The sequence below is a fragment of the Cloeon dipterum genome, chromosome 1 (assembly GCF_949628265.1).
Source record: "Cloeon dipterum chromosome 1, ieCloDipt1.1, whole genome shotgun sequence".
NCBI classification, from domain to species: domain Eukaryota; kingdom Metazoa; phylum Arthropoda; class Insecta; order Ephemeroptera; family Baetidae; genus Cloeon; species Cloeon dipterum.
Window position 1 is genome coordinate 40,396,749 of NC_088786.1, and position 132,393 is coordinate 40,529,141.

At 41.0% G+C, this 132,393-nt stretch overlaps 13 protein-coding genes and 11 long non-coding RNA genes across 28 annotated transcripts; 13 read left to right on the forward strand and 11 right to left on the reverse strand.

Moving 5' to 3' along the window:
* Positions 1 to 16,479: 16,479 nt before the first annotated feature.
* On the forward strand, positions 16,480 to 16,877 carry LOC135940380 (uncharacterized). The gene is made up of 3 exons (XR_010574845.1): positions 16,480 to 16,590; positions 16,650 to 16,714; positions 16,768 to 16,877. It is a non-coding gene; the product is annotated as an uncharacterized LOC135940380 (long non-coding RNA).
* A 1,037-nt stretch (positions 16,878 to 17,914) lies between these two features.
* LOC135944041 (uncharacterized) lies at positions 17,915 to 18,254 on the forward strand. Its single transcript, XR_010575267.1, has 3 exons — positions 17,915 to 18,037; positions 18,092 to 18,162; positions 18,216 to 18,254. It is a non-coding gene; the product is annotated as an uncharacterized LOC135944041 (long non-coding RNA).
* Positions 18,255 to 18,482: 228 nt separating this feature from the next.
* Positions 18,483 to 19,019, forward strand: LOC135937338 (uncharacterized). The gene is made up of 4 exons (XR_010574499.1): positions 18,483 to 18,590; positions 18,643 to 18,717; positions 18,855 to 18,891; positions 18,947 to 19,019. It is a non-coding gene; the product is annotated as an uncharacterized LOC135937338 (long non-coding RNA).
* Positions 19,020 to 20,804: 1,785 nt separating this feature from the next.
* On the reverse strand, positions 20,805 to 24,438 carry LOC135943123 (uncharacterized). Its single transcript, XM_065489541.1, has 14 exons — positions 24,324 to 24,438; positions 24,029 to 24,273; positions 23,511 to 23,613; positions 23,160 to 23,456; positions 23,037 to 23,107; positions 22,951 to 22,986; positions 22,774 to 22,891; positions 22,612 to 22,721; positions 22,485 to 22,559; positions 22,231 to 22,264; positions 22,094 to 22,176; positions 21,943 to 22,039; positions 21,681 to 21,816; positions 20,805 to 20,868 (listed from the first exon to the last, which is right to left on the reverse strand). Exons 1-14 carry the CDS (start codon positions 24,436 to 24,438, stop codon positions 20,805 to 20,807), a joined length of 1,584 nt encoding a protein of 527 aa, XP_065345613.1.
* A 5,583-nt stretch (positions 24,439 to 30,021) lies between these two features.
* LOC135943132 (uncharacterized) lies at positions 30,022 to 31,414 on the reverse strand. Its single transcript, XM_065489553.1, has 7 exons — positions 31,363 to 31,414; positions 31,012 to 31,308; positions 30,889 to 30,959; positions 30,797 to 30,832; positions 30,618 to 30,735; positions 30,456 to 30,565; positions 30,022 to 30,048 (listed from the first exon to the last, which is right to left on the reverse strand). Exons 1-7 carry the CDS (start codon positions 31,412 to 31,414, stop codon positions 30,022 to 30,024), a joined length of 711 nt encoding a protein of 236 aa, XP_065345625.1.
* A 753-nt stretch (positions 31,415 to 32,167) lies between these two features.
* LOC135938016 (uncharacterized) lies at positions 32,168 to 32,768 on the reverse strand. The gene is made up of 3 exons (XR_010574589.1): positions 32,445 to 32,768; positions 32,321 to 32,385; positions 32,168 to 32,267 (listed from the first exon to the last, which is right to left on the reverse strand). It is a non-coding gene; the product is annotated as an uncharacterized LOC135938016 (long non-coding RNA).
* A 7,011-nt stretch (positions 32,769 to 39,779) lies between these two features.
* On the reverse strand, positions 39,780 to 40,236 carry LOC135935744 (uncharacterized). Its single transcript, XR_010574246.1, has 4 exons — positions 40,204 to 40,236; positions 40,087 to 40,151; positions 39,937 to 40,036; positions 39,780 to 39,885 (listed from the first exon to the last, which is right to left on the reverse strand). It is a non-coding gene; the product is annotated as an uncharacterized LOC135935744 (long non-coding RNA).
* Positions 40,237 to 43,242: 3,006 nt separating this feature from the next.
* Positions 43,243 to 47,932, reverse strand: MFS16 (major facilitator superfamily transporter 16). Of its 2 annotated transcripts, XM_065488670.1 has the most exons (12): positions 47,733 to 47,932; positions 47,488 to 47,666; positions 47,355 to 47,433; positions 47,083 to 47,300; positions 46,824 to 47,032; positions 45,500 to 45,562; positions 45,298 to 45,399; positions 45,169 to 45,243; positions 45,020 to 45,110; positions 44,820 to 44,968; positions 44,467 to 44,766; positions 43,243 to 43,662 (listed from the first exon to the last, which is right to left on the reverse strand). In XM_065488670.1, exons 1-12 carry the CDS (start codon positions 47,831 to 47,833, stop codon positions 43,567 to 43,569), a joined length of 1,662 nt encoding a protein of 553 aa, XP_065344742.1. In that variant the 5' UTR covers positions 47,834 to 47,932; the 3' UTR covers positions 43,243 to 43,566. The 2 variants fall into 2 exon arrangements, with proteins under 2 accessions (XP_065344742.1, XP_065344751.1); XM_065488679.1 differs by lacking the exon at positions 45,500 to 45,562 and having other exon boundaries at positions 47,733 to 47,930.
* Positions 47,933 to 48,794: 862 nt separating this feature from the next.
* Positions 48,795 to 49,893, reverse strand: LOC135942053 (uncharacterized). Its single transcript, XM_065487958.1, has 5 exons — positions 49,665 to 49,893; positions 49,477 to 49,612; positions 49,279 to 49,428; positions 49,037 to 49,228; positions 48,795 to 48,978 (listed from the first exon to the last, which is right to left on the reverse strand). Exons 1-5 carry the CDS (start codon positions 49,763 to 49,765, stop codon positions 48,814 to 48,816), a joined length of 744 nt encoding a protein of 247 aa, XP_065344030.1. The 5' UTR covers positions 49,766 to 49,893; the 3' UTR covers positions 48,795 to 48,813.
* Positions 49,894 to 50,467: 574 nt separating this feature from the next.
* Positions 50,468 to 52,586, forward strand: lsn (vacuolar-sorting protein SNF8). Of its 3 annotated transcripts, none has more exons than XM_065488708.1 (2): positions 50,468 to 51,377; positions 51,606 to 51,747. In XM_065488708.1, the coding sequence occupies exon 1, from the start codon at positions 50,640 to 50,642 to the stop codon at positions 51,366 to 51,368; it is 729 nt and encodes a 242-aa protein (XP_065344780.1). In that variant the 5' UTR covers positions 50,468 to 50,639; the 3' UTR covers positions 51,369 to 51,377; positions 51,606 to 51,747. The 3 variants fall into 3 exon arrangements, with proteins under 3 accessions (XP_065344780.1, XP_065344772.1, XP_065344763.1); XM_065488700.1 differs by having other exon boundaries at positions 50,474 to 50,600; positions 51,606 to 52,586; XM_065488691.1 differs by having other exon boundaries at positions 51,237 to 51,377; positions 51,606 to 52,586.
* Positions 52,587 to 53,588: 1,002 nt separating this feature from the next.
* LOC135942559 (uncharacterized) lies at positions 53,589 to 54,048 on the forward strand. Its single transcript, XR_010575103.1, has 3 exons — positions 53,589 to 53,840; positions 53,890 to 53,934; positions 53,980 to 54,048. It is a non-coding gene; the product is annotated as an uncharacterized LOC135942559 (long non-coding RNA).
* Positions 54,049 to 54,063: 15 nt separating this feature from the next.
* LOC135942556 (uncharacterized) lies at positions 54,064 to 54,549 on the forward strand. The gene is made up of 3 exons (XR_010575102.1): positions 54,064 to 54,126; positions 54,176 to 54,281; positions 54,330 to 54,549. It is a non-coding gene; the product is annotated as an uncharacterized LOC135942556 (long non-coding RNA).
* Positions 54,550 to 56,910: 2,361 nt separating this feature from the next.
* Positions 56,911 to 57,653, reverse strand: LOC135934156 (uncharacterized). Its single transcript, XR_010574076.1, has 2 exons — positions 57,493 to 57,653; positions 56,911 to 57,070 (listed from the first exon to the last, which is right to left on the reverse strand). It is a non-coding gene; the product is annotated as an uncharacterized LOC135934156 (long non-coding RNA).
* A 217-nt stretch (positions 57,654 to 57,870) lies between these two features.
* Positions 57,871 to 59,316, forward strand: LOC135948417 (uncharacterized). Its single transcript, XR_010575815.1, has 2 exons — positions 57,871 to 58,734; positions 59,157 to 59,316. It is a non-coding gene; the product is annotated as an uncharacterized LOC135948417 (long non-coding RNA).
* Positions 59,317 to 62,646: 3,330 nt separating this feature from the next.
* On the reverse strand, positions 62,647 to 79,064 carry LOC135947671 (zinc finger protein 236-like). Its single transcript, XM_065496563.1, has 26 exons — positions 78,925 to 79,064; positions 78,460 to 78,739; positions 78,246 to 78,408; positions 77,700 to 77,839; positions 77,353 to 77,649; positions 77,159 to 77,302; positions 76,919 to 77,071; positions 76,749 to 76,866; positions 76,539 to 76,687; positions 76,225 to 76,300; positions 76,090 to 76,165; positions 75,904 to 76,036; positions 75,711 to 75,850; positions 75,455 to 75,663; positions 75,229 to 75,403; positions 75,071 to 75,176; positions 74,036 to 74,362; positions 65,260 to 65,424; positions 65,065 to 65,208; positions 64,926 to 65,014; positions 64,700 to 64,867; positions 64,426 to 64,648; positions 63,927 to 64,143; positions 63,702 to 63,875; positions 63,187 to 63,650; positions 62,647 to 63,038 (listed from the first exon to the last, which is right to left on the reverse strand). Exons 2-26 carry the CDS (start codon positions 78,730 to 78,732, stop codon positions 62,787 to 62,789), a joined length of 4,575 nt encoding a protein of 1,524 aa, XP_065352635.1. The 5' UTR covers positions 78,733 to 78,739; positions 78,925 to 79,064; the 3' UTR covers positions 62,647 to 62,786.
* LOC135934191 (uncharacterized) lies at positions 65,888 to 66,848 on the forward strand. Its single transcript, XM_065475760.1, has 6 exons — positions 65,888 to 66,061; positions 66,111 to 66,155; positions 66,200 to 66,230; positions 66,284 to 66,345; positions 66,402 to 66,507; positions 66,558 to 66,848. Exons 5-6 carry the CDS (start codon positions 66,414 to 66,416, stop codon positions 66,821 to 66,823), a joined length of 360 nt encoding a protein of 119 aa, XP_065331832.1. The 5' UTR covers positions 65,888 to 66,061; positions 66,111 to 66,155; positions 66,200 to 66,230; positions 66,284 to 66,345; positions 66,402 to 66,413; the 3' UTR covers positions 66,824 to 66,848.
* Positions 67,837 to 68,744, forward strand: LOC135942711 (uncharacterized). The gene is made up of 3 exons (XR_010575149.1): positions 67,837 to 68,007; positions 68,056 to 68,289; positions 68,339 to 68,744. It is a non-coding gene; the product is annotated as an uncharacterized LOC135942711 (long non-coding RNA).
* On the forward strand, positions 69,476 to 70,593 carry LOC135934450 (uncharacterized). Its single transcript, XR_010574119.1, has 5 exons — positions 69,476 to 69,666; positions 69,716 to 69,836; positions 69,886 to 69,947; positions 70,001 to 70,106; positions 70,155 to 70,593. It is a non-coding gene; the product is annotated as an uncharacterized LOC135934450 (long non-coding RNA).
* A 402-nt stretch (positions 79,065 to 79,466) lies between the features above and the next one.
* On the reverse strand, positions 79,467 to 80,971 carry ND-42 (NADH dehydrogenase (ubiquinone) subunit ND-42). Its single transcript, XM_065497026.1, has 5 exons — positions 80,684 to 80,971; positions 80,277 to 80,627; positions 80,015 to 80,225; positions 79,675 to 79,957; positions 79,467 to 79,621 (listed from the first exon to the last, which is right to left on the reverse strand). The coding sequence occupies exons 1-5, from the start codon at positions 80,922 to 80,924 to the stop codon at positions 79,553 to 79,555; spliced, it is 1,155 nt and encodes a 384-aa protein (XP_065353098.1). The 5' UTR covers positions 80,925 to 80,971; the 3' UTR covers positions 79,467 to 79,552.
* Positions 80,972 to 81,288: 317 nt separating this feature from the next.
* On the forward strand, positions 81,289 to 87,352 carry LOC135948160 (ubiquitin-associated domain-containing protein 2-like). Its single transcript, XM_065497279.1, has 5 exons — positions 81,289 to 81,450; positions 81,517 to 82,034; positions 82,147 to 82,365; positions 86,289 to 86,370; positions 87,062 to 87,352. The coding sequence occupies exons 1-5, from the start codon at positions 81,411 to 81,413 to the stop codon at positions 87,202 to 87,204; spliced, it is 1,002 nt and encodes a 333-aa protein (XP_065353351.1). The 5' UTR covers positions 81,289 to 81,410; the 3' UTR covers positions 87,205 to 87,352.
* A 1,210-nt stretch (positions 87,353 to 88,562) lies between these two features.
* On the forward strand, positions 88,563 to 111,096 carry LOC135935759 (titin). Of its 2 annotated transcripts, none has more exons than XM_065478320.1 (12): positions 88,563 to 88,716; positions 95,339 to 95,396; positions 95,468 to 95,584; positions 97,401 to 97,452; positions 97,519 to 97,585; positions 97,649 to 97,749; positions 97,819 to 98,038; positions 99,135 to 99,913; positions 100,808 to 101,275; positions 102,681 to 103,120; positions 104,500 to 104,986; positions 110,210 to 111,096. In XM_065478320.1, the coding sequence occupies exons 2-12, from the start codon at positions 95,341 to 95,343 to the stop codon at positions 110,789 to 110,791; spliced, it is 3,369 nt and encodes a 1,122-aa protein (XP_065334392.1). In that variant the 5' UTR covers positions 88,563 to 88,716; positions 95,339 to 95,340; the 3' UTR covers positions 110,792 to 111,096. The 2 variants fall into 2 exon arrangements, with proteins under 2 accessions (XP_065334392.1, XP_065334384.1); XM_065478312.1 differs by having other exon boundaries at positions 100,808 to 101,287; positions 110,210 to 111,095.
* Positions 111,097 to 116,595: 5,499 nt separating this feature from the next.
* On the reverse strand, positions 116,596 to 120,146 carry LOC135935773 (profilin). The gene is made up of 3 exons (XM_065478332.1): positions 119,944 to 120,146; positions 117,887 to 118,164; positions 116,596 to 117,238 (listed from the first exon to the last, which is right to left on the reverse strand). The coding sequence occupies exons 1-2, from the start codon at positions 120,052 to 120,054 to the stop codon at positions 117,895 to 117,897; spliced, it is 381 nt and encodes a 126-aa protein (XP_065334404.1). The 5' UTR covers positions 120,055 to 120,146; the 3' UTR covers positions 116,596 to 117,238; positions 117,887 to 117,894.
* A 514-nt stretch (positions 120,147 to 120,660) lies between these two features.
* Positions 120,661 to 124,125, reverse strand: LOC135948106 (integral membrane protein 2C). Its single transcript, XM_065497182.1, has 5 exons — positions 123,941 to 124,125; positions 123,456 to 123,776; positions 123,278 to 123,392; positions 121,273 to 121,419; positions 120,661 to 121,209 (listed from the first exon to the last, which is right to left on the reverse strand). The coding sequence occupies exons 1-5, from the start codon at positions 124,004 to 124,006 to the stop codon at positions 121,064 to 121,066; spliced, it is 795 nt and encodes a 264-aa protein (XP_065353254.1). The 5' UTR covers positions 124,007 to 124,125; the 3' UTR covers positions 120,661 to 121,063.
* Positions 124,126 to 124,787: 662 nt separating this feature from the next.
* On the forward strand, positions 124,788 to 130,723 carry ksr (kinase suppressor of ras). The gene is made up of 12 exons (XM_065492749.1): positions 124,788 to 125,151; positions 125,202 to 125,339; positions 125,393 to 125,537; positions 126,259 to 126,775; positions 126,878 to 127,167; positions 127,228 to 127,361; positions 127,981 to 128,421; positions 128,472 to 128,645; positions 128,909 to 129,228; positions 129,673 to 129,801; positions 129,861 to 129,990; positions 130,279 to 130,723. The coding sequence occupies exons 1-12, from the start codon at positions 125,008 to 125,010 to the stop codon at positions 130,429 to 130,431; spliced, it is 2,715 nt and encodes a 904-aa protein (XP_065348821.1). The 5' UTR covers positions 124,788 to 125,007; the 3' UTR covers positions 130,432 to 130,723.
* Positions 130,724 to 132,393: the final 1,670 nt, after the last annotated feature.

Below are 132,393 nucleotides of genomic sequence, written 5' to 3' on the forward strand. Positions count from 1 at the left end.
GCTTACGAAACTTTCAAATGCGGCCAGGAGCAAGCCCCTGACATTGTCTCGCAAATCGTTTCGAACAATTTCGACAACGGAACGATCGTTAGGACTACAGATAATTTTAATATAATTTATTCTAAATATTTCCTTTGTAGCTGTCTCCTCCGACTCCGTGCCTTCCATATCGCCATTCGTGTTGGCTCACTAATGAATTTCCCTGCGTCAAAAATGTATAATGTTCATTTAGCCTGAAAATGTTTTTTTTCTGTTTCAAAAATGCATTTAAATGTGGCGTTTCCAGAAACTAGATGCTTATTTTCCTGAAAAAATTAGTTAAATCTTTTTACTGCAAAATTGTTGTTTATATTATAGTCATTCGATCAGCTCTTTATTTAAAGAAGGCTGGTTTCAGTAAATTGAATGTGTTACCGCAATTATTAAGAATAAAATTTCATGGTTATTCGATTTAGCAAACGGCTATCGATGCACTCCTCACTTTGGGAAAAGGTAATCAATACCAGCAGGGTTTGAAAATTAGCATTTTTTTCAAATTACTATATGTTAGATGATTTTGGAAAAGTGGTTTATGCGTCAGACAATATTAAGAGGTACTACGTCAGAGACTTTGATCATTCGGCAAATATAGTAAATTATTGATTTGAAATACTCTCGAAAATTTACTATTTTAATTTTAGAATCCGATAGATGCCTACAAACATTGCTGCGGAATTGGATGGAAAATCTTTGAGCCCATGACCCTTGAAGAAAGCCAATATGTCGGTAATCAATATGGTAAAGAAAATAAAATTCTAAAATGTTACCCAATTTTTTATATTAGCGGAATCTTGAATTCTTTTTCCATTATTACGAATTTTTTCATTCTTTAAAGAATATATTTCAATTAAAAGCAAATTTTCTAAATTCCATGAAATACAACTATGGATTTGTATTAAATCTCTTAGAACTACTCTCGTCCTGAACATGAACTTAATCTCTGATTCTTAAAGACCGACTTTGACGAAGTTCCTATATAAGCTCACCAAAAGCTCGATTCTTGATGCATGCGTACAGGCGATCTCTCTGCAAGTGGGAACTGCACTTTTTGACCGGAAAAAATGATCCACTTTAACAAATTCGTCCCTCAAGAATCGATTGGCGGTGAGCTATTAGCTATTAGGATCTTCGTCAAAGACGGTCTTCAAATTAAGTGGTATTGATCTCTGCGTTTAAAAAAATCTTGAAAAGAACAAATTTTTGAAAAATGTATTAACCCCAAAAATTGCATATACGCTTTTCGAACAAATTGATGCATTTTCAGGTTCTAACTCCGGGGCGGTGCTCGTTGGCGACACCGAGTCCATCAACAAGACGCACTTCATGTGGTGTCAAAGCCGCAGAATCGTGCCAGCAGAAAATGTAATGCCGCAACAAGATTTGTTCTGCGAATCGTCTTATCTGATCACGTACACGCTCTACGGCTATATTGAAAAATCATACATTCCTGGTGGCGACATCATCAAGTACAAGCTCAACTACGGCACGGGCCTCAACCAACCAATGTCTAATCTCCACAGCTTTGCCTGCCAGGAACCCTAGATCAAGGGATTTTTCTTTGTTTTGATTTTGCACATTTTTTAACTCGGTTTTTGGAGCAGTGTTTTTCGTTTTTCGTGCCTGATTCTACTCTGCTCTTATAAAACTTTGAGAGCGTTTTTGTTGAACATTTAACATTTTGTCTTTTTTGCGAATTTTTGTCATCGGTTGCACACTTGCAATAATATTCATTATTGCCTCTGGTTGTCCTGGATGTTTATTTTTCTGTTATTTAGAATGTGAAATTTCCATAAATGGATCAAATAAAAGAGCGTTTCAATTCAATTGTCTGTTTATTTATTCTCCATAATAGGTCAAACATTTCAAAAACCCATTATTGGAGAAATTTAGGCGTTTGTGTGTGAAAATCTATTTATTAAACCTCGTTTTATTTTTCACTGATTGCACAACATTAATTTTGTGAAGGATTTCAGACAATTTTTTTGCTATTAATACAAGCTCATTGTGCTTCCCATTGGGGCGGGTGCATTTTTGAAGATAAAAAGCAGTAGCAAATTAATAGGTTTGTGCTGGAAAATCGCAAAAAGTTGCTTTGGTATCGATCTCAGGGTGGGCTACCCTGAAAAAGGTTATCATGGTAGGTTAGGGGGTAGCGGTTGTTTGGACCTTTCATTTGAGACCCTGTGACTTCAAGTCCATCAACTCATCAAATTATTAGAAAATTAAAACCGTCCGATGCGCGAGCACTGATTGTGTGATTGTGAGAAACGAGCGCGCCGGCATTCTTTAAAGCTGTATGGCAACTTAGGGGTGGAGAGCAAACACCCCTAAACCCTTCAGATACTCAGAACTGATTGAGACGAGTCCAACGGTGGATAGTTTTGGCGATTCTGATGTTTTGAAACCGAGATTTTGAGTTTGCAAAATACGAAAAAGTCGAAATTTTCGTGATTTTCGTGTTTTTGCATTTTTTGCCAAGTCCAAAACTCGGGTTCTAACCATCAGAATTGCAAAAACTACCCACCATTGGATTTATCTCAACCTCTTTTAAGAAGTTAAAGGGTTTAGGGGGTGCATACACCCTTCCCCTGTCATCCCCATTGCTACAGTTTTGATAAAAAAAACGACCACCGTCCCTGGCGCCGCTCAATGTTGCATATTTAAATCTGAATGGCCACTTAGGGATGAGAAGAAATCACCCCTAAACTTTTCAGCTACTCAGAAAAGGTTGAGACGAGTCTAACGGTGGGTAGTTTTTGAAATTCTGATACTTAAAACCAGGGCTTTGGAGGTGCAAACGAACCAAAATCACGAAAAAAATACATTTCTTCAATAAATTACGTTTTTCTTGCAACTCAAAATCTCGGGTTCTAACGATTAGTTGGACTCGTCTCGAACTTCCCTGACGCGAAAATCACCTTTTTCAAAAAATGTGAAATTTCGACCTCCTTTTAAATTGGAATTTTCATCCAATATTTTAGGATTCAACTTAGGTCACCTATTAGGGCAACATCTTCGCCGAATTTAATCAAGATCTGAAAACCGCGTGCCAAAGAGGGTGTCTTTCTGCGTATTATGTATAAAAAAATGGTTGTTTGTGCTCCCTGAAAACCAAATCAGAAACTACAAGTTTCAAAGAATTAAAATTTTGCCTCTTTGCTCACGAAGAGCAGCGTGGAAAATCTTCATGATAAAAAGAGTTCGCGAACTACGTATGATTCAGCAAAAATTTTACCTATGAAATTTCTGAAAATTAAACAGGAAGCAGCACCGCTGACGCACGTAGAGAACGTATCAACACGGATGCAGCAGCACCAGCGCTCTGCAGAGCGACAAATTCAATCAGAAACTAGCACGTACTCACTGCCACTGATTCCCATCGACTTTTATAAAGTTTCTTATTATGTGTTAAATAAATTAAATTATTTTAATATGCTCAGGGCTCTTTAAGACAGTCTTTGACGAAGGTTCTGAGACCACCAATCGATTCCTGAGGGTCGAAATTGGTAAAGAGGATGATTTTTTCCAACCAAAAAGTGCAGTGCGACGTGCGAAACTTTTTTTCCCGCCAAGACAATATAAATGCGAGAAGTGCGCATGCGTGAGAGCTGGTTTGAGACCGCCTGTACGAACGAATTCTTTGTCATATCCAACCAGGTCTCACGCATGCGCACTTCTCGTAAATATGTTAATTAAGTTTTGGCGGGAAAAATGTGCACACGTCACGCTGGACTTTTTTTAACGGAAAAAACGTCCATTTTACCTAATTCGACCCTCAGGAATCGATTGGTGGACTCAAAAACTTCGTCAAAGATGGACTTTAAGAGGAGTGCAAATAAAATAAATTGATATCTCGACATCAGCCGTAATCTGTGAGCAAAATTTGATTCTTTTATATTATGAAATTTAAAGATGTCCATAAAAATTAGAAGCGGATTCATTTTAAAGAATGATTTGTATTAATTAAAAAGTGCGTTACATAAAATAAATAAGTAAAAATCCCAAGCATCGTTCTAGCTCAATTTGAATTAAACTGACGAAAAAGGAGCAACGTGACATCTGATGATTTAAAAAATACTAAACCTGCGAAGAGTCATTTTCGGAGAGAGTAAAAAATGAACCATCAATCATCAAAACTAATGCCGTCAAAAACCTCCTTTACAATTCCTTGACATTTGACGTTCCTAAATAGTTGAATGCTTCGTATCTCTCAAACAATTATTTTAATTTCCAATCACGTTGACCAGTCAGTTCAGAGAATTTCAAATTCCAGCTGAACTACGCAGTGGAAAATGCTGGAAAAATTATTCTCTCTGAAACTATACGCCAATCGAAATTGCTCAATACAGGATTCAAGCTCCGGTAGAGCGTGGAAAATTCAGAGCAACGATGAGCACACTGCGCGCTTGAATCATTCGTGTGCTTTTATTCTGCCTCTGTTAAAGCAGAGATCGATATGGACGGCTAGCCATTAGCCACCTAACTTCTTTTGAGGAAGAATGGCTTCCATCTGTGCAATCATCCTCTTGGCATTTATGATTATTGCAATCAGCCTGTTGCAAGCTGAACAAGTGAGTGAAATTCCGATTAATTTATTTATGTATTTGAACTATAATATTCATTAGGAAAAGAAAAAGATCATTAAGGCAGTGCGGATCACCGGCAATGCTGGTAAATTTCATTTTGTATATTGGGTTTGGAATTTAAATTAGTTAAAACCCTAAAACTGGCACAGTGGCTTGATATGTTTGGTTTAATTAAATGATTTTGTTTAAGGTTCTATTAAAATATATCTGACGAAGAAAGTTCGAAGGCAAAATATATAATCAAGTGTTGCGGCTTCAAGAAATGCATGGGCAAAGCCAAAAACGGGACGACTGGTTACAAAAAGAATGAGACTACGTCCATCAGCAATAAAATTTCCCCATCAACGCATCGCGGGATCGTTGACGATATGCTGGCGACCACGATTCCGGGAAATGCGGCCATTGCGACAGGAAGTTCGGCCAATGCTGACGGCGAAAATGCAGCAACGAGTAATTGAAACCGAATATTTTATTAAAATGATTAACGCGCGGGAAACAGCTCAAGAATTTCAAGATTCGAGCGGGAAATCTGAAGAAAACGCAGCCGGCAGCACTTTTGAAGGGACAAATAATGCGCAAACTGACGTCACAACATTAATGAGTGACGTCACCAATCAAGGAAATATTCCAGGCGGTGTTGAAACGTCGACGGCGGCAGTTGCTGATTCATCCTCAACTGGTGGCAACAACAATGTCGACCCAACAGCAGGATCCGCGGGCAATTCTTTGCCAATGTCTCAATCCTCAGGAGGAATAGCAAATAAGCCAGGACCAACACCAGCAATTCCATCCAGCACAACAAAATTATCTTTAAATTTGCCTTCAGGAATAACTTCAACTCTATTGCCCTCATCCCTTAACAATCTGCCAGCTTCAATAACCTTGCCAAGTGTGCCGCCGGGTGGAACAACTACTTTGGCATTAAATCCTGCTCCAACGTCTTCAACCATCACGACAACAACCACAACCTCAACAACTACAACAACACCAGTATATAAAGGCTTTTAATTACACTTATGAATTTGAGAATTGTCAGGGTTTTACCTGACGATATTACGATCGCATTAATAATTGTTCCGCACCGATATGTAATTGACGTTAACTTTCGGGCACCCACAAGGGAGAGCGGAGGGAGAGACTCAGGTATCAATAAAGGCAACGCAAGAACCTCCCCCTCACGAGCACACGACCCGCTCGCACCAACGCATTCTCTCTCCTGACGGCACACGAGCAAGAGGGTAACACTCTCGCTCCCCCGCTCGTCCCTCTGGGTAGCCACGCTGTGTACTGTCGCCGCTAACTACAATAAACTGGTATGGTATAGTAACTGGGCATTTTCCCTTCTTGTCCACCCTGCACCCTGTAAAGTCTACTTTGGCCACAGAAGATAAGACTCTGACCTCGTGATAGGGAGAAGGCGCGCCGGCAGGGCCGACTGCTCCCATTCGGCGGCCCTGCCCCGCGTCGCTGACATGTGGAGGTACAGCGGCGAGATGACCCGTAAGTTATAATGTCAGCCCTCACGAGCGAAGAGTTTTTTTTCCTGTTGCAAAAGTGCCCTCCCAAACCCAGCCCTCCAAATTTTTTGGACCCGAAACCCCCCCAACAAGCGCGTAATTTCCTCCTAAAGGACATGTAAAATCGAACTTACGTACGCGTCATGCAAATTTTGTAAATATTGTATAATTTAAAATATGTCAGGTGCACATTAGGCGATCTAATTTTTTCTTTGCACGCTGAGACATACGTAAATTTAACATGGACGGTAAATCTATGCAAATCGGACGCCGGTTGCTCGACGAATTTTTCGGTGAAAGTACTGAGGACGTTGAATTATACGTACAGGACTTACACGTAATTAGAAAAATCTCGGGAATGACAAAAGATGAAACACTTGATGTTCTTGCAGACAAATTACAAGGACACGCAAAAAACTGGCATTTGCAGTGGGAATGTGACCCATTAAATGTAAATAAGGGACTTGATGAACTTTTGAACGATTTGAAAAGTTGGCACAATGATTTAAAGCACTCGCACTACGTTAAAAACCGGAGAAAATTTAGCGAGCCGCGAGACTCTTCCCCTTTTTCAGATAGCGATCAATCTACCGATAACGTTGAGACAGATTACACCTTTAGAGTCAGCCGAGACCGTAAGAAAAAATCAAAAACACAAAAGGAGGAAAAAGATGAACTAATTTTACTCCTCCTCAAACAGTTGCAACAAAAAGAAGAGCAAGTGCGCACTCTTCAAGTGGCACCTTGCACCGCACAGAACACATACGCGTTAACTTATCCTCATACTAATTATGTACTCATGCAAACCCCGCAACCTGTACAACAACAGTTCGTGGAAATCCTTCCTCAGCCGCAACCACAGCATGTTTTCCCAATTTACCAATACCCAGCCCAATATCCGTCATACCAAGCGCATCCACCACCAGATTTCGCACCTGCCTACCAAACGGCACCCCAATCAGAGCAACATCAATTTTTCTCATACCGAGTCCCCAAAATTTGCTTCAAATGCAAACGCAGTGGACACATTAGAAAACAATGCAGATCTCGCGGAGGAGATGCGTATCGCGGAAATAGGAGACAAAATTACTCTTCGCGCACGCACAGCCATATAACATCTCAGCCGGCAACGACATGCGGCATTCCAACAAACGCGATTTCACCCCAGACCGCGCACTCGACTCAAACGCGAAAGGTACTCCATAACGTGCCGGTTTATGCACCTAAATCAGCAGCAAACCCAGGAAAGAAGAATCAAAAAGGGGTATCGTCAATCACGCAAAATCAAAGCCTCGCCAGGGAACGAACTCATGTAAATATTGTAAATTCCATTTCCCCCAAAGAAGCCGAGTCTTCAGTTCCCTCGGAAAAGGGTAATTCGCAACAACAAAAGCACGCGATTAACCAAATACCGTTCTCATCAGTGCCAAAATCAAGTTCAAGCGAGTATTTTGATTTGTCATATTTTCAAGACGAAAACCAAAAGCCAGTAGTGAATTTGCACGAACAAAAGAGAGAAGTTACGCACACAACCGGATTTGTAGCTCAAAGTGCATTAATGTCCGAAAAAAGGTCTCCAGAAAATACATGTACATTGGCGGAAACCATGAATGTCGGAATAACTGGACAACTAGAGTCATTCCAATCAGCTCAGGTGAAAAATGAGATAGGAAGATCTCAAGTTGAGAAAAAGAAAAATCCAAAGAAGATCAATTCACAAGGGAAAATTGAACGTAAAAAGTTAAAGAACGCGCAAAACGCTGAAATTCAAATTGCAAAAGACACTGCTATAGAAAATGGCGTAGTTGTAAATAAGTTCGTACCGCAGAAAAAAGCGTTAATCAGTACAGCAGAAAATAGCATCACATTACCAGGAAAATGTGTAGTAGCTACTGTAGCAGCAGTTAAGCAAGAAACTAATAACTTGAATGAGCGCGAAAATCACGTTGAAAACGGTGATAAGACTATTCCCAGTGACAGGAGTAAGGAAAAAATTGAAATTCCTTTGAAACTAAAACCCATTATCAAGAACACAGTAGATTTTTTACGAAATCTTGGGAACTTTAGTAGCAAGTGGCGCAATAAGCGAAAGCACGAAAAAGACAACACAAAAACCTTCGAAATGGTTAAAATACCGAAAAGCGAGGTATGGCCGAACAAACCACAGAACGGTTGAGATTTAAAGTTGCATATGTAAAATAATTTGTAAAGTTATCTTAGCATTTCGATTTGTGAAATTTACATTCAGTAGTTTGAACGTCAAACGCTTTTCTTCGAAAAATATGCATGATTTTCCAAATAAATATATTAGATATGATTTCCTTTCAAGAAATGACATGAAACAAATTTGAGAAGACGGAATACAAAATATTCCTAAAAGCAGTAATGATAAATTGTCCTCTACGCGCAGTAAAAATATAAAGAAGAACGGAATGATCCGTATATGAAATCCAGGTTGTCGCAAGGTTATCGAATTTTTAAGGTCCCGATCGCAGATTTTTTAAAAGTAAATTAACGTCCACGAAAGAAAAAACGACGGTATATATTCTTTTTCTTCTTCCTTCACACTGATTTCTTAAGGTCAGGTCTCTAGATCTCTCTACAGGAATGTGTATTATATTAATCCAGGTCAATGAACCAAGTCAATGCCAAGTACCCCCGTCCCTTAACTTTTCACTCGCCAGCACAAAGCGTAATACAAAACCTTCAAAACGTTAGCAAACAATAGAACACAGCATGAAAGCCTTTACATAAATTCTCATCACAGGCGGCGCAATTTTTATTCAAAAAATATTCTAAATAAAATCCTACTCCCCTAAAAGTAACCAACAACCACCAATGTCAGTCAATTTTCCCTAAATTCATTTCCCACGAATTCTCTGTATACATCATTAACAACAAAGAGGTTTAGAACCTATCACCAGGGGTTCCACCTCCTTGCTCATAGAAAAAATAACATTTCCTTAAAAAATACCCTCACATCTAAAAAGTCCCACAAAGCGGCAAGACATTAAAGCTTCAAGTTCATACAGGTCAAAGAACCCTATCTCACGCTCGCCCTCTTACAAACGAAACACATCTGTTTTAGAAGGTCAAGCGAGCGATCAAACATGACATACCTTTGTGCTTGGTTCTATACAAAAAAAAGGTTATTGTCAAGTTCTTACAAAGCTTAAAAAATTCCTATCTTTTTATGAAACACTGACACATTCTATTCTTTCATCTATTATTACGATTTCTATATGTATTTAATTTATGTCACATTCTTATTTCTCTATTTCAATATAAAACACAATACTCAATACCCATACATTAAGTTTTAAGTAATGAATCAATACGGCAGGAACACGCAATTAGGTTTAATAATAAAGTGCAGAAAGCTTTCCCGTGATTGAGAACCAAGAAGGAGATAAATCCAATTGTTAGTTTTTACTCCTATAGAGCAACACAAATATTTGTCGCGGTTTTATTTAATTTTTCATTACGCGACACACACACTTGGTCAAGTTTGAGGTTACCATACCCAAAACTTCCAACGTGGGCAGAAAATTCCGGCCAATCGGGCAGTTGACTCAAATTCGTTTTTTTATCTTAACTTTAAGAGCGCGCAAATTTTTTTCATATTAGTTTTAAAGAGGTCAACTGTTTTATTTCTTTATTGATTAGTGGTTGCAATTGACGGTTACAGGACAGAAGCGAGATAGTATGTCACAAAATTGAATTTTTTTATATCTTGGTTACATTTCGGAAACACACGGTTTTTGGATAATGAATGAAGAGTAATGAGATTAAAGAATGAGTTATCACTGCGTTAAATCCTGCATAGAAAAGTAAGAGTTATGGAAATTTCACACAGTTTCGTGAAAATAAAGAGAAAATAATAAGATTTTATATTGCGATAAAAGCATCGGCTTCACCCCATGACGGTGAACGAAATATGTGTTTCGACACTCTAGTTTTTTTATAATTTTCAAATATACCTCAACGTGTGAGCATGGTAGACACAAAACGAGACGAACTTCTAGATATTCACGATATTAAAGAAAAAAGGTTCAAAACAAAGTGACGATAATTTATAAAAGTTATGCATATGATACTCAACGAGTAAAGATATTTCTCGAGTCTAATTTTCTCAAAGCGATCAAAGGGAAACTTTTGGAGAATGTAAAGTCAAATTATTAAGCGCGGCAAGGAGGAAAAAGAGAAATTGAGCTTAAAACATCCACCTCGAACCCCCAGGAACCAGGGACACTCACTAATATAACAATGCGAAAACATACGTGACTAAACCTTAAGGTCTGAAGCAAAGAACTGTTTATTTTGTTGGAATAAAAAGAATACATGAAGCTGACACAAAAAGAGCATAAAATTCTAAAATCATTTGTCCATCAAATAAATGGCATTAGATCGTTTCTCTAAGCATTCAAATGACTTTACATTAAAGACAAGGTAATTCAATTAAACATGAAGTTTGTATATATTTTAGTTATTAATGGACATAGGTATTGACACGACACCCTTCTCACTGCTACTAAGATGAGATACCACATGAACGGATACAAAAAAAAATCAAGAAAAATAATTATTATATCAATCAGATATTTATGTAATAGCAAAAAAGAGAGTTAAACAAAATGCAACAACCCCTCGTCCCCGCGCGCCAGCCAGCCATAAGAAAATTTAGCTTATTTTATCAAAATTCTCAACGAAACCCATATTAACGTAACTTGTAATTCAAATCCATTCCGTGATTGGAAGCCTTTTAGTATGATTAATTATAGAATCACTTCGATTTCAATACACCAAATCATTCAAATTAACCTTTAAATTTAAACAACTCTAGATACTTAATCTTTTTTCATTTAAATAATTAAAGAGATATTAAATTTTCATAACAAAGATTCGTAAAGAAAATATTAATTATTCAATCATTTTGCAATTTTCATAGTCTCATAAATTTTGGAAGACTGGACTTTATTTACGTTTGGAAGTCACTTGGCAAATCTAGTCCTGTGTTTTGCATGGCCAGCAAAACACAGATCGTAGCCTGAGGATTTCTGACTGCTAATATAGGCAGAAGGCAAATAAATATTACTAACATCTCATAAGTATTTCAACTTACTGCAACCCGTGAGCAGCCAAGTTAGTAATAATTATGACTGATTGTTGGTCTTATTCTTTAGCCGAGTTGAATAATAGTCCAGTGAACCGCAGTTAAAGAAAAATTAATTTCATTGGAAACATAATTAGAGAAAAAGATAGTAATTAGCAAAGCAGATTTTGTAATCTTGAGATTTTTGAGCATAGCATGACATAGTGACAGAGACAGAAAAAATAGACACGCGGCGGCGGCGGCGGTGGCGTTGGTTTAACATAATAGCCCTGTTAGGCATGCAACACCATTGTACACAGAGTGTAGCAAATGTCAACCATTTTCGTGACATTAAACAAAAAATTCACCACGCATTTCTAATACAATTTACGGTTGCAAATTTTTTTTCGAAAAAAAGGTATCAACATTGTCGATGTCAATACTTGTAAATATAACCATTAGTCTCGACGATTACTACAAGAAAAGTCGTACATCTCCCCTCACCCCACGTTCCGTTCTAATTAAATTTTATTTTCAGTTTAATTTCGTATTCTTTTCAGATTCTTTGAAATGCTCATGTTAAAGCAATCAGGTAGAGAATAAATTTTGAGTAGATTTGAGTTTAAAGAGTTTTGAGAAATGAATTTATTTAAGAAATAAATTAAAAATCTAGATTATTGTAAATAAAATATCAAGTTGAATTAATAATTTCGAAATACTGAGCATTTCCAACGATAATTTAAATTTAACCTAAGAGTATAACAATGGCACAGATATTAAAGTTATTTATCTTATGGAAAACAAAATAAAGAACAAAATAGATGTTAAATATTTAAAATTATAATATCAGATTGATTCATGTCCATTGATGAGTTATTTGCATTTATTACAATATAGAAGATTTGACTAAATTTTGAGTTAGTACCAGCCATTAAATTGAACAAAACTAATAATACGTTGTAAAATTTACAGAAGCCCGACGTTGTTTCCAGTAAATGTATATTGACTACTTCACACATGTTTCCCATCAAGAAAAAGGCAGACCACGGTTAAAGGTAGATTGTAATTCGAGTTCAACAAATTTGGGTCTCTCAAACAAAAAATGCAGCAAATTATTATTTTTTTCTCCTTTCTAAGAATGCTATTGCAAAGTATAGCCAAAAAACAATTAAATTCAACAACTAGATGAGCGTAAATCAAAACCAATTCAGACTGTAAAAAATGGATTCTAATTTTTTTTGCATAATTGAACATATTATCCCATATCATACTGATCAGACACAATCATATTAAGTTGGCAATATTAATTGAACATACTTCAAAGGACGATCGCAAATTTTATTTGGAATAATTTCGTTAGCATTCTCATTATACCACATTTCAAGAATAACATCACTTCTCATTGTGCAAGAAATCTATTGAATTCAGCCATAATAGCAATCCCGCCGAAACGACAAATAATAGACTCAACATAATAGGAACACTCCAAAAGAAGACATTTTCACAAACATAATACACCACACAATTCTGCCTGAAAGTAAATACAACACACTGAAAAAAAAAAAAACTAACAAGTGAGAAAACCAACAGTTTAATATGAAATTAAATACACATGCACTTGAGCAATAATACACAAATCACCACTAAAGTCTCAAATTAATTTCGTTTTTTTTAATTCACGGAGGTCAAAGAATTAACAACAATACACCTTTATAAATAAATAAATTGCGTATCAACAAATTCTCACTTTATATCTTCTAACAAAACCAAATATTACGGCAGTTTTAAATAACCTTAGAAAATTTTTTTTTTCTTCACGAGCCCACCACTCACATGATACACTGTTAAATTGGACCGAATGATCATTTCAAAACAAAACACACACTTTCATGGCTTAAATTCTATGCCACATTTTTCCCCTAATTCAGCAACCCTACTCTAGAACACATTAGAACACCCTCATCTACACAAAAAGACTAACCTAGCCAAAAAGTAGCAAAACAAGAAATAACAGAGAAAAATGGTATTAATGGATTCAGTAGTACATCAACGTATTTTTCAACATTTTCAAGAATATTAATGTATGCTATATAGCTGCTCAAATTAAGTTACAAAGTTTATGAATATAAAGAATAATAATAAACGCTTAGAAAAAAGAGTATATCGTTGAGCTTTATAAAATAATAATTCATATTCAAGACAAATTAATTAATTTGCATACAACAGTAGAATTTGATAGACATTGATTTTGCACTATAATCATTTTATGCAAGCATTTAATTTTTTTCCTTTTGTTTTATTTTCCGATTTGTTTATAATATAATCTTTTCATATGTTTCTCACGATGGAATTGAAATTTTGAATTTTAAGGCACCAGTAAGAAGTTTTTTTATAAAGTTCACAGAAAATTCAAGTAACGTACATTTAGTGCCATTTCCTGTAAATACTTTCCACTGTACCTATATTCCACCCATGGGCACATGACCCGAAGACGCAGTCACAGAGAGTAACTCCTAAACGACACTCTGGAATTGACCATAAAGTGGCTTACGAAAAAAGCAGACCTCTCGAAACTCAAGGAAACCACACCTTTAACAAGCGGAATCTGACCATTGAAGTGGTACCTGAAACAGATGACCCCTGGAAAATCAGAAGCCTTCCAGCCAAAGACTATTGTGACTCTGCCATTCCACAACGATGCGACCCACTCTATCACCTGCAACAAACATTCGAGTGTACCTAGTAGCACCGTACGTTCGGTCAGCAAGTGCAGATATCCATGACGAAACGAACATGGACCCAGACATTACGACATTTTCGAAAAAATGACAAACAAGTGTTGTGCAGTGCTATAACAAAAAATAATGACATTTACTCATAGTGCAGAGGACGCGAGTGTTATATTATTATGTTCGGTATATTTCTTTAATTTAACGACGAAGAATTGTATTCATTTTCATTCTATCTCAGCAAACGGTTGTCCAAATTAGATATAAGCAATTTTTTCGCTTTTCAAGGTAACAAAACGGACAGCCTTTCAAACGAGTTCAAGAAGTTTTCTTTGTTTTGTTCAGACTAGGAAATCAAGGGATACAACGCGAAAATCGTTTCCTTATTAATTTTACTTAAATTTAAGATAGACATTCATTTGCCAGATCTTAGCATACTTTAATTTATTAAGTTACATTACATCACATTAAGCGTTAAATTTATTCCACATTAACATTTTGCTATCGGAGTATTTCCTTTTCTTTTTTATTTCAAATCGCGATTCATTAACAAGAGCAAAAAAAGACACCATCGCCAACCTGTATCATTCATAAATATATTTTTTCAGAGATTGATTTGTAAAACATTGCTCACCAAGTCATAACGAATGAGAGAGTTTCAATAAACATCATAAAAGTTGCAACCCCAGAGTGTCCTGGCTAAAACTCAACACACAACTGCAAGCGTGCATGGGACTATATACACGACACATCGCACAAGGCGTAATTCATCCTTGAAGCATACTATGCCGCAAAATTATAGCAACTGAAGACCACCAAGATATCACTCGCCAACAACCACACCTGATAACCAAGAAGCCGTTAAACACCACCTGGCATCATCAGACAAAGCCATTCAACATGCAACTTTCTTCGTTTTTCCTCGCTTGGTTATGAGCAAACGATTTGCTAATCATTTTTCCTAAAATTTTTTTTTCATCTATTCATGCGCTCCACATTTTATTTTAATTGTTTTGTAAATTTCGATTTCAAATTTGCCAAATTTTTTTCTTTGATGGTTGGAGGAGTAGAAGGTTTCCTACAATTTAATTACAATTAACTTTTAATATAAATCTCCGAAAGTGAAAGTTAGACACCTAAGACACACATTAGAAAACACATACACACATCTACACTTTGATACATACTTAGTTAAGATTTGAAAGAAAAATTAGATTAAACTGAGGTAATTAGGGCACACAAACAACACAAACACATGAATACACAATTATGTCCGAAATTAAAATGTAAACACGGGATATAAATCAAATGTTAGAATTAAGAAAAACAATAAAACAAAAAACCAAACCCCAATGAGATGTCAGGGTTTTACCTGACGATATTACGATCGCATTAATAATTGTTCCGCACCGATATGTAATTGACGTTAACTTTCGGGCACCCACAAGGGAGAGCGGAGGGAGAGACTCAGGTATCAATAAAGGCAACGCAAGAACCTCCCCCTCACGAGCACACGACCCGCTCGCACCAACGCATTCTCTCTCCTGACGGCACACGAGCAAGAGGGTAACACTCTCGCTCCCCCGCTCGTCCCTCTGGGTAGCCACGCTGTGTACTGTCGCCGCTAACTACAATAAACTGGTATGGTATAGTAACTGGGCATTTTCCCTTCTTGTCCACCCTGCACCCTGTAAAGTCTACTTTGGCCACAGAAGATAATAGACTCTGACCTCGTGATAGGGAGAAGGCGCGCCGGCAGGGCCGACTGCTCCCATTCGGCGGCCCTGCCCCGCGTCGCTGACAAGAATAATTGTAAATTAAAATTTTAGCCTATCCCATGTCAATTGCCTTGCAAAGATTTTGACGAATTCTTATTGGTAAAGCAAAATTTAATCGAATTATCTGATTTAGTTCCATTTTCTGTTCAGGCTAATCCTACATCAAAACCATCTCCGAGTAATATACCTAAATTTATTATTTTAACAAAAATAAGATTGAATTTCTAGCGGACGGCTCAATTAAAAAATCTACAAAGTGCGGCAACAAGCAATATTACGTTTCAACGGCTAAAGTAGACATTTCTTGATACGGCTGGAACCATTTATTTAATTTTTTAATCAAAGGTGACGAGAAATGAAGCAGGACTTCGGTGCAAAGCGATGGACATGTCCCTTTTGACCGTTCCTTCTGTCGAGGAATTGACATGTCTCAGCAGTTTGCAAGGTTTCGGATCATTTTTAATCGCAGAAAAAGATGTTTTGATTTAAAATTCAAGTCGCGACATTTTGGACGAGTGGCTCGAAGGGAAATCCAAGCTGTGACGAGAGTTTCGGGTGGTGTTCAACGGGGTTTAAAGTGTCAGACACACTTCTTTCCGCGCCCAAATATTTCCTTCCAACCACCGCAGCCCCTTCCGTCAACGAAAACTGTCTCGCGGTCGTCAACTCCGCCGCCGCAGCCAGCGGGATGACGCTGAGAAAATGTGACGAAGCGCTGCCCTTCATCTGCCAGTTCAACGTCGACTGCCCGAAATTATGCGATAAAGATGTATGTTCGTTCTTTAGAAAACGATTCAATTTATCCTTTTTAAAAGGTTTCCTTATTTGACCCGGCTGGAAATTTAATAAGTAAATTAAAAGTCAGAAACGTGTGAGGCTTTCTTTATTTTTAATTTCAACATTTTTAGATAAAACCTCTTACGGAATTTGGATCGAGATCGGCAACTACACTTATCTCCTGGGAAACAAGCCGGTTCTTATTTAAATTTAAACCTAAAATGTCTGTCTCAAATAAAATTTGGACAGATGTCCTGGCTGTCCAACTACCTCCGTTGCTGCGCCTTGGGAATGGAGACGCTCAACATTGACAACTTGGCCGAGCAAAAAGGCCTGAATAAATTTTCTCTCGACTTCAATACAAGTCTGATGCGAAATGGTGTAATTTTCCCTTACGAAATTTGCATTTCTAGCAAACTGGAAAGCGAATTACAATTACTGGACTTCCGGCACGTGGAAAGGCGCTCCTCCGAAACAGTTTTCGTGGTGCAAACCCAGCGGGCCGTCCGTTCTCGCCGGCGATTTGGTTTGGGAAAAGGGACAGCCGGACAACGCTGGCAGCAACGAGAGCTGCGTCCACTTCCGGTTCGTATTGAATTCAACAGGCACCATCATGACCGATAGAAACTGCGCAAATAAATACATATTCGCTTGCAAGGTGGATTAACTATTTAGTTAATTTTTGTAACTCTAATTGAATATGCATATCAGGGTCCAATCAGTATAACCGCAAAGCCGTGCGTTGCTTCGTGTCCAACAAAGAATTGTGCACGAAATGTTTGTTTCTTTGTTATTTTATGTTGAATTTTTATTAAAATTATCAAAATATGTATTATAGGTGAAGCTCTTCAGTGATACTAATGAGCTTTTAGGTATTTTAGAACTAGTTTTTATTAGCATAAATAATACAAATTCCAGACTATTACCAATACGGCAACTGGTACGATGGATGTGGCAGGAACATTCTTACTTTTACAACAAACACCGTAAATTACTTTTAATTTTTGTCTCCAAATTACTTCAAAAATCAAAAGATTTTGTAATTTATTATCATTTAACTTGAAGTCGAACTGGACAAATGCTTGGGATTGGTGCTGCAAGGTCGGCTTGACCCTGATGTCCATGGAGTCGGCGGGAAAAACGAGTTGCTATTCAAAAATCGTGTCCAGTACGATAAAAGAGTCAATTTAAACACTTGTATTTTTATGTTTTAATATTAAAGAGTTTCAAACTCCAACATTTGGAGACTTCTGGCTCTCCGGGACAGACCAGGGTTGTCCTTCCACCTTTCGATGGTGCTCGTTAAGCAAGAATTTCATTGAACCTGAGCTCAAATGGAAGGATGGACACCCGGTGGACGGTTTAAATTGTGTTTATCTCGAGGTCAGAAACGGATCCGTTCTGCTCGCCTCCGCCAACTGCACCGAGAAGAAAGATTTTCTCTGCGAAGTGAGAAAGAACAACACGTTTCAAAAGGCCATGCAGACCGAATGTGCGGAAATTTGGGATATTTCTACTGGTTTGTTTATTTTAATTGAAACAAATCCGATAAGTTAATCTTTTTATAAATAAGATGAAATCGATATGCTGTTGAATGTGAGCGCGTTTCTCTCTCCAACTGCGAAAATCTCGCTCAATTTGAAGGTTTAAGAATATTTTTGAAACATTCCAATCTTTTTAACCATAATTAAAATCAGTGCTTCTTGAAATGTGTCGGAGTTGAAGTTGGAATGGTTTGATATTATTGTCCGGAAAATGCTGACGAATCTTTTAAACCGCACTTATATTTATTAAAGTTTGACTTGGGGGCTTTGAACGCGATTGCAACGTTGCAGCAGATAGAAATCGTTTCTCAGGAAGAACCGGTGAAAATGGAAAAAGCATTCGTCGCCTACGACACCTGCAGCGGAAAACGTTGTTTCTATGATTAAATTGTTCTCCTTATGACTTATAAAATTCCAGAGTTTGACGACGAGTGCGTGACCGCTTACGAAACCTTCAAATGCGGCCAGGAGCAAGCCCCTGATATTGTCTCGAAAATCGTTTCAAACAATTTCGACAACGGAACAATCGTTAGGACTACAGATAATTTTAAAATAATTTATTCCTATTAAAAACTTGTAGCTGTCTCCTCCGACTCCGTGCCTTCCGTATCGCCACTCGTGTTGGCTCACCAATGGATTTCCCTGCGTCAAAAATGTGTGATCAATTTTAGCCTGAAAATCAATTTTATCTTTTTTATATTTTCATCATTAATTTTTTTCAAAATAATTCTCATAAAACAGCATCTGATTTTAATTTTAAATTTTGAAATTTCAAATTATTTTTCGATTTAGCAAACGGCTATTGATGCACTGCTCACTTTGGGAAAAGGTATTCAATATACCAGGGTTTAAAAATTAGCGTTTATTCAAATTACTATTTTTAGATGATTTTGGAACTGTGGTGAAAGCGTCAGACAATATTAAGAGGTACTACGTCAGAAACTCTGATTCTTCAGGAAATCTAGTACGAATTTTAGGACTAAAATATTCTCCATAACTGATTATTTTAATTTTAGAGCCCTATCGATGCGTACAAATTTTGCTGCGGAATTGGATGGAATCTCATTGAGCCAATGCACATTTTAGAAATTCAATATTTTGACATATTTTTTGGTATGAACAGAAGTGCATATATTTAAAAAATTAATTTTGTTGAAACCATCTGGATTTTTAAAAATTACGAATCTTAGATTCTTAAATGAATTAAACTGTGTGGTGTGTGCGTCTGGCAATTATTTCTGTTTCAAGAAACAAGAAAATAGATCGTGTTGCTAAATTAATTAAAGAGTATGCTCTCTATCAACAAACTAAATTCCCAAAGACGCATAATATGATGTCAGCTATTTTTCGCATTCTAATTAGAACAAATTTATGCATTTTTGCAGGCATTTCTTTAACACAAACACTCACTGGCGACACTGTGTCCATCAACCAGACGCACTTCATGTGGTGTCAAAGCCGCAGAATCGTGCCAGTAGACATTGTCATGCCGAGACAAGAATTATTCTGCGATCCATCCTATTTCGTCATGGACACGAGCACGGGCTATATTGAAAAATCATACATTCCTAGTGGCGACACCATCAAGTTCAAGCTCAACTACGGCACGGGCCTCAACCAACCAGCGTCTCTGCTCTACAGCTTTGTCTGCCAGGAACCCTAGCCGACGCATATTTCTTTTTGTTTCGATTTTGCACATTTTTCAACTGTGTGGGCTGTGTGTTTACTTATTGTTGTTGGCTCTGCTCTTCAGCAATTTTATTATTTAGTCTTTTGCGATTTTTTTTGTCATCAGTTATGCACATTTCCAATAATATTCATAATAATGTCAGCTGCGTTCCTCAGGCGCTATTTGCAGTCGACCTGGAACTGAAATGGCTTATGGATTTTTCTAACGGGGATCAAATAAAAGAGTGTGTAAAAAAATCTGCATTTCAGCCTCGTTTTATTCGTCACTGTTCATATAAAATTAATTTTGGGAAATATGTATAGGATTTCAGACGTTTTTTGCGCATTATATGCTATTAATACAAGCTCATTGTGCTTCCCGTCGGGGCGGATGCATTTTTGAAGATAAAAAGCAGCAGCAAAAATTAATAGGTTTGTGCTGGAAAAATCGCAAAAAGTTGCTTTGGTATCGATCTCAGGGTGGGTTACCCTGAAAAAGGTCATCAGGGTAGGTCAGGGGGTAGCGGTTGTTCGGACCTTTCATTTGAGACCCTGTGACTTCAAGTCCATCAACTCATCAAATTATTAGAAAATTAAAACCGTCCGATGCGAGCACTGATTGTGAGAAACGAGGCCGCCGGCATTCTTTAAAGCTGTATGGCAACTTAGGGGTGGAGAGCAAACACCCCTAAACCCTTCAGATACTCAGAACTGATTGAAACGAGTCCAACGGTTGGTAGTTTTTGCAATTCTGATGTTTTGAAACCGAGATTTGGAGTTTGCAAAATACGAAAAAGTCGAAATTTTCGTGATTTTCGTGTTTTTGCATTTTTTGCCAAGTCCAAAACTCGGGTTCTAACTCTCAGAATTGCAAAAACTAATTACCGTTGGATTTATCTCAACCTCTTTTAAGAAGTTAAAGGGTTTAGGGGGTGCATACACCCTTCCCCTGTCATCCCCATTGCTACAGTTTTGATAAAAAAACGACCACCGTCCCTGGCGACGCTCAATGTTGCATATTTAAATCTGAATGGCCACTTAGGGGTGAGAAGAAATCACCCCTAAACTTTTCAGTTACTCAGAAAAGATTGAGATGAGTCCAATGCTTGGTAGTTTTTGAATTTCTGATGCTTGGAACCTGAGATATTAAGTTGCAAAATTAAAAAAAAACGCGAAATAAAAGCCAATTTTTCACTTTTTGAGATTTATATTGGGTTTTAACTATCAGGATTGCAAAAACTACCCCCCGTTAGACTCTTCCCAACCTTTTCTAATGCACAGAAAGGTTTTTGACGCGATAATTTATTGTATTTTAATAATTTAGAGCGTGCAAAATCCAGACAAATGTAATTAATCTCTGCTCTCAATGTTGGTTTTTTTTAAAAAAAAAAAAAAAGTCCGTGATTTAATCGGTCTTTTAGCCAGACAAAAAGAAACTTGATTGTCTTACTCAGGCTAAGAATTGTAGAAAGCTCCTAGGAACGAAATTGTAGCGAAATTGTTATTCTTGTTGTGAGTGGAAAAGAAAGAAATATTAGCAGGCGAAACTTCTTGATAATTCTCTTTATTATTTTTTATTCGCATCCAGAACAAGATGATGGATATATTTTCTTACGATACAATTATTTAGACACATCAGATAATTGCTTAAATTAACTCACGAACTCTATAGGAGTTTAGTGTTAAGAAAAAAGAATTCTATTTAGCTGTTTAATGAACAAAACACACGCAGCAACCGCTCGAAATCAGCAAACAAAACCAATTTTGTAAAACCCGCATAAAACAAAAAATTCTTCTTCTAGTTTAGGGACTCTCGCAGATAAAGCTTTGAGCTACATTAGCGATGGAACTGACGGAGAAAGTCGATATGTTGTTGCGACTGTATACTGAATGATATCCTTATTTGTAACGAATAATAGCCTAAGATTCCCATAGCCCGGCTGCACAAACTTGGTGTAGAAGTTCGGAAAGCACGATACGGACTCCGCAAGAATATCCGAAGGCACAACCTGGCGGCTTCGGCACCAAACGTCGTGAGTATCGTTCAAGTACTCGGTGTCGCCCACGATTGCATTTGCTCCACCTCCTGCAAAAAAAATACAGTCTCAATTTTATGATTTTAAATAGTTTGTATTCTCGAAGACATTGGTATTCTTATTATTCTACAATAAATTTTTGTCTGCAGCGAAATTAAAAGGCAGCATTTGCATACCGAGCAAATTGTAAATCTGAGTATCGTCAACACTGGACACGGGCTCGTACAGTTTCCATCCAATTGCGCAGCAATATTTGTATGCATCGATAGGATTCTACAGTAAACACCGCAAATTTTCAAGAAAATTAAAAAGTATTCCATTTTTTACATAATTTTCTGTAATATTTTTATTCCTGAGGTAAAACATCTTGTTGGCAGTCACGGTCGATCCTCCCACAGTTCCGGAAGGATCTGAAAAAGGATTATTGTCAAGATAGAGATATCTTAAATTTCGACGCTCTTTACCTTTATAGCTCAAAACTAAATCGGCGATCGCTTGCTAATTTAAAAAATTCGGTTATTCTATTGCAGAGCAAAAAATTCAAATAATAATTCACTTGATGCAAATTAATACTTGACTACGATTTTGAAATTTTATTTGTATAAGATTTCAAATGAAAAAAAACATGCATGACTAAAGATATATAAGAGAAATTCTTCTTTAAGAAGAATGAAATTAGTGTAAACAAACACACTGCTGTTTAAATTTTAAAACATACATCTTTGACGCAGGGAATTTCATTAGTTAGCCAACACGATCGGCGAACCGGAACGCACGGAATCGGAGGAGATAGCTACAAGTTTTTACTTCAAACAAATTATGTTAAAAAAATCTGAATATCTTACAACTGTTCCGTTGTCGAAATTATTTGTAACGATTTGCGAGACAAGGTCAGGCGCTTGCTCCTGGCCGCATTTGAAAGTTTCGTAAGCGGTCACGCATTCGTCGTCAAACTCTGGAATTTTAACCTGATGTCTAAAGAATAAAAAATTAAAAAGATAAGCAACGTTTTCCGCTGCAGGTGTCGTAAGCGACGAAGGCAGATTCCATTTTCATCGGTTCTTCCTGAGTGAAGATTTCTATTTGTTGCAACGTTGCAATCGCGCTCAAGGCACCCAGGTCAAACTTAAAGAAAAATTCGAGTATTTTGAGTTAATATTCAGCATTTAGACCACATTGAGTACCATTCCAACTTCAACTCCGACACATTTTAAGAAGCACTATAATTTATAACGTGTTAAACGATTTCTAAGATAAATGATAAGTAGACCTTCAAATTCAGCGAGATGTTCGCAGTTGGAGAGAGAAACGCGCTCACATTCAACAGCATATCGATTTCCTCTAATTTAAAATGATATAAAATTATCAGATTTATTTAAATTAATTTTAAAACCAATCGAAATATCCCAAATTTCCGCGCATTCGGTCTGCATGGCCCTTTGGAAGGTCGCCTTCTTTCTCACTTCGCAGAGAAAATCTTTCTTCTCGGCGCAGTTGGCGGAGGCGAGCAGCACGGATCCGTTTCTAACTTCGAGGTAAACGCAATCCAAACCGTCCACCGGGTGTCCAGCCTTCCATTTGAGCTCAGGGTTGATGAAATTCTTGCTCAGCGAGCACCATCGGAAGGTGGAAGGACAGCCCTTGTCCGTCCCAGAGAGCCAGAAGTCTCCATATGTTGGAGTTTGAAACTCTAGAATTTTAAAATAAGTAGGAAAAGTGTTTGAATTGATCCATGATATCATACTGGATACGATTCTGGAATAACAACTCGCTTTTCCCGCCGACTCCATGGACATCAGGGTCATCCCGACCATGCAGCACAAATCCCACGCATCTGCCCAGCTCGACTTTAAGATAATTAACAATATTTTTACAAGGCGGCTGTGGTTTTAGTTGCAAATATATCGATGTAATAGTTTGTAAAGTAATTTACCTGGTTTCTTGTAAATGTTAGAAGATTCCTGCCACACCCGTCGTACCATTTGCCGTACGAATAAAAGTCTAGATATAATTTTTTTTATTGAAATGATTAAAATATAAATATTTTCACGTTAGAATACCAAGTAGCTCTTTTTTATAATTGAAGAGCGTTTCCTACATGTATTGAAATTAATTTAAATAAATTTAATTCAAAAAAGATTAATACATTTCGCTCGCATTTCTCAGTCGGACACGAAGCAACGCACGGCTTTGGAGTGGTACTTCTGGGTCCCTGAATTATCATATTCAGCAATATTTTAAAAATTCAATCCCATAAATCACCTTGCAAGCGAATATGTATTTATTGGCGCAGTTCCTATCGGTCATGATGGTGCCTGTGGAATTCAAAACGAACCGGAAGTGGACGCAGCTCTCGTTGCTGCCCGCGTTGTCCGGCTGTCCCTTTTCCCAAACTAAATCGCCGGCGAGAACGGAGGGACCGCTGGGTTTGCACCACGAAAACTGGTTCGGAGGAGAACCTTTCCAAGTTCCAGAAGTCCAGTAGTTGTAATTTGCTTTCCAGTTTGCTACAAATCAAAAATTTTGTCAAGAAAAATTGCACCATATTGCATCAGACTTGTGTTAAAGTTGAGAGAAAACATTTTAAGTGCGATCTGTTCTGCCAAATTGTCAATGCTGAGTGTCTCCATTCCCAAAGCGCAGCAACGGAGGTAGTTGGACAGCCAGGACATCTGTCCAAATATGATTTAATGCAGAAATTTGGGGTGAATTTGAATAAAAACTGGTTTGTTCCCCAGGAGATAAGTATAGTTGCCAATCTCGATCCAAATTCCATAGGAAGTTTTATCTAAAGAAAAGAAAGTTCATAAAAAGCCAGAGTGTATGATGTCTTTCTATGTACTTATTAAATTTCCAGTAGGGTCAAACAAGGAGATCTTTGAATGATACTCAAATTTATTTGAGATATTTTGAGGATAGAATAGAAACAGACATTTTTTTCGCATAATTTCGGGCAGTCGACATTGAACTGGCAGATGAAGGGCAGCGCTTCGTCACATTTTCTTAAAGTCATCCCGCTTGCTGCGGCGGCGGAATTGACGACCGCCAGACAGCTTTCGTCGACGGAAGGGGCTTTGGTGGTTGGCACGAAATATTTTGGCGCGGAAAGAAGGGATTCCGACACTTTGAACCCCGTCGAACACCACCCGTAAATATTGTCACAGCTTGGAATGTTTTCCTTTGAGCCACTTGTCCAGAACGTCCCGGCTGGAATTTAAATCAAAGTTTCTTTTTCCGCAAATAAAAATTTGGGGAAACCTTGCAAACTGCTGAGACAAGTCAGCTCCTCGACAGAAGGAACGGTCAGGAGGGACATGTCCATCGCTTTGCACCGCAGTCCTGCTTCATTTCTCGTCACCTTTGATTAAAAAATTAAATAAATGGTTCCAGCAGTATCAAGAAATTTCTACTTTCGCCGTTGAGACGTAATATTGCCTGTTGCTACACTTTGAAGATTTTAGAATTGAGCCATCCGCTAAAATATAATTAATATTATGTGTTTAAAATGATAAAGTTTTGATATATATATATATTACTCGGAGAGGGTTTTGATGTTGGATTAGCCTATACAGAAAATCTTGAATTCTGCCCGATATAAATTAATATTCTCGGTTACCAATAAGAAGTCGTCAAAATCTTTGCACGGCAATGAACATGGGATAGGCTAAAATATTTTTATGCTTTTTGTATGCCTCAATTTAAGTATTAAGCAAATATACTGTGGTTGTTGTAGTTGTTGTCGTCGTGGTTGTTTTAATTGTTGTCGTCGTGATGGTTGAAGACGTTGGAGCAGGATTTACTGACAATTTAGTCGTTCCACCTGGCGGCACACTTGGTAAAGTTATTGAAGCTGGCAAATTGTTAAGGGATGAGGGCAATAATAAAGTTGAAGTTATTCCTGAAGGCAAATTCAAAGATAATTTGGTTGTGCTTGACGGGATTGGTGGTGTTGGTCCTGGTGTACTGGCTATTCCTCCTGACAATGAGGATGGAGACATTGGTAAAGAATTGACCGCGGATCCTGCCGTAGGCGGGTCGGCATTGGCGCCTCCAGTGGAGGATAAAACAGTTACTGCTGCCGTTGACTTTTCATCGTCGCCCGGAATTATATCTTGATTAGTGACGTCAGCAGGTGCATCAGTCATCCCTTTAGAATTGCTGCTGACTGCGTTTTCTTCAGAATTGCCGCTCGAATCTTGGGGATTTTGAGCTATGTTTCCAACATTTTAATCAAATATTATTATTTTTCAGAGCTACTCACTCGTTTCACTGTTTTCTGCCGCATTTTCCTCGTTTGCGTCAGTAGAACTTCCTGTCGCAATGGCCGCTTTTCCCAGAATCGTGGTGACCAGCACATCGTCATCATTCGCAGAAAGCGTAGATGGGGAATAGTTAGAAGTGTTTTTGGGTTTGGTCCCGTTTTTAGCTTTGCCCATGCATTTCTTGAAGCCGCAACACTTGATTATAGTTTGTCTTCGAAGTGTCTTGGCCGGCAAATATATTTTCACGCGACCTTTTAAACAATTTCATTAAATAATTAAATTATGGGGAATTAACAATTGTATATTTAAATTTTTCATTAATCTTAAGAGCGAAACGTGTTTTTTGTCTTACAATCCCGGTCACAAAACAAATTACCCGCATTGCCGCTGATTCGCACTGTCTTAATTTTCTTGTTCTTCAATCGGATATAAATTAAATTATTATTTATAATATATGAAATTTGCTACTTACTTGTTTAGCTTGCGAGACGGTGATTACAACCACGATGATCGATAAAAGGATAATTGAACAGATGGAAGTCATAATTCCTGAAGAGAAGTCTGCACTTCTACCTACATGCTTGCACACGAGCAGAATAATTAGCTAAAGTTTTGCGTGGCGCTCTGCTGCTGTTTTCGTGCTCTGAATTCTGAGTGAATATCCTGTTCAGCGAGTTTGCACTTCCGGCACATGACGTGCTCTGAGCATTATTTTCAAATGGGAAAGCATTATTCTGCCGTTCTGCGCTCACAAATGAAGGCAGAAATTTTGAAAACTCCATCATGAGATAGCTAAAAATTATCAGCTGCGGGGCTGTATAAAATGAAAACTAACACGTTTCTATGTTAAGCAGATTGGGAACCTAAAGAAATGGTAATTATTACGTTAATTGTTGATTATTTTTTGTACTTCTGCAATAATTAGAACCCGACAATTGGAGGTTAAAGAGCCAAAAATTCGAAAATATTTTTTATTAGTCATTTTTGCACCACTAGACATCTGAGCCGCCCGCATTTTGATCGGCGGCTGGCTTTCCGGCTCCGAGCCGTCAATTTAGACATCGGCGGCTGGCTGGCAAAATTTCATCGGCTCGGCTGGCGGCTGGCTTGCAGCCGGCTCATGTGCTTTTTAAGACTGCATAACTCGAAAATCGCAACTAACAACTTACGCGTAACACGCTGTAAACTGCAGCGATCGCAAAAATCCGCATTTTTCAGGAAAAAAACAAACTGCATTGCTAAAAAATATTTTAGAGTTTTTTTTATGAAATTTTGCGATTTTTTTCTGAATCACGTGCATTTTTATAGAACTTCAAAAATGCTCATGATGCTGGATGACCAAAAGTAGGGATTTTTAAAAAAAATCGGTGGGTTAATTCCTCTGAAAGACCGAAAATTTTAACACTCAACAGTCATCGTAATTTTCCAAAATTTCTGACTTTTGACACGGAATGTGACCATTTTTGGGTTTTTCGAAAAAATGCAGAAAAACCTAAATCTGGAGGATTTTCCCGCTGGTATTATACGCAAAAAATAGTGGTTAATTTTTGCACATTGCAAAATTGGGGAACCCTGGTAAGCTATACAAGTATGCTATAAAATGGATGACAAAGTAATGTTAAAATTAAGTTTTTTGTATTACATTTTTGTTTTTCCTTTCAAATGGCAATAATTTAAGTTTATATTTTAGGAATGAAGAAGCAATGAAATTTTAAGATGAAAGAAGCGAATTAGGTGGGAAATCGGTATTCATATTGGAAAAACAGGTTGCGAACAGGGTTCGCCAATTTCACAATGCGCAAAAAATCAGCTGGCAACGAACCCACAGCTTTGGGGTCTCCCGCATTTTTCAGATTTTAACCCCTAAAAAGTCATATTTCGCGCCGTAAAAAGCTGAAAATTTGGAAAATTGCGTTGATGGAAAAGTCAAAATGTTCAGACTCTTAGTGAAACCATCAGTGGCTTTTATACTGATTTTGTAAAAATCCCTGTTTTTGGTTATCCATCATGAGAATTTTCCATAAAAATGCATGTGTTATTTAAAAACTGCTCAAAATTGCAGAAAAAACGCTTAAAACAGTTTTTTGTACATTGGGGGTTTTTCCGAAAAAATTGCGGTTTTGCGGAGGAAAAATGCGGTTGCAAGTTACATAAATTTGCAACTCACAACAGCGTTTTTTAAGACAGTTGACTTACTGAGTACGAACTACTTCAGAAAAAATTTCCATGAAACAGAGAACGGCGCAAAGTTTTTTTTTTAACTTTGGAGCACGTGAAATGAAAAAATGGAAAAGATAAAAATTATGGGTGGCTGGCTGGCTGGCGCGGCTCAGCTGGCTGAGCCGATTAAAAAGGTCGGCGGCTGGCGGCTCGAGAAAAGGACCGGCAGAGTCGTGGTGTTTTTTGCATTTATTGCCAAGTCCAAAACTCGGGTTCTAACTCTCAGAATTGCCAAAACTAATCACCATTGGATTTGTCTCAACATCTTTTAAGAAGTTGAAGGGTTTAGGGGGTGCATACATCCTTCCCCTTTCATCCCCATTGCTACAGTTTTGTTAAAAAAACGACCACCGTCCCTGGCGCCGCTCAATGTTGCATATTTAAAGCTGAATGGCCACTTAGGGGTGAGAAGAAATCACCCCTAAACTTTTCAGTTACTCAGAAAAGATTGATATGAGTCCAATGGTGGGTAGTTTTTGAAATTCTGATGCTTGGAACCTGAGATATTATTAAGTTGCAAAATTTCGAAAAACACAAAATAAAAGCAAATTTTTCAATTTTTGAGATTTTTGCTACTCCAAATAATGGGTTATAACTATCAGAATTGCAAAAACTACCCCCCGCTAGACTCTTTTCAACTTTTTCTGAGGCACAGAAGGGTTTTTGACGCGATAATTTATTGTATTTTAATAATTTAGAGCCTTAAAATCCAGACAAACGTAATTAATCTCTGCTCTCGATGTTTTTTTTTTTAAAAAAAAGCCTGTGATTTTAATCGGTCTTTTAGCCAGACAAAAAGAAACATGATTGTCTTACTCAGGCTAAGAATTGTAGAAAGCTCCCCTATAGGAACCAAATTTTAGCAAAATTGTTATTCTTATTGTGAGTGGAAGAAATAATATTATTAGGTGAAACTTCTTGATAATTCTCTTTATTATTTTTTATTCGCAGAACAAGATGGTGGATATTTTCATACGATCGATACAATTATTTAGACACATCAGATAATTGCTTAAATTAACTCACGAACTCGATAGGAGTTTATTGTTAAGAAAAAAGAATTCTATTTTGCTGTTTAATGAACAAAACACACGCAGCAACCGCTCGAAATCAGCAAACAAAACCAATTTTGTAAAACCCGCATAAAACAAAAAATCCTTCTTCTAGTTTAGGGACTCTCGCAGATAAAGCTTTGAGGTACATCAGGGAAGGAACTGACGGAGAAAGTCGATATGTTGTTGCGACTGTACTGAATGATATCCTTATTTGGAACGAATAATTGCCTCAGATGCGCATAGCCCGTCTGTAAAAACTTGGTGTAGAAGTTCGGAATGCACGGTTCAGACCCCACAATAATAGCCGAAGGCACAATTTGGCGGCTTCGGCACCAAACGTCGTGAGTACCGTTGAAATACTCGGTGTCGCCCACGATTGCATTTGCTCCCCCTGCAAAAAAATACAGTCTCAATTTTATGATTTTTAATAATTTGTATTCTCGAAAAAAATGGTTCTTATTATTCTACAATAAATTTTTGTCTGCAGCGAAATTAAAAGGCAGCATTTGCATACCGCCGAGCAAATTGAAAATACGAGTATCGTCAACACTGGACACGGGCTCGAACAGTTTCCATCCAATTGCGCAGCAATATTTGTATGCATCGATAGGATTCTACAATAAACACCGCGAATTTTCAAGAAAATTAAAAAGCATTCCATTTTTTACATAATTTTCTTTAAAATCCCTTTTCCTGAGGTACAACATCTTGTTGCCAGTCACGCTCGCCACAATTCCGGACGGATCTGAAAAGGGGTTATCGTCAAGATAGAGATATCTTAAATTTCGACGCTCTTTAATTACCTTGATTGCTCAAAACTAAATCGGCGATCGCTTGCTAATTTAAAAAATTCGGTTATTTTATTGCAGAGCAAAAAATTTAAATAATAATTCACTTGATGCAAATTAATACTTATTGAATAGGATTTTGAAAAACCTGCATGACTAAAGATATAAGAGAAATTTTTCTTTAAGAAGAATGAAAGAAGTGTAAACAAACACACTGCTGTTTAAATTTTAAAACATACATCTTTGACGCAGGGGATTTCATTAGTGAGCCAACACGATCGGCGATACGGAAGGCACGGGATCGGAGGAGATAGCTAAGTTTTTACTTAAAAAAAATTATGTTAAAAAAATCTGAATATCTTACAACTGTTCCGTTGTCGAAATTATTTTTAACGATTTTTGAGACAATTTCAGGCGCTTGCTCCTGGCCGCATTTGAAAGTTTCGTAAGCGGTCACGCACTCGTCGTCAAACTCTGGAATTTTAAACTAAATTCGTAAATAGTAGAAAAGTTAAATAGAAATAACGTTTTCCGCTGCAGGTGTCGTAGGCGACGAATGCTTTTTCCATTTTCACCGGTTCTTCCTGAGTGAAGATTTCTATTTGCTGCAACGTTGCAATCGCGTTCAAAGCACCCAGATCAAACTTTAATCAAAATAAAGATTAAAAGTTTCATCAGCATTTCCTGGACATAATAATATCATACCATTCCAACTTCAACTCCGACACATTTCAAGAAGCACTAATTTATTCCGTGTTGAAAGTTTTCAAAATTTAGATAAATTATCAAAAAAAAACCTTCAAATTAAGCGAGATTTTCGCAGTTGGAGAGAGAAACTCGCTCACATTCAACAGCATATCGATTTCCTCTGAATTAAAATGAGATAAAATAATCTGATGTATTTAAATTGATTTTAAAACCAATCGAAATATCCCAAATTTCCGCGCATTCGGTCTGCATGGCCCTTTGGAAGGTCGCCTCCTTTCTCACTTCGCAGAGAAAATCTTTTTTCTCGGCGCAGTCGGCGGAGGCGAGCAGCACGGATCCGTTTCTGACTTCGAGGTAAACGCAGTCCAAACCGTCTTTCGGGTGTCCATCCTTCCATTTGAGCTCAGGTTCAATGAAATTCTTGCTTAACGAGCACCATCGAAAGGTGGAAGGACAACCCTTGTCTGTCCCTGAGAGCCAGAAGTCTCCAAATGTTGGAGTTTGAAACTCTTTAATATTAAAACATAAAAATACAAGTGTTTAAATTGACTCTTTTATCGTACTGGACACGATTTTTGAATAGCAACTTGCTTTTCCCGCCGATTCCATGGACATCAGGGTCAAGCCGACCTTGCAGCACCAATCCCAAGCATTTGTCCAGTTTGACTTCAAGTTAAAAGGATAATAAATTACAAAATCTTTTGATTTTTGACGCAAATAAAGTAGTTTACGGGGTTAGTTGTAAAAGTAAGAATGTTCCTGCCACATCCGTCGTACCAGTTGCCGTATTTGAAATAGTCTAGAATTTTTATTACTATAATGCCTAAATTTTAATTTAAAATACCTAAAAGCTCATTTTTAGCAAAGAGCTTCTCCTATATTACATATTTTGATAATTTTAATTAAATCCAACATAAACTAACAAAGAAACAAACATTTCGCTCGCAATCCTTAGTCGGACACGACGCGACGCACGGCTTTTGGGTTGTACTTCTGGGACCCTGATATGCATATTTAATCAGAGTTACAAAATTGACTTGATAATTAATCCACCTTGCACGCGAATATGTATTTATTGGCGCAGTTTCTGTCGGTCATGATGGTGCCTGTGAAATTCAAAACGAAGCGGAAGTGGACGCAGCTCTCGTTGCTGCCCGCGTTGTCCGGCTGTCCCTTTTCCCAAACCAAATCGTCGGCGAGGACAGACGGCCCGCTGGGTTTGCACCAAGAAAACTGATTCGGAGGAGCGCCTTTCCAAGTTCCAGAAGTCCAGTAATTGTAATTCGCTTTCCAGTTTCCTAGAAATTAAAATTTTGTCAAGGAAAATTACACCATTTTGCATCGGCAGCAGACTTGTATTGAAGTCGAGAGAAAATTTATTCAGGCCTTTTTGCTCGGCCAGGTTGTCAATGTTGAGCGTCTCCATTCCTAAAGCGCAGCAACGGAGGTAGTTGGACAGCCAAGACATCTGTCCAAATATGATTTAATGCAGAAATTTTTGGAGTGAATTTGAATAAAAACTGGTTTGTTTCCGAGGAGATAAGTGTAGTTGCCGATCTCGATCCAAATTCCGTAAGAAGTTTTATCTAAAAATGTTAAAATTAAAAATAAAGAAAGCCTCACACGTTTCTGACATTTAATTTACTTATTAAATTTCCAGCCAGGTCAAATAAGGAAACCTTTTAAAAAGAATAAATTGAATCGTTTTCTAAAGAACGGACATACATCTTTATCGCATAATTTCGGGCATTCGACGTTGAACTGGCAGATGAAGGGCAGCGCTTCGTCACATTTTCTCAAAGTCATCCCTCTGGCTGCGGCGGCGGAATTTACGACTGCCAGACAGCTTTCGTTGACGGAAGGGGCTGCGGTGGTCGGAAGGAAATATTTGGGCGCAGAAAGAAGCATTTCCGACACTTTGAACCCCGTTGAACACCAGCCGAAACTCCCATCACAGCTCGGATTTCCCTTTGAACCACTCGTCCAAAATGTCCCGGCTGGAATTTTAAACCAAAACTTCTTTTTCTGCGATAAAAGATGCTCCAAAACCTTGCAAACTGCCGAGACATGTCAGTTCCTCGACGGAAGGGACGGTCAAAAGGGACATGTCCATCGCTTTGCACCGAAGTCCCGCTTCATTTCTCGTCACCTTTGATAAAAAAATTAAATAAATAGTTCCAGCAGTATCAAGAAATTTCTACTTTAGCTGTTGAAACGTAATATTGCCTGTTGCCACACTTTGCAGATTTTAGAATTGAGCCATCCGCTAAAATACAATTTGTATATTTTTCTGTTAAATGATACAATTTTGATTTTACTAGGAGATGGTTTTGAAGTTGGATTAGCCTAAACAGAAAATCTTGAATTCAGCCCGATATAAATTAATATTTTCGGTTACCAATAAGAAGTCGTCAAATTCTTTGCACGGCAATAAACATGGAATAGGCTAAAATATTTGTATACAGTTACTGCCTCAATTTAAGTATTAAGCAAATTTACTGTGGTTGTTGTACTTGTTGAAGTTGTGGTTGTTTTAATTGTTGTCGTCGTGATGGTTGAAGACGTTGCAGCAAGATTTAATGCCAAAGTAGTTGTTCCAATTGGCGGCTCACTTGGTAAAGTTATTGAAACTGGCAGATTGTTAGGCGAAGAAGTGAATAAAGTTGACGTTATTCCTGATGGTAAATTTAAAGGTGTTGTTGTGCTCGATTGAATTGCTGGTGTTGGTCCTGGTGTACTGGCTATTTCTCCTGATAATGAGGATGGAGACGTTGGCAATAAAGAATTGCCCGCGGATCCTGCCGTAGGCGGGTCGGCATTGGCGCCTCCAGTGGAGGATAAAACAGTTACTGCCGCCGTTGACTTTTCTTCGCCGCTCGGAATTATATCTTGATTAGTGACGTCAGCAGGTGCATCAGTCATCCCTTTAGAATTGCTACTCAATTCGTTTTCTTCAGAATTCCCGTTCGAATCTTTAGAATTTTGAGCTGTGTTTCCAACATTTTAATCAAATATTATTAAATTTTCATTGCTACTCACTCGTTTCACTGTTTTCTGCCGCATTTTTCTCGTTTGCGTCAGTAGAACTTCCTGTCGCAATGGCCGCTTTTCCCAGAATCGTGGTTGTCAGCACATCGTCATCATTCGAAGAGAGCGTAGATGGGGAATAATTAGAAGTGTTTTTGAAATTTGTCCCGTTTTTGGCTTTGCCCATGCATTTCTTGAAGCCGCAACACTTGATAATATTTTGTCTTCGAAGTGTCTTCGCCGGCAGATATATTTTAACAGGACCTTTTAAACAATTTCATTAAATAATTAAATTATGGGGCATTAAAAACAATTGTATATTTAAATTTTCCATTAATCTTTAGACCGAAACGTGTGTTTTGTCTTACAATCCTGCGGTCACAAAACAAAACATGTTTACCTGCATTGCCGCTGATTCGCACTGTCTTAATTTTGATGTTCTTCAAGCGGATATAAATTAAATTATTATACATAATGCATATATGAAATTTTCTACTTACTTGTTTAGCTTGAGAGATGGTGATTGCAACCACGATGATCGATAAAAGGATAATTGAACAGATGGAAGTCATAATTCCTGAAGATAGGTCTGCACCTCTACCTACATGCTTGCACACGAGCTGAATAAATTGTTAGTTTGGCGTGGCTCTCTGCTGCTGTTCGTGCTCTGAATTCTGAGTGAATATCCTGTTCAGCGAGTTTGCAATTCCGGCATATGACGTGCTCTGAGCATTATTTTCAAATGGGGAACCATCATTCTGCGCTCACAAATTAAGTCAAAATTTTTGAAAACTCCATCATGATAGCTAAAAATTATCAGCTGCGGGGCTGTATAAAATGAAAACTACACGTTTCCATGTTAAGCAGATTGGGAACCTAAAGAAATGGTAATTATTACGTTAATTGTCGATTATTTGGTTATTTTTTGTACTTCTGCTATTATTAGAACTCAAGATTTGGAGGTACAAAAAGCCCAAAATTCGAAAATATTTTATTTAGTCATTTTTGCACCACCGAATCTTGGGTTCTAATCGTCAGAATTTCAAAATGTACCCACAATTGGACTCGTCTAGACTTCCTTTGAGAATATGTAGGGTTTAGGGGGTGCTTACCCCCATCCCCTTTTCATCCCCCTTGCTACAATTATTATAATAAGCGACCAGCATTCATGGTGCCGTTCGAAAAACGCGAAATAAATTCAATTTTTTCACTTGTAAAGATTTTCGGCATCCAAATCTCAGGTTTCAACTATAAGAATTGCAAAAACTACCCGCTGTTAGACTCATTTTAACCTTCTCAGATATAAAGAAGGGGGTTTAATGTGATAATTTACCGTCTTTTAATAATTTGAAGCCTTCAAACTCGAGAGAAGCGTAATTTTATCACCTCACATTTATTTTAATTTATTTTCTTTTAATTAAATTATTGATTTGGCTTCAAATTTAAAATCAAGAGTTAAATGCAGTGGTAGTAGAAGGTATAATATCTTTAGAACAATTAAAGTATTTCAAAACCAATAAACAAATGATTGAACCATTTTTTATTGTTAATCAAATAACATTTTCTGTTTTTTTTCTGCATCGGTTGCTGGAATTTTCTCAGTTTTGCCTGTAAAAACAGTCGAGAGGTGACGCTGCTCAACCTAGGAACGCAATTTTTTCTAAATTTGATCACCGAATAACGTCAAGCAGGTTGCATACCTTGCTGGTTCTGCAGGCGCTTTTCCAGTCGAGTTTTTACACTGCCATTTTTGAGTCATTTTGATTATGTCCTCTGTGTGCTCTCGGTGTTGAGAATGATCTTTTTACAAACGCCCTGCGATTTCGTCTTTAAGCCAACCAAAATGAATTTGATGGTTTTTATTTATTTATTCGTTGATTCGCGTCTATAGGCAAATATATATTATTGAGAAGAATGTATTGCTTAAAAATAGCACGGTTCGTTTTAAATTGATTTTCCCGTGATGAGTCTGTAAGTGTTAAGAGAACGAATTGTTCTGCGTTTTGATTGTTGTTTATTCTTGCCAAAAAGTCGTTCAATTAAATATCAAATATATAAATATTACAGCAAAAGAAACAGCATTCAATGCTAGCAGATGTCTTCAAGAACAATCAGATAAATTTGAGGAATAAATATTTAAAAAGATTTGAATTAAATTCATTTATAAATGTCAGGATATCGCGATGAATTCATTTTTATATTTTCTGCTACTCAGGGCTACGAGAGGGGAAAAGAGAGGGGAGAAAACCGCCTTCGAATCTACCCCTCTTGCACCCTGAATGCAAATATCGATACATTCAGATATCGGCTACAGTAATATTGATCGAAATCTGTTATCCTATACCCTTGGGGGCGGATCACGGCACCGTTTTTTAGCTCGACCTTGAAACACTGTACAATGCTTGCCTTATGACCAGCGTTGCCATTTGTTCTCAAGGTTGCGTTGCCGTGATCCGCCCTTTGGAAAAAAGATAGAATTCAGCAAACAAATAAACGGTCCCACTCCAAAAACGAAGAGAAAAAATAAGTGCAAAACCCAAATAATAAATCCTTTTTATGGTCTAGGGTTCCTGGCAGACAAAGCTGTGAAATGTAGAATATACACTGTTGAAGATGGCAGTCGATATGTTGTTGCGGATGTACTTGATGATATCGCCGCCACTTTCAATGTATGATGGGGTAAGATACCCGCTGCTCGATCCTGGATCAATCACATACAAGGACGAATCGCACATTTCTGCTGGAAGAGATATTTCTTTGGGCACAATTTGGCGGCTTCGGCACCAAATGTCGTGTGTCTGATTGAAGTACTCGGTGTCGCCTATGATTGTCATTGCTGTACCTCCAGATGCTGAAAAGTGTACAGTTTGAATTTCAATATTCAACTTCTTTGAATTTTAAGGTTGGTACTTTCAAGACTTTTATGTTGTATATTCGCAAAGATAAAAATGGAAATAATTAAAACCGAAAAGTATATACCGCCGTTATTATTGTTCATAAGATAGTTTTCATCAACGGTCATAGGCTCGTAGAGTTTCCATCCAATTGCACAGCAATATTTGTATGCAATTATAGGATTCTGCAATTGACATAGCAAACTTTCAACGAATATTTAGTTCAAAAATTATTTATTTTTTACCAATTGTCCTAAATTATCTATTTTTCTGATGTAGAGTCTCTTGCCGAGCCCCGGCGAATTCACCACAACTCCAGAAGCCGTGCCTGCGTTATTACGATTATATTTTGTCAAGAAAGGATATGGAGCAGTATTTTACTTTAAAGTTCGATATTCTTTACCTTGGTCAGCCTGCGAAGCGATGAGGGCATCGTAAGTGGCTTGCTAAATTCAATAATTAAGTAATATTATTGCAGTTGAAACGCTTTTCCTACTTGATGCAAATTAATTTTAAAACAGCGTTTGCTGAACAGTTTTTTGTATTTTCAGACACGTGATATTAATTTCTAAGATTCGAAGGAAAAAAGTGCAAATGTAAAAGACACAGAAGACGATATTATTGAAAAACTGCATTTTTTTCTTATTTAAGATCGAAGGATGCAAAAGTAACAAAAACACTGCTGTTAAATTGAAACATACATCTTTGACGCAGGGAATTTCATTAGTGAGAAAACACGATCGGCGATACGGAAGGCACGGATTCGGAGGAGAAAACTACAATTAATATAATTCAAATGAAATTTCTTTAAATATGTATATCTGTTAGGAGTCCTACGATTGTTCCGTTGTCGAAATTGTTTGAAACGATTTTCGAGACAATATCAGGGGCTTGCTCCTGGCCGCATTTGAAAGTTTCGTAAGCGGTCACGCACTCGTCGTCAAACTCTGGAATTTTATTAGTCATAAGGAGAACAATTTAATAGAAACAACGTTTTCCGCTGCAGGTGTCGTAAGCGACGAATGCCTTTTCCATTTTCACCGGTTCTTCCTGAGAAACGATTTCAATTTGCTGCAACGTTGCAATCGCGTTCAAAGCCCCCAGGTCAAACTTTAATAAAAAAAGATGTGGTTTATATGATTCATCAGTATTTCCTGAACAATAATATCAAACCATTCCAACTTCAACTCCGACACATTTCAAGAAGCACTAATTTATTCCGTGTTGAAAGATTTCAAAGTTTAGATAAATTATCAAAAAAACCTTCAAATTGAGCGAGATTTTCGCAGTTGGAGAGAGAAACTCGCTCACATTCAACAGCATATCGATTTCATCTAATATAAAATGTGATAAACTTATCGAATTTATTTCAAATTAAATATAAAACCGATCGAAATATCCCAAATTTCCGCGCATTCGGTCTGCATGGCCCTTTGGAAGGTCGCCTTCTTTCTCACTTCGCAGAGAAAATCTTTCTTCTCGGCGCAGTTGGCGGAGGCGAGCAGCACGGATCCGTTTCTGACCTCGAGGTAAACGCAGTCCAAACCGTCCATTGGATGTCCATCCTTCCATTTAAGCTCTGGTTCGATGAAATTCTTGCTCAGCGAACACCATCGAAAGGTGGAAGGACAGCCCTGGTCTGTCCCTGAAAGCCAGAAGTCTCCAAATGTGGGGGTTTGAAATCCTTGATTTAAAAATTTAAATATAAAATTGTTTGAATTGATTCTTTTAATCATACTGGACACGATTTTTGAATAGCAACTCGTTTTTCCCGCCGATTCCAACGACATCAGGGTCAAGCCGACCTTGCAGCACCAATCCCAGGCATTTGTCCAGTTCGACTTCAAGTTAAAGAAGAATAAATATTACAAGATCTTTGAAAAGGATTTAAAGTAATTTACGTACGGGGTTAGTTGTAAAAGTTAGAATGTTCCTGCCACAGCCGTCGTACCAGTTGCCGTATTTGAAATAGTCTAGAATTTGTATTACTAATGCTCAAATTTTAATTTAAAATACCTAAAAGCTCATTATTATCACTGAAGAGCTTCACCTATAATACATATTTTGATAATTTTAATAAAAATCCAAGAGAAATAATAAATACTAACATTTCGCGCACAATTCTTTGTTGGACACGAAGCAACGCACGGCTTTGGGGTTGTACTTCTGGGCCCCTGAATTATCATATTCAGTAAGATTTTAAAAATTCAGTCGCAGTAAATACCTTGCACGCGAATATATATTTATTGGCGCAGTTCCTATCGGTCATGATGGTGCCTGTGGAATTCAAAACGAAGCGGAAGTGGACGCAGCTCTCGTTGCTGCCCGCGTTGTCCGGCTGTCCCTTTTCCCAAACCAAATCGCCGGCGAGGACGGAGGGCCCGCTGGGTTTGCACCACGAAAACTGATTCGGAGGAGCGCCTTTCCACGTGCCGGAAGTCCAGTAATTGTAATTCGCTTTCCAGTTTCCTAGAAATAAAAAATTGTCCCAGGAAAAATTGCATCATATTGCATCAGACTTGTAGTAAAGTTTAGAGAAAATTTCTTCAGGCCCATTTGCTCTGCCAAGTTGTCGATGCTGAGCGTCTCCATTCCCAATGCGCAGCAACGGAGGTAGTTGGACAGCCAGGTCATCTGCCCAAATTTTATTTGCGATACAGACATTTTAGGAGTAAATTTAAATAAGAACCGGCTTGTTTCCCAGGAGATAAGTATAGTTGCCGATCTCGATCCAAATTCCGTAAGAAGTTTTATCTAAAATATTAAAATAAAAAATAAAGAAAGCCTCACACGTTTCTGACATTTAATTTACTTATCAAATTTCCAGCCGGGTCAAATAAGGAAACCTTTTAAAAAGGATAAATCAAATCGTTTTTCTAAAGAACGGACATACATCTTTATCGCATAATTTCGGGCAGTCGACGTTGAACTGGCAGATGAAGGGCAGCGCTTCGTCACATTTTCTCAAAGTCATCCCGCTCGCTGCGGCGGCGGAGTTGACGACCGCGAGACAGCTTTCGTCGACGGAAGGAGCTTTGGTGGTCGGCACGAAATAATTGGGCGTTGAAAGAAGGGTTTCCGAGACTTTGAACCCCGTTGAACACCAGCCGAAACTCCCGTCACAGCTTGGATTTCCCTTCGAGCCACTCGTCCAAAATGTCCCGGCTGGATTTAAATTCGAATTTTCTTTTTCAGTAAATAAAAATAATCCGAAACCTTGCAAACTGCTGAGACAGGTCAGCTCCTCGACAGAAGGAACGGTCAGGAGGGACATGTCCATCGCTTTGCACCGCAGTCCTGCTTCATTTCTCGTCACCTTTGGTTCAAACATTGTAAAAATGGTCGCCCCTATCTAGAAATCTCTACTTTAGCTGTTGAAACGTAATATTGCCTGTTGCCACACTTTGCAGATTTTAGAATTGAGCCATCCGCTAAAATGTAAATTATATTTTTTTTTTAATTGATGAAATTGTTATATATTACTAGGAGAAGGTTTTGACGTTGGATTAGCCTATACAGAAAATCTTGCATTCATCCCGATATAAATTAATATTCTCGGTTACCAATAAGAAGTCGTCAAAATCTTTGCACGGCAATGAACATGGCATAGGCTAAAATATTTTTATGCATTTAATGCCTCAATTTAAGTATTAAGCAAAGATACTGTGGTTGTCGTAGTTGTTGTCGTCGTGGTTGTTTTAATTGTTGTTGTCGTGATGGTTGAAGACGTTGGAGCAGGATTTACTGACAATTTAGTCGTTCCACCTGGCGGCACACTTGGCAAAGTTATTGAAACTGGCAGATTGCTAGGTGAAGAAGTCAACAAAGTTGAAGTTATTCCTGAAGGTAAATTTAAAGATATTTTTGTTGTGCTGGATGGAATTGCTGGTGTTGGTCCTGGCGTATTTGCTATTCCTCCTGATGAAGGGGACATTGGCAAAGAATTGCCCGCGGATCCTGCTGTTGGGTCGACATTGTTGTTGCCACCAGTTGAGGATGAATCAGTTTGTACCGCCCTCGACGTTTCAACACCGCCTGGATTATTTCCTTGATTGGTGACGTCACTCATTAATATTGTGACGTCAGTAGGCGCATTAATTGTCCCTTTAAAAGTGCTGCTGACTGCATTTTCTTCAGATTTCCCGCTCGAATCTTGATAATCTTGAGCTGTTTCCCACGCGTTAATCATTTTAATAAAATATTCGGTTTCATTTACTCGTTTCACTGTTCGCTGCTGCATTTTCGCCGTCGGCATTGGCAGAACTTCCTGTCGCAATGGCCGCATTTTCCAGAATCGTGGTCGCCAGCATATCGTCATCGTTCCCGCGATTCGTAGATGGGTAAAATTTATTGCTGATGGGCGTGGTCTCATACTTTTTGTATTCATTCGTCCCGTTTTTTGCTTTTCCCATGCATTTCTTGAAGCCGCAACACTTGACAATATTTTGCCTTCGAAGAGTCTTGGCCGGCAAATATATTTTCACGCGACCTTTTAAACATTCAAATATAAATTAAGGTCTGAGAAAATTAAAGATGAATTTTATTTAACACAGAATCGTGAATTTAAATGAGAGTAACATGAAAATTACCAGCATTGCCGCTGATTCGCACTGCCTTAATTTTCTTGTTCTTCACACGGATATAAATTTAATTATTATATATAATATAAAAAATAGTAATTTTAATCTTAACTTACTTGTTTGGCTTGCGAGATGGTGATTGCAACCAAGACGATCGATAAAAGGATAATTGAACAGATGGAAGTCATATTAATCCTAAAAAGAAGCTGAACGGCTGGATTTCATCCACATCACTGCTTGCACACGAGCTGAATAAAAGCTCGATTGGAGCTGGCAGCTCTCGCATCAGCTATCTATCCATCTGTTTTGTTTTGTGCTCTGGATCTTGTTCGCCGAATTTTATGACGCATTTCCTGCATCGACTAATTTCCAAATGATGCGCGTTTCTCATTTTCATTTCATTAATTTCGAAATCATTCACATCACGATAGAAAATTTTCAGCCAATGATGGCCGACGAATTAATAAAATGTTTTTGTGTTTGGTGTACATACTGAAAATTCTAAAGAAATTAAAAATTTTCACTCTGTTTTCTAAATTTCCAAAGGGATGGATTTAAAACGAGACATTTTGAGCTCGCCGCTTGCGGTTAGCATGGAAACTTTGGAGCCGATTTCCTAAGAATTTTCAATGGCAACCAGACAAAATTTTTAGATTTTTCCCAATTAGACGAATATGAAAGGGATAGATAAAATTCCAATCAGTTGGTGACAGACAGAGCTATCCCGTGTGGAATTCAGAGCGAAAAGAGGAAGTGGGCGCAGCTCTCATTTCCACCTTTGTTATCGAGCTTTCCCGCTGGTACCCCTTTTCCATTTGTATCGGTGGTCCCCAGCAGTCGAAATCATTCGCCTTCGGTTTGTCTTAAAGGATTTACTTAAAAAGACCATCGTTGACAAAGTTTCTGAGCACACCAATCGATTCCTGAGGGTCGAATTAGGTAAAGTGCATGTTTTTTCCGTTAAAAAAGTGCAGCGCGATGTGCGAACTTTTTTCCCGCCAAAACAAAATAAATGCAAGAAGGGTGCATGCGTCAGAGCTGGCTGGATCTGCCAAAGAAGTCTCTCTGTAAGTGCTCAAACCAGTTCAGACGCATGCGCACATCTCGAATTCATATTGTTTTGGCGGGAAAAAAGTTCGCACGTCGCGCTGCACTTCTTGGTCGGAAAAAATATCCACTTTACCTAATTCAACCCTCAGGAATCGATTGGTGGGCTCAGAAATTTCGTCAAAGACTGTTGTTTTAATTTTGTTTTCTATTTCATTATATTTGGAGCCAATTATACCCATTTTTCAGATCTTTGTAGGTTTCCTAACCAGCCCGTTGGCTCGCATTGTTAAGGCACTCTCAGGAGTGTCAAAGCAATGTGAGGTATTTGAGCAGTTCGGAGATCTAATACTGGCTACCCAATCCGTCAGAGATGGCAAAAAGTGGTTAGTTTAGTGACTCGAATTGCTCAAATTGCTCGACGGGCTGGGAGGCGCACCGGCGCCGACTCGCTACTTGCTGGTTTGCACCTTTCCAGCATGCGTGATTTGGCTTCACGGGACAAATGTCTAGCGTTTCAATGCAGTCCTCGGTGCAGAGGCAAGTGGCCCTTCAGTGGGCTGGGTCCCTGTGCGGCCTGGTGCGCCCATGTTATCCGTTCGCGGTGTTATTGGGACCCGGGTTTCAGCATTCGTGCTAGTGCAGTGCGCGCCCTTCCCGGTCCTCGGACGGACAAGGATAAAAAAAAAAAAAAAAAAAAAAAAAAAAACAAGGAAATAACTTCGACGACTGCTGCAATTCGTGCAGTATTTCCTGATTTAAACGAAAACTGGCTCCGAAATTCAATTGGTTAAAATTAAATCTCATAAGGATTTCGTTTTTCAAGGCTCAATATGAACTACTTTACAGATGAATGGGTGCCAGGTTAATATAAAAATCATTTTGAATAATATATAATTTATTTTCGTTTGAATTTTCTTACAATTAATAAATATTCGTATTCACATCCATGCATGTTCGTCTCGATGAATCTATTACATAATTATATTGCATTAAAATATCAGTTAAAAGCGATACACATTGACCAGAAGAGCACAGTTAAAATTTCATTTCCACGTTTAGCGAATGAATCAAAATTTGCCGAACACAAATCGTTGCAAAGAAGCACGAAATCGGCTGCACAAGACACGATCGAGAGTCAATCAATTATTTGATAAAATAAGGCGATACAAAAGCCACTGGAATATTTGAACAAATTTCTTTTTCAAGCCAGTTCTTGTCAAGAAGTCCAGTCGCTGCCCGAGTGCGCACGTTGCAGTGCCGCTCGCGTTCGCAGCCAGTTTCGAATCTCCATGTGCACCAAGCGCGCCAACAACTGCAAATTTTCAAATTTCAGCATTATTCTCCGCGAATTGGATGGGATATTATGGCGATGAATTTTTAGGTGAGTGTCTATGGTGAATTATCAGGTTTAGAGCTCGGGAAAGGGGGCGTTCCCTAATTTTCTGTATAAAAAATCCCCGAAAATCATGACTGGGTTGATATATCACCTTGAATTTTTCACTGCCTAACGTAGTTTTACATCCTGAACAACTTTTCTATTTGCGAAAAATCCGCAGATCGAAGGTCAAGGTCACTTTTTGCGACCTTTTTGCGAAAATCCAAAATTAAGGGATGATAGCACCCTCCGATTTTTTCGGGGTTCATGGCTGAAATGTAGCCCGTGAAATCCTGAACAAGCACACCAAGTTTCAAAGGTGTAACCGCAATAGTTTTGTGGCAAATCGAATTTGAAAGTTAAAAAACCTGCTCGATCACGCATGCGCAGTTCGTTAAGTGTATTTATTCATATTTTATTTATTTAAACACATCAAGAGGGCCTAGGGTGGACCTAGAAAGGTCAAAATCGACATTCAGGGTCAGTACCTGACGTGACCCTGATGTAAAAATATCGAAAATTTCCAATTTAATTGATTTTGATGTCTTTTCTTAGGTTTTCGCCGCTGTACAGCTCGAATAAAATGCCAAAACTGCGGAAATACAATCCTGAAACCGGTCTTTGAAATAATTGACAGCCAAAAAAAATTGAAAATCTTCAATTTATGAAAAGATCCTTCAGTTTTTTTTTACCTTATTCTTATTTAAAGCAATAAATAAAATAAGAAATAATCAGACTCACGATTAGCGCGAGGACGTCGGAGATCATGAGCATGTAGAAGACATTCTTCCACCCCGTGGAGGAAATGAGGCCGGCCAACAGCGGGCCGACAGCGGCGCCGATGGAGCCGGTGCCGTCGATGATGGCGGTGACGGTGGCCAGCGCCTTGCTGCTGCCCTCGAGCGAGGGGTGCGTGCCCAGCTGCGCTGACACGGCCGTCGTGATCAGCGCGTACGGCCCGTTCACCAACGCCCCGGTCACGATCAGCAATGGCACCACCACGTTCAGGCCCAGGGTGCCCCACAACTCGTACGCAAAGAGCTGAAAGAATTAAATGTGAGTCATTTGTCGTTAAAAAAAAACCGAACGCTCACCGATGGCACAGCTAAAATAAGCATCACAGCGCAAGTGGTAGCACTCATCCCCGTGGAGTCGCTGATGGCCCCTGCCGCGATGCCACCGACGATGCCGCCGATGTCGAAGATTGAGGAAATGTCGGCACTCATTTCGGCTCCTGCCCCGGCTGGAATTTAATTTTTAATTCGTCACTGACTGAAATTAAATATTTAATTACAGGCGCTGTGGATGTAGAGGGGCAGCCAGTAGAGGAATGTGTAGCTCACGAGCTTGGCGAAGAAAAGACTTAGGCTGAACTCGACCACGCCCTGAAAACAGCAAAATAATTAGAAAATTCGTGAAAAATGTCAAATTATATCTACTTACAGGAATGCACAGCGCTTGGTAAAAGGTAATTGCTTTCGGTCCAGAAAGAAGGGCTTCGTCTTCTGCCGCATTGCTCTGAAAATTTTTGTTTCGTTAAAAATAAGAAATTAAAATAAATAAAAATCTCACATCAGCATCAGGATGGTGATCCACGTCACTGTCGGACGAGATTTCTTCCGAACTGACGTTGGTTGGATTGACAATTCTCCTGTACGGCTGCTGCTGGATTGTCTGTTTGGCAATAAAACGACAGAAATTATACAGAAATAAATAAAATTACGGATAAGCGCTGATGAAAAAATGAGGCGAGGAAAAATTGAAATGTCATTACTGGGGAGGTGACGCTAGCAGCATGCATAGAATTGGGCAAAAGGAGGCGGTACCGAGCGTTGACCTGCAATCAGCAACAATCATCGGCTTCACGCATGCAAATGAGGACAAGATTCAAATAATGCTCTAAAACTACAAGGAACTACTTGGTCCATAAATTAATTAAACAAGTGGCTTCCTCAGGTCACGTGACCTGGGGAAGGTCGGCAACAGGAAAAGGTAAAAAATCATCGGCAAAAGTGCTTGAAAGTACAGGAAATGCATTAAAAAACAGTCTTGGAGCGGATCTCAGGTCGGGGTACCCTGAAAAAGGTCGCTAAGGTACCCCAGGTCACAGCCCTTCCTGAGGCCTGTCCGACGAGGGGTCGTGGTCGATGATCGGACAAACAGCCGAATTTTTACAAAAATAATAATTTTCACCCGTGTGCGTCGCAAAGCCGAGAAAACGGATAAAAATTAATTTTAATTTTTCTATGAGCGCGAAAAATCTGAAAATTGGTTTCCAGACTGTTGGTGGTCCTGCGCGTGCGATGAAGTCAGTAAAACTCTTTAAATGTGATCTATTTGAAAAAAAATGGCAAATATTTGTTTTCCCATGTTAACCATATGGAAAAAGCATTTTTTGAACTTAAAAATCCATCTATTCATAGTATTTGTATCGGATCGGCTCGTATTTGGTCTTAAAATGATCCCTGATAAATTTAGCATCGACTGAGCAGTTACTTTATTGATTCATTGCCCTGGACCGCAGATACGACCGGCAAAATTCTATAAAATTTCGACTTTTTTGTAAATTTGGCAGAAAAAAATTCGTAAAAATTCGACTAATGGTCCCATCCTGAAAAACCACACACGGGCGGACGCGCCTCGTTGTGGGGCATCGATTGGTACCCGAAACAGCGCCATCTGACCCATAGGGCCCCGCCTGGGCCTCGAAAATCTAAGTCGGCAAGCGTCACCAATCGTGTTTTTTCAGATTTTAAAAATTAATAACTCGGCTTCTATTGGTCGTATCGTAAAAAACCAAAAATAATCCGACTCGCCGTGAAAATCTGCTTATTTTAGGCCCAATTGCTGCTGCCGCCAAATTCTACGCGATTTTTAAGTAATTTTTTTATTCGCCGGATTTAAAATTCTGGCTAGGAAGAGTTTGAGAAACTAAATAATAAAAATTGATGCTCATTTCCGACATTTTATGACCAAAACAATTGTCAGTTTTAATATAAAACGGAAAAATCTACTCATGCAAAATTAGCCGGTGAAGAAATTGATGAACAATTAAAAACCCAGCAAAATGCTCCGATGTGTTAACAAAAAATTCGAACCCTGCTGCCTGGTCGCTCTGGCGGAGGGCATCCAACCTCTGCAGGCTCTGCGGGGAGGAAGAGGAACATGAGGAAGCCAGAACCGGCCACAATGAGGGCCGGCACGAAAAACGAGAGCGCCCAGTCCGTGTCGACGAAGGCCCCGGCCACCACGGAGCCGAGAATGTTGCCCACGGACGTGTGAGAGTTCCAAATTCCGAAAATCAAGCCTAAACGCAAATGTTAGCATCAATTTGTCACGGGAATAGATTTAAAAAACCTCTTTTTCCCTCTCCGAACCAGTTTCCGATGACGGTGACGACGCCAGGCCATCCGGTGGTTTGAAAGATGCCTCCCAAAACCTGCACTGCGATCAAATAGGTCATGTTGTGAATGTTGTAGGAGTAGGCTACACCAAAAAGGTAGCAAAATATGCCCGAGAAGATCATTCCGAGCGACAGGAAGTAGCGCAAGTTCACCCTCTCCGCCACGAAGCCGCTGCAAAACGATTTAAATTAATAAATTACATTCTTTTCTCCAAATTTTAATCACCTGACAAACATTGCTGCGGCGTAGGCAAACAGGAAGGCGGAGTCCAGCGTGCCCAAGAGGGCGGACGCGTTTTGCCCGTCTGAAAATTTTATTTTTAATTTAATTTTACAAAAATTTAAAAAAATAATTATACCGAAGGGAGCCCAATCGCACCAGTTGTTCCTGTTGGTGGCGTTGATGACGACCCATGGCGGAGGCTCCAAGCCGGTGCAGTTTTGGTTCAAGACGGCCTTCACCACGCTGATGGGTTTGCGCGACAGGTGGTAGGACATGTACGCCACGTACGTCAGCAGCAGCACGAAAAATCGGTACCTGAAGACGGTTAAAAATTACAATTAATTTCCCTTCAATATCAGACCATCAAATCCCTTTTATTACCAGAGTGTCTTGTTTATTCGGAGAGACGGGCAGCACTTCCTGGAAAGGCACTGGAACGCCCGAATTCCGTACGGAGTGTCCATAACGGCGGGAGGACTCATTTTTCCCTGCTGTCCAGGCAATCACAAGGCTGGCTCTACTCTACATGTGCCTTCAAGGGAGAAAACAACCTGCAGGCGAGCTCAAGGCGACTTCGCGGCCAGCCTGAATTCCCTGAAACGAAGACGATTATTACGCTTAAACGGCGTGTTTACAGTTTACGGCCAGTGCGTAGTGTCTGCTGATGGACACGCGCATTAAATTCGTGAAAATGCGTTCGAAAAACTTACACAAGACGACAGGCAGGGCAGCAGTAGATGAAATAAGAAAATAAATAATCACAATCAGCTGCTCCTGAGTCAGCAACAGCAGCTCGACGCTGATTGGCTCTCACGGCTGGTCTCGAATTTCATTGGCTGGCGGGGGAATCCGCTCCTTCTTGGCGCGTTGGGAAATTCTTTGTTGTTTTCTTTGAATTTGGTTAATTACTTAGCGACCTAAAACCTAAATGGAATGGAAATTCAATAATAATTCTAGTTGTATTTTATGGTGTGACGTCTAAAATTCCCACCGCCATTAAAACGAGGATAAAGAAATATTGGAAGTCACAGAAACAGCAGCTCGACGCTGATTGGCTCTCAGCGTTTCATCGCAGCTGATCTCGAATTTCATTGGCTGCGCGGTAAATTCGCACGTTCCTTTTGGCGCGTTGGGAAATTCTTTGAAATTAGTTAATTACTTGATAATCCATAGCGACCTAAAGTGAATGGAAATTCCGGAAATTCAATAATTCTAGTTATAATCAAAGTTCATGACGTCTTAAATTCCCGCTGGTATTAAAATATGGTTATTTGAAATTCATTTAACTCTCAAAAATGGAAAATTAAGGATTTATTTCGTTAAATGTCAAAATATTCAGTTAAAAAATTAAATTAAAATTAAAAATTCATTCATTCAAATAATTAAAAACATATTTTCTTATTCAGTGGTTAATAATTATTCCGAAAATTAAATTAAATTGGCTTCCATTCAAACTCATTATTTATTTCTGCAAAATTTTCAAAATCTCATCAAATTTCTTATCAATCTTTTCCTCAAGGTGCGCGAATTTCGCGTCAATATATTGAGTAATTTTCTCCTCGACTTGCATCAAGTACATTTTGTCAGCGTTCAGAGTTGCTTCACCTCCAGGACAGTAGACGTTACTCTGAAAAATAATTATTTCATCACAGCTGCGCTCTAACAAAACAACTTTAAAATTTTACCTGGAAGCTCGGTTGGCTCATGACAATTTCTTTGAAACTCTCGGCGTTTTTCGTCAGAGGCACTTTGGAGTCAAGTAAAATATTTTCCACTCTCTCAGCCATGGAGACGCTTTCGTTGAGCACCGAACAAGGCTCGACGACGATTCCCATTCCTAAAATCCACATCTCATTGCGCCTTGCTGCCCCTGCAAACTGTTATAAACGGATTTACAAATATTTTAATCCAAAAATTCCACAATTACTCTAATGGAGCATTTTCTTGTTGACGTTTTCGGCGCTAGTTTCGCTCTGTAAACCTGCATTTCGTCTTCGTCGTCGCAATCGTCAGTGTTGACTGCATTTGTGGTGCTTTCGTACTCGCCGAGCCGGCCGAACAGCTCCAGCACCTTCGCCTGAATCACAAAAATTAATAAGAATATTTTAATTCATTATTCTACCACCTCTGAGACTATCCAAACGCTTTTGATGCTAATTTTCGGATCAGTGAGCTCGACAGACACTTCAAGCTGATCGGCTTCGTCCTGCCGAGACAAGGCAATGCACGAGTCGAGAGTCACGATTTCATCTATGTCAACACTGAGAGGAATAATTACAGGATTTTAATTTAATAATATGCCAGAAAAATTACATCTTTGACGAATCTATGAGAGTGACAGCGTTTTTAATCTTCTTCTCATTAGTGATCCTCCAGTTGCAGGAAATTTTGAGCGAATTCGAATGCTCTGCCATGACGTGGAAGGGCAGAATTTTGATTTTACAGGGAATTTACACCTTCTCGTTTGCATACGCGTGCAATCGCACTCTTTGTTTGTGTCTACCGGCCAGCGACGCTGATGTTGACAGGCTGTATCTCAGCTGATTCAGGCTGCGCACTGCAGAAGAGGGGCGTGGCCTTTGAAAAAGAAAATAAATAAAATTCTTTGTATTTCAGTGTTGACAAATGGCTGAACTGTTTCGAGCTTATTTGTTTTGGAATTTAAAAATAATTCAGTGTTTTTTGTTTGTTGGAATGTCCAGTAAAGTGTTTTTAATTCGATGAAATGACAAGCAGTGAAAAACATCATGATAGCCTCCCTCTAAGGATGGTAGGAAAAGGAGTTAAAATTAACTGTTCAAAAATGATGGCTCGACTCTGAGTTTTATCAAAATCTACAACCAAATATTAATTTAAAATGCTGAAAGATGCAATTCTTTATTTTAAACTGCCTTCTAGATGTTTAAGTTGCTTTTAAACTTCTGGTTTCTTTACTCCTTGTTCTACACACCTTTAACTGGTGGAACTTCTGAGGGGCGTGGTCGCTGAATTCTTATCACGTAAAAATAATTCTTTTTCTGTTTTGTAGAAACTATAAACACAAAATCCGCATTTTAATAGATAAAATTTTCATAATTAAAAAAAATAAGCCAACTTCAAGCGGTTTGGCCTGATAATTAAAGTGTTTTTACAGAAATTTAGGCATTAGGGTCACGCCCCCCTGACGATTCATTATTTTTGTCGTGTTTTCACAAGTGCAGCTGATTGCTCGTCAGAATTTGACTATTATTCGGCCGGAAGAAGTTTCAGGTGCGTCTAAAATAGGAATTTAAGATCGAAAGGAGCAAAATGCGTCGTCGCACGGGGGTCGGGGCGATCCACAAGCAGAAGCTGGAGCAGGAAAAGTACAAGGACAAGGGCAGCGAGATGCAGGAGTCGCACCTGGAGCAGATGTCGCGGCAGATGGAGGTGTTCAGGGCGAATTTGGAGGAGTTTGCCGGCAAGCACAAGCACGAGATCAAGAAGAACGCGCAGTTCCGGCGGCAGTTCCAGAGCATGTGCGCCGCCATCGGGGTGGACCCGCTGGCGTCCGGCAAGGGCTTCTGGTCGGTGCTCGGCATCGGCGACTTCTACTTCGAGCTCAGCGTGCAGATCATCGAGATCTGCCTGGCGACCAACTACAAGAATGGCGGGCTGATCAGCATGCGGGAGCTGCTGGAGCGGCTCGCACGCAGCCGCACGCAGGAAGTGTCCGCCGAGGACGTGCTGAACGCCGGCAAGAAGCTGCGCAAACTGGGCAACGGCTTCTCGATCGTGGCCATCGGCCCCGGACAGCACCTCGTGCAGTCCGTGCCCGGCGAGCTCAACATGGACCACACCACCGTGCTGCAGAAGGCCTCGGACACCGGCCGCACCAGCGTCGACGACCTCTGCCGCAGCCTCAGCTGGGACAGGGATCGCGCCGAACGGGCCCTCGAGCACATGCTCAAGGAGGGGCTCGCCTGGATCGACACGCAGGAGGAGGGCCGGTCCTTCTGGTTCCCCAGCCTCTTCCCTGGATGTGCCCAGGCCGCTTAAATTCTCAGGGTTAGAAATTTTCTAGCCCTAAATGAAGAATTTTCAATTTTTTTAATAAAAATTACATTCGTGCCGCGGAAATTCGGCCGATCGTGGGCGGGGCGACTGATCGGCCAAATTTCCGCGGCACGAATGACCCCGTCTGGGCGATGCGGAAGGATTTAAAATCGGGTGGGGCGACCGATCGGCCAAATTTCCGCGAAAAAGGTCTTAATTCCCTCCCCTATCTTGTTTCAGGTGATGGAGGAGAGGTGGGCGCCGATCCTGGCGGACTGCTACCTTTCGGACGAAGTGCCAGTGACGAAATCGTTCGTGTGCGACATCCTGGACGCCAAATCGACCGGCAAGGTGATCCAAATCCTCAACTCCAAGTACCCTGAGCCGCGGCTGAGCCACCTGAAGCGGGTGAACAGCGACAAGAAGAAGAACCTGCTGCAGGTTCTCCTGACGGAGGAGAAAGAAACCTTGGAAAAAATATTGCAGTGTTTTTCCGAAAAGGAAATTCGGGTTTCCGAGCCGTTCGTTGTGACCGTTCCTGCGGAGGGGGCGAAGACCAAAAGACAGAATCAGTTCGCGACCTGTTTATGGCCGGTGGCCGTTTTTACGGCGGACAAGTACCTGGAGAGTGTGATCGAAGGGTCGAATTTCTCCGAAAAGGACAAGTCGGAAATAAATAATCTAATGGTTGTTGCCCTGAAAGCGGCGGAACGGAGCAAGAAATTGGGCGGGAAGGGCGTAGGGGCGGTTGTGGCCTTCAAGGGGAAGGTGCTAGGGGTGGGTTGCGACCTGAGGACGCGACACCCCCTGAAACACGCGTGTGCGGCCGTGCTGGACATGGTTTCGTGGGTGAAGCAGGGCCGGCAGGGCGACCCTCCGCCCTGGGCCGCCCCCGACCTGGCCGAGTGCGACTTTGCAACCCTGAGGGCACCTGAGTCGTACCTTTGCACCAACTACGACGTGGTTGTCACCAGGGAGCCGTGCACCTTCTGCGCCATGGCCCTGCTGCACAACAGGGTCAAAAGGGTTTTCTACGGCTGCGCGGCCACTCAGGGTGCCCTCGGCAGCAGGGTGAAACTGCACACCCTGCCAGGTATCAATCACCGATACGAGGTCTTCGGAAGGGTCATGCGAGAGGAGTGCGCTCAAATGGTTGCTGATTGCGATGTCAAACATGATTGTTTTTCTTGATTTACGCTAATAAAAAATATTTTAACTGAATCACATGTTTTTCTTACAAGACAGGCGTTAAATAAACTGACCTGAGGAAGGTCACGGAAGGGTAAGAATCACAAATCGTTGAATGGTATCGCCAAATTAGTAAAAAAATCTTAAATTCCCGCCTTGAAGCGGATCTCAGGGTACGGGGTACCCTGAAAAAGGTCGTTTGAGCACCGCAGGTCAAAGCCATTCTAGAGACCTGTCCAATGAGGGGTCGTTATCGATGATTGGACGAGCAGCTGAATTAATACAAAAATTAAACAAATCTCGCCCGTATACATTGTGTCACGAAGCCGAAAAACGGAAAAAAATATTTTAATTTTTCTATGGGCACAAAAAACTTGAAAATTGGTTTTTTAGACCGGCGGCGGTCCTGCGCATGCGATGGAGTCGGTAAAATTCTCCAATTTTGTTGCGTTTGAAAAGAATGGCGAATTTTAAAGAAAGTGCAGAAATCGCATTTTTCAAACTTAAAAATCTATCTAGTCTTTGAATTTTGATCGGATCGGCTCCTAATTGATCTTAAAATGATGCTAGATAAATTTTGCGTCGATTGATGAGTCATTTCTTCGAATTTTCGCTCTGGATCGGACATCTGGCCGGCGGAAGTCGAAAAAATTAAATTGCTCGATAAAATCAACGGCTCGATCAACGTTGATAAAAATCCCACAAAATGCTCTTCATTCGATTCCAGTTGAAATGGCTTGGCGCCATATCCCGGAAAAATTAAATTTTTTGTTTTTAAAAATTTTTAAAATTTTGGCCGAAAATAATTCGTTACACGTTTCCCAAATATTTGACGCTTTTGTTATAAATTTGTATTTAAAAATGCTCAACTAGCTACATAAATTTTTTTAAATTTATCTCCTCCTTTTTCAGTGGGAAAAATTGCTCATGCAGGATGGAATAAAGAGCAATGGCGCACAAAAAGCCAGACGGGACGTCGACGTCAGTGTTTAGTGTTCGTACTTACACTTTTTCAGTGTTAGGATAAATGTCGGCCGTCGCGCTACTTTTCATAGTAACAACTAAAACATCAAAACTGTGATGGTGCATGTGAAATTTCAGGTTTCGTCCGCGGCGGCGGCGGCGGATTTTTCTGGATTTGATTGTGACTCGCCATATTTAAGGCATTCAAGAAAGGTAGAGGTCGCCGCTTGCATCGCCGATTGCTTGGATTTGGACTTTGAGGCGACGGAGAAAAATTGCAGCTACAACTTAAACACGGGAAAACTCATCTTGAAATACGAAAATGTAGGAATTCTGATCGAAAATTGGCGATTTTTTGAGTTTTTGAATACAGTTTCAGGAAGACGGATGTCCGAAATGCATTCTCGATAGGAAAAATGTAAGAGTTAATTCGGAAGAATCAGTTTTTTACATTTGTTCGCAGTTCAAAGCGTACAAGTCAGCTTTAGGTTTTGGTAAGGGGCTTTGAAATTCTTTTAAAAACATTTTATACGCATACTATTTGGCAGTTTCGTTGATATCCTATTCGATGTGCGGTAAAAAGTTAGTTTTCGCAAACGTAGCAATTCCGGTGAGAAATACAAATTTTTAACCCTGTCGCACTTGACACGCTTTTAAAGACTGACTTCGACACGACAGGGATGATTTGCGGCATAATTTGGCCGATGTCGAAACACTGGCTTCCGAAGGACTGGGACGATGTGCGCTGCGTCATCGAATCCCTGCGTGAGCCTCAAATTAAATTAATTAAAAATCTAATTTCCATATTCGCAGCGGAGGAAATTCAACGAGTGGGAAAATTGCGATTGGTTGCGTACCGAAGCAACTGCAGCAAGGAATTCTTCTTCTGCTCCACCGACACCCCGCGCTCGTTGCGAAAATCGTTTCTTTTCGAGGAGCTCAATAATCTAACACCACTGGCAACAAACAACGGCACGTGCGCCATTTTTGATTACAAAATAAAAAATAAGAAAGCTGTGGACGTCAAGCTCAGAGCCGCGGATTGCAAGGAAAAGTCTTTTGCTGTATGCGTGTCGGACGAGTGATTTGTTTTTATTTGCAGTTGAAATTCTGTGACGAAAGAAAAATTGTAAAACATGCAGCCTGAATAAATTGTATGAATTTTTCCTGTGATTTGCGTATCTTGATTATTAGGGCTGTGAATTTCACACGATTGACTGTTTTTTTATTAAAACTAAACTTAAAATCGTATAAAACCCCTTAAATATTGCAAAACATAATTTACTTATAATATATTGATAGCAAAATTGGTCAAAACCAAATAAAACGTGACAATTTTGGGCATTTTTTTTCGCAATCTGACCCTCAGGGTAAGAACCCGAGGGTCGGAATCAACCTTCGGTGGTTCAATTTCGATCGCCACAGTGCGTTGAGGTAAACGGAACACGCAATAAAATCGATGTTTGTTTAAATGACGATCACATTTTCTAATTAAAGGTCGTGCTCGATCCGGGTTTAAAACTTTTAAATTTTGATTGCCGTGAAACTGCCATTCTGAAAATTTGTTTTCTTGCACAGAATTTCACCGGCTACAATTTGACTTTGTTCCAGAAGAAATCGATTTCTCGGAAGAGGTCTGAAAATGTGATCTTGACTTTTGACCTGCAACCTTTTCAGGGTAGGGAAAGTTGTTCAGGGTGAATTCTCATCGCAATCAAAAGTTGCAGTCCGACTTTGATTCTAAGAATTTAATTTTCTAGATTTTTGTAATTATGAAAAATTATGGAACGCACCATCTCGCCCGGGCCTCAAAATGTGGAATTACTCCATTTCCTAAAAAGGACTTAAACAGCGGGGTCCAGATGTGTGATAAAATTGGTTCGCACTGCGCAAATCCAAGATGGCGTCTGAGTGTTGGAAAGAAAAGGCTCGTTTTTGGATTGCCGTACGAGTGTCAAGAGTTTGTTTTTACGATCCAAAAGATACAATTAGTTAAGAGTAATGCAAATTATGTGTCAAAATATTGACCAAAACTTGCGCTTCTTTTGCGCATTTTTGCGTGCGCCATACTCCACCGGACGCCATATCTGCGCGTCGCACCAATCTGACCCCCGCTGGGTAAAACAATAACTTGCAAAAATTGTTATTTAATTAAAAAAATGCGAAGCTGTGGTATCTTTGGAGCCAAAGTTTGTAGACTTTCAAGGATTCTGCATGCAGTTAGTATAATTTTCCTTTCTTGCAGTCGCGGAAGGGATTAAAGGATTAAAATCTCTGATCCATTCCCGAATTATTTAAAAATGGTCGACTTGCGTGAAAATGTTTGAAATTTGTCTCTCTTGCTTTTTCAGTGCGAAAAGTGCAGGCTGGAAATGGCTATGACGCAGTTTTTCACAAATAAAACAACTCAGACGGGACGTCGGTGTTCACTTGCGAGTTTTATCACTGCCAGGATATGTCGGCCGTCGCGCTACTTGTCCTGGTAACAACTAACTAACAACTAAACGTCGAAACTTTGATGCTGCATGTAAAATTTCAGGTTTTGTCCGCGGCGGCTTATTCTTCGCTTGATTGTGATTGCCCAGAGGACAGGCATTCGAGAAAGACATATGTCGCCGCTTGCATCGCCGATTGTTTGGATTTGGATTTTCCAGCAACGGAAAAAAATTGCAGTTACAATTCAAACACGGGAAAAGTCATCGTGAAATACGAAAATGTAGAAATTCTGATGGAAAACAGGATCATATTCCAAGTTCTTGAACAGTTTCAGGAAGACGGATGTCCGAAATGCTACCTCGATTGGGAAAATGTATGATTTATTTCGTTAGAATCAGTTATTGTATTTTTTTGCAGTTCAAAGTGTACAAGACAGCTACAGTAGGTTTTGGTAAGGGGCTTTGAAATTCTTTTAGAAACCCGCATAAAAAAATATCACCTGAGAATGTTCTAAGAATATACCGACTTCGCCCAGGATTAATCTAAAAAATTAATTATATATGAACTTATGATACGGTTTTTCGTGATACTGGATTAATCTGTAGATTAATTTATGAGAATATTCTAAGAATGTTCCAGGATTATTCTGCCGGGCTTTGTTTCAAAAAGCTCTAAAGAATGATCTTAGAACATTCTCAGAATATACTTATGGATTAATCTTGGGATTGATCTAGGATTCATATTTAGCGTATCAAATCTTAACTTTGTATTATTCTTTGAGGACAATCTTAGAATGTTCTTAGGTGATTCTAATATCATTTTAAGGTTAACATAGATTGTGACAAAAATTATCCCTAAATTATTCTTAAAATTACCCTCAGATTGTTCCTAGAATATTTCAAAATCTGTCATTACTATTACTGCGATATAATTGGGAATTATTTAAATAATTACAAACTTATTCAGTTGAATTTTTAAAATTTATTTGTTTTTAATCATATCAGGTACACAATTTTCTCTCATTCGATGCCAGCACCGCCAATCTTGAAGCCCAAACTGCAGAACTTAAACGATTGTATCTTTTCCCGTCGTGCAAAACAGCTGCGGACGGCTTGAAGCTAAAAAAAGGGAGCGACTCGTAGAAAAAAATAAATAAAAGCTTTTTTCAATTAGCTGTGCTTGGAAAATGGAAGGTAGAAGTATGTCAAGTTCATGCATAATATTTTTCCATTTTCCATGCGAAGCCAATTGAATCAGAATGTGTAATAAAAATTCTCGTAAGCGTACAAAAAAGGCACCGCGATTTACATGGAAAAATTACATTTTTCCTCACCGATTTACAGTTTCCGCCACCCAAACTTATTTATGGGGTTCTAATTAAGAACATTAAGGACTGGAGAGGATCCCATATCAAAATATTGGTGGCAAAAACCGTACAAGTAGCGGCGAAAAGTGTAATTTTACAATAAAACCGTTGGATTTCAAAGTTGCGCGATCTGTTCTAATTTCTTAGGACGCTAATCTATAAAATGGGACTTACCCTGTTGACCGCAAGATCCAGGCCATCCGTCCGAGTCCGCGGGACGTCCGTGTTGTCCCTTACTGGCGGCGTCCGGCGTCCTGCGTCCGTTAATAACTTTAACTTTGAACGGCGGTTGACCGTTGACGCGTTAGACAAAGAGAGCGAGGCAGGATTTTGTAAGTCTCTTCCCGCATAAAAAAATATAACCCAGGAATATCCGGAATAATCTTAGATTAATCAAAATTTACCCGAAAAAATTAATCCAAAAAAATGATCCAGGATTAATCCTGTATTAATTGAGATTAATCTATGAATGTTTAAGATCAATCTAGAGATTCATCTAAAAAAATATTCTCAGATTATTCTTTAGATCATTCTGAGATTAATCCAAAAAAATAATTTTTGGAATTTTCTTAGAATGAATCCAGATTAACCTTAAAATGTTTTAAAGTCAATCTAGAGATTAATTTACAAGAATATCCCTGGAATAATCCCAAAGGGGAAATTTGAATATAAGTTAATAGATTATCCCCAGATTATTCTATAGATCATTCTGAGATTAATTCAAAATATTTTTTTAATTTTCCTAGAATATTCTTTAAAAACCCGAAAAGAGAAGAACTTAGATATTTTTCTTACAATTAAAAACACAAAATTAAATATGAAACATAATTTAATCAAGAAAATTAACTGCCATCTTGTTAAATAATATCACAAAAATATTTTTCTGGGAAATATTTTTTAATTAAGTCGATAATTAAATTTTAATAATAAAACCTAAACCTTTTTCGCATTATCTAATACAAAATTATGATGCCTTTTTTCAAAGAAGCTGCCCAGATTAAAAAAGGTAAAAAATCATAAATTCGATTGAATAATATAATTTCTTAACACAAGGAGTCTTAATTAATGCTACCGACAAACGTGCAAATTTGAATAAAAGGTCAGAAGTACAAAAAAGGGTTAAAAGGGCGATTTTAGTGTGCGCGTGGTAGCGGCGGCTGCACATGCATGTACGCACTTGCATGGAATGCCTGCTGCTGCTGCCTCTGTTGTGGAGCGGGGGAGCGGCGACGGGCGGTGGCAGCAGCAAGAGACTTACAAAATCCTGCCTCGCTCTCTTTGTCTAACGCGTCAACGGTCAACCGCCGTTCAAAGTTAAAGTTATTAACGGACGCAGGACGCCGGACGCCGCCAGTAAGGGACAACACGGACGTCCCGCGGACTCGGACGGATGGCCTGGATCTTGCGGTCAACAGGGTAAGTCCCATTTTATAGATTAGCGTCCTAAGAAATTAGAACAGATCGCGCAACTTTGAAATCCAACGGTTTTATTGTAAAATTACACTTTTCGCCGCTACTTGTACGGTTTTTTCCACCAATATTTTGATATGGGATCCTCTCCAGTCCTTAATGTTCTTAATTAGAACCCCATAAATAAGTTTGGGTGGCGGAAACTGTAAATCGGTGAGGAAAAATGTAATTTTTCCATGTAAATCGCGGTGCCTTTTTTGTACGCTTACGAGAATTTTTATTACACATTCTGATTCAATTGGCTTCGCATGGAAAATGGAAAAATATTATGCATGAACTTGACATACTTCTACCTTCCATTTTCCAAGCACAGCTAATTGAAAAAAGCTTTTATTTATTTTTTTCTACGAGTCGCTCCCTTTTTTTAGCTTCAAGCCGTCCGCAGCTGTTTTGCACGACGGGAAAAGATACAATCGTTTAAGTTCTGCAGTTTGGGCTTCAAGATTGGCGGTGCTGGCATCGAATGAGAGAAAATTGTGTACCTGATATGATTAAAAACAAATAAATTTTAAAAATTCAACTGAATAAGTTTGTAATTATTTAAATAATTCCCAATTATATCGCAGTAATAGTAATGACAGATTTTGAAATATTCTAGGAACAATCTGAGGGTAATTTTAAGAATAACTTAGGGATAATTTTTGTCACAATCTATGTTAACCTTAAAATGATATTAGAATCACCTAAGAACATTCTAAGATTGTCCTCAAAGAATAATACAAAGTTAAGATTTGATACGCTAAATATGAATCCTAGATCAATCCAAAGATTAATCCATAAGTATATTCTGAGAATGTTCTAAGATCATTCTTTAGAGCTTTTTGAAACAAAGCCCGGCAGAATAATCCTGGAACATTCTTAGAATATTCTCATAAATTAATCTACAGATTAATCCAGTATCACGAAAAACCGTATCATAAGTTCATATATAATTAATTTTTTAGATTAATCCTGGGCGAAGTCGGTATATTCTTAGAACATTCTCAGGTGATATTTTTTTATGCGGGTTGCTGCTGCCACCGCCCGTCGCCGCTCCCCCGCTCCACAACAGAGGCAGCAGCAGCAGGCATTCCATGCAAGTGCGTGCATGCATGTGCAGCCGCCGCTACCACGCGCACACTAAAATCGCCCTTTTAACCCTTTTTTGTACTTCTGACCTTTTATTCAAATTTGCACGTTTGTCGGTAGCATTAATTAAGACTCCTTGTGTTAAGAAATTATATTATTCAATCGAATTTATGATTTTTTACCTTTTTTAATCTGGGCAGCTTCTTTGAAAAAAGGCATCATAATTTTGTATTAGATAATGCGAAAAAGGTTTAGGTTTTATTATTAAAATTTAATTATCGACTTAATTAAAAAATATTTCCCAGAAAAATATTTTTGTGATATTATTTAACAAGATGGCAGTTAATTTTCTTGATTAAATTATGTTTCATATTTAATTTTGTGTTTTTAATTGTAAGAAAAATATCTAAGTTCTTCTCTTTTCGGGTTTTTAAAGAATATTCTAGGAAAATTAAAAAAATATTTTGAATTAATCTCAGAATGATCCATAGAATAATCTGGGGATAATCTATTAACTTATATTCAAATTTCCCCTTTGGGATTATTCCAGGGATATTCTTGTAAATTAATCTCTAGATTGACTTTAAAACATTTTAAGGTTAATCTGGATTCATTCTAAGAAAATTCCAAAAATTATTTTTTTGGATTAATCTCAGAATGATCTAAAGAATAATCTGAGAATATTTTTTTAGATTAATCTCTAGATTGATCTTAAACATTCATAGATTAATCTCAATTAATACAGGATTAATCCTGGATCATTTTTTTGGATTAATTTTTTCGGGTAAATTTTGATTAATCTAAGATTATTCCGGATATTCCTGGGTTATATTTTTTTATGCGGGAACATTTCTTACGCATAATTTTAGTTCAAATGGTGTCTCGTGCGATGTGTGGTAAAAATATCTCTTTCGGAAACGTACCAACTGCGGTAAAAATAACAATTGTCAACCCTCTCTCGCATTGAAACGCTTTTAAAGGGTGACTACGACGTTGGAGCTATGCTTTGCGGAATACTTTGGCCCTCGGAGCGACACTGGCTTCCCAAGGAGTGGGACGAGGTGCGCTGCGTCATCGAATCCCTGCGTAAAAGCCTCAAATTAAAAATAAAACAACCGGATAATTTCCTAATTCGCAGCCGAAGGTCTTCAACGATTAGGAAAGATGCGATTGGTGGCGTACAGAAGCAGCTGCAGCAAAGAATTCTTCTTCTGCACCACCGACACCCCTCGCTCGTTGCGAAAATCGTTTCTTTTCGAAGAGCTCAATATTAACCAAACATTGGCAACAAACGACGGCACGTGCGCCCTTTTTGACTTCAAAATTAAAAACAAGAAAGCTGAGGACGTCAAGCTCAGAGCTACCGATTGCAAGGAAAAAGCTTTTGTTATATGCGAGTAAGACGTGGCATTATTTGCAGTTGATTAAAAAGATTCTTTGAAAATTTTCCGAAGAAAGGAAAATTGTAACACAAGCAGCCTGAATTAAATAAAAATTGAAATGCAAGAAGAGCGAAACAAAGAGGCTTATGAAATTCTTAAACCTATTTTGTCAGCGCAAATGAAAATCTCCAAAAAAAATTGCTGGTAAAATAAAATCCCATTTTCGTATTATGTTCCAATCGATTCCCGAGGGTCGAAATTCGTGGGCCAAATCATTTTTCCAATCGAAACAATGTATGTGACGTGCGAGCAGAGGTGAAAAGAAAAACGCACGTGGTTTTGGCGCGCAAAACGTTCGAATCTTTTGCCGTCGCTACACATAAAACGGCCAATCAGAGAGCCGTAGCCGCTCGCTTCTTCTTCTGATTGGTCGTCAGCGGTCACTTGAATGATATGTTTCTTTTACAAGTAGTGTGCATCCTGACGGACGCCAAAAAACTGACCTGAGGAAGGTCCAGGAAGGACAAGAGTCACGAATCGTTGAAAAGTATCGCAAAATGTGCTGGAAAAAACTGAAAAAGCTCAAAAACCGGCCTGGAAACTGATCTCAGGTCGCGGGTACCCTGAAAAAGGTCGTTAGGGTACCTCAGGTCAAAGCCCCGTGCGATGAGGGGTCATACACCACGATCAGACGAACGAACGAATTTAAAATAAAATAATACCATTTTTGCACGTAACGTTTTTGGGCACAAACAATTTGAAAAATCGGTTTCCAGACCGGCAGACGCCTGCGCGTGCGATGGCATTGGAAAACATTTTCAATGTTTTTCCGTTTGGAAAAATAATAGCGAATTTTCGATTTCCCATGGAGAAAATGCAAAAATCTCGTTGTTGAAATTTCAAAATCTTTCTCTTCCTAGGATTTTCATCAGATCTGCTCTTATTGAGTATTAAAAATGATCCCAGATATATTTAGCATCGGCTTAGAAGCATTGTTTTCGAATTTTTGCCCTGGACCGGAGTTATGGCTTGCGGAAGTCTGAAGATGTCGGAAAAAATCAATAAAAAATCAACGGCTCGATCAAAGTTGATAAAAATCTCACAAAATGATCTTCATTTGATTCCTAGCTGAGATTGCTAGGCGGCTTATCCGGTAAAAATCTGAATTTTTAATTTTAAATTTTGGCAGAAATTTTTCTGTTAAAATTCGAAAATTGCTCCAATATTGAAAACCCTTACACTTGCAGATGCGCCTCACGGAGGGGCGTCGATTGGTACCAGAATCGGCGCCATCCGACCCATACGGCTCCGCATGGGCCCTAAAAACAACAGTTTGCAAGTGTCACAAATCCCGCTGACGCTTAAGAAAAAAAAACATTGATCAGTAATTAACTATTTGCAAACCAGATTTCGATTAGTAGGAAAAACCTAATTTATTTATGGAAAACTGTGACTCGAACGAAACAGACTTGACAGGAATAAACGCGGTAATCGTCAGTGCGGTAAAATTAGTATCACAATTTTTTTCTTTTAAATTTATTTCGGCACTCAGATGGCGTTTTTGTGGGCGCGCTTCATGTGCGTCTTGAGGTTGCCGTTCTGCGTAAACAGTTTGCTACACAGTTCGCAGCGGTGTTTGCGTTCGCCCGTGTGCGTCAGGATGTGCGCGTCGAGCGCGTTTTTCTGGTTGAACCTTTTCGCGCACAGGGTGCACGGGAAGGGCTTCTCGCCGCTGTGGATTCGCGCGTGCCGCACCAGCTGGCTCGGCTTGTTGAACGACTTGCCACACACCAGACACACCTGAAACAAAATCAATCGTTAATGCCGCGAAAAAAGGTCAGACGGACATTTTCACCAACCGACCGCAATTTGAGCCGAGTTGGGACAGTTTTACCAATGCCCAAAATGTCCATTGGACATTGTACCGCGGCATGAACGAAAATCATACCTTTCCGTCGGGCTCTGGCGGCTTAGCGGCCGTCTCGAGGCTGGCGGCGCCGATTTCGCCGATGAGCTGCTGTCCCGAGATGTCCGAGAAGACCTCGAAGCGGATGAACCCGTCGGCATCGGAAGGGTAGAGGATGAAGTTGCCGGAATGCACCTGCTGGATGAGGTTCTCGTCGATGTGCAGGTACTCGGAGGACTCCAGGTTGATCGGAATGTTGATCTGCGCGTCGTTGGCCTCCTGCTCAGGGTGCAGCGCCGACACCGCCTCCTCCACCTCCATGGCGCCCTCGGCCGCCGCCTCCGGCTCCTCGGCGATCGCGGGCAGGCTTGTTGCAGCAAAGTCCACGACGGCGATGGTCGACGCCGCGTTTTTCTTGGACTTGTGCACTGACAGCACGTGCGCCTTCCTGTGCCCTGACGTGCGGAAGCTCAGCGGACAGTGCGGACACTTCATCGGTCTTGCACCTTGTTAATTGCATTAAATAACAAATTAATCTTTTTATATTGTTTTTTTACCTGTGTGTATGCGCATGTGCACCCTGAGCGAGCCTTTGGTGGAGAACCTGGCCTGGCAGATGTGGCACGGCAGGCCGGGCGTCGCGCTTTTCTTGTGCACCGCGCAGTGAGCGACCAGGGTGGAGCGCACGGCGAACGCCTTTCCGCACACCGCGCACTCGAATGGCTTTTCGCCTGGATAAAAATTTAATTTAAACGAAGAGGGGAATCAAATCGAGGGGCTACCTGTGTGAGTGCGCAAGTGTCTGGTCAGATCGGACGGCTTCTTGAAGCTTTTCGAGCAGAGGTGGCAGCCGTTGGCGTGCCGGACGTTCGAGCCGTCCTGCTCGTGCTTGGAAACGGTTCTTTCCTCAGGTTCTTCGTCCGTTTTCAGGCCAACTTCCTTTAAGCTTTGAAGGAATGCGTTTTCGGACACTGATGGTCTTGGACAACTCTCCAAAGACTGCAAAAATCCGAATTTAAAAAAAATGAATAGAAAAATTGATAGAAATGGGTGGCAAGTATGAATCAAATGTTTGTGACGCGGAAATTTGGCCCATCGTCCGCCCCACCCATTTTTACAACTCTTCGGAGTGAAGTTGATACTCGGAGAGGTCTGCCTCATGGAGCGAACTTCGATCCGATCAGCTGACTCGTGTGCGCGATGTGGAGGGATATAAAAGGTGGGCGGGGCGATCGATCGGCCAAATTTCCGCGGCACGAAAGTGAAAAATGCGATCTGAACCTTGGCCATGGTGTGCGCCTCTTCGACCGTGAGCCTCCTGGCATTATTTTCCTTCTTAACCAGCAAGGAAGGCGCCTCGTCCGTCGCAGCTTTCTCGGCCTCTGGCGGCGGAGGGGGAAAATGCGCGGCACTCTTCAAAATGGACCGGTTGTGCACTTTGTTCATGTGGCCCTGCAGCTGCTTTGGACTCTTGAACACGGCGTTGCAGTGCTTGCACTTCAGCCTAAAATAAATAATTATTTAATTTTTAAAATGAAAGTGGATCAGGACGCACATTTTGGAAGGCGAGGTTGGTTTCTCGTGCTCGGAGGTGACGTGCAGTTTCAGGTCCTTTTCAGTCTCGAATTTGGCCTGGCAGAGTTGGCAAGGCAAAGAGTGTTCCTCCGCGAAGTGCATTTTGTACGTCTCGTTGTCCATGAAAATCTTCTTGCAAATGTCACACCTGAGTGAGGGAAATTTTAATACTCCAGGTAAAAAAAAACTTAAATTTAAATCCTTACGAGAACTGGGCGAGATCTTCCTGCGCATTTTCCGGCGCAGAGGTGGACGCGAGCATCTTGGTCAGGGCGCCGATTTCGATTTGATCCGTCTGAAGGATTAATTATTATATTAAAATTTATTTGGATTTTTTAAAATTACCTGAATCGGAATGCCGGCGTTGAAGAAGGTTGCGTCCAGCGTTTGGCCGTCGAAACCCTGGATGAACACGCCGGACTCGACGGGCACCAGCCCTTGGCCGCCGGACACGCCAGGCTGGTCCAAAATTGAGTATTCTTCGATGGACTGTGGAAAAAATATTTTAAATAGGGGTTTCTTTATTTTTAAAAAAATTACTCTTTGGATTCCGTGCAAAACGTTTTGCTTGGCGATCAGGTTGAGCTGCAAATCGCCAGAAATGCTGGCGACGTTCGCGTTGATCAGCTGAGGAATTGCTTCGGCCACGGCTTTCGAGCTCAGCGTGTCCGTGATGGTGATTTTCTCAGGGGCAACCACGTTCTCCTGAAATTATAACGTCCAAAATTATTGTTTAATTCTCCAGAATTAAATTAAAAATAATTAAACTCTAAGGAGCAACAGGAAATTAATTTACGAAAATCCCCCGTGTGTCCAAAGTTTCTAGACTCTTAAGGATTTTGTAGTTTGCATAATTTCATTTGAATTAAAGTCAAAGTTCCAGTCTAGTCTAATCCATTCCCCGATTATTTGCTAAATATTTTAAAGTTTTCCACTTTGATTAATATATTTCAGTGGGAAAATTGCTCATCGTGCAGAATGGAAAGGGCAGTGACGCGAATTTTTATAAATCAAATCAGATGCTGGGACGCCAATGTCAGTGTGCTCACTTGCGCGAGTTTAATCGTTGTCAGGATGTTGGCCGTCGCGCTAGTTTTCATAGTAAAATCGAGCGTAGCCATTGAAAGTGCATCACGCCGCACGTTCTAAACTAAAATTTCAGGTTTCGTCCGCGGCAGCGGCGGATTTTTCTGGATTTGATTGTGACTCGCCAGATTTAAGGCATTCAAGAAAGGTAGATGTCGCCGCTTGCATCGCCGATTGCTTGGATTTGGATTTTGAGGCGACCAAAAATTGCAGCTACAATTCTCAGACCGGAAAAGCCATCGTGAAATACGAGAATGTAGGATTTCTGATTGAAAATGGGCGATTTTTTGAGTTTTTGAATACAGTTTCAGGAAGACGGATGTCCAAAGTGCTTTCTCGATAGGAAAAATGTATGATTTATTTCGGAAGAATCTATTTTGTAATTTTTTCGCAGTTCAAAGTGTACAAGGCAGCTATTGATATAAGTTTGGCCGATTTTAATTCTTTTAAAGACATTTTAAATAACGTATACTTTAAGATCCAGTGGTATCCCGTCTGGTTTGCGGAAAAAAGATCGTTTTCGCAAACATAGCAATTCCGGTAAAAATACAAAAAATTTTCAACCCTCTCCCGTTGATTAAGAGACACCCTTCAAGTGCGACTACGACATGGCGGCAATGCTTTGCGGAATAATTTGGCAATCGGAGCGACACTGGCTTCCGAAAGACTTTGACGAGGTGCGATGCATCATCGAAACCTTGCGTATAAGCCTCGAATTAAATTCATTATAAATCTAATTTTCTTAATCGCAGCCGAAAGTATTCAACGGATAGGAAAATTGCGATTGGTGGCGTACAGAAGCAGCTGCAGCAAGGAATTCTTCTTCTGCACCACCGACACGCCGCGCTCGTTACGAAAATCGTTCTTGTTCGAGGAGCTGAATAACCAAACATTGGCACCGAACGCAACGTGCGCCCTTTTTGACTTCAAAGTAAAAAATAAGAAGGCTGTCGACGTCAGTCTCAGAGCCACGGATTGCAAGGAAAAGGCTTATACTGTGTGCGAGTTGGAAGAGTGATATTTTTTTGCAGTTGAAGTTCTCTGACGAAAGAAAAATTGTAAAACATGCAGCCTGAATAAATTGAACGAAAATTTTCCTGTGATTGCGTATCTTGATTATTAGGGCTGTCAATTTCAGACGATTGGCTATTGTTTTTTATTTAAACCAAACTTAAAATCGTATAAAATCCCTAAATAGTGCAAAAAATAAGTTTCTCATGCCGTGTATAATATCGAAAACAAAATTTGAATTGTGATGGGCCAAAACCAAATAAAACGACACTAAACATGAGAATTTTGGGTATTTTTTCTCAATCTGGCCCTCAGGGTAAGAACCTGAGGGACGGAATCAACCTTTGGTGGTTCAATTTCGATCGCCACAGTGCCTTGAAGTAAACGGAACACGGAAGAATCGATTTTTTTTTTAAATGACGATCACATTTTTAGTTAAAGGTACGAGTGTCACGAGTTTGTTTTTCCGATCCAACCAAAAGACACAATTAGTTCAATTAATGCAAACTACACGTCACAATATTGACCAAAACTTGCTTCCACGAGACAATTTTTTCGCGCCATACTCTCCACCGGAGGCCATATCTGCGCGTCGCACCAATCTGACCCCCGCTGGGTAAAACAAAATTTTATTAAATTAAAAAAAATGCGAAGCTCTGGTAACTTTGGAGCCAAAGTTTCTAGACTCTCAAAGATTTTGTAGTTTGTATAATTTTCCTTTATTCCAGTCGCGGAAGGGATTAAAGAAATAAAATCTCTGATCCATTATTTAAAAATGCTCAACTTGCGTGAAAATGTTTGAAATTTGTCTCTCTTGCTTTTTCAGTGTGAAAATTGCAGGCTGGAAATGGCTATGACGCAGTTTTTCACAAATAAAACAACCCAGACGGGACGTCGGTGTTCACTTGCGAGTTTTGTCACTGCCAGGATATGTCGGCCGTCGCGCTACTTGTCCTGGTAACAACTAACTAACAACTAAACGTCGAAACTTTGATGCTGCATGTAAAATTTCAGGTTTTGTCCGCGGCGGCTTATTCTTCGCTTGATTGTGATTGCCCAGAGGACAGACATTCGAGAAAGGCATATGTCGCCGCTTGCATCGCAGATTGTTTGGATTTGGATTTTGAAGCAACGGAGAAAAATTGCAGTTACAACTCAAACACGGGAAAAGTCATCGTGAAATATGAAAATGTAGGATTTCTGATTGAAAATTGGGGATGTTATTGAGTTCTTGAACAGTTTCAGGAAGACGGATGTCCAAAATGCTTCCTCGATTGGAAAAATGTATGATTTATTTCGGAAGCGAATCAGTTTTGTAATTTTTTTGCAGTCCCAAGTGTACAAGGCAGCTGCTGGTTTCGGTAAAGCGGTTTCAAATTCTTTTTGAAACATTTTATACGTAGTCCTTTAGCTACTTTGGTGTACCGTACGATTTGTGGCAAAAAGATCGTTTTCGGAAACGTAGCACTTTCGGTAAAAATAGAAATTGTCAACCGTCTCGCACTTGACACACTTTTTAAAGGCCGACTACGACATGGGAGCTATGCTTTGCGGAATAGTTTGGCCCTCGGAGCGACACTGGCTCCCGAAGGACTGGGACGAGGTGCGCTGCATCATCGAATCCTTGCGTAGGCCTCAAATTAAACACTGGAAATCGGATAATTTCCTTGTTCGCAGCACAAGATCTTCAAAGATTGGCAAAATTGCGATTGGTAGCGTACAGAAGCAGCTGCAGTCAGGAATTCTTCTTCTGCACCACCGACACCCCGCGCTCGTTGCGAAAATCGTTCCTCTCAGAAGAGCTCGATAACCAAACACTGGACACAAACGACGCCACGTGCGCCCTTTTTGACTTCAAAATTAAAAACAAGAAAGCTGTGGACGTCAGGCTCAGAGCCACCGATTGCAAGGAAAAGGCTTTTATTATATGCGAGTTAGACGAGTGATACGTTTTTATTTGCAGTTGACTAAAACGAGATTTGTTTGAAATTCTCTGAAGAAAGAAAAATTGTAATATACAGTCTGAATAAATTACATGAATATTTTTCTGTATGTGACTGCCTGTTTTTATTATGGAAGTGAAGGTTTTCTTGAAAAAAAAATTAAAGAAATAAAAATGCGAATTAAAACGCACGTTGCTTTGGTGCGCAAAACGTTTGAATCTTTTTTTATGCTACTGCGCATGCGTGCCTCCTTCAAAGTCACAGCTGTCTCTTCTCAGCAAGAAGCATGGCTGTGACGTCAGAAGGGAGACGCATGCGCAGAAGCAACGAAAAGATTCAAACGTTTCGCGCGCCAAAGTAGCGCGCGATTTTCTTTGCGCCTCTTTTCGCACGTCAAAACACGTTTTTCGACCTGAAAATTAATTAACCCTACCTATTTTGACCCTCGGGAATCGATTGGAAGCTAACATAAATGTGGATTTTGTGAGTCATTAAAATTTCTCAACTTGCCTGATAAAATTTTAATTTCGTCTCTTGATTTAATGAGTGGAAAAATCGTCACGCAGGATGCTATGACGCAGATTGTCAAAATCGAAACATAAATCAGATGAGACCCGGCAGTGTCGGTGTTGGCCTGCGAGTTTTGTCAGTGTTAGGATGGCGGCCGTCGCGCTACTTTTCCTAGTAACAACAACTAAACATCAAAACTGTGCAACACGGGATCAAATTTCAGGTTTCGTCCGTGGCGGCTTATACTGCTCTTGATTGTGATGTGCCAGAGTACAGGCATTCGAGAAAGGCAGACGTCGCCGCTTGCGTTGCTAAATGCTTGGATTTGGATTTTCAGCCAGCGAAAAACTGCAGCTACAATTCAAACACGGGAAAAGTCGTCGTGAAATACGAAAATGTAGGATTTCTCATGGAAAATTGGGATTTTATTGTGAGTTCTTGAACAGTTTCAGGGAGACGGATGTCCAAAGTGCTTTCTCGATAGGAAAAATGTATGATTTATTTAAAAATAATCAATTTTGTAATTTTCTTTTTAGTTCCAAGTGTACAAGTCAGCTGTTGGATTATGTAAAGGGGTCGGGAATTCTTGAAAAATATTTAAAATTCATTTTTTTAGTCCCTTTGGTAACCCATCCGGTGTGTGGAAAAAAGATCGATTACGGAAAAGTGGCAATTCCGGTAAAAATACAAATTCTCATCCATCTCCCGTTGATTAAGAGGCACCCTTTTAGTCCGACTACGACATGGCAGGAATGATTTGCGGGATAATTTGGCCCTCGGAGCGACACTGGCTCCCGAAGGACTGGGACGAGGTGCGCTGCGTCATCGAAACGCTCCGTAAGCCTCGAATGAAACTCATAATAAATCTAATTTCCATATTCGCAGCGGAAGAAATTCAGCGAATAGGAAAATTGCGATTTGTAGCGTACAGAAGCAGCTGCAGTCAGGAATTCTTCTTCTGCACCACCGACACCCCGCGCTCGTTGCGAAAATCGTTCTTGTTCGAGGAGCTGAATAACCAAACATTGGCACCGAACGGAACGTGCGCCATTTTTGACTTTAAAATTAAAAATAAGAGGGCTGTGGACGTCAATGTCAGAGCCGCGGATTGCAAGGAAAAGGCCTTTGCTGTGTGCGAGTTAGACGTGTAACAAAAGTTTGTACTAGCAGTTCACTTAAATGATTGAAGAAAGAAAATTTAAAATAAATAATGAATATTTTTTTCAGTGATTGCGTATCTTGATTATGGAAGTGCAAAGGGTTCATCTTAAAAAAATGCAAAGATGGTTTTGTGAAATTCTTCAACTTGTTTTAGCAAAATGAAAACGTACAAACAACTTGCTGGGGAAATAAATAAAAACTGTAAAAGACCTACAAATTTGTGCGTTCCAATCGATTCCTAAGGGTCGGAATAGTTTCAACCCTCAGGAATCAAACGAAAATGTGGTTTTAGTGGGTCATTAAAAATTGTCAACTTGCGTCATGTAATTTAAACTTCATCTCTTCATTTATTGAGTGGAAAAATCTTGACGCAGGATGCTATTGCTATGACGCAGTTTTTCACAAATCAGGTGGGGGCATCAGTGTTTGCCTGCGAGTTTTTTCAGTGTTAGAATGTCGGCCGTCGCGCTACTTGTCCTGGTAACAACTAACTAAACATCGAAACTGTGATGGTGCTTGTAAAATTTCAGGTTTCGTCCGCGGCGGCTTATTCTTCACTAGGTTGTGATTCACCAAAAGAAAGACATTCAAGAAAGGTAGATGTCGCCGCTTGCGTTGCTCAATGCTTGGATTTGGATTTTGAAGCGACGGATAAAAACTGCAGCTACAATTCAAACACGGGAAAAGCCATCGTGAAATACGAAAATGTAGGAATTCTGATCGAATATTGGGGATGTTATTGAGTTCTTGAACAGTTTCAGAAAGACGGATGTCCGAAATGCATTCTCGATTGGAAAAATGTATGATTTATTTTGAAAAAAAAAAATGACTTCATTAATATGCATTTTAGTTCCAAGTGTTCAAGACAGCTGCTGGTTTATGTAAGAGTGTTTGAAATTCTTTAAATATAAAACATTTTACAGGTATAATTTTAGTTCCATTGGTAACGAGCTCGGTGTGTGGAAAAAGGATCGATTACGGAAAAGTAGCAATTCCGGTAAGAAATAAAAAATTTCAACCCTCTCCCGTTGATTAAGAGGCACCCTTCAAGTCTGACTACGACATGGCAGGAATGAGTTGCGGGATAATTTGGCCCTTGGAGCGACACTGGCTCCCGAAGGACTGGGACGAGGTGCGCTGCGTTATCGAAACCCTCCGTAAGCCTCGAAATAAATTCATTATCAATCTAATTTTCCTAATCGCAGCGGAAGAAATTCAACGATTAGGAAAATTGCGATTTGTAGCGTACAGAAGCAGCTGCAGCAAGGAATTTTTCTTCTGCACCACCGACACGCCGCGCTCGTTACGAAAATCTTTCCTTTTCGAAGAGTTCAAGAACCAAACATTGGCAACAAATGGAACGTGCGCCCTTTTTGACTTCAAAGTTAAAAACAAGAAGGCTGTGGACGTCAGGCTCAGAGCCGCGGATTGCAAGGAAAAGGCTTTTACTGTGTGCGAGTTAGTCGTGTGATTCAGTTGAGTAAAATAATAATATTCCAATTCTCTGATGGAAAAATTGTAATAGAGCCCGAAAAAATTAAATGAAAATTTATTTCTCAAAGTGATTGCTTGTCTTGATTATGGAATTAAGTTATCCTTCATTTTTTTTCCAAATGCGAAAGGTGGTCAAAACGTTTGAATATATTGGTCACTACTGCGCACGCGTCACCCCACCCTTCTGACGTCACAGCTATTCTTCGTGCAGCTGACTGAGAGAGCTGTGACGTCAGAGGGGTGACGCGTGCGCAATAGTAACCAAAAGATTAAAACATTTATCGCGCCGAAGCAACGTGTGTTTCGATTTGCGACACTAACTAAAATTGTTTGACCCACCTTTTTTGACCCTCAGAAATCAATTGGAACATACGAAAATTATTTAACTGCTTTTAGAAAAATACCATATATTAAAAATTGACAAGAAGTGTTTTCAGATGTTCCAATTTCTTTGATTTTTATTTTCAAAAGTCTGCTATTAGCTCATCTGCATTTTTGGAGAAAATCCTAGAAACGACATTTAAGTCTTTGTCTTGACAAATTGTTGGTTTGACGCCAACTGAAAATGTATTAATTCCGAATTTTCTTGATTAACTGTGTTGTGCCCATGACGACAGCTTAAGCCGGTAGAGAAAATAAATAAACATTTCGACTGTCTCTCTTTTTTGCGTCATTGGTGGCCTGATTTGATACTTGTGGACGGTGAAAATCATTCGGAAGTTGGAAGCAAGCGTCATCACTCGTCATCAGGATGTCGGTCGGCACACTAGGTTTCGTTGTAGCTCCGAAACGTCCAAATTTTGGTCCATACAAGCTGAGTTTGAAAATTTGCAGGTTTTGATTGGAATTACATCTGGATCTGTGGACGATTTTGGTTGCAATCTGCCGAAGAAAATTCATTCGAGAAGAGTAGACGTGACCGTTTGCATAGCCGACTGCTTGGATTTGGATTTTCAACCAACGGGGAATTGCAGTTTCGATTCCAGAACGGGGCAACTTGATGTGAAATACGAAAACGTAAACGAGTTTTGATAGAAAACCAGGATATTGTATATTTTTTGGGCAGTTTCAAAAAGACGGATGTCCGAAATGCTCCCTCGATTGGAAAAATGTATTTTTTTTAGACGTTGAAAAATTAGTTTCATATTCAAAAAAAATTAATTGCAGCTCCAAACCTACAAACTAGGGTCTAGCTTGGGTGAGGCGACTAAAAGTTAACTGAACAAAGAATTCTCATCCGTTTTTTTTTCAGTTCCATTGCGTACGCATCCGATCTGTGGGAAGAACATAAATTTCGGACACATGGCAATAGGGGTAAGTAAATTGAAAGTGGAATTAAAGTCTGAATTTTTGTAAAATGCCCCCAAGAAGACCAATCAGAGGAAGGAGAGCGACTGCAGCTCTCTGATTGGCTGTTTTGCGTAGCGACGGCAGCGCCGCAACGAGTCACGTGACGTAAACCAGCCAATCAGAGTGCCGCAGCCGCTCTCCTTTCTCTGATTGGTCGCCAGAGGTCACGTGGCACTCATCGCTAATAAACTTTTGACTTCTAACGCCCTGAAAAGACCGAATACGACATGGCATCGATGTTTTGCGGCTTAGTTTATCCGTTAGAGAGACAATGGCTTCCGAGAAACTGGGACGAGGTGCGGTGCGTCATCGAAGCATTGCGTTAGTTTCCAAAAATCCGTAAAAACGGCTTGAAAATTAACGAAAAATCGCAGCCGAAGCCATTCAGCGATTGGGAAAGTTGCGAGTGATGGTGTACAAGAGCGATTGCAGCGCCGATTTCTTCTTCTGCGCCACAGACACCCCCCGCTCGCTACGGAATTCGTTTCTCTCAGAGCTTGAAAAAAACGAAACGACATTTCCGGATGGAACGTGTGCCATCTTTGATTTTAAAATTCAGCGAAAGAAAGCCGTGGACGTCCAGCTCAGGGTGACGGACTGCAAGGAAAAGGCTTTCGCCGTGTGCGAACGGGACGCTTGAAACGTATGTTTGAAAATAAAAATAAAAAAAGAAGTCGATCATGAGCAGCAGAGAGAAATTTCATCCAACTAAATACCCGAATTTGAATTTTCCTGTTGCATTAAGTTTGAAATAATCCTACCTGGACCTGAACGGCGTATTTGGCCATGACGGGCTGCGCGAAAGGGTTGTTTTGCGTGTTGATGACCGAGAGGGAGCGCTGCTGCTCGACGGCGTTGACCAATTCGACGACGTTCTGCGTCTGTCCGCCGGCCAGCGCGTCGTCCTTGGTGACCAGCACGGCGGCCTTGACGTTGCGCTTGCTGCGCTCGTGGTTGTTGATCACCTCGCGGGCGTGCGTCTTGATGTGCTGCCGGCACGCCGACGAGTACGAGAACGGCCGCTCGCAGTACGGACAGATGTACGATTTCTGCGACGAGTGGCTCAACATGTGCCTTTTCAGACACCCCTGAAATTTCAAATTTGTTCCGAAATGATGCAACAGTTAAAAAAATTCCGACAGTCCGTTGACCAAAAGACTGAAATATAACCGCAATTAAAAAAACAATCCTCAGGTAGCATGACCTGAGGAAGGTCGGTTACAGGCAAGGATGAAAATCTTCGCCAAGTAACGTCAAATGTGATCAAATGTACCAATAAAGCATTAAAATCCGGCCTCGAAGCGGATCTCAGGTCGGGGTACCCTGAAAAAGGTCATCAGGGTATCGCAAGTAAAAGCCCAATTAAAGACATGTCTAATGGGGGGTCTTGGTTGACGATCGGATGTACGGCTGAATTTTAATTAAATAAAACCATTTTTTTAAATTTTGACTTTTTCGAAAATTTGGCCGTAAAAAATTCATAAAAATTCGAAAAATGGTCCGATTTTGGAAAATCACACATCGGCAGACGCGCCTTCCTGAGAGGCGTCGATTGGTACCAAAATCGGGGCCGTCCGGCCCATAGGCCCTGGCTGGGCCCGAAATTAAAAAAAAATGGAAATGTCACAAATCGCGTGTTTTCGACTTTAAAAATTAATAACTAGGCTCCTATGGGACATAGAGTAAAAAACCAAAATTCTTCACATTTGCCACAAAATTATGCGTTTTTAGGTTCGGTTTTCGCGTCCACCCTGTTTTTAAATTTACTTGTGAGTCGGAGTAGGAATTTTTCGTACCTTTGTAGTGTAGGAAGAGTTGCATTTGGTGCATTGGAAAATCGGTCCAGCCTTGGTGTGCGCGACCATAATGTGGTGTTTCATAGCAGCTTTCGACGTGAATGACCTAAATACGCAAAATATAAATTTCCAGTAAAACACAATCAGGAATTGAGTACTTTCCGCAGTCGTGGCAAAGGAACCTCTTGATGCCGTCGTGCGAAGCTTCGTGCGCTTTTAAATGGCAAACTTTCTTAAATCGGCAGCTGCAACGCGTGCAAACGTGAGGCCGCTCGGCGTAATCCTCCGGACGGTTGGAGGCCGAGCCTTTCCTCTTGTTAATCGCGATCATTCCTGTCAATTCAAATTTAATAAAAATGAAATTTTTATAAATGATTTTGTTACCCTTCTCGGAAGCGAAGAGCGGATCGTGCAGATACTGCAGCGACTCCTTCAGCTTCTCCTCGAGCAACTTATTCTCCAAAATCTTCTTCTGCTTCTTTTCCTGCGCGTGCCGCTTCTGCTCCTCGCAGCCGTGACTTTCCTTGTTCCCCAAGGCGGTGTAGGTCTTCTCGCAGAAGCTGCATTTCAACGTCTTTGTGTTCGAGTGGCTCCTAAAATTCGAATGAACAACCAAAAACACCAACATTTGAATTTTTACTTGACGTGAGCCGCGAGGGAAGCAGCCGAGTTGTATTTCCTGTTGCAAATGGTGCAGATGGCAGGTTTCTGCGGCAAGTGCGTCAGCAGGTGGACGTTCAGGGTCGACTTCACCGTGAAACCCCGTTGGCAAAAATCACACTGAAATAAAAATTAATTGTTTCGAGGTTTAAAAAGAAAATATAAAATTATACCTTGAAAGGTTTCTCATTGGTGTGCGTCCTGAGGTGGCGAATCAGATCAGAGGGCTTTTTAAATTCTTTGCTGCAGTGATTGCATTGGTGCCAGCGGAAGCCAGCACGCTGCCGAACACTAATTTCGTAATGCCTTGAAAAATATTAAATTAAATATCGAATTAGGGTTAAATTTAATTGAATCACTTTGTGGTTCCGTCCTGCATGGAGTCTGCGATAACCTGCACAATTTCAGTCTCGGCACACCCTTCAGTCTTGGGAGCTGAAAAAATTAAATGTTTATTTAGCACGGCCTCGGTCATTTCAGGATTTAATAATTACCATTTTCCAAACCGCTCTGGGCGATCGCCTGCTGCAGAATGTCAGAGTCTGCAAGGTTGTGTTTCTGCTCTTCAGGCTGCGAATGAGTAAAATTGGGAAATGTTTTAAAGTCCAATGATAAGGATTTTTTATTTAAAAAAAAAAATACTTCTGCCCAAAAGTGGCCCTAAATCCAATTTTTTTCGAATTTACTATTTTCTAATTCCAACAAAAAATCTGTCTTAAACTTTGAACTGGCCGTTAGAGAGCCTTTAAATTTTTTAGAGAATCAAGATACACAAAATTCCTTTAAATGAGAAGAAGAAAGGACGCACTGGTTTGATGTGCGTTGAGTGGTTTTTGGTGACGTGCGTGTTCAACGAGCCGATTTTCCTGAATTTGCAAGGGCACTGGTGGCATTGGTACAGCGGCTCGCCGGATTTCTGTATGGCGTGCGTGCGAGCTATGTGAGAACGCAGATTTCCTGTGCACAAAAATGAGAAAAACCAACCATCAATAAAATAAAAAACAAAAAATTTTTATACCTTTTTGCGAAAAGGAAGCTGTACAAAAGTTGCAGGCGTGGGGTTTTTCGCCCCTGTGCAGGTACATATGCAGCAAAAGAGAGCCTTTTTGCGAGAAGCCACGAGGACACAAATCACACTGAAATTCACGCCAGTTAGTTTTAGTTTTAAAGATTTCTGATTGGGAGTACCTTGAAGGGTTTCTCCCCGCTGTGGGTGGCTCTGTGTCTCTTCAGCAGGGAGGGCTTGTTGAACCTTTTGTCGCACAACGGACACTTGTGCGCTCCGGATTTTTTGTTTGGCGATCCTTTTCTTAGTTGTGTCACTTTCAGACTCTGCTCCAGCTGAAACACATTAATAATCAGTCAAGGAACGAGATTTTTGGCAATTCAGGGTGCTTTCTTGAGCAACCTGGGAAAATCATTTTATACCTTATTGTGGTCCTTCATATGCGCCTTGAAAGCAGCGCAGGTGTTGAAAATATTCTTGCAAATATTGCACTCGTAGCTGATGACGATCTCTCCAGACTCTTCTGGATTCGCGTGTTTCTCCTCCATGTGCAATTCCAGGTATTTCTGGATGACAAAATTACCAAAATTTAAAGCTCAGGAACCAGAAAGCAAACCTCAGTGGGAAACTCGTCGCCGCACGCCTCGCAGGTGATGCTTTCTTCCTTATCGTGCACCAAAGTGTGCGCTTTGTAGCCGGCCAGCCGTTTGAACTTTCGCTCGCACAACGGACATGTCCAGATCGGCCCTTCGTGGTGGCTGCCCTCGTGAAGCAAAAGGTTCGCCTCGTGGTTGAACGACATGTGGCAGTCTTTGCAGGGGAACGGCTTGTCCAGCAGGTGTCGCAGCTCGTGCCGCCTCTTCAGCGCCCACGTCCGCAATTCCATCTGGCAAACCTTGCACTTGTGCGGCCCCTTGAAATTGAGATTTTAGATTTTGTTGACGGATTTTTAGGAGTAATAACTGCGATTGGAGGTCGATTTTCATTTTCGTCTTTGGCGGGGGTGGGTGCGGTAACTTGCGGAATGTAATTAATTGCGCTACTCGGCTCCGTCTCCATGCTCGGAGGAATCTGAACGGTCGTGTTGATCAGGTTCGTCACGACTAGACAGAAAAAATATAAATTTAAAAATTAAATTAAATAAATCAACATGGTTTCTGGTATGAAAAAATACTAGATTTTTTAGTGTGCGCGAAACAGCCGAAATCGGCCTCCGAAGAGGGGGGCGTAACCGAGGGAATACAATATGGCGGCGCGGACACTACAGGCACGCCATAGTGAATTACCTTGGTTACGCCCCCCTCTTCGGAGGCCAATTTCGGCTGTTTCTTAAGGGGGCGTAACCGAGGGAATACAATATGGCGGCGAGGGTAGGTTAGGCTCATAGGGGGCGTGGTTCGACGCCATGTTATATTCCCTTGGTTACGCCCCTTGACCGATTTTGGCTGCTTCGACGCCGAACATTTCGATTTTTAATACCAAAATCCCCGTCGAAGGAAAGATCACTACCTGTGTTTTGTTGATTGGGAGCGCTGAAGGTGATGTTGGAGAGAGGGTTGACCTGCTCGACAGCATTGGTCTGAGTTTGCAGGGTGAACGAACCGTCGATCTTTCCGTCAGCGGTGGTCAGAATCATTCTCTGGCCTAGCGAGTCGTCCGTGACTAGCACAAACTAGAGAAAAAAATTGTTAATTAGTTCTTGAAAATTAAATAATTAAAAAACCTGTGTTCCCGGAGCGAAGACGGGCTGCTGCTGTTGCTGCTTGATTTTGTCCTTGGCGTTGATGGTCTCCACGGTGTCCAGCTGGATGTTGCTGGCGGCAGTGATGCTGCCGTCGGCGGTGATGATCAGAGGATAGTTGATGATGTTCTGCCTGTTGTCTCCGCCCATGTCCTCAAGAGGGACGGTCATGATCAGGTGGCCCTCGGGCGTCGAAAACACCGTCCCGGCGGGAGCCTCGTCGTTGCTCGTGATTATTATGCTCTGCGTGTCCATTTCCAGTCTGTAAAATACAAAACAATTCTTGAGCAAACAAGAAAAAACATTTCCAAATAACGGGTGACAAAGAGATAAAGATTAAAACTTGCAGACACGAAAAATAAAAGCCATTCGAGCAGGATTTTGACGGAAATTCGCAGCCATGCACGAATTCGATGCCGTTGACGCGAACTTCCACGTCCACTGTACCTTTGGATGGCTGAATCGGCGGTTAAATTAGATCATAGGCCAGCGGGAGCAGTGCAGGACGAGAATTTGAAAAGTTCTTCATAGCAATAACAAAGAAATCGTCTGACGTCTATCAAGGCTGTGAACGGCTGTGAACTGGCTGAGAACGTAAACAAAGTGCAGCGAATTCTCATTGGCCGATGGCGGAGCTCTGCGCCAATCAGCGCCCTCGTTTTAAAGAATTGCCGTCTAAAGCGCGGGAAATCGAATTCTTCCATTAAATCGAGGTTGGTTGCGATTAAATTTAAGATTCTTGTCTCAATTTTTGTTTATTTCTGCTAAATTAAGAAGAAAATAACCAACCCTATAACCAAAATGAGTTGAATATCTCAAGTTTAAGTGAATTTAAAAAAAATCTGACTAATAATGTGATTTTTTGACGAATTAAACTGACTCATTAGATTTTTATGCCAATTTACACTCTTAGGCGTTCATTTTCACTAATTTATCACCAGAAAAATTAAAGGAAACTCAAATATCAGGTTTAAAAAAGAAAAACATGATTTCAATTTACATAAATTTTCGTTCAACAGCAGTTGACATTCTTTATTTACATTATAATGAATCTAACAACAATGAATTAATCCCTTTACTTGAAGAGAATGCCCTTGTCACCGAGGCTGGCGTTGAAGCCCCTGTTATACTGGTTGCCAGGCGCCTAAAACAAATCATTTTTTAATTTAAACTTGAGAGAAATCAATATTAATTTACCGATTCCATGACGTTATTGTAGACCCAGGCGTCGTCTCCCTCGACGAGCAATTCAGGCGCAGTGTGGATGGGCACGATGAAGAAGGACTCGAGCCACTCCTGCCTGTCGGCGTACATTTTTCGGTGCTTGTGCCAGTCCCACTCGTCGCCCAGGTCCCTCCAGTCACGCAGTTTCGGGTCTTCATCTTCGTAGTTGTCAAAATTCACCCGCTCGATGTCCTCGACCACGACCTCCACGTCGCCGTGGCTCGACCAATCGTACACAAGCAGCTCGGCATGAGAGCTAATCAGGAAAAAATTAATTATAACTATTATTGGTACTGTTAACAGATGGACCAACCTGATATCTTTGAGATACTTGTTCTTCATCGAGTCCTCCAGGTCCGTGACGAATTTTTCAGTCAACGCCTTGGAATCCTTCTCGTCAGGCAGGGCCCTCTTCTTGATGTTCTGCAAGGTGGTGGCGACGGGCACGTCCAAGTAAATAACCAAATGCGGCCTCAGGAGCTGGGAAATCGTGTTTTCCCGGAATCGGTAGTACATTTCGTAGGCTGAAAAGCAGAATTAATTATTTTAAATTAAAAATTTCCATCAAACCGAACCTTCCTTGCTGATCAAATTGCTCTTGAACATCGCCTCGGTGAAGACAAAGTCGCTGTAGCAGCTGCGGTCGAGCACGACGCCCTGTCCGGTGCTGAAAAGGTGCGCCAGGGCCTTGACGTACTGCCTGTAGCGCATCTTGTACATGAGACACTGCATCAGGGCCACCCTGCGGTCGTTCGGCTCCTTGTGGAAGTGCTTGATGTCGAAGCTCTGGCACGAGGCGGGCAGCTGCTCGTCCAGGGTGCGCGTGTCGAAGCCGTAGCTGTTGACGTAGTGCATGTCCAGGTTGCCGTCCGGCACGTACAGCATGTCCAGCTCCTCGGCCAGCTTTTTCGCGGCCGCCGTCTTGCCTGCGAAATTAATTCATGAATTCGAGAATATTCATAATTCAAGGGAAAACACCCACCCGAGCCGATTGGGCCCTCGACCACGACGATTTTCGAGTTTTCGTCCATCCGGCCGGTGGTGCTTTCGCGCATGAAGAAGGCGTCGAAGAAGGTCAGCTTCTTCTCCGTGTAGGGCCACGGCTTGGGCCTCTTGTACGTGGGGTCGCGCAGGGCCTTGCCCGAGATCCCCCGCCGGCCCAGGCAGCTGATGGGCCGCACGGGCCGCAGGATAAACCGCCCCAACACGACCCCCGAGCTCATTTTCGATGAAGTATGGCGGCCAGCAAATAAAATCAGATGTTTTCTCAAAAACACTGAGTGGGCGTGGGCGAATGAATATCGATATTTTTTCAGAGCATGAAAAATGAAAATTCTTGCAGCAGAACTGTATTAAAATGAGATTTTAAATAATTCTGAGTGTATTTGAAAGTCAATTAACCGCCATTTTTAAGAATTCTCAGTTTTTATAAAAAGTATCGATACTTTTAATGTCATTTGAGTTCCAAAACACTGCTGAGTGGCGCTGCTGTTCAAATCATGCGCAGCATTTAGGTTGGCAGCAGTGTTTAAAGAGCCAAAATAACGTGAGTCACCAGTAGCAACACCAACTTAACAGCGAATTCACGGAAGGGGGCGAACGCGAATAATACACAGATTTCGCTTCCTCAGGGTGCAATCTTTGTCCACAGCGACGATTCAGCGTAGCAAGACGTGCAATTTGCGACAAATGCGGCAATCTAGGATGTGATGGCAGCTATTTTGTCGCAGTACAGCACGACAGGCTTTTGTAAGTGTCTCCAAATTACGCAATGGTCGTCCATGTAATTTGTATTATGGTGTGTTTCCTCCGCAGACAAAGCCCCGGTGAGCAAGGCGTTGATGGGCTCGGTGTTCCTGGCGTGCACGGCCCTGAACACGCCTGCGCTGGCCCATTTGCGGCCGTACCTGCTGTGCCGCATCCCGGAGGCGTTCTCGGAGCCGTGGCGGCTGCTGCTGTCGCGACTCACCTTCCTGGACACCAAGGACCTGGTGTGCGGCTCCGTGCTCATCTACTACTTCCGCATTTTCGAGCGGCGCTTCGGCTCGCACAAGTTCTCGTCCTACCTGCTGGCCACCGGGCTGCTGGCCACCCTGTTCGAGGTGGCCGTCGTCAGCTCCATCAGGCAGTTCGGCCTGCACGACGGCCTCCTCCCGCCGGGGCCCTACTGCCTCATCTTCCCCCTCTTTGTCAACTTCTTTTTTGATATCCCGAGGATAGTTACCACGCACGTCGTCGGCATTCCCATCACCGGGAAGACCCTGACGTACATCTTAGGCTTGCAGGTGTGCTCCACCAGCTCTGCCAATGCCGTCACAGCTCTTTGCGGCATTGTAAGTCATTTTTAATCGACATAAAATTGTTGACCTTGAACAAAAACCTTAAAAAAATGTTTTTATTTATTTTTCCTCTTTGAAAATACTAATTTCCTGAATTAATTTCCAGGCTGCGGGGTTAGTTTGGCGGAGCGGCGCGCTCAACTGGCTCCGTTTGCCGAGCTTGGTGGCGCGGGCGTGTGATCTCACCATCGGGCGGCTGCTGCGCTCGCAGCCACCCTCGCAGGGCGCGCTGGGGGCCACGCTCGAGCTGCAGCGCCAGCAGCAAATGGAGCTTTTGGAGCAGCAGCTCCAAATCAACAGAGCTAGGGACCACAGAACCAGACACGTGAGTTCCCAAATTTCATTTTATTCTAGAAAAAAACCTATTTTCGAGAAGCTTCTTAATTTAAAACATGGACATTAAATTTTTGTGGGATTATACTTCATAGAGGATTAATTTTGCTCCGTTTTTTCCTCTGCATTCATTTCTATTTTTCAATTTATGCAGAAAAAATTGCGGTAACCTCGCTGAAATTTAAGTCTGATTATTTAAAAAAATTATTTACGATTTTTATGCAGTAATTTTTGAGGAAAAGTCTTTGTTTAAGATGGTGCCACCTGTTGGTGACTTTTAACGGCAACAAATTCTAATAAAATCTCAAATGAAAATTGCAAAGCTCGGAATAAAATGGAAGAAATAATAAAAAATGCGGCTCAAAGTGGGAAGTTAAAATACTTACGGGCTAAAATTAAAGATTAAGAGTGGCAAGAATTCATTTCCTCTTCATATTTTATTTAATTTATTTGAGTAATTTAAATTATAAGTAAACTCTCCGTGAGAACGCCGTGAATAATGCCAAATATTCCTCTCTTGAAATGCAATCGATGAGCGAAAACCAATATTTATTTGGTGTCTAATTTTAGGAATGTTTCCTTTGACCGGATTTTTGTATCAAAAAATTCTTTTCTGCGTTGAAACAGCTGGAAAGGGGGCGTAACCGATGGCGGCGCACCACGCCTTCTTAGAGAGGCGAGCAGTGCATTCTTTTCTGCCTTGTCTGTGCCGCCATATTGTATTCCCTGATTTACGGTTACGCCCTCCTCTTCAGCTGTTTCAACGCCAAACATTTCGGTTTCTCGCATTATTATCAAAAATGCGGATCCTCAACGCTGATTGGCTGATGTAACTCTAATGTTCAGCGGTTGCTTAGCAACCTAGCTAGTTGAAAATTGCGTGGCGGGGGCTGACATGCGCGTTGCGTTCAGCCAATCAGCGTCCAGGATTTTTCTAACTTAGAATTCTTGCTGATTTTTCCGATTTGCGCGTTTTCATTCGTAAATAAATCGACTTAAATCGTGTTTCTGCGGACTATACAAAGGGACCAAACAATCGATTGGTAAGCTTAATTATTAGCAAGAAGAGCTTGATTTTGATCCCTCTCATCGCGAATTTTTAGGTAAAATTCCCTTGAACGTGTAGTGAATCGTGTAAGGAGACAATTTACACTCGTTGCTTGGTTAGAATGCTGTTTAAAGAGGATTTATGCTAAAAATCCAGGAAAATCTTCGTTGCCAATGCATGAATTAATTCCTTAAGAATCTGTTGAAACAAAAATTGACTTAATTAACAATGTAAACTATTGAGAAAAGTGTCTGTTAATTGGTATAGACTGTCTCCGTACTTGAAATCCTATTTAATTTCCCAACAAAGAGTTTCCCTAAAAGGACTCGACGAGAGGAATCGAAATCTGCCAAGAAATTGTGGTCAAGCGTGGGAAATTTTGGAGAAAATTAAAAAAATATTGAATTTTTACTGCAGCATAAGGTCATTTTTTATTGTTAAAAATTGTAGAACGATAAAAATGACTCAATTTATATTTTATATATTTATTTAAGCAATTTTATCCCCAGGGAATGACAACTAACACCTATTTCCATGCTTCGTATATTTTTCTTGGTGTTGCGAAAGGTTGATTCATCATCTTGAGTGTCGTCGCCGGCAAAGAACTATGTTGTGTAAATCGTAGTGGCTTGACAAATATGAAAAATGACTGTGGAGGTATGCAACCAGTGTGTGCTTTGCAGCTGCGCCGGTTGCATAATGCTCCGTCTCGTCTGCTTCTCTTTCTTTCTCTTTTTCTGTTTCTGCAATGGTCGGTCGGTCGCGTGTGTGAGTCGAGAACAAAGCGGGCGCAGTGTGTTGTGCTGCACAAAGCGGAAGCAGCCGTTGGTTCGTTTCTCTGCTTGAAAGAAGGATCCTCCCTGTCTGCTCGGCTCAATTTTAATTAAAGCGGCGCAATGCAGAATGTAGGCCATGCAGCCGCGAAATCTGTTCGTCCCACGTGGCTATTAGCACCTCCACTCGCTCCACGCCACGCCGACCCGTTTATCTATCAATTTGTTTGGTTTTATTCTCGCTTAATGCGCTCGCTCCTTATCGTTGGAGACCAGAGAGAGAGAGAGAGAGAGCGCGCTGATAGTGATAAACACGCCACCCTAAGCATACACTTGATGCTTTTAACATGATGGTAAACACGGAAATCGTGTATCTGCGCGTTATTTATTTGTATTCTGACGCTGACTCTTGGTTTTTGCTGTTTATTTATTTATTTTTTGCGGGAATTCAGCTAGAAAAATTATTTCCGCTAAAAATTAGCTCTTAGTTTTTGGAAAATCGAAAATTATTTTAATTTTTAGAAGCATTATAAAGTAATTTATCGATCAATAATTTGGTCTAGTAATTTAAATTCTAATAAGCGGCGAGAATAAACTGTCTCCCTTTTGTAAATTTACGATTTATTTTACCAAAAGGGAAATTAAGCTCATTATACGCATGTCGTTGGACAAAAAGACAAAAGGAATCGAAACAAATGAAGCAAAAAAAAATCACTGTCAAACCGCTAAAAAATCGATGGTTTTTCTCGATCCCTAATTTTGATTATTGCTAAAATCCTCAAAAATAAATCTAATGGCCCATTTTCAGGAGCTTAAATTGCAATTTCTTGTTGATTTTTGTCCTCTAAGGAGACAAAAATTAATTTAAAACACGTGGTAAGAATTTGCTTTACTTTTTCGACCTTTTTTTTTAAGCGAATTCATTTAAATTAATGTTGTTTTTTCTGTCATCTTGCTAGCGATTTTATTTTTTTAAATATTTAAATGAAATTTAAATGTTATTTTAAAAAATTAATTCTGTTACATTACACTTTTTCCTTTATTTGAAAGCAGTATTTGATTTGTAAAATAAATAAAGAAAAGTACAGGATTGAAAATGGCAAATGATTTAAAATTATTATTAATCAATGTGTTCCTTTAAAATTCAACCCAATTAAATTGTAATCAGCTGTGCTTATCTTTGATTATTTAAGACCGATAACGATTACGGTACTGATTTCCATTCCAGAGCACGTGCCAGACAATTAAGAGCCTGGTTTCTACCACTTAATTTTACCAATTTCTCGCGCGAGAAATGAATTTATTCCCTTTTTCTTGTGTGAAAATCTAAAATTTCCTCCGCTGTGCAGATATTTTCTCTTAAATTGCCATTTTCTGCCTCCATTTCTCCAAAAATTTCTTCCTAACAATTTTTCAAGTGGAACTCATAAGCTAATAGTTATTAGAAAATTATAGAAATACGAAAACTGTTAAAAATTGAAAATAAAAAAAACGTTTTTTACCAATATGCACTGCATTAAAAATCAGGGTTTTATTTCAATCCTGGTTATAACGCTTTTTTATTCTACATTAATTTTAGAAGAACAATTTCCAAGAAATAAAAAAAAACAATTTTAGATCTGCTTGTTTCTTTGAAGAGGCTGAGTAAATGAAACGCGGAGAGTGCGGTTGCGAAAGTTTTTATTCGTGCGCTGAGAGTCGGGAGCGTCGATTCCCATGCAGATTCGAGCTGAGCAGAGCAGAGTGTAACTGATATTACCATCTTTTCTTGTGCCCGCCCCAAACGAACTGTACGTGTGCATTGTGTGTGTGTGAGAGAGAGAGAGAAAAACCGAGTTGCTCGCTCGCTGGCTCACATCTCGCATAACCAGTCGGACCGGCGTGCGGCGTAGGTGGGAATTACAGAAAAGAAAAGAAAATAAAACGAAGCCGACACGAGAAACACTGTTGTTTGATCTCGATTCCAAAATGGAAACGGCAATTACTTGTAAATAATATTCCTTTTACGCGGATATTAATGAATCAGGCAGACACGTGTGTGAATAATAAATAATTTATTGATTAATGCAACTGCGTTTGTTTTCTGATTTTCAGGGTCAGGGTTACGCGGAGACGCTGGTCGGGCCAGACCATCACGGCGGCTGGCAGCCGAACCAAAACGAGGCGCAGCAAGCAGGTACACAGACACGCGTTTTATCTTCATCGCACAACAAGTTGTTCCGAATCCGAAATTCGCCACTTTCGCTTCTCACGCTGCTGGGAAGGAAAAATAATGGATTCTTAACTTCCGTGCAGCTGCACTTCTTGCCTTTAACGGCGCTCAGAAGCCAGCAGATGCGTTTACAGCGCATGAAATTTCTCTGACAATTAGAGAATTAGCTTGATTTTTATTTATTTATTCGGAAAATAAGTTCGGCGTGATTTTTTTATGGAAAGACAGTGTTTGACGAAGTTTTGGAGCCCACCAATCGATTCCTGAGGGTCGAATTAGGTATAAAGGATGTTTTTTCCGGCCAAAAAGTCAAAAGTAACGTGCGAACTTTTTTTCCCGCCAAAACTTAATGAACGTATTTGTGAGAACCGCGCATGCGTGAGAGCAGGCTGGATCTGGCAAAGAAGTGATTCGTACAGGTGGTATCCCTGCAAGTGCTCAAACCAGCTCTCACGCATGCGCAGCTTTCGACTTTACGTTCAAATTATTTTGGCGGGAAAAAAGTTCGCACGTCACATTGCACTTTTTGGCCGTCTAAAATGTCCATTGTACCTAATTCGACCCTCAGGAATCGAATGGTGGGCTCAGAAACCTCGTCAAAGATGGTCTTTAATTGATAATTAAGAAATTTCCTCATTAATTTTTTAATTTTTAGGGTTGAACGTGGCCGAGCAGCAGGAGGAGCAAGTGGCGCGGCTGGTGGACATGGGTTTCGACCGGGAAAGTGTGGTGAACGCTTTGCGGGCGGCCAACAACGACCTCAACACGGCCACCAACCTGCTGCTGCAGGAGGGTTGAAACGATCCACCCTCTGAACGAGAGACAGTTTATGATTAACTTTAATTTAAACTTGAAATCGAGCATTGTTGTCTGTTTCGAATTTTACTAAATATTATTCCGACGTCGTCCCTGTGTGTGATCAATAAAAACTCGTATATACTGTGAATCTATAGTTTCAACAGTGAGTGTGAATTGAACAGGAAGAATCAGCAAAATCGAAGATGCAAGGAAAAGTGTCCTCAAAATTGGTGTTAATTTTAAAAATAAAAATGATCAAAAACGAAATCTCAGCAGTTTCAGGTTAGTTGCAATATTTCTTAAAGAATTTACTTAGAAACTGGAAAATTTTGTATTTTAATTCCAGGAAAGGGGCGTGTCCTATTTTTCAATCCTAAAAAAACACCCTTTTTGACCTTGTTTGTAGAAAATTTTATTTTAAATCATAAAAATGGCCGTGCATGAATGTGCAAAATAACTCCGATGAAATTAAATTAATTTTCTTAGGTCTCAGGGTCTGACCCTGAGGGTTAAAATACGAAAAGTGTTTGAAATATTCGTGTTTGATGTCGTTTCTTAGGTTTTCGACCCTGAAAAGATCAAATTTGAGTTCAGAAAGGTGAAAGGGGCAGCTCAAACCAATCTTTTTAAGATAAAAAGTAGAAAATTAAAAAATATATACAATTTTTTTTATTCCATTTAAAATTATTTTATGCAAGCAGTGTTTATTAAAGTTGAAAAGAACAATTGAAAAAAAATATCGGAAAACTATTCATTTTCAGAAATATTTAATTTTAAATTTAACGTGTTTTCTCATATCTTCGGAGCTGTTTTAATTAATTTATTCAATTAATAATTCCTTCAAAGTGTGTTTATATAAAAATTTAAGATTGGGTGAATGCTTGAAAAATGAAAAGAAAATATTAAAAATTATTATTATTCCATTTTGAATAAAAAGAATAAAAACGGCAGCAATTAAAAATTAAACTTTCCAAAAATGTATTGGTAAATACTAATTTTTTAATGATTTATATTTATTTAACTATGTTCAGAGGATTTTTAACATCAATATTTCGAGCCACAAATTAGATTCGGGAAACGGATGGAAATGACGAAATAATCACAGTGTGACGAACGAAAACAAACTGTGCGCGGCGGCGTACGGTCGGTCCGCTCGCTCGTAAAAAAATTCCCGAGTGTCAAAAAGAAAGAATGGAAAGGTCATCCCTAGGAATGCGTGTAGGCAGGCAGGCAGGCACTATGGGGGGAGGGGAGGGGGTCGCGGCAACGCCGGAATGGAGCGGCCGGCGGCGCGTGCGCGGTCGGCCGCTCGAGAGGGGCTTCGCTTCGCACTGCATCGGCAGTCAGTGTCGGCCGGCTTCACGCACACGACCGTCTCGGGCCGCCCTTGTCAGGGCCCGCCGCACCGGCATGCACCGCATGTGACCCTGGCGCTGCAGGTCAGACCCCTCGAACAGGCCGCAGCTGGCCACCCTTCTGATCACTGCCAAAATCGGATTTACTCAATTCCAGGTACTTTAATTTTGTTTTTAATTTTTAAAAATAATATTTTGGCCTTCAAGGGGGTGGTTTTTTATTCAGAGGGTGGTTTATCATTTAAAATTACATGGAAATTAATTTTAAAAATAATTTCAACCAAAGAAAATTATGGATTTTCCTCCCCCTCGCGGTGGTACGCCTGCCTACTCCGCACGGCCCGCCGCCATCCCCCCGAAATGGGGTTGTCACGCCCCCCGGACCCGAAACACCCCCGTCCGGGCCCATTCTCGGCCCACGGAGCGGCCCGGCGAGTGCGAACGCCGCCCGATCGATAAAGTGGACGCTCGTGACGTCACTGCCGGCACAGATGCCGCGGGGGGTTGCTGTGGCAGCCTCCCCGCGCACCCCCGGCGGCCGAGGCGCCCGGCGCGGGCCCCCCGGCGCCGCAAATGCACCTCTGGGGCCGTCAGGGAGGCTCAGGGCCCCCGCGCCGCGTGACTCACCGCCGCGAATATAACTTTGTCTTGTTGTTAATCAGCTTTATAGCCGCCGCCAAGCTCTCGCTCTCGCTGATGCTTTATGCAAATAATGCGCCGTCGTGTGTGAGTGTGTGTTGCCATTCAAGCGTTAGAGAGAAAAATACGAAGGAAAGGGCGAAATTGCGCTGCTGCTGCTGCCGATGAGGCGATGAGACACACGCTCACAATATGCTCAATGGACACGTACTAGATGTGCCGCTATCCGGCGGTCACATCAATATAAATTTCAGCTGCGTGTCGCTCTCGTTGCGTGCGAGGCTAATCAAATGTCTGGCTCTGCCATTTAAATGATTCATAAATCGCAGAGGTAAATTTTTTTAACGCTGGAGGATTCATTTTTCACGGAAATAAATTATAAAAATTATTTTTAATAAATTTGGCGAACAGGTAGATGACAAAATAAATTTTCAAACGCGTTTTCTAGGATATTTTTTCGATTCAAAATATTTTGTGACCTTTTTTAAATATTATATTTTTTTACAATTTCTGATTTAAAAATATTCTAATCAAATTTATTTACATTTGGATATTTATTAAAATATTATTTCTAATTAGGAAAAAATAGCAACATGAAAAATAGATCAGCTTCATGTAGAAAGGAAATGGTTTTTTTTCTTCTTTTCATGACGCAGTCCCCAATTTTTTATTATTTTTCCAAAATTTAAATTGATTAAAAAGTATCCTAACTTAGAGAGAATGAAAAGTGTTGGACTAAAAGTTTGAAAAGAAATTTAAAAACCAAAAATTAACTTTTTAAATTGCTCTCTGATTCAAATGTTTTTCATTTGCTGATAAATTTGTAATATTTTAACCAATTCTAAACAGTGTTGAATAAAATATAATTCTTCTACAAATATACAAGCCTTTAAAAAATTTATATTATAGGAAGGAATTATGATGCGCAGTGGTTTCCTATATTAAGAATTTTATTAAAGCTGTTGTAGTGGGCTGCGTGTGTGGACTGCGACTTGTGGTAGATGGGACGACATCGGAAAAGTGTAGACTGGGCTGCGTGGCTGAATATGTGTGGAATTGTGAGGCTCGGAGAGTGGGACGGAATAAAGACTCGGGACGCGTCCGAGTGGGTTCATCAGGGACTTCGGTGAAGCGTGGCGCAGCATCCGAAGTGTGGTACCGCTTAAGCCCAGGCGTGCGATCGACAACATCGGGGACGGAAGCTACATCGTCCTGCTGCGATGGCGATCTTTACGTCTTACAGGGTCCTCGTCCAGTTTGTCCTCACAATCAGGGTTGGTCCGGTCGTCTAGGCTGCTGCAGGAATTCTCTCTCTTTGAATTGCGTCGCGTCGGTTTATATATGCTCGTCAAACAATGTGATTAGTCTGTTGTGTGAATTTGTGTGTTGCAGAATGGTCATTGTTTGACGGAATGTAGGTACCCTACATACGCCCCTTACTGAGACTGGAAGTCGTATGCAGGTGGAAAATTTTGAATCTCACTTGCCAGGTCTTGATCGAAGAATTCTGCGTGTTCTTGTCTGGATGAATTTAAATACCTGATTGTTGAGGGCCGCGATGCATTTTGAACTAATTGTTGATTCTTGTTAATTGTTGAGCGGCCTCTTCCAGTTTGAAAAATTCTTGAGAATTGGCTGTCTTCATCCAGCGTCTATCGTCGGGGGTCACCAAATATATAGGAAGGAATAACGATGCGCAGTGGTTTCCTATATTATGAATTTTATTAAAGTTGTTGTTGTGGGCTGCGTGTGTGGACTGCGACTTGTGGTAGATGGGACGACATCGGAAAAGTGTAGACTGGCTGCGGGGCTGAATATGTGTGGATTGTGAGGCTCGGAGAGTGGGACGGATTAAAGACTCGGGACGCGTCCGAGTGGGTTCGTCAGGGACTTCGGTGAAGCGTGGCGCAGCATCCGAAGTGTGGTACCGCTTAAGCCCAGGCGTGCGATCGACAACATCGGGGACGGAAGCTACATCGTCCTGCTGCGATGGCGATCTTTACGTCTTACAGGGTCCTCGTCCAGTTTGTCCTCACAATCAGGGTTGGTCCGGTCGTCTAGGCTGCTGCAGGAATTCTCTCTCTTTGAATTGCGTCGCGTCGGTTTATATATGCTCGTCAAACAATGTGATTAGTCTGTTGTGTGAATTTGTGTGTTGCAGAATGGTCATTGTTTGACGGAATGTAGGTACCCTACAATATAATATTTCTTGAATAAAATTTAAATCGTAAGAATCATTTACAATTAAAATTGAATTTCTAAATTGAGTTAAATGACTTGGGAGGTATTTAAAAATATATATTTATTTTAATTAAATGGATTTAGAAACTCATGATCGATTACCAAAATTTTAAAATAAAAATGTTTGCATGAAATTGCTGGTTGTATTGCAGCGGCATTAATGTCACTCTTAAAATCGTTTTTTCAACGTTTGAAAAAGAAATTTAAAAAGTCTTTGAAATTCTTTCGCTAAAACCGTCATTTGAAACACTCTTCCCACTCCTGGATTCGCTTACAAGCTTGCGGGAATTTTTAAAAGGGGGTGTGTGAATGGGCGTTGTTAAAAATAATTGAAATTGGGACATGGCATGTTATTATTTTTTAATTTAACCAAGAATTTTGGGTGAAACTTTTTTTTAATAAACGATTTATCCTTTTTTTACTAAAATTGCACGTTTAATTTCGCTAATTTACATTTTTGACGAGCTGAAAACCAAAATTGCTCATCCTTATGCTCATTTTCTTGCTCTACTGAAAAAAAAGTAATTTTCAAATAACAAATTTTATCAGCTTCTATCCCTTTAAATTTAAAAAAAGCAAATAAAATAATCAATGCACTGGAGTCCAGGTTCGATTTGAGTTGGTTTCTGACGGTCAGAAGTCAATATGACGTAGAAATTCACAGTTGTTTGAATATAATTCGCCCATTTTGAAGCTGCGCAGTAATTTTGTGCGCATGTTAATCATGCGCAGTATGTTCAGATAGCTTCTTTATCTCACAGGAAGGCCAAAACTCATCACTGCGCATGCGTTAATCAATTTAAAACCTTCTGCGCAGTCGAAATTCTCTTCGGGAGGCTAGGTTCCGATCTGTGTTTTTCCCGCCAGTCAAAAGTCAATATGGCGTCGAAATAATGGAGGCCAATCAGGAGACAGTCCAGCGGCCAATCAGAAGCGTCGAAAAAGAGGCGTTCCAACCTAGTAATTTCACTCCCTGCGAATTTTGTTACATTTCCATGAGCCTGATGTGCCATCTAACGGTCGATTCACCAATTATCGGGCTAATCAGCTGTTTGTAAAGAAATAGCAACTAATTTATTCATTGGGCTGAGGCTATTTTCATGATTTTCCCGCCGTACTCTGCCAGACGCCATATCTGCGCGTCGCGTGAATCCGGACCGCGTTGAATCCCATCTTCTCCTTATTTAACAACAACAGGATCTACATATTATTAAATTTTGGGTGATTCACGAATTTTAGAAAAATCTGAATCACTCCGCTCGTCATATTTTTATTCCCACCCGGAAAGTGTGTGTTGCAAACTCCATTTCTGGAGCATACTTACACTGACGGCGCGTTGCGACACAAAACATGACGCGCACTCTTTTTCCTTTACACATTTTTATTTTATTTTGCACTCGCAGCATAATAAATTTCCTTTTTCTCTCCGCGCGTCTAATTGCCGGTTTAATTCGTCTGCCCTCTCGGCATTCGGAGGCAGAGCACTCGAAAACGGAGTTAATTCTCATGCGCGGCAGTAAAAGCAGCGGCTTCAATGGATTATTTCCTCTCGAGAAAAAGCAGGCTGCTATGGGAACGAAAGCGGCCACTTATCCCACCGCCGCCACCACCGACGCCGCCTTCCTCCTTCAATTTTTATTTCCAACTCTACGCGTTCTATCTTTGGAAGTGTCAACCCGCGGTGGCACGGAATTTTAAGTGGAATGAGCCTCGTTTTAATCAAAAGTTCACTCGCTCCTTGCCCCAGATAACACAATTTTATAATTAAAGGACCGTAATTCTTCATCAAGGCGCGAGGAATTTTTTAATGAAAAAATTTTTTTTCTCATCAAAATATCGATGTCAGCTTTTTCTTAAAAATTCAGTATTTTAGTTTAAAAAAAAATTCCACTAACACAAACAATTAAGCCTCTCTCAGAGTGAAAAAACAGTGGCTTAAAAATTTCACAAGCCTGAAATTTCATCCGTTTTGTTTGAAACGTCTCAAATTCTTCCTTGGTCAATTCCCGCCTTGATCATTACGAAATTTGAGGGTTATTTACCTTTCCGGGATATTTTTATCCCGAATGGTATTTTAATACGACGAAATACTGGAAATAGTACATTTTTTAACAATAATCACACAAAAAAATAAACAATATATCGTTTTAAAGTGGAATGATACTTGGGCAACAATTGAAAATTATTTGAATTGTTGGATGCAATGAACAATTGATCGATAAACAATTTGTTCAACGATTTGCAATAATAAAAAAGGACCTTCCTACAGTAAAAATTCAAATTTTGCCAATTTTCTCCAACATGTACAGTGCTTGAACATATTTTCTTGGCAAATTTCGATTCCTCTCGTCGAGATCTGTCCAACGGTGTTTGCCACTAATTGGGGAAACTCTTGGTTTTGAAATTAAATCGGATTTCAAGTAAGGAGACAGCCATTGCCATTTGAAAAGCACGCTAACTTTCCAGCCAATTTTCTCGCAAAATTGCAGTGCTTCCTAGGTCAATTTAGGCTCTAACTGAATCCTAAGGGGCGAGTTTATGCATTGGCAACAAGCATTTTCCAGGCTTTTCCAGTATCATTCCTCTTGAAAGAAAATTAAAACTATCAACGTTGATTTAACGTTGAATGTGAACAATGGTGAAAAATGAAGAAATGAACTAAATCATAATTGGAAATTGATGACTTTATTATTGGTCAACGGTTTCTATCATTTTCAATTTGAAAATATTTGTCGGAAGGTACCATTTTTGACGCCGTTGATTTTATATTGAACGTCAACTATATGGTTAATTCATGGAAAATTTACGTTAGAGCGGAACCTTTTTTCACTACAAATTTCCAACTTAGTCGTGCAATCGGATTGGCTGAACTTTGTAAATTCAAGAATATTTGTCAGTCAATGTTGATCAACGTTTATTCAAGGTGTTTCGTGAAAAGCGTATTTATTTAAATAATTTTTATTGCTTTCTTATTCTAATGTTATTTAATTTTTATTTTCTCTTTCAATTAATTATTTCGTTCTTTACGGATTTTTGTGGATCAACATTGATTCTTGGTTGGAAATCAAACTGAAACATTTAAAGTACTGCGTGCCTTTAGAACGATTAATTTAATCTATTTGCAAAATTATAATTCATATCAATTCGTTTAATTTTATATTATAATTTGCTCAAACTTTATTAATTGCTAAATTTAAAGTAAAAATCAATATCAAATCTGAGAAAATGGGAGAAATTTATTTATTTCAAAATAATTTAAATGTATACCATTTTTTAATGCTTCAGCATTATTTTATTTTTGAACCACCAATATAATTATTGATATTTCTCAAACTAAAAATGAATTTATTCTCCCGGGAAATATTTTTTAATCGAAACTGATTTTTCTGCCTGATTTTAACACGAAAAATAAAGAAACCCCGCGATTTTGAAATTTCGCACTGTTTCATTTTATTTTTGTATCGCGGCGTGTGGCGCCATTTTTGATTTGGGGGAGTGCGGCTGCTGCGGTCGGTGCATTCGCATTCATTGTGCGCTCTCTTTGTTTTTGCCCGTCCGAGAGAAAGAGAGCGAGTTGTCAGAGTTGTCGTCCCCCTAGCTTATTTTCTTCTTTCGCCCCGTCGCAGCAGAGAGTTGGTTAATTTTCCGGCGGCGCGGCGGCTGCAGCGGCGGCGGCGGGGGTGCAACCCCCACCCCTCGCACTCACTCACACACACACACGGGGTGCAGAGCAGCGATTTCCCTCTTGAAGACTCGCGTCGCTCGAGCGCAATCTTGATCCGGCGAGCGGGCGGGCGAACGGCGGGCGCGTGTGCGTTATTGATTCCCGCAGGCCACGCTTTTCCATTTTCCACCACACTGAGCGTCGTCGAAACTCTAATTTTGTTGCTGCTCCACAGGCATGGCGAGCACCACCACCTCCGCCACCGCCGCCGCAGCCACCGAGCAGGCCGCAGAGTCAGTATTTCCAGCCCCTCGGGCGCCGAATTCGCCGAATTGGCAGAGTTGAGTTAATTCGCAATTTGCAGGTGCGACGAGGTGACCGAGTCGCTCGACATGCTCGACGCCGTCCTCCTGCAGTTCGACGAGGAGAAACAGACGCCGCCGCCGCCAGAGGAGGCCGCCAGGATCATTTCCTCGCTCGTGTGAGTTTTTCGCCAAATTCTCACGCTTATTTCAAATGACAGACACGTCTCCTCATTGATTTTTTACGCTCTTCTCCCTCTTTTTGTCACTTAACTTGCTTTTACTGCGAAGAAAACTTTATAATTTGACATTTTAATTGTAAATTAATTGTTAAAATATCTAAATCGACCCAGCACTGTTTTTAATTTCTTGCAAATTTTATAGATTTCCTTTTTTAAATTAAAAAAATCTAAAATTTAAACGAATAATAATTTAAAAATTTACTTATCAGGTTGTGCGACCTGGGGAAGGTCGGGGAAAGTCAAGGGAGCAAAATTGTAGCCGATTATCGCTAAATGTGCTCGAAATTACTGAAAAAGCATTAAAAACCAGCCTGGGAGCCGATCTCAGGTTGCGGGGTACCCTGAAAAAGGTCATCAGGGTACCGCAGGTTGAAGCCCCGTCCAAGACCTTTCCAATGAGGGGTCGTGGTTGACGATCGGATGAACGGCTGAATTTTAAGAAAAATAAAACCATTTTTAACTCACGCACGTCGCGGAGCCGAAAACTCAAAACCAAATTAATTTTAATTTTTCTATGGGCGCGAAATTTTTGAAAATCGGTTTCTAGACTGCTGTTGGACCTCTGCGTGCGATGGAACAGGTGGGAACCCATTATGAGCCCCCGTTCGGGAAAAAAAATCGCGAATTTTCAATTTCCGACGGAAAAAGTGCAAATATCACGTTTTTAAAACTTCAAAATTCTACTAGTCGTAGGATTTTGATTGGATCGGTTCGTATTTGGTCTTAAAATGTTCCTAGATAAATTTCGCATTGATTTACCGTGGTATTTGTTGATTTTTTCCCAATCGAGAGATATGACAACCGGAATAAGTAGCAAATTGTTGTCAAAACGGAAAATTTTCGGTTTTTACGATTTTAAATTTTAAAAAAATGTTAACATAATGAAATTGACCCAGCACTGGTTTGCCTGCTTTAGTTTTTGAATTTATTACAATTTTTAAACTTGAAATTGCCATAAAAATATATAAAAAAAATTGAAAGAAATCCAAAATTTAAACGGATGATATTAAATACAAAAGTAAAAGATTAAATAGATCGTCTGTGCTCGAAAATTATTCCTATTTATTGTTGTAGATAATTATTTAATTGATAAATTGCGTTATTCTTTAATTAAAATTTTTTGTTAACCGTCAACAGTTAAATTTTTTATCTCGTCTGATAAACTCCGAACGAGCTATAAAATTAACAGGAAGCACTCTATTTTTTTTCTTTTACTATCAGAGTTAGGCCTTCGGTGGAACATTGTTTCAAATAATAATGAAAAATTTAGCTTCAATTCAGCCAGTGAATCACACATTTTAAATTTGAGTTCATTAAAATATTCCCGTCACGTTTTTTTCCTCCGTGCAGCAGACGAAAGAATATACATCCAATCGTGCTGATTTTGCCCTGGGAAAAAGGCTGGCGGTTGCGCTGCGATGAGGATCACGCCCTTTCTCTCATCTCTCTCACTCTCTGCAACATTTTGCTTTTTCAAAACACACACGTGAAATGACTCGTGCGACGCGGCACGTCTCGCCATTGATTTTTTTTTCTTTCACGCTCTCCTTTCTTTCCCTGGTGTGCATACGTATTTATTATTTGTGTTTTTCGGCGAGGATTGCGGCCAGGTTTACTGCCATGCGCGCGGCGGCCGTTCGCCTGTTTACATTTTGATAATGATCCCCTTTCGGGAACCTTTTGTCTGACTCCAAATTGCACGCATGCCGTCACTGCGCTCGGAAATAAAATAAATAAATCGTCACTGTTGCAGGGGTTCTCCGTACCAAAGCCTGCAAAGGGGCCAGGGCACCCAGACGACCTTTGTGAGTAATTAAACCGTGAAAAATAATCGACGCCTGTAATTTTATTTTTTTGTTCCTTTATTGCAGCCGCGGCCGAATAAGAAGCTGAGTTCCCAGTTTGGTTCGTTGCCGTTTGACCTGTCGTCCCACGCAGGTTGGCGTTCACCGAAATAAAAAAAATCCCATTATCTTCCTAACCGAACCCTTTTCTCGGCAGCTCCGGCGGCGCCGCCCTGGCTGAACAAGGAGCAGAGCGCCAGGAACAACCTCCACCTGCCCATTCAGAATCCATTAACCACGACGATGGCCCATTCCAGCGTAAGCCGCCCCCTGAGGGGAAATATATAAATGTCTTTATTATAAAAATAATAAATCAATTTTTTAAAGGAGGACGAGGAGCAGTTCTCGGACGACTCGCTCGAGGGGCAGGTGTGGAGTTCGGACCGCGACCTGTCCAACGATCGTGAGGACACCGGCAGCAGGGGCGACGTCATTTCCGCGTCTGAGGACGGCGAGAAGGAGCAGAGCAGCAGGGACGACGGCAGAGTCAGCATCGCCTGGAGCATCGAGTGGAACAACCACGACAAATCCGACGAGCCGGATATTAGTACGATTTATTTATTCCAGACGAGTTAGAGACCCACTGAAGCCAATCGATTCCTGATCTCAGGTCACGTGACCTGAGGAAGGTCGCGGAAAAGTAAAGAGGAAAAATCGTTGCCAAAAGTGCTCAAAATTACTGATAAATCGGCATGGGAGCCAATCTCAGGTCACGGGTACCCTGAAAAAGGTCATTCAGGTATGTCAGGTCGAAGCTCCGTCCAAGACCTTTCCAATGAGGGGTCGTGGTCGATGATCGGACGAACAGCCGAATTTTAAGAAAAATAAAAAACAATTCACTCACGCACGTCGCAAAGCTGAAAAACCGAAAAAAATTAATTTTAATTTTTCTATTGCTGCGAAAAATCTGAAAATCAGTTTCCAGACTTGCGTTAGACCTCTGCGTGCAGTGGAACAGATGGGAACTTGTTATAGGCCCCCTTTCGAAAATAAATTGCGAATTTTCAATTTCCCATGGAGAACGTGCAAAAATCACGTTTTTAAAACTTGAAAATTCAACTAGTCGTAGGATATTTATTGAATTGGCTCGTATTTGGTCTTAAACTGTTTCTAGATAGATTTTGCGTTGATTTACCGTGGCGTTTGTCGAGCTTTTTTCCCCAATCGAGAAATATGGCGACCGGAAACCGCAAATTATCGTAAAAACTGAAAATTTCCAATTTTGTATAAAATTAACGGCTCGGTCAAAGTTGGTGAAAATCACACAAAATGTTCTTTAATTGATGCCTAGCTCGGATGGATCCTGGAAAAATCTGCGTCACTTTTTTTCAATTTTGATTTTTTCCTAAATTTTTCCGAAAAATATTCTTAAAAAATCGAAAAATGATCCGATTTTGGAAAACCACACATCAACAGACGCGCCTTTCCAAGGGGCGTCGATTGGTACCAAAATCGGGGCCGTCCGGCCCATAGGGCCCCGCCTGGTCCCCGAAAACAAAAATTGGAAATGTCACAATTTGCGTTTTTTCGACTTTAAAAATTCATAACTCGGGAAACCAAATAAAAATGTGGCGTCAGTTGGTCTTTCAAGCCTAAATCTGTCAAGAGATGACTTTATTAACTCTTTTTGCTCAAATTTTCAGATGGCAAGGGGACGTACGTGATCAAGGACAAGAAGCGGCGTCTCTGCCTGGAAGAAGGTCTGTTCAATCGGCCGCAGATCGCGACCTCGAAGAGCTCGGACCATTTGCACAAATTGTCCAAACACATTTCGCGGGGGCGCAGTTTGCCGAGTCTGAGCACGGGCAAGCCGCTGGAAAACGGCGTCGTCGTGCCCATCGAACCCGAAGAAGAAGAAAAAGAAGCAGAGTCAAGGGTCAACGGCTTCGGCAGGGCGGGCGAAAACTCGCTCGACGCCTGCGACTCGCTCTGCGAGGAGGAAAAAATCGTAGAACCAGTAGAAGCAGTCAATGTTGCCATAATAACTTCCACTGACAATGAGAATCAAAATGAGGAAAGCACGGAAAAACTCGATAAGGAAATTTCCGAGCCTGAAGTCGAGTCGACAGTTGAAAAAGTTGAGGAAGAAATCTCCGTGAAGGACGAGATTGTGGAGGAAATCGTGCCCGTTAGTGTTGAAAATTTACTGCCAGAGGAAATAATAGTCGAAGATGAAGTCACTGTGTTAGTTAATAACGAGGAAGAGGAAAAAGAAGAAAGTGTCGTGGTCAAAGACCAAGTTACAGAAGTGGAGCCTGAAGTGCGGGAAAATGTTGAGCAAGAGGAGCAAGTTCAAGCGCCACCCCTCAATGAAATTTTGGACTCTGGATCAGATTCCGAGGAGGAGGAAGAGGAGGAGGTGCAACAGGTCGCTGAAACGCCCGGACCCTGCGAGTTGAGCTTCAAAATTATGCGGCCAAAGGTGAGAACTATGAAACAGAGCAATTTAATCGTTAAATTGAGTCCAGATTTGAGTTTTTTGGGTCGGAAAACATATGAAACGACACCAATGACGGGTATATTTGCCGAAATTGGGGAAAACTCACCCCCTGGGGGATGAGACTGCATTTCAACCCCTTTAAAACATTATGACTATTTAAAATGGGTTTAAATCTGCTTAGAAAATGCTGGAAACTAGCGTAATTGAAATTAAACTTTAATTTTGGGGTGGAAAAAACATGTTTTTTCAAATTGAAATACGAATTTTTCAAAAACGCGGGAAAACCACGTTACAATTTTTTTATATGGTATTTCTTATTAAATGAGGCACATTTTAGCTATCTCAAAAATTAATTTTTTGCTTCATTCGATGTGCAGGAATTTTTTAAAATCTTAATTTAAATTTTAGTGACCTTGACCTTTGACCTAGGAAGTTTATCACCCTTGAAAAGTTGTCGGGCGTTTAATGTAGATCATTTTAGACACCTTATTTGTCAACTTATCTTAACTCTAACTATAGTTAAAAATTTAAAAAAAAATAAAAAAATGACCCTGAGCCCCTGTAAAGTAGGCAATTTTCGGAATTCTGACCTAAAATATCAGGTCCACTTGGGAAAACCTCTACCAAATTTCAAACCGTAGCCTTTCAAACCACTATTCTGTCCAGTAATTTGTTGGAAACAATTTTCTTAAAAAAAAAATCACCTTTAATCCCTGAAAAGACAATTTTTGGAATTTTTATTTAAAATTTCAGGTCCACTTCACCACATTTCAGACCCTTGCCTTCACTTCCCAGTAAAAAAAAAACCAATTTGTTCAAGAAACAATGTGGTTTTTACAAAAAAAAAAAAAAAAAACCGAAAAATTGCATTTCTAGATGATTTCTCGTCCGAACTCGATGCCGCCGACGGAGGAGAACGTGGTGGTGTACACGAACAGCGTGACGCTGTACCCTGACGCGGGGCTGATCACGTACTACGACGACGAGCCCAAGGCCAAGCCCATGAAGGAGGCGGTGGCGGAGGCGGCGCCGAGCCTGCTGCGGCCCAAGTCGTGCTCGGACATCACGACGGCGGCCTTCGCCTGCGTCGACATCAGTCTGGACGAGGAGCCGCTCAGCCTGGAGCCCATCACCATCGAGGCGACGTCCACCACGGTCACCATCACCGAGACCGAGGACGAGACCCTCGAGGCCGAGGAGGAGGAGGAGGAAGGGGAGGCGGAGGAGCTGGAGGAGGAGGTGCACGAGCGGCTGATGGAACTGCCCGTCAAGGTCGACTGCCTCGTCCAGACGGACATTTCCGGACTGGGAAAACGGCTCTGCCTCGAGTCGCCAGGAGAGCAGGTAAAAGAAATGGTGAATATGCACAATATTTTACAATTCAACCCCTTCTCTCTTTCTCGATCTTTGTAGCATTCACCAAATGTAGTTTTAGAGACACAAAATCCTACCTTTATCTGTAAATTAGCTGTTCCCTACTGTAATACTACGATTTATTTAAAAATTTAGATAATTTTTCCTCAAAATTCGCACACCATTGAATAGATCGCGATGAGAGGGATTGAAATCAAGAAAAAAAAGCTGAAATTTTGATCAAAATAAAAATAAAACCAAAATATTTCATTAGGGTAGATTTTGGGGTCGTTGAGAGCTGCAAGGGTGGGTAGCGGAAATCTAGTTTAGGCAACGCAGAATTTTACGGCAAGTCTGAAGAATTTTGGTTTTTTAATGTACGACCCATAGCAGCCGAGTTATTATTTTTTAAAGTCGAAAAACGCGATTTGTGACATTTCCAACTTTTTAATTCGGGGCCCAGGCGGGGCCCTATGGGCCGGATTGCCCAAATTTTGGTACCAATTGACGCCCCTTAATTAGGCGCGTCCATCTGTGTTTAGTTTTTTGAAATCGGATGATTTTTCGAGTTTTTACGAATTTTATACAGCTGACATTTTGAAAAAGTCGGAATTTTCATACAAATGGTTTTATTTTTCTTAAAATTCGGCCGTTTGTCCGATCATTGACCACTGCCCCTTATCGGACAGGTCTTTAAGTAGGCTTTTACCTGGGATACCCTAATGACCTTTTTCAGGGTACACCGACCTGAGATCCGCTCCCAGGCTGATTTTTAATGCTTTTTCAGTATTTTTGAGCACATTTTTGAAGCGATTTTTGCTCCTTGTACTCTCACCGACCTTGCTCAGGTTGCGTAATTATTTTAAGACCAAATTCGAGCCAATCCGATCAAAGTCCTTCGAGAAGAAAGATTTAAAATGTTAAAAAAACGTGATTTTCTCCATAAGGGTACATGGAAAATCGATAATTTAAGATTTATTACTAAACGCAGGCAAATTTACGAGTTTTACTGACTCCATCGCATGCGCAGGACCTCCGCCGGTTTAAAAACCAATTTCCAGACTTTTCGCGCGCATAGAAAAATTAAAATTAATTTTTTACCATTTTTTCTCGGCTTTTATTTTTCTTAAAATTCGACCGCTCGTCCGATCATGGACCACGACCCCTCATCGGACAGGTCTTGGGAAGGGCTTTGACCTATGGCACTTAAACGACCTTTTTCAGGGTACACCGCGACCTGAGATCCGTTTTTAATGCTGTTTCAGTAATTTTTAGCACACATTTTGATGATTTTTACCCTTACATGTGATTTTCTTCTAAACCATCTTTCTATTTCACTCTTTAATAATTAGATTAGTTTTTAAAACCTTTAAATTAATTAATTTGTCCAATCCAGGTGGTGCCTTCGATGGCCGGCTTCACGCCAGTGACGGAGCACAAATCTCTGGAGCTGAGCCTTCTGGCCGCGAAGAAACCCATTCTGGGGCCGGGGGCGGAGGAGGTGCCGGCGATCGAGAAGCCGAGCTTCGTGGCGCCGCCGGCGCTGCAGTGCCGGGAGCGGCGGCGCCAACACCTCGGCTCGCACACGGACGTGAACGCGGTGCCGGCGCACCGGCACTCGGTGCCCGAATCCTTCCTCTTCCCCGGAAGCTTCACCATTCCGCTCAGCTTCGCCGTGGTCAACAAGCCGGGCCTCGAGGCCGCCACCGCCGCCCCCCTCGCCGCGGCCGCCCCCGCGGAGGAGCCCCGCGAGAGGAGGAAAGAACTGCCGCCGCCGCCCCTGCCTCAACACCAAAACGTGCCAAAGTACATTGAAAACCGCCCCCGCCAAAAGACGTAAGAAAATTTCTCTAATTTTTTTGTTTTTAACAGGAAGGAAATTTTTTAATAATTATTTATTTAATTTATTTATTTTTGATAAAAAAGAAAACGTTAGTTTACGTTAAAAAAATGTTATTTAGATTAGATAGTTCTGCTTGAAATCAGCTTGACAATTTTAAATAAAATAGCCAGCTGTCCGATGACCACAGAAAAAAAAATTGAAAAAAGATTTTCTTCCTTATTAGCGTTCAACCAATACTAAAAATATTATTGTTACTTTGTGAAAATCTATTCAAAAATTAGAAAACCGGAAACCAAACCATTTTGACGTTATTTTTCTATAACATAAAAGTCTTTTGGACAATTTAGAACAATTTTAATTCAAAATCAGGCTTGAATTAATGTAAATAGCGTAATTTAAGCTCCTTTTTATTTAAAAAAATCTACAATTTGAGGTTTTTATTAATTTAGGCAGTTTAGAAATTAATCTAACGGTGCTAAATTCGATTGTTTTTCCAAAAAAAACTGAAATTTTAAATAATTTTTCTATTTAAAATATTTTTAAACTCAAAAGAATTTATTTGGTGAATTTTTACGTGGCTATTTTCAAGTCCTGGTGAACACTGAAATGAATTTGTTTTATTTTAGCCAGTTTTAAGTGTTAAACGAAAGCCAAAAAAACGTTGAATTTGGGTTAATTTCATGTATTGACGAAAATCAGACAGAAAAATTGAAATCTATTTGTCCAAAAGCTTAACATAGATCAAGTAGAACTGAAGGGAACAAATTAAACGAAAAACCGACTTCAATTTTGACTTTTTTGGATCGGAAAACATCGGAAACGATACCAATGATGGTCAAACTCACCGAAATTAAGCAAAATTAACCCCCTGGGGGATGAGGGTCGATTTCAACCCCCTTCAAAAAATTTTAACTATTAAAAAGAGTTCGAAATATGACAGAAAATTGCGCAAAATGCGATTAAAAGTCTAATTTTAGGGTGAAAAACACATTTTTAAAAACTCAAATCCGGATTTCTCGAAATTTTAAAAACCCAGAGCCGCCATTTTTTAAAATATTTTTTCTAATTAAATGAAGCACATTTTGGCTATCCTAAATATAAAATTTTTTGCTTCCTTCCATGTGCAGGAATTTATTAAAATCTTAATTTAATTTTTAGTGACCTTGACCTTTGACCTAGGAATTTTTCGAACGTGGCAAAGTTGTTGGAAATTTAATTTCAAACATTTTAGACACTTTATTTATCAATTTACCTTTACAATAACTAGATTAAAAATAATTTTTCTTTAAAAAAATACGATTTTTCGGATTTTTCTAAAAAATATAATTTTTAAAATTTGTTTTTATTAAATTAAAAAATTTTCCGATTTCAGACCGACAGAGCCTGAGTACCGGAGCGTGCACAAGAACCGTCCTCCGGTGCCGCCGCACCAGAACCTCGTCGAGCTCTACTCGGAGCCGCGTTCCTTCCCCGACGCCCCGCCGGCGGCCGCTGTGTCAGCGGCGGCGGCGGCGCCGCCCCCGCCGCCGCCTCCGCCGCTGGCGCCGACCTTCTCGGACCAGAAGCCGGCCGTGCCGGAGCACAAGGGCCCCGCGGTGCCCGCGGTGCCCGAGCACCGGTCGTCGTTCGCCGAGCAGCCGCTGCCGCCGACGCCGCTCACGCCGCTCACCCCCGACCGCCCGCTGCCTCCGTCCCCGCGGCTGCTGCCCACCTCGGCCAGCTTCCCCGTGCCCCCGGTGGCCCGCGACTCGCCCACCGTGCCCCACAGGCCCCTCCCCTCGCCCCCAAACACCCTCAAGACCCGCTCCGTCGACGCCGGCATCGGAAAGGGACTCAGAGACCAGCTCAAAGCCCACCAGGTGCGTCAATTGTTTTTATTTTTTAATATATCGTCCAAAAGGGATGATAATTCAATGTTTAATATTTAATAAAAATTGCCATAAACTTCTTGAAAAGTGAGACTTAATTAAAAAAGAAGCATATTTGGAATTTGCGCAGCGATAAAAATTTTCCTAAAATTCCAAACGAACAGAAAATCAAATAATAAAATTTTAAAATAATTTAAAATCTGATTTTTTTCCAAAAACCAACATTTTTCTGGATTGCAAAAAGCTGTTTTGTGCATTTTTTCAGCAATTTTGCTCATTATTCCAAAACACATACATTTTAATTAGAGATAAAAAAAACCACCTAATAGACGACCAAAAACAAAAATTGGTATAAAAGCCACTAGTTTCACCAATTTTCCAAACTTTCCGGGTTTTTTTACGCGAAATGTTATCTTTCCGCGGCAAAAATTCAGAAAAAGGTGGAAATACTCCAAACTGGCAGTTTTCCCCCCGCCAAACACCATTGGAGCAATTTTACGCATTACCAAATTGGTGAAACCTCTACGTGAAGTAACCATTTATTTCGAAAATAATTAGGAAACATTATATTTATAGTTGGGAAATTTTTATTAAGCTTCCAATCGTTCCAGGACTTTCAAATGAACATTAATTACACAATTTCAACCGGATATGTACCTAAATTTGTCTAAAAAAGTGCTAATTTTTGCTTAGGACGGTTGTAATTAGTTTTTGTAATCGCAAAATAAAGCAGGTTTCTGTTTCTTGATGAAAATCAGAGAGAACTGCTTTCATTTTGTTAAAAAAAGCAATTTACATACATTTAGATGGTTCCTATTTCCATTTTTAGAAGCTTTAAAAAATCACACTAAAAAGAGGAAGAAAGTAGTAACTGCACGATTTCTTTGACACTTCTTTTTATTTTATTTAACTCAAAATGTTTATTTTTCACAAGGTTTTTGCAATGAAACAATTTTTCCCTACTTAAACACAAAAAATTACATAATAAGAATTTTTCCATGATTTGCTTAGACAATTTCAACGCTCAAAAATGTTTTTGGTTGATTAACACGATTTCCAGTTTGTTAAAATGAAGTCAACTGACCAGTTGCATAAACCCCAAGTGTTCGAAGCCGCCAAGAGATGGCGCCACCGTAGACTTTCGATTTTAAGGCACTTCCGCTGCGATTTCAGACTCAATCTAGCTACCGTGCATTCTTCAATTAATTTACTATTTTTTGACGCTCTGAAAACCAAAATCGGTTCAGCCAATCGCCATAGAATCGTGAAAAACTATTTTTCGAAATAAAAAAATCTTTTCCAACGTTTCTACGGCGAATGGCTGAACCGATTTTGGTTTTCAGCACGTCAAAAATTAGCAAAATAATTAAAAAAAGCAAAATAGCTAGATTGAGTCTGAAATCGCAGCGGAAATGCCTTAAAACCGCTTAAAACAAAATTTTTAAGAAAGTCTGTGGTTGCGCCATCTGTTGGCGGCTTCAATAACTAAGGGTTTATGCAACTGGTCAACTGTCTAAATTTCTCAGCCTTACGTAAAACAATAAGTTAATTGTCAAAATACTTTTAATGGAATTATTCAACGGCTCAAGAAATATTTGACGGTAATAAACTCTGGGAGGTTCAATTTTTTCTTAATTAATTATTTTCCGGGCATGTTAACAAGACTGTAACTTGTTTCCCATTTCAATGTTTCTCGGAGTGAACGCGTTTACACGGTGTTTGTCAACTTGCTGCACTGTCAGAGACTTGCACAACCCATTGGCCCCGATGAGCATGAATAAGAGCTTTTATCCCGCTTCTCGCTTCTCGCTTCTCGGCGCCGAATAAAAACGAAAAAGGCCATATTTTGACGCTCTTAAATCTCTCGATCATGCAGCAATTCCAAATTATTAATTTTTTTAATAAATAAAATAATTTAAATAAATTTAAAATAATTAATTCCTTTCCGGGGAAGGGATTTGTGGCGCCGCAGGTTTTGGTTCCGTGAATGGTTTGAAGTTGTGCGTCGGAGATGAGATTGGAGTGCAGTGCAGCAAGACGAGTCTTGTAATTGCAAAGCGAATAAGTAACAGTACCGCGGGATGACGCCTTTAAAGGCCACGACTGCTTCTCTTCTCTCGCGAGTGGCCGCCGCGCGCGAGCACGAGAGAGCAAAAGAGAGAGAGAGAAGAGAGAGAGAGAGAGAGGTCAAGTTCCGCGCGCGGCGTGCATCGCTCGCGCATCTTTAATAATTGGCAACTCGTCGCTTTATGCCTTTTTGATAAAAAGATAAAAACTGCTCTATTAGCCGTGCATAGAGATCGGCAGATGCGCCAAACCGGATGTAATCGACCGCTTACTTAGATAAAGAATTAAATTTATTTTCTTCTCGATGAGCGTTTTTTGGCTCAAATAAAAGTCTAAAATCCAAACAGAATTTTTCAATTAAAAATTTACACATTTATTTTACACTTGTCTTAAAAATTAATAATTTAATTTAAGATCTAAAATTTAACCGAGTTACATGCAAAATAAAAAATTAATTTCTCAGGTTGCACGACCTGGAGAATGTCGGGCAAAGGCTAGGTAGAAAAACTGTCGCTAAATGAGCTCGAAATTACTGAAAAATCAGCCTGGGAGCCAATCTCAGGTCGCGGGGTACCCTGAAAAAGGTCGTCAGGGTACCTCAGGTCAAAGCCCCGTCCAAGACCTGTCCGATGAGGGGTCGTGGTTGACGATCGGACGAACAGCCGAATTTTAAGAAAAATAAAACTATAACTCACTTGTTCACGTCGCAAAGCCGAAAAACCGAGAAAACATTTATTTTAATTTTTCTATGGGCGCTACAAATCTTAAAATCGGTTCCCAGACTCGCTTTGAAACTGTGCGTGCGATGGAACAGGTAGGAACCCATTATGAGGCCCCGTTCGATAAAAAAAACTCGCGTATTTTCAATTTCCAATGGAAAAAGTTAAAAAATCTTGTATTTCAAACTTGAAAATCCTACTAGTCCTAGGATTTTGATTGGATCGGTTTGTATTTGGATCCAAAATGTTCATAAATAAATTTCGCGTTGATTGACTGTGGTAGTTGTCGAATTTATTTCCCTAATTGAGAGATATGGCAACCGGAAGTAGCAAAATTGTCGTAAAAACTGAAAATTTTTAGTTTTTAGTATTTTAAATTGTTAAAAAAGTGAAAATAACAAAACTAACCAAGAACTGGTATGCTTGCTTTAGTTTTTGAATTTATTGCAATTTTCAGATCAATTTATTTTCCTTATTACAATTTTTAAAATTAAAATTGCGATAAAAATGCTTAAAAAAATTTAGAAAAAATCTTAATTTGGACCGGATAATATTTTAGAATTAAAAAGCTATTCAAAATGTCTCTGTGACCTTGAAATATTCCTTTTTAATTCTTATTAAGATAATTATTTAATTAAAAATTTCGTTTTATTCTTCCATTTTTTGTTTAAACAGTTTAATTATTCTAATTTTAATTTTATTTAGTTTATAATATTTTTTTAAATCTGTCTGCGTGCTGGAAATTGATATTAAATTTGCGAAAATAAATTAGAAAACCATTAATTTATTGATAGAAAAATCTAAAATGGTCAAAATAAGCAAAATAAATTTCTTTTAGGTTTCCCAGATTTCGATTTCGAACTTTTGTGATGCGTCATTTCGACATTTGGAAGGTTAATGCAACGAAAATTACAGTTTTTTTTTTATTTCCAGTTCAATTGAATGGAAATTATTTCTCTGTTTCTTAAGAAATTAAATCAAAAGCACGAGTTGGGTATCTTTTTTGGAGTTGAAGTGAGGAAATTTATTATATTAATAATTTTAAAAAATGAATCAGACTCGGTCGCAACGCACACTAAAATAGTAATTGACGAAGTGCTATTTTCGCTACACACTATTAATAGCGTTGAGCGTATTCCAAAATTAAAGATGCTGGATTTTTTTTTAATCTTGCTCTCTCTCAGCTGAAATGTCACAGAAATAAAAATTATGCTTCCGTTTTTTAGGTTGTTAATTGCAAGTCTATACTTAATATAATTTCTAAAATTAGGGAAATAAATGTCTAGAAATTAAGCTAAAAAATCCGACAAAAAGGGATTCAAATGAAGCAAAAAATCGTTTAATTTTTTTTAGGAAATACGGAAAAATTAATTTTTCCATCAAAAAGATTGGAAATATCTGGAAAAAATTTATTGAGATTGAAATTATTGACGATCGCTTTTATTGCATAAAATTCTGTACGTTTTAAAAATCATTTAAAAATAAACTAAACGCTCAGTGTCATTTATTACTTTAAATAAAAATTTATTATGCTAAAAAAAGCCCAAAACTCGATTCCCACGAGGCGAAAAAATTGAAAATAGATGTTTAAATTCAACAAATAAATTGATAAATCCTGAATTAATTGGATCACAATTTTTTAAAAATTATTTATCAAGCTGCATTTTTAGCGCTAACAAGTATTTTTTTGTAGAAATTTAAGTCTAATATATTTAGCAGCAAGAAATTTATAGAAAAATGCGTAAAAATTATAATTATTTGCCCTATTGATAGACTAAAATTGCTTTGGATTTATAAATCGTGAAATGTAATTTATCCCCTTTATTTAACTTTATTCTAAAATGTTTAAAACTGATAATAAAATGGAAATAATATCATTTGCCAGTTAAATACGTTTTCACTATATTTAAAATTTAATTCAATTTGAAGACACGTTCACCAGTTGCACAAACCATAGTGTTTGAAGCTGCCAACAGATGGCGCCACTGTATACTTTAGTAATAAATTTGATTTTTAATTAACTTCCGCTGTGATTTCAGACTCAATCCTGCCAATGTGCATTCTTCACTTAATTTTCTTTCTTTTGACGTTCTGAAAACCATAATCGATTAAACGAATCGCCGTAGGATCGTGAAATATTATTTTTTGATATAAAATCTTTTCCAACGTTTTTACGGCGAATGGCTGAACCGATTTTGGTTTTCAGCACGTCAAAAGAAAGAAAATTAAGTGAAGAATGCATAGTAGAAGGATTAAATCTGAAATCGCAGCGGAAGTGAATTAAAATTTAATTTAATACGAAAGTATACGGTGGCGCCATCTGTTAATTTTTTCCACTTTTCAAAAGTTCAAATGTAGGACAAGTTTAAATCTGACGACGCAATAGAGAACGGAATTAATCAAAATTTCCCCTCTTTTGGTGTTTCAGGGCTGCACGCTGCCGCCAGACCTGGGGGGCGCCACCCCTCGCAGGGGCGGCGGGGCGGCGACGGGGCGGAAGAAGCACCGAGCACCGGCGGTGCCGCCGCACGCGTCGCTACCGGAAACGCCCGTCTTCTCGCGGGGCTGCGACATCCCGCGCGCCCCCTACCGCGCCCTGGGCATCCCCGTGCTCAGGTCGTCCCTGTCGGAGGAGGGGGCGGCGCTGTGCGGGCCCGGCCGCGGCTGGTACCCCAAGCAGCGGCGGCCGGCGGCCCGGTCGACGGAGCACCTCGAGCAGGCCGGCTGGGGGGCGGACGGGGGCGGGGGCGGCGGGGGCCGCAAGCCGCACACGCTGCCGCCCAACATGAGTCCGCCCAAGTTCTTCCACCGGTCGTCGCCGCGAGAGGCGCTGCGCAGGGTGACCAGCCTGCTGATCCGCGGACGCACCACCCCCGCCGCCGCCCCTCCGCCGCCGCCCGCCTCCAACCAGCAGGCGGCCGCGGCCGCCTGCGAGACGCCGCAGCGCCACAAACGCAGCTTCTTCCGCCACTTCTGGAAAAAGTCCAAGCACTACTCGCTCGAGCAGTGACGCGCCCCCCGCGGCCCCTACCGGCCGCCGCCCCCGCCCGCCGCAGCCGCCGCGGGGGGCCCCTTCGACCTGCTCAGGCTCTTCAGACGACGCCCCCGCAACTAGCTTAAACTACACACCTGTCTGCCCCCAAATACGCGAAAAAAACCGCCCGGAGTTGTTTCAAAATGGTCAAAAACTGCAATTAATCAGGATATTCGCTACAGTTAAAAATTCGCAAGACATGAAAATACTGTTAGACATTTTAAAACACGATTGAAATAGTTTTAAAACTCCGCATTCCTGTTTTCTCTTGAAAATTTCTTTTTTTTTTCAATTTAAATTGTTTTCTGAAAACAATATAACTCCGGAAATTACATATTTGACGGTTCCAATCGATTCTTGAGGTCTGAAAATCGGCGGAAACATGAAAACCGTTACTTTTGACAGTTTTTATTTGAATTTGGCGCCACGAAAATGCCGGCGACCAATCAGAGAAGCGAGCGAGACAGCAGCGCCCCAGTAGCAGCCAGCAGCTCGACTCTCGGCCCAATGAGAGAGGACCGCTTGCTTCTCTGATTGGTCTCTGGCGTTCTTGTGGCGCTAGTTTCAAACAAGAAACCGCCAAAAAGAACGGATTTTACGTTTCCTTCGATTTTCGGCACGTTGAATCGAATTTTCAACCGAATAAATTAGATTCCCTAAGTAATCACTATTTTATTTTAAAATTCTGAGCGAGAGACTTTTAGATTTTTGCTGTTGAAATTCTTTTAATAATTTTTAAATATCCGAAATTTTAAAAATAATTGCAAAAAAAGGTGTAATTTTGTCTCTGTTGAGAAATAAACAACAAATTCGGTTTAAGTAAGCCGAAAAGTCGGTAATTTCAGTCAAAATGCTCTCTGAAATTACATATTTGACGGTTCCAATCGATTCTTGAGGTCTGAAAATCGGCGGAAACATGAAAACCGTTACTTTTGGCGGTTTTTTATTTGAATTTGGCGCCACGAAAACGCCGGCGACCAATCAGAGAAGCGAACGAGACAGCAGCGCCACAGCGGCAGCTTGATTCGCCTCCGCTAGCTGCCACGCTGCTGCGGTGGCGCTGAACACTATTCAAATCAACAGAAAACCCGCGGCCATCTTTTTTATTCAAAGCCGTTTATCATATACAGAGAGAAATCAAAGAATGCCGAGTTGTTCCCGGACCTTCAATCAGTATTTTTGACTATTTGCCCCCCTCTATTTGTATGCATGTACTTTAAAAAAGAGAAATGCCGCCTCTCGGAGCGTGAAATATCCGCATTCATCATTTCGGGACGGAACGTTCCTGCTGTTTTCCGCTCTTTTCGAATGAATTTACATAGACTTGAGCGCTCGAGAGACACGCAATGCAGCAGTGCAGTGTTGGAGCTTCTAAATTGGTCAATACTTTTGATACCACAAACAGAGAGAAAGAGAGAAAACGCTCACAACAAACACTTATTTTTATTCAATTTCCTCTACGCGCTGTACAGTTTATTTTGCCATACTAAAATTACGGACTATATTATTATATTATGTAAAAAGCACTCATTGTATATTCACTTACCAATTGGAATTTGGGGATATGCTCAAATTACGGAGAAATAGCATACAATGCGATCTTAGGACTCTTGTATACTCCTGCACATTTTCTCGCGAAAAGAAGGAAAATTACTAAAAGGTAAGAGACTCGGTAGTCGTCACGATAGTTGCTGTTTGTAACGCAGAAATAAATAATTATATATATTCATTCCTGTGAAAGTGGAGAAGAGAACGCATGCATTTCGCCCCGTTTATCTCTCATCTCACGCACCTCCCGCATTATTCGTTGAGCGTTTGCGTGTGTCAATTTCCCCCCACTCTGTGGTCTGTGTCATATCAGGGGAAACGTACGGTCGGTATATAGCTTCGTTTGATACTAAAAAAACAATACGCATTTATACACGTTTTATACACACGCCATTTATCGCCTTTTGCGCGAGGCCGCCGCGCAGTGTTCCAAGCCGTCACGAGAGGGCGACACCGTTCTTATTTAATGTACGAGAGAGCAGTTTCCCGCCAAATGTAAAAGGACGCGGGCGGGCGGTGACGCCATCTTTTGAAATCTTCGGGCCACGCGAGGCACTGCGCAAATTGCCAATTTTGTGACTTTTGATCGAGAGACAAACATGTGTACTTACAAAATTAATTGCTTTGCGTTTCTTTGCATCGTCTGTGATATTAGTTTTCAATTAATTGTTTAATATTCTGCTTTTCTCCTTGCCCCGAATGTGAATGCGAGCGATCGAGGATCTAACTTATAAAAAGCAGGTGCAATAATAAAACGGAACGAGACCTAAAACAACACACTAACTAACAAGTTACCTCTCTGCAAAATGCGTCGTTGTTAAACAATTGTGTGGTCTTTGTGTCTTCTGTCGCGTTCTCCACTCGTTTACCGCCCTTTGTTATACTTTTATAGTGAAAATGCAACAAAGATAAACAATAAAGTCTTTAGTTTTAAAGATATATATACTATAAAAAAGCCGTCTCGTGTTTTTCATTTCCTGCATTGCGAAACCCTATAAATATAAGATTAATAATAATTGCCGCTAGTTGATTTCCAGGCTTTTAAGATAAGATAAGAAATGTAAGTGTGTGAGTGAATCACTTGAATCGAGTGAACTCTAACCGAGTTCTTTTGCCGATCAAGTGCTCCGCAATTTTATTGCTTCAAGTCTGTCTCATTAAGATTATTTTTTATTCAAATGACGTAAGATCTATTAGTTGGCAACGGTCTCATATTTTGATCAGAAATATCTTTCTTGTTATTTCTTTAGGAACAGCTGATTAGCCCGGAAATTGGCGAATCGACCGTTAGATGGCACACCAGGCTGATGGAAATGGTTAAAAAATACGCGGGAATGAAATTATTAGGTCGGCACGCCCCTTTTTCGACGCTGCTGATTGGCGGCTGGACCCTCTCCTGATTGGTCTCCATTATTTCAACGCCATATTGGCTTCTGACCGGCAAACAACAACCACAGATCGCAACCTGTCCCCCGATGGAAATTACGACTGCGCAAAAGGTTTTAATTTGGGTCAAGCATGCGCAGTGATGCGTTTTGACCTCTCAGTGAGATGAAGAAGCGATTTGTACATACTGCGCATGCTTGGGATGCGCACAAGTTTACTGCGCAGCTTCAAAATGGGTGAATATTCAAACAACTATAATAAAGTTAAGTTAATCACCATGAAAGCCTTAGTAGTATGGATAAATTGACAAATAAGGTGTCTAAAATTATCTACATCGAACGCCCTACAACTTTGCCACGGGGACAAATTCTCTAGGTCAAAGGTTAAGGTCACTAAAATTGTACACAAGATTTAAAGAAATTCCTGCATATCGCAGGCAACGAAAATTTTATTTTCTGAGTTAGCCAAAATGCGCCTCATTTAATCATAGAAAACATATTGAAAAATGGTGCCATGATTTTTTCAAAATTTTGAGTAATTCAAATTTGAATTTGGAAAAACGTGTTTTTTCGTCCTAAAATTAGACTCTAATTGTAACTACACTACAGCCTCACGAATTTTCAGTCAGATTTAAACCCCTTTTGAATAGTTTTAAGGGGTGTGAAATCAATCCTCATCCCCCAGGGGGTTAATTTGTCTAAAATTTGGTAAGTGTTCCCATCATTGGTGTCTTTCCCCATGTTTTCCGCGCCAAAAACTCAAATCTGATTTCAATTTTCGTTTAAATCTCTTCCTTAAATAAAAAATGTAATTTATTGCTGTTTTTACGATTCAATTTATTTTAGCGCGAGAAATTACTCACAAGGCGCATGAATTGAGTGCGAAGGAAGTCTCAATTAGGAATTTTCACGCGCAGCCGACCGAGATACTACTTACAAAGTTCGTTTGCAATCATTAAAATTTCATTCTCTTTCATACTCGAGCGCACGCGGCGTTTGTTTTGATTTCCCTTTTCGCTCGCTCGCTGGCGGCGGCGGAAAAAGAAGGAAAATGCGAGATAAGAGAGGAAGCGGCCGCTTATCACAGCGGCAGACGCACACACAGCCTCGAATTAAAACTGAAATCAGGATTTCATGGCCCAATTACGCCGCCGGCGCGCGCGCTCCAATGAACGCAAAACAGTGCAGCTCGCCTCTGCGAACGCGCGCATCCGTACACACACGCTCTTTTTATAATCCTGCGGTATGTTGCACGCGGAGAACTGTGCCGAACACGCGTCAAAGGTTGCGGTTCTCCGAAAAAATGTGAAAATTGCGACTTTTGACATTACACGGGAGTTTATTTCATTTTTTAATCAATTATTAAAATAAATAAATTATTTGGCTGTGAAATTTAGGCAATGGAATAATTTTTCACAGCTTCCAATCCTTGCGGGACCGTCTTGTGAGCACAAATCATGCAATTTTGAGTTATTTAAAAATTTAAATCGTAAAATTAAGCTGTCTAAATCTAAATTATTCCCAACTTTAACTGAAAAAAGTTAAAAATCGCATTTTTAAAAATTGTTTTCTGGAATTTTCTGCTTTTGAAATATTTTTCGATAGGAATGGTTGAAGGGTTCATTAAGGGAACAATAATTGGAATTATTTAAGACTTGTGTTCTCGATTCTCTCCCAGGAAAGGAGATTTTTTCTATAATTTATTTAGCTCAAAAATGTCGGTTTCCAATCGTGTAAATTTTTTGTGCTTTTCGAAGAACCCTGCTCGTCAAAAACTGGCATTTCTAAAAAAATTAAAGTCAAAAACATCATAAAATTCAAAATTGTTGCAAAAAAACGTTAATTTTGCACCAGATAAGAGCCTAAAATTGTTTCCCGTCTTATTTTCATAGCTATAAATTAAATATCAATTCTAAGAATATTTAAATGAGAAGAAAATTGTGTTTTTCTATTAAATTTACTGAGCCAAAATAATTGTTATTTTTAAAGAGCGCTAATCTGAGATTCAAGGCTGTGTTGGTTTGACCTTTTAGAGGAACTGGTTTATTTATTTTTAATGCGAGGCGAGACAGGAAAATGATAAGAAAATATTTTGCGGTTTTTTAAGAGGCAAATGGAGATCATTATGCCACCGCACTTCCGCAATGCGACGCGATAATCCACTTTTTATCGCCTTTCAATTAAAAGCCGCTGTGCGGTGATAAAATCGCAATAAAAATTTAATTGATAAAATAATAAAATCGCCATAAAAACTGACATGACCAAATTCTTCAAGGAATAAAGAAAGAAAATTAATAAAATGGAAATTTTTCAGGTAAGAGCCTTGGAATCCATTTAAAATGAGTAGAATTCGGCTTATTGTATAATTAGAATTTTCCCTGAATTAATTGTAAAGCAAAATCAAGCTTGAAAATTATTTTAAATACCAAAAAAATAGGAATATTGCAAGATTTCCGTTTTACCAGGCACAAAAATTTAATTTTTAATTATTTCTTCGAGCGTTTTAATTAATTTTTTGAACTGTTTGAGTAACGAGAAAAATAGAATTTAAAAAAAATTGCCCAGAGAGTGCAAAATATTTAAACCGAGTTAAAAAAAGCACAAGTTGCATGTAATTAAAAAAGGCATCGAATTTTTCTAGAGAGCGAGATGAGCGTGTGGCGCGCGGGCGGGCGGTGTCGGTCGACCCCTTTAGTGCTCGAAACCATACAACTTTTGAAAAGGGAAGCAACAGGAAAGACCAATATTTGTGCAGCAACAAACGTGCCAGCAGCAGCAGCGTTGCGCTCTTCGTTCGTTCGTTCGTCTTCTTTGTGCAAGGCGGGCGGCGAAATCAAAAAGCGGCAATTTGAAAATGAAAAACGGCTTTTTATTCTAAAGTTGTTTCATTATTATTTGTCACTCAATTCAATAAAATAAAAACAGCGATAGGGATCAATGGTATTTTCATAGAATACTGACAGGAGATTTTTCCTTCTTTTTTCTTTTATTTATTATTTTACCATTAATTCAATCGTGTAAGTGTGTGTGTCTGTGTGTTTGTGTCGTGTGTGTGTGTGTGTACTTAGTATTTGAAAAATGCGCCGTGAGAAGGAGCGAGAAAGAAAGAAAGAATCGAGCTGCTGCGGGGGCGGTTGGGCGGGCGGGCGGGCGGGGATCGGACTCAAATTGGCACGTGGTTGAGTTTTTTTCAAGTTCCCCTTATCTTTTATTATTTCAATTCACAAAAAAGGAAATTGTCCAGCAAATAGTAGTAGTATTTTATAGTAGTAGTAGTTTTCGATGTGATCTTAAATTAGAGTAGTACAAAAGGACCAAAAAACACTTCAAGTCACGATGATCAGCAACCAAATGCGCGTGTGTCGATTTCTTTTTCTTTTAATTTTGAAAATACTTTTAAATTATCACTTAATTGGCAATGTTTAAGGCCCTCCTGGGCTGAAATAATAACAAGCAAGCGACGTCCACAAGATCTTCGGCCGCTCTCCACCTGAAACACAGCCACAAATATTTTTTTAGTGTCAAAAATCTTTAAAAATAAATTAAATTGGAACCAAAAGCCACTGTTTTATTTATGAAATTAATTTTAGAGCATTTTTCTTCAAATTTCAGGTCGATTCTATTTTCTTAAGGTACAAGAAAATTATTTTGCAGTGATTCTTAGCCTAATTATTATTTTTTATTTATATCAGAAGTGCTTGGAGAAATTAAATTCCTCGCAGAAAATTATTTAAGAGCAATTTCCTTCAAATTTCATGTCGATTTTATTTAATAAAGCAATTTAGAAAATTAATTCACTGTGATTCTTGGCATAAATATTTTTTATTTATTTCTGAGGTGCTTGGAAAAATAAAATTTACCATGAAAAAATATTTCAGCAGCATTTTCCTTTAAATTTCAGGTCGATTAAAATTTTTTTGTGATGAGAAAATTTATTTTGCAGTGATTTCTAGCCAAATTATTATTTTATTTATTTTTGCAGCGCTTAAAGAAATAAAATTCACCATGAAAAAATAATTAAACAGCAATTTCCTTCTATTTTCAGTTTGATTTTATTTATTTTTTAGTCTCAGGGGACAAATAAATGAAAAACAATTTGATTTTAATTAATATTTAGTATTTAATAGGAGAGACTGACCTCGAGTGCTAGTATCCACAGCCGACGAGATACTCTCCGAGCTTCTCGACGACCGAAGCTGCCTGCTGGGGCTGGATGGGGTCTTCATAGAGGGCGACCACGACGGCCTGGGTCGTCTTCATGCAGTGCACGCCCACCTTGCCCAGCTTGGCGCGCACCACCTTGTCTGTGCCCGAAAGGTAGATGTAGCGGGTGCCGCCCAGCGTCAAACCCCCTGTGGTCAGCAGGTCTTGGCTCTCGAAGCCCGCCACCAGCTTTGCCAACTCGTCCTTCGACGGCTGAAAAAAAGAAAGACACAAATTCTTTAGTTTTTCATTCACACCAACGGGGAACGCGCAGACATGGCGTCGGGAAGGGTTCGGCGGGAAAGTTCGTTCCTAACAGCTGATTAACCCGGTAAAATTCGCGAATCGTCCGTTAGATGGCCAATTGAAATGTAACAAAATGCGCGGGAATTAAATTATTCGGTCGGCACGCCCCTTTTCCGACGCTTCTGATTGGCCAACTGGATTTGCCGCCATTATTTCAACGCCATATTGAATTCTGACCGGCGGGAAAACCAACACAGATCGCAACCCGGCCCCCCGGTGGGAATTTCGACTGCGCAGAAGGTTTCAATTTGCGTCACGCATGCGCAGTGATGAGTTTCTGCCTCCCTTTGAGATTTAGAAGCGATCTGAACGTACTGCGCATGCTTGAGATGCGCACAAACCTACTGCGCAGCTTCAACATTCAAACAAAATTTGGCGAATTAAGCCAAAATACGCGGGAATAAAATTATTAGGTCGGCACGCCCCCTTTTTTGCCACTTCCGATCGAACTGTCTCCTGATTGGTCTTCAATTTGTCGACGCCATCTTGAATTCTGACCGGCGGGAACAAAAACAGATCGAAAACCGGACCCCGGTGATTTACGGTAGATTTTTTTTTTAAATTATTTTCGACGGCTTTTAAAAAAAATTGACAGATAACCCAAATAATTAGTTCCTAATTGATTTGTAATTTTTTGTTTTGAAAAACATGTTTTTAGAATTTCCCAATAATTGAAAACAGTGTGGTAATTTCCTTTGATTTCGAAACTAGGTCAGTGAATTTGACTCGAATTTAAAGATCGATTGTCCATGTTGGGCCGACGGAGGAGCCTCATGGAAATGAGTCACTCTTCTCGCTCGCTCGCTGCTCGGCGCGTGATTCACGGCCCGTTTTGTCCCTCGCTTTTTTCTTTCCTCCGCCGACTCCTTGGGAAATTTTCTGACTCTGGTAAATAATGAAACGGCCATTAGGAAAATAATAATCACGAGTCACGATAAGGACAAAAAATAACACGTCTCAGACGACAGATGGACGACTTTTGGACACATTTTTTGTCTAATTTTAGGCAGGCCCCGAAGCGCGACGCGAGTTTTATCTGCCGAAGATCTATTCTTGAAATAGGGCGTGGCCAAAATCAGTTTCGGAGCCCGAGAAAAACATAAATAGTTGGTCGCTTGAATTTAAAGCCGAGAGATTGTTCGATTACGCAATTTGGCCGCAACGGTACGTCCTCTGGACGAGCGTGTTGACCACGGTCAGCGTCCAATTTCGCCTCACGCGCCGGCCGGCCGCTCGGCCGACCGGCCGGCACCCCGAAATTGGGACAAACTCAATTAAATCGCACCCCCTGCCCTTGAAAAAAAATGGCGTCCGGTGCAGTCCTGACGGCACGGCACCTCTCGCGCCAACATCAAAAAGGCACTCCCTGTTTTTCAATCGAGGACACCGCCACGAATTCACGAATTATTGATAGTCATCACACGGCCGCGCACTTTTTTTTCTCCTCGTTTACCGACTCGGGGCCTTTAAATACGGTTGCGGCCCCGGCCCTGCTGGGGGCCGCGGCCTCCCCGCCTGCCCTGCCCGCCTGCGAACTGCTGCTCCGAATTCCGAATTTGGTCCCGTCGGCGCCCGAATTCGGCGGTCGGCTTCCGGGGGCGCGGGCCGCCGCCCATCCGCCGCCCGGCGACGGGGGCACGAGGCCCCGGGCGCGTGGCATGTGGCTCTGTGTGCGCTCGCTCTCACCTCGAAGCCCTCGGACTTGGCCCACACGTTGCCGTCGTGTCCGGCGATGGCCGCCTTGGTGACGCACCGCGAGGCGAGCAGCTGCTTGTCCACGTAGTCCTGCCAGCTCATGGTGTGTGAGGACCGAAAAAGCGACTCGAATTTGACAGAAGCGAAAGCACGGAGTCAGTCTCGCCCGGCTGCGACTCTGAGAGAGGGAAGTAGTTCCGGCCGCGCAGCAATCCGCCAGTCCGCCCCCGAACGCGCCCCAAGCCCCCGCCCCTCTTTCCAAATAAGTTCTTTTTCACTTTTCGTTTATCCCCGGATGACTGTGTTGGGAAATTCTTCGAATTCGTCTCAAAAGCAGCCGATTTCGGGCAGGATCTACTTGACGACGCTGCAGTCAGCGCCACTCGGCCAATGGCGGCCGCTCGTCGAGGTGATTCCGACCAATGGGAGAGCCGCTTACTCGGCGTATTAGTCAGGATGCCCCGTTTCCTCGTCTGCGATACCGTCTGGCCCGGTCTGACCGACCCCAAGGACTGCAGACGCACCCTTGACCCCCAAAAGGGGTCGTTGCCGTCTCGCGAGCCACCCTTCCTCACAACCCGACGCGGAATTTTGCGAAATGGGCGGGAGGCGCCGTTCCGTCTCGTTCGGCTATTGATTTCCGTTGCGGTTTTTAATTTAAACGAGTAAAGCACGCCAACTAAACTGATTAAACACGGAAACACACGATTAAAAATTCCAATATCTTTATTATTCATATTTTAACAGCTAATTCACTAGAATATAGTAAAATGCTACACTTTATAAACGTTGCAAAGAAGGTGGCGAGTGCGTTGCGTAGTATATATATCTAGTCTCACAATTATTATCAAGGATTAATATTTATTTATGGCAAGAGATAAAATTAAAAATTTGAAAAATATGACACGTGGATAGGTACCAATATTCTCTTTCACAGAGGAACGATTTATTTAAAAAATAATAAAATACACCTACGACATTTAGAAAATGGTCTAACATCGGAACGCAGGCAATAAGTATATAATATATTCTCAATATTTTCTTTCTTTTTCTTCTTCGCAACACATTAAAAAGGTACAGTCAAAGCAGAAGATTATAATTACAAGCGCAATTAGTGCTGCAGATCGGCGAGCGCGGCGTTCTGCTGCTTCTCGTAGTCTTCGACCGCGGCCATGTTGACCACGTCGATCTGCTGCAGGTTCTGCCCGGCGAACTCGGCGAAGAACTCGCCGTTGATGCTGGTGCTTCGCTTGTACACTAAATAAAATAAAAAAAGAGTTAGTTAAAATCACTGCGAGGAGCAATTTTTAAATGCATTACGGATGTTGTGGTAGGGCGCCAGCATGTAGGTCGACTTTCCTTCGCACTCGTTCGCGATGTACAAGCCGACGGGTTTCATGTCCGACAAGGGAGGAATCACCACTCGCATGCGGCGTCGGACGCGGCCCATGTCGATGTCGTAGTAGCCTGCAATCAGACGGAAACACGTTATTGCTCGCTCCATCACTTTCCAGCCCAGCAGATTGACAACGCATGAAATGAACAGAACACACGTCTCTTGTGCAACTGGTGGCAGGCGTCGCCCTCCAATATCTTTTTTTCATTAATTCTGAGCGAGAAGCTAGTAAACTATTGCTGTTAAAATTCATTTAATAATTGGTTTGGCTTGAAAAACAAAAAAATTTGTAAAGATTAATGGAAAATTATGCAATTTTATAAAGAGTATGCAGAAAAGTCGATGATTACTCAATGGAAATACATTTAAGACAGTTTTTATCGATTCCCGAAAGTCAAATTAGGTATCGCCGTGTCAAAAATTGGCGAAAACGTAAAATCCGTTCCTATAAATTAATTTTAAAATGTTTAATATAAATTCTACTGCAGTTCATTGGACTGGTCTTTGTTTATTGCAAGGGTAGAATGCACAGCACTCAAAGCAGCACGGTTTTGAGTCTAAAATTGCCGCGGAAATGCTTTAAAATCGCAAGTTACCGGTGGCGCCATCTGTTCGAAGCACCGAAATTTCATTTTTTACCGTGCTAATCGATTCCTGAGGGTCAAATTAGTCTAGTCAGTTGAAATACTCTGTAAAATATTCAGCGCAACGTGCTGAAATCGGCGAAAACGAGAAAACCGTTACTTATGGCGAATTTTTGTTTGAAACTAGCGCCAAAACGGTGCCGGCAGTCAATCAGAGAAGCGATCGAGACAGCAGCGCCACAGTGGAAGCCAGCAGTCCAATCAGAGAGGACCGCTTGCTTCTCGGATTGGTTGCCAGAGTTCTTGTTGCGCTAGTTTCAAACAAAAAACCGCCAAAAGTAACGGTTTTTACGCTTTTGCAGAATTTCAGCACGTCGGGTCGAATTTTCGACCGAGTATATGACCTGCCTAAACTAATTTGACCTTCAGGAATCGATTGGCACGTTCAAAAATGAAATTCCAGTCCTTCCAGCAGATGGCGCCACCAGTAACTTGCGATTTTAAAGCATTTCCGCTGCGATTTTGGAGTTAAAACCAAACTTTAGAGTATTTTACTCTTAATTTGATGTGCAATAAACAAAAATCAGTCCATCCTACTGCCGTAGAAACGTTAGAAATAATTTTAAAAGCTGCTACGGCGATTTGCTTGACGATTTTTGTAAATTACATCAGAAAAAGTGCTTGAAATGTACTGAGGAAGGTTCAAGCGAGTTATCAGTGGCGCCATCTATGTTTAAATATTTTTTCCAACTAAAATTAATCAAAGTTACTAGTTCTCGAGCTGTCATAAGGACAAAAATTCAAATAGGGGCAAGATTTTACCGATTTTATTACATCCAGACCGAAAATATTGACTGGCCGAGGGAAAAATCACAAGACACCAAGATTTTAACTCTTGCAATTTTCACAAAGTTAATGTTTATGAAGATTCGTTGATAATCTGCAAATATCTGTCAGGATTTTCCTCATTTTCGTACTCTAAATTTAATAAGGGTTAAATATTCCTTGATAGGGCGTGGCAAGAGGCAGGAATCGAGGAATCTGCACAAAAATCATCAGTTTTCGCTTTTTGTTAAGAATTTACGTCAATAATCTGTTTTAAAATTTAATTAGACAGAATTGAAAGGAACTTAAGCGTTGAGAACTGTTCTGATTCGCTTTTCACGTCATTAGGAATCGAAAAAACTGCTCAAAATTTACAAAAATTCGTTATGTAAGATGTTTGAAGCCACTAACAGATTGAGTCACCATATATTAAAAATTTCCAGCGACTCAAAGACTCAACGTGACTCGTTTAGTAATATTTAATTGATATTTCCTAGGATTTATTAGGAAATTTTCTTACCACCCCACATCTTGTTAACCAAATCGATCATGTTGGTCGGCGGGACGATGACCCTGCGGTCCAAGGGCATGACGAAGCACCGGTCTCCGATCATATCAATAATTCCAGTCATGTTCTGAAATAATAAAAAAAGCGCATAAAACCCTTCTAAACCAAATTAAAAATTAAAAGAACAAACAGCATTGAAGTCGTGGATGAACCTGGCAGCCCTGCCGCCCGAGAAGTCGGGCACCCTGACGGTGGCGTAGTTCTTCTCGACATCGACCTCGAACTCCTCGTTGAAGGTGGAGCGGCTGGTGAGCGAGTTGTCTCCGTTGAGGCCGTACGGCACGTGGCACCAGCCCCTGAAGTTGGTGTTGCGGTGCACCGAGCGGTAGATGAACGTGCAGCCGATGATGCCGAAGCTGAGGAACAGCAGCGCGGCCAGCAGCAGCACCCACGAGTTGCGTTTGTGGTAAACGCCCGGCGACACCACGGCTGACTCGACGTCCGCCTCCGACTGCGATAACAGCAAAACAGAATTATTCCAGAGAGAAAGTAGTGTCGGATTTCATGGGTGTAAGCCTGATAAGAATTTGACCGCAGCTCCGACACTGTTTGCGTCACGAACGCGACGAATTAGATCAAAAAGGGAGTTTTCGCCAGCGCGTAAATGCTGCTCACCTCGTTAATCACGAGCGGCTGCTCCAGCTTCTTCTTCTCGGTGATCGGCTTCGTGATGATGGTCATTTTGCTGACCGAATCTGAATGTTTACCTCTTTAACTTGTGCGTTGTACGACGAGATCGATAGCAAAATTCTTGCAGCCTGTGATCAATAACTCCGCCTAGTTGTTTGCGGAATTGAGCGACAACAGCGCCACTCGCGTCTCCTCCGCAACCTGCTTGAGTGGGAGCGGTCGGAGCAGCAGACTCGCAGACTCGGATTCTGAGGCGGGAAAACTTTTGAGTTTGTGTTACGCGCCGCGAATTTTGCCGAATTTGATGATTTTTATTGTTGGAGTTTTGGATTGTACTGCAGGATGGTTACGAAAATGGATTTGTGATCAAAAACTAATGAACAATAGGAGACATGCCCTTGATTTTGCATTGTTGAGGAAAATAATCGGTAAAATTGGTCCCTTAAGTATTGTTTGTGACAGCGAGCAAGAATTTTTTGAATCACGTCTAAGTAACAGAAATTTAACTGTCAAATTATTGTAATAATTTAATTAAGTAAATGGAATTTTAAAATTTTCAGCGATTTAGATGGAATTAATTGATTTCTCTTTTAATAAAAATAAAATTAAAAAAAAATCTGCCAAAATTCCTCCAAGAAAATTAATTTAAAAGTCAAATAATTAGTTTCATAAAATAGTTTCTTCCTCATTTATGTAAATTTTCGGAGAATTTTTTGAAAAATTCTTGGGCGCGCGGCAAAACAGAATTTTTAGCTCGAGTTGAATGCACTCTAACCGGTTTAAATTGGAGTAAATTCGCCATCAAGGCCGAACAGCAGTGTAGCCGAGTGAAAAATTTCGCAGCGGCAGCAAAAGAGAGCGAGAAGAGGTGTTTCGGGGTCAAGTGTGCGACGAGGGGGTGCGAGCGCCCCGCGGTGCGGAATACCGGTACAAGCGAGCACGACGGCGGGCAAAATAATCGATGGCGGGCGGATTCAAGATGGCCGCCCCGAGTGTACGTTCGCGGCCGTCGGAGCAAGGCGGTCGTCGCGCAGTGTGAGGATGTGATCGCGATGGCGGAGGACGAGAGCGAGGCCCTGAAGCACGTCAGGGTGCTGCAGAGCATGATCGACCTTTCGGCCGAGCGGCTGGAGGGCTTGCGCACGGAATGCGTCACCACGGAGCGGCTCACGCAGCACGAGATCCGCACCCTCGAGGTCTGTTTTCTTTCGCTTTCAAAGCATTCTCACCCTCCCACCTTCCGCAGGGCAAGCTGGTCAAGCTGTTCTCGCGGCAGATGCTGGCCCGGGGGCAGCTGAGGGAGCCGCACCGCGCCCCCGGCCACGGCCAGAGCTGTCTCGTCCAGTGGCTCAAGGTCGTCGGCCTCAAGCAGGACTCGATCAACGTCAGTTTCGCTCGATTTCATTCCAATTGTCTCTCAACTGTGGTGTTTTGCAGGCCGTTTGCTGGAAGGTCCAGTCGCTGGAGATCCTGCGCGACAAATCGGAGCACGAGGTGCGGCTCATTCTCACGGAGGCGGGTCTCAGGGAGGAAGAAACCAGACGGCTCGCAAGGGCCCTCAGGAACCTTCGTAAATATATAGGTCGGTTCCCTTTAAGGTTTGGTATTTAATTTTTTTTAAAAGGATTAAAAGGTTTTTTATTCCCAGGTTATTAGTGAGAATAACGAAGTAGCATGGTTTTCCCTCTAAACGTGCCTTGGGTTGCCCTTAGATTAAAGTGGAGACCACCAAAACAAGTGAACTGACGTCAGGGTAGCCTTCAAAAGATGTGTGGCCACTTTTACGACGCCTGACGGGCTCAGTATTGGTTCAATCGGCATGATTTGCTCACCTTTAGATTGGTCAAGTCAAGAGCTATCAGAACATATGCAGCTTGACCCCTTGGAAGCCATCAGGGTGCTCAAAAACGACATTTTTGCAAATCAGGGTCGTGTACCCTGAATGCGCATATTGCTTGAAAAGGGTCAAGTTGCACATTTTCTGAAAGCTCTTGACTTGGCCAATCCAGCGGTGTGCAAATCTTGCTGATCGAACCATTACAGAGCCCGTCAGGCGTCGTTGAAGTGGCCATATATTGAAATTTAATATATTCCATCGCTCGAGGGCTACCCTGACGCCAGGGTTTGATGTTTTCCCTGTTATGAAGGTATTTCTTGACTTCAGGGATGATTTCCCAGCATGTTTTAAGGGTGATTAGCACAAAGTCTAACGTTCTAGTTAAATTAAAACTTGAGTTATTCTCAATTCCGATTTTTTAATTTTTTAAATAATTTTGATTGAGGCTATATTTTGATTTTCGCAGACATTTTGGCGCGCGAGGAGCGCAAGGAGGGCGTAGGGTGCGAGCCGCTGGACGAGACGCTGTGCTGGGACTCGTGGGACAGGACGCACGGTGGGCCGCACGACACGCGCACCTCCCCTCGGCCGTCCCGCACTCGGCACCAGCGCCGCTCGGTGCCGTCGGCCGACGAGGACGGCGCCACGGCGTCGGCAGGGCCGGCGCCGTACCTGCTGGCGGGGCCGCTGTCGCCGCTGCCGGTGGTGCTGCACCCGACGCCGCCGGCCACGCCCACCACCAGGGCCGCCGGCAAGGTGAAATTCCCGACGACGCCGCCGCCGCGCAAGAAGCACCAGACGGGCGTGCAGCCGCCGCCCCCGCCGCCCCACCCGCCCCTGCAGGCCTCCAGCGCCATCGGCCTGCCGCGCATTCTGCCCAACCCGGAGCTGCCCCTCAAAAAGTCCAAGTCGGACGAGTCGCAGCTCAGCAACAAGGGCGACGCCAACCCTGCAAACCCTGCCGACCCCAACGCGCCAAAAGGGTGAGTGCCAGGAAGGGACCTGACCTACCCTGACGCCCCTTTTCAGGGTTCCGCACCCTGAGATCGATCCTTATTTAACTCACTTTTATTAAATTGTTGCAGTGACGTTCGTCGGAAGCGGCTGCCCACGGTTGGCGGTGACGGCGGCGACGTGGGCGGCCAGGCGTCGCCCCTGCTGGCGTCGCCGCTGCGGTCGCCGCCGTACGGGCCGTCGGGCTCGGACGGCAGCGACGACACGCCGTCGAGCATCGGCGGGCGGCTGCAGATCCCGAAGAGCCCCAAGACGCCGACGGTCAACCGGCAGATGGGCCACTTCATCAACCACCGCTTCACCAGGACATTCAAGATGATGACCCAGTGCAACGCGTGCTCCAAGCAGATGTTCGGCACAGGTACAAATCGGCAATTTCCGAATTTCCGGGGAAAATTGTGTTTAAATTTGATTTGGGCAGGCGTCAAGTGCAAGGAGTGCGGATTCGTGTGCCACAAGGACTGCAGCGCCAGCATTCCGCCGTCGTGCGGACTGCCAACCGGACTAGTCGACGCCTTCAAGGAGAAACTCGAGAGTGACGGAGGCATTTTCCAGGTTGGTTATTTATCACGAGTTAAACTAACGTCTAAAACGCGAATTTTGGAGCCAAACCCGACCTGCCGACGCCATTCGGTGCGAAATGAAGTTTTTGAAGTCTCCATTTGACACAAAATTCCATCACGAGTCCAAAGGACTTTGGTTTTTCCCTCTGCGACACATGGAATGGAAGCCGAGTTATAAATTTTTAAAGGAGAAATAAACGTGACATTACTAAATTGTGGTTTTATGGGCCCAGCCCGGGCCCTGTTGGCTGGAGGGCGATGACTCCATCACCAGTCGATGCCTCTCGGTGGGACACGTCCGCCAGGATGCGGTTTTCAAAAATCTGACCATTTCTCGAATTGCTGCGATTTTTTTATGTCCTAATTTCTGGGTTTTCTCCTTTGATTGACATTTTTGTTATTTTTTTTTTTTTTTAATTCAACGGGTTGATAGATTAGAAGTCACAACATCTCTAACGAAACGTCTTGACAACCTCAACCACCTGGCCTATCATGACAACCTTTTTCAGGGTATCTCACCCTAAGGTCGATCCTGTATTAACTTTTCGAGATTTTTCAGCTCTGAAAATTACATTAATATTTAAAATAATTAAACACAAATCATTTTGCAGAGTCCATCGATGTCGACGGGTCGTATGACGCGCCTGCGCAAGCCGAGTAAAGGACCGAAGGGTGGTGGCGGAGTGGGCGGCGGCTCAGCGCCGTTCGCTGGCCCCGACTCTTCGTCAAACACGTCTTCGTGCAACAGTTCGACGCCGTCGAGCCCCGCGATGTTGGTGGCGGCGACCCCGCTGGCCAAGGGGCACTTCCACTTCCCGGAGGTGGGCGTCACCCTGGAGACGCACCCGCTGAGCCCGCCTCCGACGGGCGTGCTGCGCCAGCCGCAGCGGCGGCTGCCGGCCGAGCCGCTCGACACGCGGGTCAACTCGAACGACTCGGACCGCACCATCGTCTCCTCGATCGCAGGAGACTCGACCGACTCTGAGCCCAACCGGCTTGACTCGCAGGGCTCCCAGGAAGGAGAAAGACTCGTCTGGCCCAGGCAGAACTCGGTAGGTGCATTTTTTTAGTTATGATTAAAATGCTTTAATTTTATTTTCAGTTGTCTCTGCGAGAGTGGGACATTCCGTACGACGAGCTGTCCATCAGCGAGCCCATCGGCAACGGCCGCTTCGGCACCGTCTTCAGCGGTAACTGGCACGGCAGCGTAGCCGTCAAGGTGCTTAACATGGAGTACTTGGACGACGAGAAAACTCTCGAGGCCTTCAAATCGGAGGTAAAATTTAATTAAAATTCTCCTTGATTGGAAAAATGGGCTAATTCGTTCGTGCCGCGGAAATTTGGCCGAACGTTCGCTCCGCCCACTTTCATAACCATAATCGGAGAGGTCTACCACATGGAGCCAACTTCACTCCGATCAGCTGACTCGTGTTGGCCATGCAGAGGGATGTAGAAGTGGGCGTGGCGAACTATCGGCCAATTTTTCGCGCCATTGAATTTTACAAATAAAATCTGACAACTTATATTTCCTCCTTTCAGGTTGGTACATTCCGGAAGACGCGTCACGAGAACCTTATCCTGTTCATGGGCGCGTGCATGAAGCCGCCCAAGTTGGCGCTGGTGACGTCGCTGTGCAAGGGCCTGACGCTGTTCACGCACATCCATTTGCGCAAGGACAAGTTCAACATGAACAAGACGACCAACATCGCGCAGCAAATCACGCAGGGCATGGGCTACCTGCACTCGCGCGGCATCATCCACAAGGACCTCAAGAGCAAGAACATCTTCCTCGAGAACAACAAGGTCGTCATCACTGACTTTGGCCTCTTCAACGTCACGCGCCACTGCCATGGCAACAGGTAATTACTTTTTTTTTGAGCTAGAATCGGGAATTTTGTCATGGTTTCACAAATAAAATCTCTGGTAAGGAAAGAAAATTTCAAATATTCGCGGGTTTGTGACCAGCCACGCCCCCTATTAAAGATTTAAGCGAACTGCGCTTAATCACACGCCCCCTTTTTAAATTCCTGCAATATTTAAGTGCGTTTTGAACGTTTAAAAAATGGAAGGTCAAACCTTGAGTTGCAATTCCGACCCTGACGTGACCCTGAAGGTGTTAAAATTAAGATACCGATCAAGATATGTGATCTTGGAGTCGTTTTATATATTTCTGACCCTGAAAAATTCAAATTTTTGGTCGAAATTACTGTTAGACTGACTCAATTTTAAAAAATGGAGTTTATTTACTCAAAAATTCCCTTGCCATTATTTTCTTGATTTTATTATTCCTCTTTGTCGAGCAGGAAATGTTCCGGATTGAGCATTCCACCTGGCTGGCTGTGCTACCTGTCACCAGAAATCATCAGGAGCCTGCGCTCCTCGGACAACGACGACCTGCCCTTTAACAAGGCCTCCGACATTTACGCCTTCGGGTGCGTCCCAGCTTGAGATTTATAAATTTTGTTTTTAAAATTATTCTGACTCGCTGCAGAACCGTGTGGTATGAGCTGCTGTGTGGCGAGTGGCCCTTCAAGGAACAGCCTCCGGAGGCGATCATCTGGCAGGTCGGAAAAGGAATCAAACAGTCCCTGGCCCACCTCCAAGCTTCCAGGGACACCAAGGTCAGTTATTTCTTTAAATAGAACTGTTATCAATCTAGTTCGTGCCGCGGATATTTGGCTTTTGGTGCGCCCCGCCCACTTGTATATCCCTCTGCATCGCCCACACGAGTCAGCTGATCGGAGTGAAGTTATCTCCAGTTGGTAGACCTCACCGAGGGCTAACTTCACTCCGTTAAGCTGATTCGGATAGTTATGAAAGTGGGCGTGGCGATCGACCGGCCAAATTTCCGCGACACGTACTTCAAATTCTCCTTATTGGTGAAATGAATTAAAAATTTTGATTTCTAGGACATTTTGATGCTGTGCTGGGCGTTCAAGTCGAGCGAGCGTCCGGACTTTGTGCAGCTGGCGACGACGCTGGGCAAACTGCCGAAGAAGCGGCTGGCGCGGTCGCCGTCGCACCCTGTGCACCTCTCCCGCTCGGCCGAGTCGGTCTTCTGAGCCGAGCCTCCCCTCTGCTGATCTCAGGCGGCCCCTCCCCGCCCGCCCGCCCGCCCACGCCCCCACGCGCCCTCTGCTAGTCCCCCGCTGACCCCGCGAACAAAGGGAGCCCGCCTTGTGATTCCCTGCGCGCGACTGAACCGAAAAGAGCGAGTGAAAATTAATAATAATTATTATGCTGTGTGTGCGTGCGTGCGTGCCTGTGGAAGCATGAGTCAGTCGGTGACACACCGCCTTTTCTGTTGATGCATTCGCCATTATTAAGAGAAAATAAAGAAAACCGTGATAAGAACTAGCTGCTTTTTGCTTTTTAACCCCGTCAGAAAAAATGTAATAAACATTTTAAGCTGCTCAACACTTTTTCACACTCGAGGACACATTCAATGCCTGAAGTGCTCATAAATGGGTCATTTAGAGCTGAAGGAGTAAGTTTAAGTAATCGGTTGAGTTTTGCGAACAATTTTTTGGTATTTAAGGCGTTTTTATATCAATTACCATTTTAAAAAATATTCCTAAGGCAGATTTCAAGTATTTTTTAACTTGTGGGGTACTCTCAGGTTAGCCTTTTAAAGCTGCAAAGAAGAACTTTCTCAAAGGTGACAGCAATCGGCCATCCTCTCGCTCTACCCGATCAGCCCAAAGAGCCAGAAGGTGCTCTGCTCAACACGAAAGGTGACTAGGAAAATCCCGCACATCGCCTTAGAGAGCTGCAGGACGACTTCTCTCCCAATTTGGTGGACTGGTCGTCGCTTGGGCTCGGCAGCTGCGTCTACCTCTAATCCGCCGTGTTCTCTCCAGCGACATAAAACTCCGTCGCATGGAATCAAAGGGTAATTTCCGCACCAAGAATCAAACCTGTTTGAATTTTGTTTATATTCTTAGGAAAACTTTGTCGCCGTCATGAGAGGTGCGTCATCCCAGAGAGAAAAAGTATCAGGGCAGCAGTCTCTGTAAGAGGAAGGTGTCACTCTCTACTATTGATACCTAGCGGAGATTTCTCGCAATTTGTTTGGAGGAGAACTGATAATAAAACGAATATTTATATCAGCTTAACACAGAGTTTTATTTATAAATAAAAAGACTAGAAAATCAACAAAAAATTATAAAAGGGATTTTTGGAGCCGTAATTTCAGTCAGGCGGAGGCTTTTTGGGATGGGCGGACGGCGCAGGGCTAACAATATGGCGGCATCGGCACAAAAGATTCAAGCCGCCGACGCATCGACGGCCTAAAGCAGGCTCAGGTCATCAAAACACACGTGCTGCTGAAACAGTGACGCCGCTCGCTGCCCTCCTCTGAAAAAAAGAAAAAATAATAAAAATATAAAAGCCACCCCCATGCCATTTAAATCATTTTAAATCTTGAACAGAAACAAAGCACCCAGAATGAAATACCCTGAAATTTATTTCAAATTTCTAGCAGTGATTTTGAAGGTCAAGTGACGGTAGAAAAGAAAAATCAGTACTGACCTTTGTTTGGTAGATGCGTTCGCCAGTCCCCAACGCTGCACTGGAATGGACCCTCATCCAAGTAGCCGGCACACCACGAAAGGACGTTTCAGGTTCCAACCTCGACGTCGTGAACGCAGAGTCCCGCGAGCCCGGGGCAGAACTGGGCATCATCTCGCTCAACTTGGACGTCTCACATGATGGGGCCTGTGATGCAATGCACTGCAAGTCAGGGGTGAGAAAATGTCACTGCGCTGCAGTGAGCGAATCTCACCCCGCCGCATGTCACTGCTGTGTGGTGCGAAAAACTCCCCTTCGACACCCCAGGAATAGTGACATGCGGTGAGGTGAGATTTTCTCAATGCAGCACAGTGACATTTTCTCAACCCTGACTTGCAGTGTGAAAATTAGGAAATAGCAGAGTTTTACGCCCGCCTGCGCCAAAGACGTCGGGGGGCGTCCACTCTGCTGAGAATTTAAATGAAAAGGGAAAGTTAAAAGGGAAAAGAGCAGAG

Bases quoted from the DNA above. Each gene is read 5' to 3' on its own strand.
- MFS16 (XM_065488670.1), bottom strand. From the start codon at position 47,833: ATGAGTCCTCCCGCCGTTATGGACACTCCGTACGGAATTCGGGCGTTC. The intron at 47,667-47,732 runs GTAATAAAAGGG...AACCGTCTTCAG, and splicing joins CGAATAAACAAGACACTCTG to GTACCGATTTTTCGTGCTGC. The intron at 47,434-47,487 runs GTATAATTATTT...TAAAATTTTCAG, and splicing joins GTGCGATTGGGCTCCCTTCG to ACGGGCAAAACGCGTCCGCC.
- LOC135948160 (XM_065497279.1), top strand. From the start codon at position 81,411: ATGGCAGCTATTTTGTCGCAGTACAGCACGACAGGCTTTT. The intron at 81,451-81,516 runs GTAAGTGTCTCC...TTTCCTCCGCAG, and splicing joins GTACAGCACGACAGGCTTTT to ACAAAGCCCCGGTGAGCAAG. The intron at 82,035-82,146 runs GTAAGTCATTTT...ATTAATTTCCAG, and splicing joins TCACAGCTCTTTGCGGCATT to GCTGCGGGGTTAGTTTGGCG.
- ND-42 (XM_065497026.1), bottom strand. From the start codon at position 80,924: ATGAGCTCGGGGGTCGTGTTGGGGCGGTTTATCCTGCGGCCCGTGCGG. The intron at 80,226-80,276 runs GTTCGGTTTGAT...TCTGCTTTTCAG, and splicing joins CAATTTGATCAGCAAGGAAG to CCTACGAAATGTACTACCGA. The intron at 79,622-79,674 runs GTAAATTAATAT...GATTTGTTTTAG, and splicing joins ACAATAACGTCATGGAATCG to GCGCCTGGCAACCAGTATAA.
- LOC135943123 (XM_065489541.1), bottom strand. From the start codon at position 24,438: ATGTCCTGGCTGTCCAACTACCTCCGTTGCTGCGCTTTGGGAATGGAG. The intron at 23,108-23,159 runs GTTTTAAAATTA...ATTTTAAATTAG, and splicing joins AATTTGGGATATTTCGATTG to AGGAAATCGATATGCTGTTG. The intron at 22,560-22,611 runs GTAAGATATTCA...AAAAACTTGTAG, and splicing joins ATTTCGACAACGGAACAGTT to CTATCTCCTCCGATTCCGTG.
- lsn (XM_065488700.1), top strand. From the start codon at position 51,609: ATGGAGGAGAGGTGGGCGCCGATCCTGGCGGACTGCTACCTTTCGGAC.
- LOC135943132 (XM_065489553.1), bottom strand. From the start codon at position 31,414: ATGTCCATGGAATCGGCGGGAAAAGCAAGTTGCTATTCAAAAATCGTG. The intron at 31,309-31,362 runs GTACGATAAAAG...TTAATATTAAAG, and splicing joins CTATTCAAAAATCGTGTCCA to AGTTTCAAACTCCAACATTT. The intron at 30,566-30,617 runs GTTATTTCTATT...TTAAAATTCCAG, and splicing joins CGACACCTGCAGCGGAAAAC to AGTTTGACGACGAGTGCGTG.
- LOC135935773 (XM_065478332.1), bottom strand. From the start codon at position 120,054: ATGAGCTGGCAGGACTACGTGGACAAGCAGCTGCTCGCCTCGCGGTGC. The intron at 118,165-119,943 runs GTGAGAGCGAGC...TCTTTTTTTCAG, and splicing joins CCAAGTCCGAGGGCTTCGAG to CCGTCGAAGGACGAGTTGGC.
- LOC135947671 (XM_065496563.1), bottom strand. From the start codon at position 78,732: ATGGACACGCAGAGCATAATAATCACGAGCAACGACGAGGCTCCCGCC. The intron at 74,363-75,070 runs GTACGAAAAATT...TTGAAATTTCAG, and splicing joins ACTCTTCCTACACTACAAAG to GGGTGTCTGAAAAGGCACAT. The intron at 64,649-64,699 runs GTGCGTCCTGAT...TATTTATTTTAG, and splicing joins CCAACCTCGCCTTCCAAAAT to GCTGAAGTGCAAGCACTGCA.
- LOC135942053 (XM_065487958.1), bottom strand. From the start codon at position 49,765: ATGGCAGAGCATTCGAATTCGCTCAAAATTTCCTGCAACTGGAGGATC. The intron at 49,613-49,664 runs GTAATTTTTCTG...TATTCCTCTCAG, and splicing joins CTCATAGATTCGTCAAAGAT to TGTTGACATAGATGAAATCG. The intron at 49,229-49,278 runs GTAATTGTGGAA...CGTTTATAACAG, and splicing joins CAAGAAAATGCTCCATTAGA to TTTGCAGGGGCAGCAAGGCG.
- LOC135934191 (XM_065475760.1), top strand. From the start codon at position 66,414: ATGGCGGCAATGCTTTGCGGAATAATTTGGCAATCGGAGCGACACTGG. The intron at 66,508-66,557 runs GTATAAGCCTCG...TCTTAATCGCAG, and splicing joins ATGCATCATCGAAACCTTGC to CCGAAAGTATTCAACGGATA.
- LOC135948106 (XM_065497182.1), bottom strand. From the start codon at position 124,006: ATGACCATCATCACGAAGCCGATCACCGAGAAGAAGAAGCTGGAGCAG. The intron at 123,393-123,455 runs GTTTGTTCTTTT...TTATTATTTCAG, and splicing joins TCATCCACGACTTCAATGCT to AACATGACTGGAATTATTGA. The intron at 121,420-123,277 runs GTAAGAAAATTT...GTCTGATTGCAG, and splicing joins GGTTAACAAGATGTGGGGTG to GCTACTACGACATCGACATG.
- ksr (XM_065492749.1), top strand. From the start codon at position 125,008: ATGGCGGAGGACGAGAGCGAGGCCCTGAAGCACGTCAGGGTGCTGCAG. The intron at 125,538-126,258 runs GTCGGTTCCCTT...TGATTTTCGCAG, and splicing joins GAACCTTCGTAAATATATAG to ACATTTTGGCGCGCGAGGAG. The intron at 129,802-129,860 runs GTGCGTCCCAGC...GACTCGCTGCAG, and splicing joins TCCGACATTTACGCCTTCGG to AACCGTGTGGTATGAGCTGC.
- LOC135935759 (XM_065478312.1), top strand. From the start codon at position 95,341: ATGGCGAGCACCACCACCTCCGCCACCGCCGCCGCAGCCACCGAGCAG. The intron at 97,453-97,518 runs GTGAGTAATTAA...CCTTTATTGCAG, and splicing joins AGGGCACCCAGACGACCTTT to CCGCGGCCGAATAAGAAGCT. The intron at 97,586-97,648 runs GTTGGCGTTCAC...TTTTCTCGGCAG, and splicing joins TGACCTGTCGTCCCACGCAG to CTCCGGCGGCGCCGCCCTGG.